Here is a 144,179-nt window from a genome sequence, read left to right on the forward strand (position 1 = left end):
GTCATAGGTTAGTCATAAATTCCGGAAAGACTCATCTGGGATGTTGTTGAACTCCCCTAGAGACTATTTCCTTTGGCATGGTCACATACCTCTAATAATAATAAACAACAGACATCATGAGAATAGCAGAATAAAATGAATACGACTAAAGATAAATTAGTTAATTACAAAACTATATATATTCTCTGGAAGCTGGGCTAAATGAGTAAACACTGTTATTTCATTTCTGACATGGGTCAGACCCTCACAGACATTGCCTGTAACTATAATAGATACACTGGTTTTAAGAAAACTATCGCTGCATCCGAAATTGAATACTGCCCTACTATATAGTATGCAAAAAAACTGTACACCAAAAGAGTAGTATGCCTGAATACATAGTATTCGAACAACAGTAGCTTAAAAGTCCCCAGGTGACTTACTATTACCACCGAGATTCTGAAGTGTGCATTCTATGGGCACTGAAGGGGATTTATGAATGGAAGTGAAGCAACACAACTGACGCTGGTAGGTCACGTGACAGTAACAAGATGGCGGCTGTAGTACGTCTGAATTTCATTCATACTACCTATATTCATACTATATAGAGCTTACTTTTTTAATGGTAGCGAAGCAAATTCAAATTCAAATTAAGTACCTACTCAGTACGCGATGTGTATGATTTCTAATTCATTATATAATACAAGACGAGGGATTGTAAATCCTCCCCCTTCACTACTTATTTGTTTAATATAATAAGAACACATTAGGTCCATGACAGAATGTGAAAGTATAGTATGCTAGACTATAAGACAGTATATGCTTGAGAGAAGTGTTGGAGACAGCCACAGAAAAAGATGCTTCCTGTTATTGGTGTGCATCTAGTGATAAATTTGATAAACGTCCTGCTGCAGGGCATGCTTGTACAATATTTGTCAGTGTTACAGTCCTAATGATTCTGTGTGCTTTGACTTTTCTGGCATTGTTAATAATGAATCATCCTCCTGAGTAGAATTCATCAATCCCCCAAACACATATGCTGCCAACAGCTGCATTTAGTAAATTTTTCTTTCCCTGAAAAAACCCAAACACATGCACATTTTCACATCATTTACCACCACTGATCACTGATGTCAAGGGCCACCAATGACCAAACTTTATAGTAAATTTCGTCTCTTGTGTGGGCCGATAAGCACTTGTAATTGTAGTGTTTTATGCAAACACATTTTGTCCACACCTTTGTTTGTTGATTGGTATGCCATGTGTGTCTGTTTATATTTGTTGTTTTATGTCGTGACCAAAATTTCTTCTACAGAAACATGTGCGTGAAGTTCATTTGGTTCAACATGGCTCTCCCTTTGAGCCAATCACAGCTGCAGAGCAAAGCACACACAGTCATCTGCACCAAACCATCACACACGCAAAGGCTTGATAATCCATTGTTTCCCAACCTGTTTTGTCCTTTGTACCACCATTGTCCCATCAGTAGGTCTCTTAAGCACCCTTTCATTGACACTAAGCTAGAAATGTGTCCCTAAGTAATTCATATTATACTACGTATCCTTTATCATTATTATGAATATTATTTAAACATATTGATATTCAGACCAACTGACAACTAACTTTAGTACGTATTTACTTAGAGATTCACAAAAATTATGTTTTTTAATTATGCAGTTTTGGTTGATTTTTCTAACCTTATTAAATTTATGCATATTTTATGTCAAATACTTAAATTTAACACACACACACACATATATATAAATATATATATAATATACCAATCAGGCATAACATCATGACCACTGACAGGTGAAGTGAATAACACTGATTTTCTCTTCATCACGGCACCTGTTAGTGGGTGAGATGTATTAGGCAGCAAGTGAACATTTTGTCCTCAAATTCAAAGTGTTAGAAGCAGGAAAAATAGGCAAGCATAAGAATTTGAGCAAGTTTGATAAGAGACAATATCTATCAAAAGTGGTCCAAGGAAGGAACAGTGGTGAACCAGGTCGTGAACAGGGTCATGGGCGGCCAAGGCTCATTGATGCATGTGGGGAGCGAAGGCTGGCCCGTGTGATCCGATCCAACAGACTACTGTAGCTCAAATTGCTCAAGAAGTTTAGGCTGATTCTGATAGAAAGGTGTCAGAATACACAGTGCATCGCAGTTTGTTGCGTATGGGGCTGCATGGCCGCAGACCAGTCGGGGTGCCCAAGCTGACCCGTCTACCGCGACAGCACCAAAGTGGGCACGTGAGCATCAGAACTGGACCACGGAGCAATGATGAAGGTGGCTTGGTCTGATGAATCATGTTTTCTTTTACATCACGTGGATGGCTGGGTGTGTGTGCATCACTTACCTGTGAAATACATGGCACCAGGATGTACTATGGAAAGAAGGTAAGCCGGCGGTGGTAGTGTGATGCTTTGGGCAATGTTCTGCTGGGAAACCTTGGGTCCTGGACTTTGACATGTACCACCTATCTAAGCATTGTTTCAGACCATGTACACCCTTTCATGGAAACGGTATTCCCTGGTGGGTGTGGCCTCTTTCAGCAGGATAATGCTCCCTGCCACAAAGCAAAAATGGTTCAGGAATGGTTTGAGGACCACAACAACAAGTTTGAGGTGTTGACTTGGCCTCCAAATTCCCCAGATCTCAATACAGATCTCGTTGTTGTGCTCCTTCGTTTCTGTTGGGCTCTGCTTTCCCTGCGGGATCCACCTTGGTCCTCAGTCCCACCAGCTCTGCCTTAGTCTTCTGGCACCCTGGCTCCACCTCGGATGCTTGTCTCCAGATCTGTTTCGCCCAGTCTCATTGGCTTCACCTGGGTCTCCACCTTCATCAGCCCCATCTGTTGCCCCTCTCTGTTCATCTGCCAAATCTCCACCATGGCTTCTCCCTTCTTCGACTCCGCCGTGGGCCTTCATCCTGGCTGTGCTCCGGGTTCCCACCTGGCTCCTCCTGCTCTCGTCTCCTCTCTGGGTCTTCCCACCATCACTGCCACCCTGGTCTCTTCCGCCGTTATCTCCTCCTGTTTCCTGCCCTTCACCAGCCCCTTGTCCTCCTCCAGAGCCCCCACTCTCTCTCCTCAATTGGACTTCTTGTGTAGTTACTCATGGGATGGGGGCGTAATGTCATGGTTATGTTTAGTGTTTTAGTTAGGTTCTGTTCTGTTACCATTTGCTTTTGTTTCCTTTGCTTATTAGTTTCTATGGTTGCATTCTATGAGTTTATCCTTGGATTTATTATTGAATACTGTTTGTTTCTCTGAATCTCCTGCATTGTGCACGTTACTGTCGCCAAATATTACACCAGTTTGCAGTATTAAGCAACATAACAGACTATTTTTGTACAGCTAAAATAGCTGGAAGTGGATGATACTGGAAGCCTCATGGATGGAAGCTCAGCAAGTATGAAATATCACCCAAGAGAGAATACACCATACATTTTTACCAATTTGAATGTCACATTAAGACTGGTAGACAGACTTAACATTTAACAAAAATCTAAATCTTTCCAAGAATCCCCAGGTTGGGAATCACTGGTCAAATCTATATCTCATATGATAATGCCATATCTGACCTGCTAGAGCTCTGATTTATACTGGCAGTGCAGTTTTATTGGCACAGAAATCCAACTAGTACCTTGGAAATTTATATATGACTAATCTCAATTCATCCCTTAGACACCTCTTGGCACATTGCTTTATCAATGTGCCCAAGGTAAAACTGGCATCTTTAGTATGATTAATTGCCAGAAAGTTTTGTCCAACTGTCAGGGGTCCCATGATTGGATCCTCTCTGCCCAAAGTGGATAAATGCATTCAGTTTCCATCATGAATGCAACTTCCTCTTGATTGAAGTCTAAAATATGCAGTCCTGTACATCTGCCATAGACACTGGCACATCAAACAAACGACAGAGAGCTGATAGAAAACAGACAGAGAGTAGAAGAGAGGTGATCCCTGTTTCCCTGACATCTCAAAACACGACTCTTAAACATGTGACCACTGCCAACAGCAGAAACACGCCAGTCCTGAAAACAATGTGGAAAGATTGATCCCTTCATATTAGGCGATTTGTCACACATACGATTCAGCAACTGAAAAGTCCCTGGCCCCCTGTTATTGTATATATACACAGTTCAATTCATAAATATATCATTCATGTTCATATTTAGATGACTGCTCCTCTGTTGCTGAAGGCTATGGTTTTGTGTCTGTTTGTGATGTAGTTGGCATTTTTATGAGACATCTGTGCTGAATTTTCAATTATTTATCCTGAAACACCTCCAAGAGTGAGAAGTGGAAAAAATCAACTTGGTCACTACAGACAGAAATGGCAGTAACTAAAATGCTGTCATGTAGTTCAAGTAGCACTGTTTAAAATAGGCCTACCTGTTATAACATACCATACAAATCTGTTATGAACCCCATAAAAACACTTTTAATGCTGTCAAATATAGCTGTAGATTTGTTTTGAGTATTTTATTTGACAATGATTTTGATAAATGTGACCAAAAATCCTTGTATGTTTGACAACATAAAAATGAAATCAGGCAAGATAAATGCTGTTTTAATAATTTAGCAAGTAAGCATTAAACTTATTATTTTAACCACACTCAAAAAAATGATTTTTTTGATGCTGTTCACTTTATTTAAACAACTTATTTTAAATCAACACCATTGTATTAGGTTTCTGGTTCAAATTTAATTGCTTCATGTTAAACTGACTTGAAACGATTACTTTTAGACTTAACTTGATGTTTTCATATTAAAATAACATGTTTCAATCAAGTAAACTCAACCAGGACTCAATCAAACAGGACTTTCACTTCCCATCATGCTTTGCAATGGGGCTGGTCTGGGAGAGTAAATGTTGAAACAAAGTGTTATTTTAAGCAGTTTTTAGCAAGATGAGAAAATGGAGAGACTTTTTAATGTTTACTTTCTATTATGTTGGTATTTAAAAGTTTCTGTTATGTTAAGAGTTTCGGGGTTACCATTGTGGTGAAGTGTAGAACACGTGCTTGGGTTGAGGACCTGCTAACAACAATTAAAGTTGTTTAAGAAATAAAAACAACTATTTTGGGCATGCTATAGATGGAATAAAACCATCTTCTGGCTAACACCTAACAATGAGAGTCTCTACAGAGTACAGGTTTTGTAAAAGTTGTGAAAATTATTCTTGAACGCATTCACTAAATAAACTAATCAATTAAACTGGATTTTTAGGATGATTAAATGTAATGGTTTTGGATAAAATTAAGAATGTTAACCTGATTCAACTAAATGGCATTGAGTTAACCTTACGTAATAAATTTAAGTTAACCGAAATAAATGATGTTAATTAAATGCGACATAACCAAATTACGTGGAACCTAAAAAAAAAAAAAAAGTATATCCAACGTATCATTTTTTTGAGTGCAGAACTAAATAAAATTCATGTTGTTTGTATAAATTAATAGTGTGTCAGCACCATAACCGCCATCATACACTACTACAAAAGTTTGGGATTTTTCATTTTTTTTTTAAAGTAATTAATACTTTTATTCAGCAAGGATACAGTAGACTGATCCAAAATGACAGACTTTTACATTGTAAAAAAAAAAAAAAACCTGAACTTTATATTCATCAAAGAATTATTTACAGCCAGCATATTATGTTTTCTGAAGGATCATGGTACACTGAAGAATGGAGTAATGGCTGTTAAATATAAATATTGTAATAATATTTTACAATATTATTGTTTTTACTGTATTTTTTGATGATTTAAAAATTGATTAAATTTGATTAGATAAATTTGATAGAAATTGATAAAAATTGATTGATGATTTAAAAAAAAAAAAAAAAAAAAATCTTTCCGACCCCAAATATTTGAACGGTAGTGTACACCAATATTTATACAATTCTTAAACTATTAAATTTGGTAAATAAGCAACTGGGCTTGAACTTATACCCTGGTTTCACCACAACTTATACCCTTTTGCCAAGCTGACCGCAAGTAAGACCTGTCAAACTGAACAAACTCCAGCAGTTTATAATAATTTGATTGGTCACAATTATTTGTCAACAGTACATTTTTAAAGATGACTTACTGTTTGTTTGACTGATAATTTATTATTAATTGGAGACAGGAGACAGTGCTGAGACAGAATGACATGTTCAAAAGCCTTCTAGACAAATAACCTTAAGTACAAATATATCAAATAATTTTCCGGTAATCAACTGGAAACAATTATTGTTATATACTGTGAATCATTAGAAGCCTGGAACACTGTTACGTAGATGCTATAAATAACATGATTTTGTACATTTTGAACATGTTCATTTTATTAATGAATGAATTCCATTCAGTCTTCAAACACTTCTTCATGTTTTTCTCCTTTGGCTGTGGTTAAATAGATTTAGTCTGAGAAATGGGTAACATATGGTATTACATTATATTTTGAACAGCCACACCGTAAAAAAGAAAAAGGAATTGCTGGGAAAGGATAAAAAAAAAGTCAAGGCAAATGACTTAACAGTACTTTTTGAGAATTTGAATTTCTTCATTTTTGTCTTCCAGATTTCTTTTTCAGCAAATTGCCATTATTGTATTCTTACATAGGGTTATGTATTTCTAATAAGAATTATACCCATGTGTTTTTAGTCAAAGTAATTCACAATTCTTAGTATTTGTGCCCGAGGAATTTCCTATTGAGAAAACCACAAAATCATTCTGTTAACAATTATGTTCAGTATCTTGTTTAAATTCTTACATCCGTATTATGTAATCTGATTTATTATTTTTTTTTGTTTTTACAATTGCTAACAAGTGTTTACCTATACCAGGGGTGCCGAACATCGGTCCTGGAGAGCCACAATCTGAATCCAAAAACTCAGGCAGCTGACTTGTTGCCTCGCTGCCTTATCAGGCAATGACTTTCCAGGCAGCGTTTGCGCATGAAGGCACCTTACGAAACTGATTTTGGACAGACTTCTGAGGCAGCATAACAGTTTAATGATCTACAGCAAAATAGCGCAAGCTTTGATGATAACTAAGTGAATATTTAATTACTACAGTAATTTCTCGCTAGAAATGACATCAAATGTGAAATACAGTGGTCAAAAATTTACATTTACACACAAACTGACCACCAAACGCAACTTTCAGACACCATCTTTATTTTTTAGCTCAACTTTCACTGAATGGAAAGCACAGGATTGTGGGATATCAAAGGCAGCAAAGGATACATCTATGCTGCCTTCAAAAATCGATCGGATGAAGGTATCTCATGAAACAGGATGTGAAGCTAACTTTGGAATCGGACGTGCCTTGGTGCCTTACTACCTTGGAATGCTTCCTCCGAAGGCAGCATTTTTAAGTTTTGGATGCAGCCACAGTCCTGCAAATTTTTGCCTCAACTCTAATCAAACCTGAACAAGCTAATCAAGGTCTGAAGGGTTACTAGGAAGCTTCAGGCAGGTGAGTATTTAACAGAGTTGGATCTGAACTCTGCAGGACTGTGGCTCTCCAGGACCGGAGTTCGCAACCCCTGGCCTGACATACACCTAAAGTACATCACGCAGTTAGCCAAATAGTTAATTATCTTCCTCAAACTCCATTTTGTTAATTAAATACCAAATATACATTTCAAGAAAAATCCATGATTTTAGTCGTTTAAGCTTGTATGTAAAGAAAGAACATTTTAGAAACGTGTTAATTGACAGCATATTGTGTGAAAACAACAAGAACATGAATGGATGTTGTGCTAATTGTGTTTAGAGCTTTGAAAATGTGACTACAAATTGGACAAAAGAATGTTAGCAATTGTAAAAAAAAAAAAAAAAAAAAAAAACTAATAAAACTACAGTTTATATAGGTTTTTGAAAACCCTTTTGTTATGTGACACTAAAAATATCGGAATGCATTTTTATTCAGTTCGGAATTTTGGAATTTAATTGTAATACATTTGTTTAGACCGAGTTGCTTTATTCTGTAAGCATGTTTAATAAAGGTAAATATCATACAAAAATATTTGGGAACCCCACAAATGCATTTCTTTCTAACGAGGGTCCCAAATCCTGCTTGGTAATTTCTTACAGCACTTAATGATTTTTAAATAAAGTTGATCTCACACACACCAAAGTGAAGCAGAGGAAAAGTTGCAGCTTAGGAAGAAAAACTAAGCGCTATGGTGTATAGAGAGAGAGGGAGAGAGAGAGAGAGAGAGAGATAAGTTAAAGGTTTAACAACAACAGTGTGACATCATAGGGTCCCTCCCTCTTGTTAATAATCCAGTATAGATGATGCGGTCGTACAATCACACACACCCATTTCCAAACACACAAAATCATAGTTTTACACAGTTTCTCTCACAGAGAGTGTCCATTGACACCTGATCTGAGGTCACTTTAAAGGACAAAGAGAAAACATATGATTCAAGAAAGAACAACTGTAGAAGTTTAGAGAGAAGAGGTTTGAGTGGACTATATGAGCTCTGTTTTGTGTTTTCTCTGAGGAAAAAAAGGACAACATGAAAGCCTTCCTCCTCCTCTTCCTCAGCGAGATCTTGCTGCTGAGACAGACCTCCGCAACCACACAGAGAGGTACCAAAACAAAGCAATTCAACTTTATAGACATGTTCATCATAAATATTTATACAGTAATGAACAATATCAATATTCAGTTCAAATAATCATATGAATATTTATGAATAATTTGTTTATATCAAATGCTCAACCATGCAACTTTTAAAATGAATTGCATGCAGAAGGAAAATACTGCATATGCCTAATGTAATTCAATATTATTGAATTCGTAAGTCATCTGGCAATTCGTAAGTCATTCGTAAGGCAAGCTCAGCTGTTGTCAATATAGCTGAATGTTTTCTATTTGTGTTTGGGATAATGGAATAATTTGCTGCAATTGTGACTATTTTATAACACTGAATGTGTTCATTAATGTTTATGTTTGCTCAGTAAATAATTTGTATTATATCAACAATGAATATTTTGAAAGACTATTTGAAGGTCATTAGAATTCATTTTTATTGGCTGTCAGTAATGGATTCTGTTGAAATCGTAAAACAAATATTGTGTGTGTTCATATCTTTTATTGGCAGCAAATACAAATTCACATCAGGAGGCAGGTCTGTTTGTGTGCGTTTTTCTGTTTCCTGTTAATCTGTGCAGTGCGGTTGTTTAAAAAAATTCATGAAACCTGAGTGCATGGGTGTTGGTTGAATGTGGATTAATTTAGTTTACTTTTAGTTTCCTTTAGTGTGCAATATTAGAAATGACTTCACACACTGAGTCTGTACTTGGTGTGCCTGTGCCTGAATTTGTTTTGGCCTCATTGCTCTCCTTCTCCTATGTCACGTGTAAGGTGCATGTAAAGCGTGCATGTAGACCCTTGACTATTGCAAGTTGTGCAGACAGACATAAAGCATAATATACTAAAAAAAGTAAAGCATCAATTGTAATGCCATTAAGCATTGAGCTGTTCATCATATGGCGGTGTCTTATTGTAAAGCCACGGTCACACTAGACTTTGAGGACGCAAAAACTTCTACGAACACTGCAACGGTCGATCTTTTTAAAAAACATAATTCAAAGTATAATACAAAAAAAATTGTAAAAATCAATCTACTGCAATGCAATCTAATGCAATCTACTTAACTGCAACACTGCAATCCTACAGATTTAAAGTTTGCATTTTTTTAATTCAGCTAAAAGGTCATACTGTGGTGTATCAATATTCTATTGGTCACACGTCTTCACATGATACGACCACCCATTTGTTTATAAGGTCACTGAGGTTCGCTAAACCAAAAAAATTGATCTAGTTGCCATGGAAATCCCTGTTTGTCAATTTGTTGTTGTCGTGTTGTACACATGTTCCCAAAGGATTTTTCGTTCTTTTGGCAAGGTTGCTTCTTCATAGTTTAGGAAACTTAGTTCTCAAGGAAGCTCAGGAAGTAGTCCTAAAACCCTAAACCCTAACCCTACCCCACACCCTAACCTTACCCAATGAAATTTCAAATGAATGTGTATTCAAACTTTGACACTATTTACTTATTAATACACGTTCCTTGACAAGTAGGCCACGTGGGCTAGTGTTTAGGTTACTGTTGTAGGTACTACAGCCTTTCTCAAATTTTGTTATTTAAATGCCATTTATTGGTAATACAGTAATAATTACGATAAAGCGTTAATAATGATAATATTGTGACATAGCAGGGTTCCCACTACCAACATTATCATGTCTTTGTCAGAAATAGGTGCAGGATTGGCTAAATTCTCCAAATTGACCATGAACTTTCATTTAAATCAGCATATTAGAATGATTTCTGAAGGATCATGTGACACTGAAGACTGGACTAATGGTTGCTGGAAAATTCAGCTTTATATATATATTTATATTTTGATTGCACTTTTTTGACTTTGGGGTCTTGGCAAATCTTTGACAATTATGCGATCTCTTCTGAAACTCCAAAGAAGAAATATGCAAGAAGCAGGAGGAGTCTTCATTTGTTTTACATTTATTCTCACTGCTGTCTAGGAGAAATCAATCTTCAGTTTCATATTCTATGGATTACTAGGTTTAACAGTAAACAAACCTGCATCCAACAAGTGTTTTCTCATGTTACACCCACACATGATTTCTGACATATCTCTGCAGTTTATCAGCTGATTCCTCTGGGAGTGATACAGAAACCAGCTCTGATGTAATAAATGGGCTGTTTGTGTGATCTGGGGCTCTGTGCTCAGTGCCAGGGGTTTCCCTCACAGCAGTAACCACTTTCTCTGACATAGGACACTGTTTCATCATTCATTCTTCAGAAACGCTCCACACATTTATGAGAAACAAACCACAGGAGTCTTGCACTGGGATTCTTTTACGTGTTTGTGTTTTGTTGTCATAGTCCGCAAAACTAGGTAATTATAACAGCAGAACGTGATGTTTGTGAGGCATTGCTGCTGGCAAGAGCTTGGGTGCATGACCAAAACACTTTCAGTGTGACTGTAGTGTAGCTTTTGGGAAGAGGAAAATCTGACACTGGACTGATTGTTATTCCAAATCTCTGGCAGAAACGTTGTAGATACAGTCACATGACTTCTAATATCCCTAGCTGAAGTCATTATGTAAATGTAAGAGGCTGAACTGAATCTGACATCCCTTTTCCTGTGTATTTGAATCCAAGTGCCAAGACAAAACATGAGGGTGCGTATCAGTGCTGCTGGAGACACCATTGTATTTAAGTTCATTCAGCCCCATGTGGACACCAGATTGGAGGGATATATCCTGGGCTATGGCAGTAGCATGTTCTCCAAACAATTTATTCATCTACCTGAGGATGGACAACCCTATGAGACCGAGATAGGTACCTTTTTTCTCTTTAGCCCTCTTTCATAGAGTTTGTTGTTTACTTTACTGAATCTCCTCTATTTTCTAGATGCTGAGCCCAAATATCTGATTGCGGTACAGTCAAAGAAACCTGAGGAGCCTAAGAAACAATGCACAGGTAAGAAACACAGTACAACAAATGAAATTGAGAACAATTTACAAACAACTGTGCATACACTGGCCCCAAAATGTATTTGGACACATAAACCACACTTAAAAAGAATGTCATTGCGTTAGATTTGCTTTTATACAACAGTTCGAGATGTTAATATTGAGTAACTTTGTCTATTTTTTTATTCGCCAATGAAAATTGTTCCAAACTAAGTCAAAGCTGTTTTGTGTCTTGTTCCTGAATGAATCAGGCATTTGAACCAATCGATAGAGTAAATGACATACTAATAAAAACATTTGCTGCGTCCTAGTTCGCCTACTTATACTACACCCTAAAAGTATGTACTCTTTTGTGAAGAAAAAGTACATATTTTTGAGTGTGTAGCAGAAGAGTATACAAGCTTTGGCACATACTATCAGGTCATAAAATTGTGTCTTTAACAGACGTTGCATGGTTAAGTTCATCCTGTCACCATAAACTGGCCTGTTAATCATGTTGTCACAGGTTAACATCCTCCACATTTCATTTCATTTAATTTCCTACCGTATTAGAGAGAAAAGAAGTAGCACGTTGATCTGCCAGTCGTGAATCTTTCATGCGGAGAACTCATATTTTTTCATAATAGTGCATTTAAAAGTTAATGGCCAAACGGATCTTTATAAAAGTTCACACTGTTGTTGCAGATGTAATATAACATGGATAACATTAAATAAATATTTTTTATGCTGATTATTATCTAAACCTCCGTCGGTCGCACACATCCACCATGTTTGTAGTTTTTTTTAAAACACTTTTGTGTTTGTAGTTCTGGGGCCGTATTCACAAAACATCTTAAGGCTAAAAGTAGCTTCTAACTTGCCAATTCAGGAGAAACTCTTAAATAATGGGCGTGCAGTCCTAACTTTAGGACTCCTAAATTTTCGCTCTAAGAGTATTTCACAAAGCATTTTAGCGCTAAAACTAGCTCCTAAATCTGTGAAACGCTAGGAGTAGTCAAGAGGACTCCTAAGTCACTAAGACAAAATCAAAAACAGTCCTAAAATGATTGTTGCTGACAATCCGCCTTAGCAATCCACCCAAAGACATTGTATACCATTGAGGCAATAGTGATAGAGCCTTGGGTGCTGAGCCTTTTCTTCATAAATGCAATACATATTTTGATTTAGATTTGAATCTACGATAAAACACCAAAAATAAATCTTTAATAAATAAATAAATAAATAATAATAATGCCTGATTACCTGCGGCAGTTGTTTTCACTAGTTCACACTTACAAATGATCAAATAGAGTAAAAAAATATGTATAATAAGCGTATTTGGCGTGCTGTCCAAGGGGATCAAGGGCTCCGAGCTTGGAATTTTGCCCAAATCCAGAGTTCTCCTCGTATCCCCAGCCAGCCAAGAGTGAGGAACGGGTTGGCGGAGGGATGCAGAAAACTGTCGAGGTAACTATGTGAGTCGGCTCTCGTCTGTGTATATATACCTCCACTCAAGCTGATTAAATAAACCTTTTGAATGTGCTCCTCCAAAACTTTGTTTATAAAACATAATTTGTCACTTGAATTCTGCAATCTCTCGAGATGCAAACATCTAAGAGGCGAACAATTAGCTGAACATAGACTAGTTTAATTAGTGACAGCCTACATTTTAAAACCTTTATTTGAATATGGCAGCATTTTTATTTTAAAACCTTTATTTGTATATGGCAACATGATACCTCATTCTACAATATTTCTATGATTAAATCGCTGACAGAGACTCCTCCCCATCAGTCAATCCCACCCTTTCTCTTAGCTTAAGACTTCTCTCTATTCCTTAGTAAAAGTTGGTCTCAGCAGCTTTGTGAATAGGTTTTAAGAGAAAACTCTTAGCTAAGAACTTTTACTGCCATTTAGGAGAACTCTTAGTGGTAAGATAAAATGTTTTGTGAATACGGCCCCTGAACCGAAGCGCAATAGGTTGTGGGCAATATTAGCCAGTAGAGTGTGCACAGACCCACACTTCGAAAATTTATCGGAAATAGTAGACCATCCGGGGACTTTTGGCATACTCTTTTCAACATACTATGCTTTGGGACACTTTTATTCTAATCTTACATACTATTTAGGATGGATAGTATGCACATTGGGATGCGGAGTTTCACTTGAATGTTTCCTGAATGAATGAGTGTTTTCAAATGAATCGGTTGAGTAAATGATTAATTGATTCACTCACAAAGACAGTAGCTGGGTCTAAAATAGCATACTGAGTAGGTACAACATTTGAATAAGAACTTACTTCATAACCATTAAAAAAACTACATTAAGTGTGACTTAAAGGGTTAGTTCACCCAAAAATGAAAATTCTGTCATTAATTACTCACCCCGCCGTTTTACACCCGTAAGACCTTCATTGATCTTCGGAACACAAATTAAGATAATTTTGTTTAAATCCGATGGCTCCGTGAGGCCTACATAGGGAGCAATGACATTTCCTCTCTCAAGATCCATAAAAGTACTAAAAACATATTTAAATCAGTTCATGTGAGTACAGTGGTTCAATATTAATATTATAAAGCGACAAAAATATTTTTGGTGTGCCAAAAAAAACAAAATAATGACTTATTTAGTGATGGCCGATTTCAAAACACTGCTTCAGGAAGATTCGGAGCGTTATGAATCAGCGTGTCGAATCCGCAGTTCGGAGCGCCAAAGTCATGTGATTTCAGCAGTTTGGCGGTTTGACACGCGATCCGAATCATGATTCGACACGCTGATTCATAACGCTCCGAATCTTCCTGAAGCAGTGTTTTGAAAGAAAAATATCTCAATTTGCGTTCCGAAGATTAACAAAGGTCTTACGGGTGTGGAACGGCATGAGGGTGAGTAATAAATGACAGAATTTTCATTTTTGGGTGAACTAACCCTTTAAGTGTCCAAATGTTTAGGCCATTAGTATACAATGAATTTTAGGCGACTGCTTTTGACCTCCAGGGAAAGTGGATCTAGAGAAACCATTACATGTTGTGATTGGCTCGGTGACACAGTCGTCGGTGCTGCTGTCCTGGGGGACACTACTGACCAGCCCCTTCATGGATTCCGTTGTGGATGACTGTATTGATGAGGGGTATGTGTCCTAATGTGTCTATGTGTGTATATCCATGAACTGTGTGGGTGTTATCTGGATTTAATCAGATTTAATGTTGTTGACCTTCTCTCAAGATGTGCAATTATTTTACTGTCAGAAGACACAGAGCAGGTACAGGCCCATGTGTGCAGACGCCCATGTGGTCTACAATCAACCAGACACTTTGATCACAAACATCAAGGGGCAAAACAACAGGCTTTATTAAACTAAACAGTACCAAAAACAGTAAAAATAAAAGTTAAGTAAAAGCACAGTAATAAAATTAACAGATGTTTGGGTGAAAAAAAAGAATTTGGGTGTGTATGCATGCACAGACAAATACAAATTTATTATTCTACCATCGTGGAGACTATTGTTTTTGTACTAAACTAATGATGTTTTCTAGTATGTTTATTAAGTCATTTTGCTCATAGATACTGCTGGTTAACCGCTGCAATGCAGCTGATTTCAGTTTTACTGTCCTTGTGGGGACATATGGTGCGCACAGTGTAGGCAAAACCTGACACACACACACGCACACACACACTCTTCTTGGACAAGTTAGTGGAAAGCTTGACCTCAGCTCTCTACAAAACAACCAATTTGATCTACAACCCTGTAAAAGCCTACAAGAAGGAGAGTGAGATATTCATTAAAAAAAAAAAAAAAAAAAACTGAAAATGCCCCTGCTTACCCTTTTTCAGTTTTTTATGAATATCTCACTCTATACATAAATAACATATGGGTTTTGCCAATTAATGCAAAGTGTAAATTATTCAAACCAGAGGTCTAGTTTTTCATCATTTGACTGTTAATGCTGCCAATTTAAATTTAGTTATAGTTTCTAGAGTCTGGTTTTCTTTTTTGTCACCTCTCAGACAGTTCACAGTGCGCTACAGAGAGAAAGAACCCAGCAATACCTGGAACTACCAGACCTGTCCATCCACCAGCACAGTCATCGACAACCTCAAACCAGATGCTCTGTATGAGTTTGCGGTCCGAGCAGACACTGAAAACAACAGTGGAGCCTGGAGCCCACCAGTCATCCATAACACAGCTGGTATGTCCCACTACAGATCATCCATATTATCTTACTCTATATGGCCATAAAAAAAAATAAAAAAATAATAAAATTCACAATTTTATACTAAGAAAAAACCCCTCAATTGTTTGTCCTACATCAATATTAAATGGAGAGACATAGATACTTTTGCTTAAGTCTTGTGTTTCTCATGTGCCTCATGTGAGTCATGGAGCTTAAAGGGTTAGTTCACCCAAAAATGAAAATTCTGTCATTTATTACTCACCCTCATGCCGTTCCACACCAGTAAGACCTTCGTTAATCTTCGGAACACAAATTACGATATTTTAGTTGAAATCCGATGGCTCAGTGAGGCCTTCATAGGGAGCAATGACATTTCCTCTCTCAAGATCCATAAAGGTACTAAAAACATATATAAATTGGTTCATGTGAGTACAGTGGCTCAATATTAATATTATAAAGCGACGAGAATATTTTTGGAACACCAAAAAAAAACAAAATAACGATTTATTTAGTGATGGCCGATTTCAAAACACTGCTTCAGGAAGCATCGGAGCACAATGAATCAGTTATTTTGGTTTTTTTGGCGCACCAAACATATTCTCGTCCCTTTATAATATTAATATTGAACCACTGTACTCACATGAACTGATTTAAATATGTTTTTAGTACCTTTATGGATCTCGAGAGAGGAAATGTCATTGCTCCCTATGCAGGCCTCACGGAGCCATCGGATTTCAACTAAAATATCTTAATTTGTGTTCCGAAGATTAACGAAGGTCTTATGGGTGTGGAATGGCATGAGGGTAAGTAATAAATGACAGAATTTTCATTTTTGGGTGAACTAACCCTTTAATAGCCTGTATCAGTGGTTCCCAACCTGTGGGCCGCGGCTCACTAGGGGGCCTCAGTGATCCTCCAGGTGGGCCGCGAGATAAATTAAAATTAATTTAAATATATAAATATAATTCATTAATTTAATTATTAATACGTTACATTTAATAAATTTAATTAAATTAATTAAAAATGCATTTAAAACAAGGCACCACCTCTCGTACGTAGGCTATTCTGTGATTGTTTCGGTTCAGCCCAGTCTGTTTCTCATCGTGCTGCTGTGAAATACAGACTGAACGGTGGCTCAAAACGCAAACTTTCTCAGTTGGAAAAAGAAAAACTGTGTCGCTAAAAAGGTTTTGATGGATGACGAATATAATGAAGGTAAAGACGATTATAGTGACATACAGGAGTCGTATAGGCATGCGCGAGTCCGCAATTATTGATGCGCAAACAAACCGTGCATGTACGCTCTCAACTCACTGATCGCTACATCGTATTTCTGCATGAACACAGATCAATATATTCGCGTAGTTGTCAAAATGAACGTACTGTGAGTGTTTTATAACGGATGCTCGCTAGCGTGTTTTGGAGAAGTTTGAGAGGATCAGTGGTGTTATATGTCAATAATTTTTGGGCGGAGGTGGGCCTTGGCGTAAAAAAGGTTGGGAACCACTGGCCTATATGATAGTTATAGACCCTTATTGAGTCAACAATTGTCTCATGTTTCAATTTTAGTAGAAATATCTGACACAAAACTGATACTTAAATTAAATGTACTCTAACTGACAGTAACTATTTTTTCCTCTCACAGATCAAATAATAGAGCCATTTAAGGAACTGAACCAGGCAATACCTAAAGTAAGTGTATAGCTGTGCAGTAAGGACAAACCTTTTGTTCTCCTTTTGTTAACCTTGGATGTTTCTTTCTAAACAGGAGCCAGTCTTGGCAGGCCAACCATCATTCTTGCCTCCAGTGTCAGGTTAAAGACTTATTTTTCCTTCTTAAACACTTCTCTAAAAAGTCACTGATATGAGTAAAGAATAAATATGTAATGACTTTTATTGCCACTTTATAGTCTTAAACAACATTACCCAGACCAGAGCTCCAGCTCCTCTCCTCAAACACACTGGCCTTCCAAAGCAATGGAAAACTTCAGGTAATTGACACATTCTCACCTTTGAAGCCAAGCATAATATTACATTAGCAGAATGGAACACAGACATAATCCACACACCATACTGCACAGTATTTACTGCATACTGCCCACTGTTTTTTTATTGTTTGTAATCAGTATGCAAATTTGAAAAGTTTGTATGATGCTTTGTTGCCGCATTACCTCACTACGTAGCATGTATATAGACCTCGAGTTATAATCTCGGAAATAAATGTGATTATTGTGCATTCTTACCCAATTTTGTGTAAAAAAAAAAAAAAAAAAAAAAAAAAAGGGGGAGATATTGACAGTATACATATAAATTGCAAAAATAGTATGCTACTATATTTTGCTATTCGCTGAGCATACCCATTGTCTTTTGCTGTGTGCTGTGTTTTAACTGTTTTCTCTTATATATTTTCAAAACTGCCTCCGATGTCTTGTTTTCAATAGCTAATTTTTTGCCTCCATTATAAGAAGTGATTATTTATAGAAATATCCTCTTCTTGCATGTGAAAGTCACATTTACCTCTCTTTAGATACAAAAAAAAAATTGTTTTTACACAACTGGTTTTCTTCATAAACAACATTATAATTAAAATGACTTTTTCACTTTTTCCAGCTTCAAATATTGAGACGTTTAAAATGACGTAAAAATTAATTGAAATTAAAACATTAAAATGTCCTTTTAACTTCTGTGATAGGAGATCTACATGTATCATTATCAACAAATGGAAATCAGTGCCTTCTTATTTCTGTTTTTGTACTTGAACTGTGCTATTTTCTTTGAATGTTTGTCATATATATTCTTTCTGTTTCTCCAGTTTCAACAATAGGGGCAGAAAATACCACAACGACTCCTGATGATCAACCTGCCTTCACTGAGGCCCTTAGTTTCACTGACACACCGATCATCCTGCCCATGCCAAAAACCACAAACACAGTTCAACCTCAAAACCCCACCAGTCATCCTAGCACTACCCAACCAGATCCTCACACAGAGCAACATACTAGTTTAACCCCACAACAACTTATGACAACTCAGCCACAACCTTCCACAACCCAACAACAAACCAGCACAACCCAACCACCACCCACTACAAACCAAAAATATACCACCAAAACACTTAAAGTTAAAGTTCAACCATATACAGCCAAACAGCTGCCGAATACAGTCCAACAACAGTTTAGTGAAACAACATCTTCCCCCAGTTCATCTACAACCAAACCACCACTTCACCAAACCCAACAACACACCACAAGGACTGTCCAGGAACATCCCTACCCATCTAAAAAACAAGACACCATAACTCAACACAGTCTCCATACAAGAAAAATTCAGCCAGGTACCAAGGTGCATCGGTTGAGCACAACCCAGCGTTCACAAGGCACGTCCAAACACCAAACTACACACACTTATGATTTCTCAAAATCCACTTCCCATTACCAGTCCAGCACAATCACACATTCAACAACATTCACACAGCCAAACAACAAACCAACAGCCACACATTCTGAACAGCCAAACAACAAACCAACAGCCTCACTTTCTAAACAGCCAAACAACAAACCAACAGCCACACATTCTGAACAGCCAAACAAAAAAACAACAGCCACACTTTTTGAACAGCCAAACAACAAACCAACAGCCACACTTTCTGAACAGCCAAACAACAAACCAACAGCCACACTTTCTGAACAGCCAAACAACAAACCAACAGCCTCACTTACTGAACAGCCAAACAAACCAACAGCCACACTTTCTGAACAGCCAAACAACAAACCAACAGCCTCACTTTCTGAACAGCCAAACAACAAACCAACAGCCTCACTTTCTGAACAGCCAAACAAACCAACAGCCACACTTTCTGAACAGCCAAACGACAAACCAACAGCCTCACTTTCTGAACAGCCAAACAAACCAACAGCCACACTTTCTGAACAGCCAAACGACAAACCAACAGCCACACTTTCTGAACAGCCAAACGACAAACCAACAGCCACACTTCCTGAACAGCCAAACAACAAACCAACAACAACACAGAATTGGTTCACAAATGTCAATTCTCCAACAAACACAGCTTTGAATTCACCCACAACTTTAGCAAACATTCAGGATGGATTTGTGTCATGGCAGACAACCAATTTCATTAAGCAACCAATATTTAGCACTAAACCATCCATCCTTGTAGAAGATTCGACACCCCATATTCCCACAACTGAAGATTTGCCTCTTACCGAGAACGTACAGGAACTGACTCCACAACCTATATATCCACCCATACGCTTTTGGTACCAGCCCCAACCCAGCACCACAACACAACATTCCAGCACTACTAAACAGCAAGCTAACACTGCTAAATACAACCCAAAAACATATTCCCATGTTGAAAACCAACCACCTAACCCTGAAGAACAGTTGCCAGGTACCCAAAAACCCCTACTAAACCTGACACCTAAAACGGCTTTCATCAAATCCGATGCTATTCATAACTCACCCGTGGTGGAGAAGGTAACAGTGAGGACGCGTCAACCAGGTCAACCAGAGGGTAACTTCTCCCCTAGACATAGTGTATAGAAAAATACTAGTTTTAGTAAAGTGAATTGTAGCAATCTGGCAACCTAAAATGTTTTGTGAGTGTCGTTAAATGTCGTTTAAGACAGGGGTGTCCAATCCTGGGGCCTGTACCATGATGGTAGTTGAACAAACTCAGGGTTATAGGATTAGTTGACAAAACCAAACCACTCCAATCCGGCTTTGTTGGTACCATGATGCTGATCATCAACTTTCTCTGTCAACTCAGGCTTTGATCCTGAGTTTGTGGAGCGCGTGCACATGAATGCGTGACATCAGCGGTCAACAGCCAATCACATGCCTTGCAACAGAGAGAAACTCTGATTCACTTCTCGCGAGAGAGCCAGCGTGATTCAAAACTCTTTTGCTGAAGGTTAAGAGACATGAAGAAAATAAAGAATTTAAATGCATTTACACTAAAGAAAATACTTGTCCATGAAAGAGGAAAAATAAAAGAAATGATCTTGCTCTATCAGTGCAAGTGAAACTTGTGAAGTTAGTTTATATAGTTGCTTGATAATATATAGCAATAGAGACTCAAACATGTAAGGTCACGTAGTCATTTTTAAAGAGTTATCTATTGATTCTAAAGCTTATTTATATTACATATGATCTGTATATCAATGTTCATTTAAACTAAATGCTTAATAATAACTGTTAAACTAAAACTGCTTGTGTGTAATGGATTAATAATAATATAGATCATATAATAATGATATAAATCATAAAATAATTCTAATTATCATTAAAGCCAGTCAATTTCATCTTTAAATATTTGTTTTTACTATATAGTGACCTTTAATTTGGAGGAAGTGAAACCGGGGGCGTGACTTTATAGCATTGGATGTGTCAGTATCACTTTGCTCACATCTGATTAGTCCAATTTTGGTTTGAGATCTCTTATCCAGAACATAACCTGCCCCGGAGCAGGTTAGCTGTGAAGCGTAAGTTACTATGGTGATTAACACCGCTAAAAGCCAAGTCACTTTCATGGTACCTAAAACCCAGGATTGGCGCAAACTAATCTGAAACTTACCTGGCTAGCCAGTGAATCCGGCTTCATGGTACAGGCCCCTGCACCTGGAGGGCCACTGTCCTGCAGAGTTTAGCTTCAATCCAAATTAAGTTACCTCAATCAACTAATTAAGGTCTTCAGGATTATAGAAACTTCAAGGCAAGCATGTTGGGGCAAGTTGGAGCTAAATTTCGCAGGAAATTGGCTTTCCAGGAGCAGGATTGAACACCCACTGTTTAAGAAGTTCTTTGATGTTTTCTATTCATTGTTATTCATTGTTGTTTTTTTAAACAATTGGTACCAGAAATTTCTTTAACAGCATGGATAATCTAGACAGGCTAAAAGCTATTGCTCAGGGATCTTCTGAGAACATTATTATTACAATATGTTTAACGCTGTATGAGACTTACGCAAGTCTGCCTCTGTATGTCAGCTAGTTCCCAGCCAAAGGACGAACAGCTACTGTCACTGCCAACACTTACAAATGAGGTGGCCAATAGGAACAAGGGTAATGATGTCAGCTCCAGTTTACTCCTTCTAACTGTGCTGTTTGTCACCTGTCCGTATTAACCGCATAAATCTTCATTGTACACAGCATCGTCGTGATTGTCACCACCAAACATCACCACCACTTCCAAACGTCATCCTGCTGGGCAATGCTATTACCACCTCACTAGAGCTGAAACAGCCCCACCACTTCCCCTCAATCGTCTTTAAACCATCACCTACGGCACCAACTCTCACATTACCATGCCATGCGTTCAACTCAAATGCCTGACTTCATCCACTCTTAAAAACACTGCCACTGTCATAATGCTGCGCACACCATTTCTCACCGTCTTCGCTTCTAGATTTGTTGGCTTCTGTTTTTGGATAGCTGGTGCTCTTTTGTGAGCTTCCCAGACTCATTCCATTCAGTCAGTCAACTGATCTGTTGTCATAATCTTTAATCATGTTCTCTTCCCCATTGCTGACTGTGTTTGTGTTTATTTAGGCAGAGGTATCTTCCACAACTCTTCTTCTTTGTCCCGCCCATTGGCACGAAATGTTACACAGAGACTGAGGCCTCATGGTCGCATCCCTCTGATTCCTCCTACAAAGTCTTTCAGGCCACCCTCTGTGTATCGTAACTCAACTTTCAACAGGAAAAAGGGTATAAAACGTTGGCGGCCTAAGCACTGACACAAACTCAGTTTTTCTTTTAAGTGGGGCCTTTAACTGTTCATCTTTTCTTTCATGCTTCCAGTGATCCTTACTTTCATTAATTTTGTCATTCATTTTGTCTAACTGTTTTATTAGACATTTAAATGTCACGTAGTGTGCGAATTCATAAATCTAAGTGAAGTCTATTATGCATGTGAAGAGTGACCACATTTACATTTAAAAGGTAATTAAAGGCACAATATGTCATATTTTTGCAGAAAAATATCCAAAAACCACTAGGCCAATGTTATATATTCTGTTCAATTGAGTAGCCTACTTACAATATCCCAAATTTTTCCAACTATTTGTAAATCGTGAGAAAACTGCGATTTTATCCAAGGATCTGGGACGTGTCCGGGAGTCGCCTGTCAATGGCATCATATCCGCATTACCCTCGGTTTCCGGTTTTATTTTGTAGAAACCATGGAAACACCAAAGACGCTTTAATATATTACGTTTTATTAGACAAGGGAACAACTGTTTTGATATATTTATAGACAGAAAACGAATTATTGTTATGTAGCTCAACACATTTAGTCTTATTGTTTAAATCTAATTTTCTTGATTTTCCGAGAGTACCATGCTTTACCATGCCTCAGAGAAAAACACTATTTTGTCAAGTAGCTAATACAGCATTTTCTCCATCACACAATACGTTTTAAAATTAATTGCATGCCATTTATCAACACAAGCCACCCAGCATTTATTAATATGATATTCTAATATCGATCTAGTTTACTGCAGTGTGCAACAAGTGTTTCACAGCAGCCGCCGAGCGAACGCACAGAGTAACGTCATAACATCGTTTTCAACAATCAAATGTATCTAATATGATAAACAGCGCTGTGTTACCTCATACACTTGACCGGAAGAAGGGAAAGCGGCGACTGCGGCATAATAAAAGTTCCGCTGCTCGCGAGCCGTGTGTCGCGTTCGTCTCTCATTATGGACTTTAAGCAGCTGCTGCTGATACAACAGCAACGGCGTTCTGTTGCGCATGCGCGAATTTAACTGCTACTTCTTGACGTTCTACTGTAATCGTCTAGTACGGGAGAATAGCCGATTTGCCGTAGTCGATAATACGTGACAGATTAGATAAGTAAATGTTATGTTTTATGGTTATGTGGCATTTTAATTATATCTCTATGTCATTTAATGCCAAAAGCAACCATTCTCTTGCTTTTATTTAAATGTAATTTGTTTTTTACCTGTTTTTTTACTGTCAAATGATGCCGTTACGCCTTCCTCTTTGTTGCTGCTTAGCGATTTTTGTGTTCTTTAGCTACGGCACTTGACAGTTTACTTCCGGTCGCTGTTGCCATTCCATCAACAGCAGTTGCTTAAGGTCCCGTATAGCAATCGCTCCAACATCACTTGGCCCTGCGCTGCTTCATACTACAGTAATGTTAATAATCTCATCCATGAACATAATTTCTGCTCGAGTCCCGTCCCGATTCTTTTCCACTGGCTGTGAGGTGAAGACGACATTTCCCAAGATTCTGCGCTCTCAAACTCGGCGTCATCAAGCTACACCTTTGTTTTGAATAGGCGTCGTCTAGCGGTGAAAAATCTACATATTGTAGCTTTAAGTAATATTTATATAATTACATTGTTTTATTTATATAAATTTATATTATTTTCTCCATTATTTTATGTTGCTTCATAAAAGCCTAAATTGAAAAAAAAAAAAAGAAAGAAAAAAAGTCTGAATTCTGTAACCTGTCAATATGTCCACTTACTGTATATAAATATGGACTGCTTATATATGTGAGGTGAAACAGGCCTTAATCTTAAGAAGGGTCAAAAATTAATACTCGCCAAGCACTGACTCCACAAGTCACCTTAAGTTTTAAGTTAAGTTTTATATACAGCCTATATATATATATTTTTTTATTTTTTATTATTATTATGTCTGTTAAACATTCTCAGTTGATTGAATAGGATTATGTATATATCTGTACATTCTTCTTTGCACATGGTTTCTCTGGTGGGTTTTAAATTAATTTCTTTAAGGGACTCTTAGGACCTGTTGACATGATTCATGTTATCTGCAGGGACAACACACTCACACACAGTCTCTTTCTGCCAGAAGTCTGTTTCTCATTCTGTTCTCTTCACACTGCCATTTAATTCTGCACTACTGCTGATTACTCCTGTGACACCTGATATTACAGCTGAAACTGAACAGTTCAACATTTTAGTCATTTTTTAATCCTTTTTCCTTCACATCTGGTCTCTTACTATAATATTTATCAAATATTTTCAAATGCAAACACTCCCATACTCGTATCATTGCTTTACAGTGTTTCTGTATGCTTTTAACACGTTTCTTTGTCATATCCCTTGAATTAAATGGGTTGATTATAACAGTCTTTTCTATTCTGACAGTGCCTCATGGTGAGCGCCATATAGGCCTTTGGGCGCCCAAAATTCCCAGAAAGAAACCTGGTAAACTCCTTCATAGATTTTGAATACTAATATTCAAGATTACTTTATTTTTATTTCTTAAGGGCGTTGCAATATATTTCCATTACAGTCCATGTGATGTAACTATAGTTTCAAAGCCTGTTGTTGTGTTCTTTAGTTTTGAGTGATTTTTTTAGTCCCTGTCCCAGAAAACTGTGAATCCAATTTGTGCATAGTGCTAGATTGGATACAGTTTTAACATATTGTTTGTGATAGATGTCCCTGTTTGGTAGAAAACATCTCTTGTGTAGAGAATGATTCCCTTGCAGCTGGATTTCATGGCAATTCTAGGCCAAAGAAAATATTTATGTGCTGTTAATGTCATAATGGATTTTCAGAGCTTATGATTCTTTGGAAAAGCATGACAGATCAGACATTGATAAACTTAGCCGACCGCTGGTGAGTACCCAGCACCCTCTCTCACTTTCTCCATCACCCTCTCCCAACCAAATATAACAATGAATAATGGAGAATCAAATCCCTCTGTCCTTACCCAATTGCTCATCCCGTCCATCCAATCTGACTTTTATTTGAAGTCTACTGCCCTGAACACATTTGGCAGATATATGATTACTTGAGGAAAATGTGAAACTGTTTTTCATCCAACTTTTCTTAAAAACCTTCTATTCATCCTAAATTAGATTCCTGCTGAAAATGATCTGGAATGTTTTGTGAATTGCATATTGGAATGTTGGACCATTAAAGTGGGCTGTTGGAAATAATTATGTTTTAAGACTGATTAATTGACAGGCTTTGGTCAATATTATCCTGAACTTCTATTTTGAGTGAGTATCCAGAATTATAGCTATATAGTTCTGCACTCCATCATAGCATTGGTCCCATAGAGCTGTTCTTGGAGAAGTTGCAGTCCTGAGAGTCTGGACGGCATTAAAGGATTCCATTTGGCTCTCACAATACCCTGACTGTGCGGACATTAGCCTGATGTCATGCAGTATTTTTTTTCCAACCATGTGAATGTTATGCAGAACATTCTTTTTCTTCACTTCTAAATGATAGTCAGTGCAGTGTTTTCTGACCTTGAACATTTATAATAATGTGAAATAGCTGTTCCTTTATGCTGAAATTATTTTTAACCAACACAATGAAAAAAGCCTTAGCTCTCTTTTTTGTTTAGACTAATCTCAGCCACAACATAACTTTATGGGTTTTTATTGTTTTCACTGACCCCTTGATTAACCAAAAACAATTTCCCTGTATCTCCTGCTTCTTTTACAGATAAGACAAAGCTGAACCAGGTTTCAGAGACTAAGGAAAAGGGTGAGGACACTGACAGATAAAGATATCTGTGAATATGGTGACTGTCTTGATGTGTATATATTTCGTTGCCAATTAATGAAAAATTTTCCGTGTTAACTTTTAGAAAAGTTTATTGATCTGAAGCAGATGGACCCAGTACCAGATTGGAAACCTCTACCTCCACCCACTACTGAAAAAACAACCAATCAAGAGTCTTCACAGACAACAACGCCACAATCTGCTTTTGAAGGTATGGTCCAATGCATGTTCTGTGATTTGTACGATTCATTTATAGAAACCATCTGGTGAAGACACTGGATGCTGAAATTAGAGTGTTTGTGTGCCAATTATAATAGTGAAAAAAATTCAAGATCTACTGATAATAAGAGGCGTAGTGTGTCTAACAGAGTTGGAGTCTTGACCTTGTGGTCTTTTGATGTTTCATATATGTCTTTGATTCTTAGGCAGTCGTTTTGACACCGGTGACAACTCCTCTGTATTCAGTCCTCATCCCCTATCTGAGGTGGATGCAACGGGGAAGAAACGTTTTGTAGGTAGGTATATGGGTTAAAATCATTTATTGCAACTATAGCACTGCAAGACAGAATTTGAGGTCTGTTTTACAATTCACAGTGTTTTGACGAGTCGTCGTCTGTCGTCTTTTTCAGCACCTCACGTGATCTATAGAACCGACAAACGTCCAGAGGAGCCCTGCTCTGTCACTCACTCTCTCAGCTTCTTTCCTGATGAGGAGGTGGGATACATAAATGTCACTGGCCCACCCAAGACCCCTCCATCCAACCTTACTGTAGTCACAGTGGAGGGATGCCCCTCCTTCGTCATCCTTGACTGGGACAAAACAGACAATGAGACCACAGGTAGAATTAAACTAAAGAAAGTATAGAATTTGGTGATAGACAACTTGAGAAATTAATAGGAAAAGTTGCAATGCAAAATGTAAGGCAGTAGGAATGAAAGTTAAAAGAGCCAACAGCCTTTTTTGATAAATGCAATGTCTGGAATGTGCGTTAGCTGGGCAAGCCTGAAAAATATTGTTTTTTATCATCGGTTTGGGCTTAGAAAGTAAATTTATGATATCATTGTTGTCAGATTATATTGCTGATTTGAAATATGTCTTTGAACAGTACCCATGACAAATCTTGACAGAATTTTAGTCTTTCTCCAATTCATCAAATAGATAGGAGCTGTAGTTTTATGCCCATTACCTACGTAAAAAAAAAAAAAAAAAAACACTGCCCAAGGGGTGTTGCCAAGATGGCAGCGAAGTGAACTGGCTTGCATTGAGGCTTTGCTTAAACTTACTTTACTTGGATTTAACAAGATATATGAGATATAAAAATGAAAATTCTGTCATTATATAGTCATTCCAAAATAAGTCATTCCAAACCTATATTACTTTCTTCCATGAAAGAAAGGAGATACACTGCCGTTCAAAATGTTGTGGTTGGTAAGGTTGTTTTGAAAGAAGCCTCTTATTCTCACTAAGGCCGGATTTATTTGATAAAAAAAAAATATAGTCGTTACTCCAGTCGTTAGTCACATAATCCTTCAGAAATCATTTAAATATGCTAATTTGGTGCTCTAGAAACATTTCTTATTATAATCACAGTTGAAAACAGTTTTTCTCTGGGATTCTTTGATTACCAGTAATAGAAAAGGATAAAAAAAATAGAAATATTTTGTAATTGTCTTTACTGTCACTTTTGATTAATTTAGCACATGTGTTCATTTAAAGATGTGAAACAACAAATTATGTTTTTGTGGTCTCAATAGAATATGAGGTAGTTTCCTCAACCAAGGGTCCACATGGAGAAGAGGTGTCCATCCAGACAACAAATCAAACACATACAGCAGTGGAGAACCTGAAACCAGAGAGCAGGTTTGAACACATACCACGTTCTGTATCATACACTTCTTAAATTAAGCTAATTGTAATTGCTACATAGTACACACTAACCCAAAGATCTATTTTTAAAGATGTATTTAGGCAGATTTGAAACAAGGCCATCATTTAGTCCCTTCATGAAGCTGTTTTTACTGTGAGGCCTTTAAGGTCCCCATAATATATGTTCTAATAACTGGTTGTCTGATCAACATAGTATTGGTTTATAATTGTTAACTCCATTTTTCTTGGCAGTTATGAATTCAAAGTTGTACCCAAGAACGAGCTGGGTTCAGGCCCAACCAGTGATCCAGTCAGCTTCAGTACTGAGTCAGGTAAGCGGAGGAGAAATGTTAAAGGGCTAAGACATGAATTCAATGAGAATATATTGTGTGTATTGAACTCGTGAGCTCAAACCACAGTCATTTCTGAGGTCATTGTGAAATCATCTGGCTCATCCATTGAATCTGAGCTCTATTTGTTCCAGAAGTGTCACTAGGCCAATTGTATCAACAAGAGAAGCTTAAATGATTTTCACCTTCAGAGTCACTCTTTTCCATAACAAAAATCAATGGCATGTCAAGTTCTAAAAAGAAAACAAGCGCCATATAAGCAGTCTGTACGACTTTTATGCTATGTTTCGAGACATTTGAAGCCATACGAGAGAAAAACAGACCCTAATGTAAATCATTATTCACTTAAAATCCCATTTAAATCTCATTCTCATTTTACACAAACATTCGAAAGCATAGCATGACTTAAGTTGCGTGAGAGCCGATTATGTTTTATATCATTGAACAATTTAAAGAAACTGGCATGCATAATAGAGTCAGGCAGGCCAAGGTAACTTAAGAACAAAAGATCGATCTCACAGGTGTGTAAAATTGGCAATGAACTATTGCTGTAATGTATATGTATAATTAGCATATAAGCATTAATGTCAGCAGTGGGAGTAATGTGCCTAATAGTTCCAATGTGTTCACTCTTCTGTGTCTATTGAAGTAATTTAGGTAAAAATACAGTACTGGGGCCCTGATAAATTGCCAGAAAATAATAATAACCATGAGGATATCTGACACAAGCTCTGGAAAATTGTACATCAAGAAGGACAGCTCAGGGGAATTTCTTGGGGCTTTGGATTTTTAGTAACTTTGTTAAACATAAGTCCAAAACCATGCTGTTTTGATATATTCAGACCTTGAGTGGAGTTATTTACCTGATGGCATATTGTCTGGCTTATGTTTAAGGAAGGGATTCTTACCTTTGACAATGTGTTTGGCTCAACCTAATTCACATATGTATAGTTTCATAGTAGGTATAGAAAAAATCGATTAACTTTTAGACATACACTTGCATTTACAGTAGGCTACACAACCATTCAAATTTTCGGGTTTGAAAGAAATTAATACTTTTATTCAGAAAAGGTGCATTAAATTGATCAAAAGTGACAGTAAATGCATGCATATTGTTACAAATGATTTCTATTTAAAATAAATGCTGTTTTTTAATGTTCTATTTATATAAAAAAAAAAAGCACCAAAGTCAGCATATTAGAATGATTTCTGAAGGATCATGTGACACTGAAGACTGGAATAACGATGCTGAAAATTCAATTTTGACATCCAAGAATAGGCCTAAATTACATTTTTAAAAAATATTAAAATAGAAATGTTATTTTAAATTGTAACAAGATTACTGTTTTTACTGTATTTTTGACCAAGTAAATTTAGCCTTGGTGAGCCTTGATTAGAGACTTCTTTCAAAAACAAACAACAGCAAAAATCCTACTGACCTCAAACATTTGAACAGCAGTGAATGTCGCTCATAAAGCTAATAGATATTAATAAAACCAACAAAACTTTTGGATTTCATTGGGGTTTTAACACAGTTTGTGCATTAAGTTGCAGTGACATCATGTTTCTTCTGTATTGCAGCTGATCCTCGCGTAAGTGAGGTGCCCACTGGTAAGTGTTTCAATCCGAGTATACAAAATAATAAAAATAGAAAGATGCAATATGTCGATACAAAATGTACACGTGTATCTAATCTATATTGGCTTTCATAGGTAAAAATGCCATCTGGTCATCGTTTCCGTTCAAAGCAGACTCATACTCTGAGTGCAATGGGCGGCAATTCATAAAGCGAACCTGGTACCGCAAGTTTGTGGGTATCCAGTTGTGCAACTCTCTCAGATACAAGATCTACCTTAGCGACTCTCTTAAAGGTCAGTATCAACCATTTGCAGACTCAACAGATATTTCTGCTAAAAGTCACTTACTTAGCTGTAAACTTTATATTTTTTAGGGAAGTTCTACAGCATAGGAGATCAAACAGGGTATGGGGAGGACCACTGCCAATTTGTTGACTCATTCCTGGATGGACGAACTGGTGGTCCTCTGCCGCCAGACCAATTACCACCCAGACAAGGTTTCTAATAAAATAATTTTTTTTTTTTTTTAACAAAAACAATCTCGCACAAAAGGTATGATGATTTCTCCTCCCTTATCAAGGCTTTTTCCGGGCCATGCGTCAAGAACCTGTCAAGTTTGGGGATATTGGAGGAAATTCCATGATCAACTACGTGGCCTGGTATGAGTGCGGGATACCCATTCCTGGGAAGTGGTAGGACCTCGAGGAGCAGATGGAAGACATGACGGATAAGAAAAAGTAGATCCCAAGGAAGAACTAGTCTTTTTATGTGATGACTGTGTATGGAGAATGATTTCTTTGGAGTATGTATCTCTGTTTTTCGGTTATCGGGCACATATAGAATTATTTATAAGCTCAAACAGTGCAGCAAATGTACAGAGAGCATAAATGTTACCATTGAGATTAAAAAGTTAGCCCTAAACTTTTGATAATAAAGGGAAGCAGGCTCCCTTAAAGTCTAAATGAAGGTGTATATTATTTATCAAAATGTTGAATATTCCACAAAAAAAGACAGCAGTCACATATTTAAGTGAATATTTTTAAGGCTCATGTTCTATTCTTCCATACAGTTTTTTGTTCGCTCGTCTATTTAGTGGTGGGACTGTTTTGGGATGATGTAATTCATAAAGGTGGATTTTTCTCTCAGTAAACAGTTCTTTTTTGGACCTTGCAAGTAATGTGCAAAATTTACTAGGTTTACTGGCTTTATATGGTCATGGCAGGAGTTGAAGAATTGGATATATCTGTACAGTGTTTCAGTTACACTGGTCTCATGTGAATAGTCTCATTAAGTCTTTTGGCTTTGCTTATAAAATACTGTGTATTTTACCATTTATCTGGGTGCAATGCTTTGCCCCATAGACTTTCAGTGTAAGTGTACGTTTTTTTTTTTTTCTATTATTGTTAGTGAAACATGCTGTTAATAACATACTGAATGTACTGAACCCAGAACATTCCTTTAACAGCTCAAGCACAAGTTAAACAAGGAATTTAAGGAATAGCCATATAAAGTATCCAAGCCATGCTGCTTTTCAATTAATTGTTGTAATTATACTGTGTTTGAATGTCAGAAATGCAATATCACTTTAACAAGGAAGTCTATTGTTTTGTACAGAAGTTCAATGACTCATGATTTCCACAGAAAGCTTTTAAATGCCAGATTTTATGTAAAAAATATTTACATTGATTTTTATGAGGTTTATCTGCTTTACTAATAAAAGCACAAGCAGTTTTTGTTTCTGAATCTGATATATAAAAAAATATGGCATGTTTTAGTATTGTTTTATATGCAATCCTCAAAAATCTGAAAAAGAAAGACCTAAAAAAGAAAGACCATAAATGAATAAAGCTCCCATCACTTCAGTCTCAAAGTCTTTATTCACCTTCTGAAAACAATGTTACAGTTTATACAGAAATGACAGGCTTCACTGCAGAGGGCCAGTCAGGGGTTAGTAAAAACCAGGATATTTGAAAAAGTAAAGAAAACAAGAAAACTAAACAAAATATCACTTACTTTGATTATGATCATTTTCTAGTGTTTAAACAGACTCATTGTTTATGACAAAATAACACCAATGAGGAGACCGGTGATAAAATAAACTGCACGCGCACACACACACACACACACACACACACAGCTGTCCACTCCCACACCATTTGGTCTCCAATGTGTGCAAAAACACACATACAACCTCACTAGCTCATTGTCACATGCATTCATACACCCAAAGCACAAACAAACACAAACACAATATTAGGATGTCAAACACAGATTTCGGGGGCTGATGTGTTGGAGACAGAGAAAACTTGTAGCGACGTGCTATGGGGACATTAAAGGGCTTTTACCGATACCCAGGGCCCGGCTGGGTGTAGCCTTGGCCATAAGGGGGGCGGTTTCGGGCATAGGGGTTGGCACCCCCTGGAGGAGGGGTGGCACCTGGTGGCGGGGTGTATCCAGGACGGGGCTGATAACCCCCTGTGGCCTGGGAGGTTGGAGGCAGGCTGTAGTTAGCTGGCTGCTGAGAGGCCTGGGATGTGTAATTTTGAGCTGGAAATGCTCCAGGTGGGTACTGGGTGGGTCCTTGGGGAGCAGGAGGCTGTGATTGGTTGGAAAACCCAGGGGCGGAGCCAGGAGCACCAGCTGCCTGAGAGGTAGGGGTGGGGTAATTCTGAAACTGTTGTTGAGGAGGCGGAGCCTGAGGAACACTAGACTGAGGAGTATAACCAGCTGAAAAAGAGGGTTAAATTAATAATTCAAAATAAACAACATTCAAGCTTGGTAATAGCCAAGCCACTATTGAAAATTTATATATATATATATATATATATATATATATATAGACACACATACACACAGATTCTTAGCATATTTGTTTGTCTAAAGAGACAGATTTTGTCTAAGTAACTAGATTGATTAAAGCGCAAAAATCAGAAAGTGCAGTTTTAAAAAATTAAAGCTACAATATGTAGATTTTTCGTTGCTAGAGGACGCCTATTCAAAACAAAGGTGTAGTTTGAGCATGGAATCTTGGGAAATGTCTTCACCTCACAGTTAATGGAAAAAAATCGGGACGGGACTCGAGCAGAAATTATGTTCATGGATGAGATTATTAACATTACTGTAGTATGAAGCAGCGCAGGGCTCAAGGGCTGAGTGATGTTAGAGCTGAACGATTGCTAATTTATTATGCCGCAGTCGCCACTTTCGCTTCTTCCGGTCAAGTGTATGAGGTAACACAGCGCTGTTTATCATATTAGATACATTTGACTGTGCTGAAAATGATGTTATGACGTTACTCTGTGCGTTCGCTCGGCGGCTGCTGTGAGACACTTGTTGCACACTGCAGTAAGCTAGATCGATATTAGAATATCATATTAATAAATGCTGGGTGGCTTGTGTTGATAAATGGCAGAGAAAATGCTGTATTAGCTACTTGACAAAAGAGTGTTTTTCTCTGAGGCATGGTAAAGCATGGTACTAACTAGATTTAAACAATAAGACTAAATGTGTTGAGCTACATAACAATAATTCGTTTTCTGTCTATAAATGTAACCAAACAGTTGTTCCCTTGTCTAATAAATCATGTAATATATTAAAGCGTCTTTGGTGTTTCCATGGTTTCTACAAAATAAAACCAGAAACCGAGGGTAATGCGGATATGACGCCATTGACAGGCAACTCCCGGACACATCCCATATCCTTGGTTAAAATCACGATTTACAAATAGTTGGAAACATTTGGGATATTGTAAGTACTCAATTGAACAGAAAATATAACACTGGCCTAGTGGTTTTTTGGATATTTTACTGCAAAATTCTTACATATTGTGCCTTTAATGAACCAGATGAAACTATATAAACTTCACATACAAAATGTTGTTCTGGGATGATTTATACATTTTTTATTTCATTTTGTAATCACAGGCGAGGCTAGTTTTTAAATTTGCTTGTTTGCCATCCAATTTTGTCCAAACTTTTTAGAGAAAATTAAGCATCAGACTAACATAAAATAGTATATGAATAATTGTTTCCAAAAGACTATCAGATTTGTTATGAACAGGGCTTGAAGTTTTGCTGCAATTAAGAAGGCATCATTAGTATGTGTTTTAAATAGTTACCAGGGTACTGCATCCCGTACTGCTGCTGGGGTCCAGCTGGCGGAGGATATCCACCTGGAGCCTGATACTGCTGATACATCTGACCTGTTCAATCACAGAAAATATGTTTATTGGTTTAAGACAACATAAGTTTTACGTTTTTCAAGGATTACGATTCACAGTGTTAAGGGAGGGAATTCCCATAAAAATCAGCACGCAGCTTGTGGATCCTAGCGAGGATATCCCACTGTTACTTAGTTTCATCATCAAAAGTTTGAAAAACATTTGGGACACCAGAGGGCCATAAAGATTAGGAACTGATCTCTCGCACTCGGAGTTGGAATATATTTTAATGTGGGATATATCTGGCATGTTACTCTGGAACATCAACTAATAAAAGCGCCAATACAGAGGAGCTTATTGGAAACATACAAATAGGAAAGCCATATAAAACTGAGCCATCAATGGATCATTCAAATGATGGCAGTCGGTGACAGTCTGACCATCTGTGTAGGACACAGCTCCTGATCTTGACCAACACATTTTAAATCCTTTATTTGGATTCCAAATTAAATAGTCCAAATATTTTTTTAAAAGACCTTAAACAGCAAGAGAATCTTGCAAAATCAACAGACCCCACATATCACGATGGGTAGAGATAAAAGCGCCTTTGCTGACATAAAGCACACAGACAGATTATCCAAAGTTCATAAATGTTTGTGTGCGTCGCACCAAGAAACTAATGAGAAAAGGCTGTGTGTGTGTATGTGTCCCAGTGATGGGAACAATAAAGCAGAGAAAAGCATCACAACTCCATGCAACCATGGAAACCATCCCCAAAATCTGCCAAATCTAGAATAGTTCTGCACAATTTCTCATGTGCACTGCATTTATGTGGAATAACTTCCATGGAAGAGGATCAAATCCAATGGACAAGTGGAGAATAACATTATGCTCTTGACTTGAAGGACATTTGATTTGTGGTTTGTTTTTCTTCCGCTTGACAGCTTCCCAAGGGCCTCAGTTAGAAGACAACATCTGTAAGGTGCTTTTATGCTGCAAACAAGTTTTGTGTGTGTTTTTGTATGAGTGTGAGAGAACATGTGTAAGTACAGGTGTGTGACCTTCCTGCCAAAGCAGCATGACCTGCCAAATCCAGAATCGGCCTGCATTTCTCAAGTGGACTAGAGTGATGTGGAAGTTTTTTGCAATGGCCAAGTGGACAATAACATCATGCTCTGAATCCACTACAAAGACTTTGTGGCCATATGATTCCTTGTTCATTTTTCTTTCGCTGGACTCTTTCCCATAAGCATCAGAAAAAAATCATCTGCAATAGGGATGTGCAAAACTAAATTCTCAAAATCGACTGGGAAGCCCTGAAAAATTAGACTGATTTCAGGTTGTATAATTAGACAGGGTCACCTGACACAGATCATATGGGTTTCTTAGAGGGCTTTTACATAAGACTGAGCTGCTGACTTTTAAGACTTTTACATGCTGACAGAGCACTTTCTACAAGTGTACTTGGGTACAATTTGTAAAAGTGTTGCATTTACCATCCATAGTACTAGAGGGAGGTTGTTGGACCCCTGAGTAAGGTGGGGGAGCCTGGGGAGCCACAGCAGAAGGGGGCGCTGCAGAGGATGAAGAGGCAATACTGTCTGGAGTAGCAGAGCGCTCCTCTGCAGCAGCGGTGGCGGCTACAGCTGGAACTGGAACACAAGGAACATATAAGTAAAATGTGATTCATTGTAAATCAGGTGAAGAAAAAGAAGAAGAAGAAGAAGAAGAAGAAGAAGAAGTAGTTTAATAAAACGTATATAGCACCTTTCCACAAACCCAAGGTCGCTTAAAGGTAGTTGACAGTTTACAAACAAAACAAAAATAACAAAAACATCAAAGAAAATTCTTTGAAAATATATTTCAAACAAATTTGTTTTGAGTTGAAACTTAAAGGCAGATAGAGAGGAGATATTGTGAAGAGAGGGGTAGTGAGTTCCAGAGCTTGGGGGCGTTAACACAGAAAGATTGTCCACCTATAGTAGATAGCCGGAATCTAGGAACTGACAATAGGCCAAGTTCAGATGATCTAAGAGACCGGGTAGGCAGGTATGGGTGGATTAGGTCTGATAGATACAGAGGTGCAATACCATTTAGAGCCTTAAAGGTTAACAGGAGTACCTTAAAATGAATATGTGATGCAACAGGTAACAGTGAAGATCATGGAGAAGGGATGTTATGTGAGAACTACTTTTAGTCAAGGTGAGCATTCTCGCAGCTGCATTTTGTACATACTGTAGCCTTTTAATGTTTTTTTTCTGGTAAGCCAATTAATAAGGCATTACAGTAGTCCAAACGAGAAGTTATTAGTGCATGAACGAGGATTTCTGCATCATCCAGATTGAGGGTGGAGAGGAGACATGCGGTATTACGCAGATGATAAAAAGACTTTTTAACAACTGAAGCAATATGAAACAAATGAAAGAGAGGAATCAAATAAAACACCAAGATTACATACAGGGAGGAAGGTTTAAAAAGAACCCCATGTATTTCAAAGGACAGGTCCATTCTATTTACAGGTTTGATGGAGCCAATCACCATTATTTCTGTTTTGCTGTCATTTAATTTAAGAAAGATCAGAGACATCCAGGCCTGGTTTCACAGACAGGACTTATATTAAGCCAGGATTAGGCCTTAGTTAAATTAGGAAATTTAAGTAGCTTTTATAAATGTGCCTTAGAAAAAACATTACTGGTGTGCATCTTGAGACAAAACAATGGCACTAACATGTTTTATGATATGTCAGTGAAAGTTGCTTTTAGTTAAAACAGCTCAAACATCCATTTCAGTCTGGGACTAGGCTTAAGCCTTGTCTGTGAAACTGGGCACCAGTTTAATTTCTCTAATAACATTGAAAACGAAGTCCATACTTGCATATTATATCACCAAGTGGCTACATGTAGATGATAAAAAGTAACGGACCAAGAACTGAGCCCTGTGGAACACCCTGTGTCAATATAGTTGTGGTGGACTTATACCCTTGCATGGTGATATAGTACTTTCTATGAGTGAGATAAGAAATGAACCAGGAAAGAGCAGAACCACTGATTCCAATATCAGAAAGATGGAAAATGAGAACATCGTGACAGATAGTATCAAACGCTGAACTTAGATCAAGGAGAATTAGGATGTTTGTAAACCCAGAATCCATAGAAAGGAGGATATCATTAACCACACGAATGAGAGCTGTATCAGTACTGTGGTCCAGATATAAAATCTGAATGAATGAGCCACACTAGAAGCCATAAAATCAGCAGAAAAACACACCTGTGGAAGCTCATCAACTGAAACCTACATTAATTCAGCGAGTGGCTATAATAAACCACTGAAAAGTGTGATCTATGAATATATATAAAAGTGCTATAGCTGAAGAAAAAACAACAACAAAAAATTATATATATATACACACACACACACACACAATTACTAAGCCATCTATTAAAGAAAATTATGCTTCTCTTTAAATATTTTAGATTTTTAACTCTAGGGAAAAGTTACAACAAACAAATGAGAAAATCCACAATTAATAAGCCACAAATAAGTGCTATGAATCTGTAAATGTATGAGGTACCTGGGGCAGGGTCCTCAGACAAGCCAAATGCAGAAATGACATTCTTGTTGACCTCTTCCTGGTTCTTCAGGGGGTCAAATGCAGACATGCTAGCAGCACTAACCGGCGGGGCATGCTTCATTGTTGAATCTACTGTCTCATTCACACATTCTGTCACACAGAGACATCAGAACAAGACAGCTTTAGTACTGCCTGTTTGCATCTCTCTAGGCACATTTATGAGATTCAATTTTAAAGAGAAAGTTCACCTAAAAATTTAAATTCCGTCATCATCCTCATTCCTAATATTCCTAACCCATATGATAAACTTGTTTGAATACATTCAAATGCATCATATCAAGATATAATTTGCACATTTCACCTTAAAATGCCTTTACTTAAAAATCTCATTTGGTCTAAGAAGACTTGGAATGAGATACACAGGCTATTTTGAGTTGTATTTTGGGATTTGTTCCAAGGTAGTAATAAAGTCTCATGGGTTGGGAATGACACGAGGGTGTGTAAATAATGTTTCACTGAACTAACCCTTTATGTTGTCTAACTTATAAAATCTAAGTTAGCTTCTAGAGTGATTTTACATGCTTCAAATGCTTTAGTTACAGTATTGGATATGAAGAACAAGAGAATCACTCCGGGAGAGTTCATGTGTATACCGGTTTCTGGGTTGGTGCTCTCTGGGACAGACTCTGAGGGGGGCTCCAGGCTGTCCAGCAGGCTGTTGACTTTATTCCTCAAATGGATCAGTTCTCTACGCAGGTGCTTCACCTGAGATGACTCCAGTGGCCGAGGCTGCCCATTCACTGTAAAAAAAAAAAAACAAGCATTATTTTTGACAGCACTGTCTAACACTTTGTTCTAACTATTCCCATAAAACTATTGTTCTAATCCATGTTAGTTTGCATTCTAACCAGCTGCCAGACATTTCATCAACATTTCTATTTTTGTCATGTCTTTCCTTTATCCAAAACCCTTTCCTAACATATTAAACATCAAAAATGTTCTGATTTGCTGTGATTTGTCATTTCATGCAGCTCTTTGCTTTCAGTGAGGACAGGCAAAATTACTTCACACTGGAAACTCATCCCATTTCATCTGGTTAGGATGTCAACAAGTGATCAACAAAATTAGATCATTTAGATAGCCAGACTATGTCTATATGATGAGGTAATCCAGAGTTTTGGCGTTGTGTGTGAGCCTGGAATGCTCTTTCCTGAATCCATATGTGTGAGACCGGCTGCCGCTTGAACTGTTCCAGACTCTTCAGGGATCACACGAGCTCTAGCAGAAGTCCAACCCAGGCCTGGGGCGCCAGTCACACGTTTGGGATGCATACACACACGTGACATTATGCAACCATGAACCAGCACATTCGAACTCTTAAAATCTTCCCAAAATTCTCTAACTAATTCAACCATCCAACAAAGGGCAGGGCTACATTTGCAAATAAGGTCAAGACATTACTTCATCTGGCTGGAGCACAGAGGCTTTGGATAGTGCCCAGTGCAGACTTGACCAAAGTTATTAATTTTTATTTTCATTAAGAAGAGAAGCATATATTATGAGTTGGTACTTAAATCAGTTCTTTCATATCACATTGTCTACAATAAGAGCATAAATACTGGTTTTTGTTACACCCACGCAAATTGCAACCTTTGATTTTGGCTAGACGTGCCAAATAAATCAGTGTAAAATAGTGCATGAATCAAGCAGCCCAAATCTACAGCTTTGCTTCGGCAGCGTTTATGATGACACATTTGAGGAATAGTCGGCACATGCTGAGAACTGGCACTGAAACTGCAGTGCAGATGTACCTGTGTGAGCCAAACAACGCTAGAACAGAGAGAGAATGACGTCATTTAATTGGGCAAGTAACCGGGTCTGATTTTCCTCTCAAGAATATTTGTTTGTGCCACCGACCAGTTAAAAAGAACAGTTGCTTTTCAGCACAGCTCATGAAATTGAGAGCAGGTTTAGAGCCTATAAAATAGCCCTGACCCTTTACATTGAAGACATGTATAGAGAAGTTTGTTAGCTTTAGGGCTTCCACTCTTTTCAACAAATCAATTTACATGACTGTTCCAGTCATTCATGATATACTAGATGTGGATTTTTAAAATCATTTTTAACTCACAATTTCTAACTGAAAATATTTTAGAGCTTGGTATAACTAGAAAAATGTATATTCTTTATAAAAAAATACTCATGATGTTTTAGGATTTTATTAATTTACGTGTTAAACCATCTCAGTGTACAACAAGTATTTGGACACTCAAGTCACACTTAAAGTGGTTACCATCAGATTTTAAGGTTCCATTGTATCTAAAATACCAATTTAACACCTTACTGATAACATTAAATGGTCAGACACACTGATTCATTATCAGTTCAAATCTTGTTCTATTGCACCCTCTGCTGGACATGAAAAGCTCCAGCTGTGCTATCATTTAAAGAGAAAAAAAAACGACATCTCCTGGTTGGATGAAATACTACCAAGTTCAGCATTTTTAAGATTAAAAGAGCTTAACTCTGCAATATTACACCATCCATGCCGATGTGGGATTATGTTCTTAACAGAGAGTCCATTTTAAACCAAAGGTTACAGCTCAGTATAAAACTGTTTTCTGGGTCACAAAGACACAATGTGGAATTGAGAAGCTTTAACTTGATATGCTTATTTTTTTGTATGTAAAACACAGTCCAAAAAGCAAAAAAACAACTATGGGCTGCATATGAGCTACTTGGTACTTAATAGTGTTGTACACCTATTCTGTCAAGGGACACCAGGGCCACTGGAGCGTTTTTGGAATATGATCTTCCTGCAGGTAAGATAAACCTACACATGCTCACTGACCTTAACTCTGTGCATGATTAGCACTGATGAGAACAGAGTTGTTGTGCCTGTATCTGTGGCCTGTTGTCGTTATAAGAATATAACTTGCCCCTCAGTTTGTAAAATGAACAAATAACACATATAAACAGATATAACAGATACAGATAATGGCCTTACAGATATAAACTTACAATGGAAGCCTAGCAGGCAGGTGGGCTGGAAGATTGAGTAAAAATACAAGCCTCACATTCAGGTTTTACAGCACAAAAAAAGAAATGATTTGGTAAGCAATTCCATCACACCAGTCACCAGTCAGTTTCATACTGACACCCTAGGCTTCCACTGTAAGTGTGTAACTGTAAATGTTTTTCATTCATTCTAGAATATTCCTTAATGTCAAGTTGAGCAAAAACCCTAAGCATTGCTGGTTTCTTACCAAAAAGAGTGAGCTTCAATATTCTACTGCACTGGATCGCAAAGGACAAATCAGAACTGTCGAAGATGGTGATAAGGTCATCATCTGGAAGACAAACGAACGATACAAAAGATACCAAAAATGAATGCAGTACTTAAACCTCAAATAAAACTGTACCACATGTGAAACCATTACAGAGTTTGAGATCTAGACCAAAGTCTATAGTGCAAAACTACTGAGAGATTTGATTAAGAACATCTATTTATCTTAGAGTACTATACAACATGACTTAAGCAAATGGATAAATATACATATGCATAGTGTCGTTACTATAATTGCTCTTTAAATGGTTACATTTATGATATGTGCATGTTTTGAAGCTTAAAATAGGCATGATACGGAAGTTGCAATATTGTTTATTGTGACGTATATCTGAGTGAAATGGCTTCTAGAACGAGAAAAATGTAGGGCGTGATTTTGATTGGATCGTAGGTAGTTGGGTATTGCTAACAAAATGGAGGCAGATTTAAATGCCAGTTTGCAGTCAGTTTTGGAGGATATTTAGTCCCTAGTTAATGTTTTTGAAGGGCATATGAATTAAAATAAAAAAATGAGGATGTGCACAGAAAATCATTTATAATAAAAATAAGAATCATCATTTTTGATTTCATGGTGACTGACCTTCATCCTTATATTTGATGGCAACTTCATCGCTGCTCTGTAGCTGCCCACGAAAGACTCGCTGCATCATCAGCAGGAGCTCGTCGTAGGTGATGTCTTCATTGTGGATGGGGATACGACGAATATCATCCCCCAACTGAGCTTTAATGATCAGCTTTCCACTCAGGTCCAGCTGGCCATTCATACTGCTGGAAAAACTTTTTTAATGTAAATGCTGTATTTTAAATATATGTATGCATGTATGTGTGTGTGTGTATTTAAAAATACAGATCTAGCAAGGTATTCAATTTAATACAATGGCAAACGACACACAAAATTGCTGAAATTATATGAATCAAATGCAGAATAAATACAAATTATTGTCAAAATGGCCACTTATGCCAGCCATTATAGCACTCTTACTATTACTGCACTATTACTTGTGCAGTTAAGCAGTTTATTAAAGAAGCAGGCCATTTATCACTAATGCATCACATGCACATCAGACGTCATCTGATAGTACAACAACAGACTTGAAACTAAACACACTATCAGAGCTGCAGCAGAGAGAACTACATTAAATGTATGCATACAGACTTACAATAGCCCAGAGTAAAACCTCTGACACGATCTATGAAGACACAATCATCGTGTTCTTCTATCAGAAGCACAGAATTCCACTCGCAACACAACAGTTAACTATGAAATGTGATAGTTGTAACTCAATGAGTGTCTTCACACACTACTAACTTTCCTGCTTTGTTATGGATATAAAAAACGTCACTTATGTCTTACTCAAACCCATACTCTTATGACTCATCTATGAGGTTTTATCTGAACAAGTGCTACTGTACATTACTGGGACGTCCTATAACTTCAAAAAAGTCTAAGGGTCATGAGATATAAGATGATTTGGCACATGTAACGTTTGATGGTGTACAATCTTTCCCAGTGCAGACTTTGGCCTCAGACAAAATGATAGGGAGACACATTTTGGGTTTTAGATCACAATACAAACGATTTGAGTGAGTGCGATCAACTATTTTAACTATTTTACTCTTATTAGTTTAGCTATCATTCACCCCAGTACTCTGGAGCATGTAGGCAGACCTGTATTAAACTCGTATGGAATTCAACGACAACCATGATTGACACACTGACAATTCTTGCCCGCTAGATCAAGAAAATGATAAAATCCAAATTGCAAACTGTCAATCAAATGCAGATTTACTTAGATGTTACATTACTTTTTGTATGAATCTGTCATGCATATGAAGGGTTTCTCTTGGTTGGACATGTTAAATAGGGCAGATGACAGTTTCCAATAACAACAGCCCATCAGCTATCTAAGCTAACTGAAGATCGTTTAGACGAGAGGATGATGTGGTTTTTGGGCCACACCACACATCAGGCCATTTTTCTTCATCACACCAGCGTGACGTCTAAATGTCTTGCTAAAGAATGATCCATTTAAAACACCTCATCAGGCCTCATTCACCTGATGATGCAGCAACTTCCTGCCAAATAAAGGTCTGAGCGTGACAATTCTCCCGGCGTAAAAAGGATAAAACACTGTAAACAAACCTCAAATGAATGATTACAACAATTATTCATGTGTTTTAAATACTACTATTTAACTACCCCATGTTGTGGTTTAAAAACACTGATTTTTAGACAAAACGTCTCTGTTTTTTTAGCTTGCCCTAGTTTCACACAGGCTAAGCTGTGCTAATGCTAGTTTACTTGACAACCGGCTAACCGCTAATGGTTATTTTCCAGAAGTGCCCTAAAAACCTGTAAAGTGACCATATAAACGTATGTACATGTTTGTACGAAAAGCCCCACGTCTCTACCTGGTTGTTTGGACGTATCAATCCCAGCACCAGCCTCTGTGTCCTGGACTTCAGCTGAACGACGTCTGACTGACTAATCGGAAACGCCTCACAGCGACCTGTACGTGGCAAAACCACAAACGCGCATGCGCGCTATCCGCACACTGGTCACACTACTGCCTTGTAAATTTAATTACTAGGCCTACTGATGAGGTGGCCTATATGGCGTCTGAATTTTGTTTCTAAACCCAAAATAATATAAATATATTAATTTTATATTAAATGTATCTGTTTATTTAAATAGCCTAAATAAAAACTGACTGGAGTTTAACTGATTTATATTATTTAAAGATGGCAGAAATAGATGCCTTATTTAAGTCACATAGCCTAGTTGACTTTTATGATGCGATATGACTATATACTATGTTAGACATTGTTAAATTAAAAAGAAAACATCAGTAATAAATACATTACAATGAAATATTTAAAGAAATATTTTATTTATAAAGTATTAAAAATGATGTGAATTGCTCTGTATTCTTGGACATAGATCTAGATCTCCTGAAGAAACAATTTTTAATTAAACAGAATTCTACATTTTAAATAACATGTTATAACAACATTTATATTGCAAAGTAAACAATGTAAATATATGTGAATAAATGTAAAATGCAGATAATATTAAGTAAGCTTTGTTGGCTTACAAATATATATTAAACATTAAAAATAATTGCATGCATTGTACAGTAACAACTGACAGAAAAGACTGTGGATAAATTAAAGCACAATAGTGTTTTTATTTCTTCTTCTTCTCTTGTGTTGAGTTGAACCAGGCGTCTAGAAGCTTCTTGCTGTAGTAGATTTGCCATGCGTGCACCTGAATAGCAATCACCATGAGTAGATACATCACAGAGACCGCCGAGAAGCCAAAGATAAACCGGTAGGCCTTCCCGTGTCTGTACAGCTGCTGGGCCAGTGGAAACATTTCCATTGCACCAAAAATCAAGGGTGCCACAGAGAACAAACCAGCACTGATCATGGAGATCACCAGGTAGCTGATGTTGTTTTTCGGCATGGCCAGGGCTCCAATAAACGAGGGCAGGAGACTCAAAAGGTAGGGGTACTCCCACTGATAGGGCATGGCCACCAAGTCATGTGACACCAGATTGAGGTGACTAACAGCCACCTGAGCCGCCACCAGTATCCATATGAAGAAATGCACTACGGTGAGCTTCTTTATCTCTGATTTCAATGAAGCACTGAAAGACATTTTCAAAATTCAAATACATATTCTGATATATACAACTTTATTGGTAATGTTATATTTCTGTGACAGTTTGAGAGTTATAGTTACCTCATCTGATAGTGAGATGCCACTTTCTCTCTGTGTTTAAAATCACTCCCGTCAGTCCCTGCAGCTCTTGGGCCAGCACGTGATGCCATTGTCAATTTTAAGATGTCTGTAACACCATGCAAATATGTTATTCACAGGCCCCAATACATGACATAACAGTTTAGCAATTTGCGATTATTATACAGACAGAGCATCTTTGAATTAAAATAGAAATATCCCAAAATGCTAAAATTGTAGTGTTCAGAATGTAGGCCTAATATATCAAGACAAATAATAGCTAACTGAAAAGGACAATATTGCATTAACATTTAGGGGCCTGTATAAACGGCATAGCTAGTCCTGTAATATCTCAGCATTACATTAAAGCACCCCAGCACTTGAAAAAACCAAATGAATAAAAAAAAAAAAAAACTACATTAACCCTATAGCATATAAGCTACATTTATGAATTTCACTATAGGCTACTTAAGCATGCAAGATGAAGCATAACAAACATATGTCTATTTGGTACAGAACTTAAATAAAGGCATCAAATAACTGATCTATTAAAGAATATATAGGCACATCTTGCCGGCCGGCTTCCGGATGCAGGATAAATTGACCGTTTCAACTAACATACGGATCAATGTAAACAGACAGCGGTTATTTCATGTGATGCGCCATTTAATAAGATAACTTACCGTAAGGATTGATGAAATGCGGCCGAAAGCAACAGTGACAGGATTAGATGAGGAAATGTTAACACAAAGGATTTTTATCAATGAAGGCAATAATATGTTGCTCATGCGCACAAACAGGACAGAAAAGAATCTCTCCGCCCCTCCGTGCGATGTGATTTGACAGCGCAGCATCACGGTCTGCGCATCCTCAGCATCACCGAGTACTGAGCAGGATGCGGTTGCTTGGCTCATGAATATTAATTAGGGGCTTTGATGTCCATTCTGATTTCCTAAAGAAAGAGGAAGTAACAGCTGGCATGCTACTATTATGCTGGAGACTGAGCTAATGAATATGAATTAAGTCATGTGACTATATGTCCAGGGAGGTTTTCATGGAACGTGAGCATGATAAAATGATCCAAGCTTTGGCCATAACCAGAATCATTATTTATTTGCACAAACATCATTTAGCCATTTCATTGGGTTAGTCATTCACGAATAGTTACTTAAAAGAATAATAGCCTAATTTAATTTGGGATCTCCTTTAGCCTACATCATTTAAGAATATTTTACAATCTTTGTATCTCTTTTTGATGACACTCGTGACAAAGACCAAGTTGGCACAATTGTATTCTATAGAACAGGCTACTGCGTTAATTGTTAGATTGAATAGTATTATTGACAATCATTATAGTAGCCCAACTGTGCCATTTTCGTGTAAATTATAAACACATCACATTGGAACTATATCTTTATAGTGTATTTTGTAAAATTGATACTAAATTTAATACTTTTAAATTTAAGATATTTTAGTTTAAAGTATCTTTTCTTATATGGCATGGTTAGCAAATTCCCGACATGATCATAATCAGGTGATGGTTTTTAGAAGAGATATATTATTACATATCTGGTAGGCCTACAGTAAACTGATTAACATACAATTATGGATGTAAATCACCTTTATTAAAAAATTCAAAGAAAAAGTCACCAACAAAGTGAGGGGAGGGGGTCACTGGATTCGACAATTTTAGCACCGTTGTTTGAAGTGACCAACGTATAAAAACAAAGGTTATTACACAATCAGTAGTCAAAAGAAAAAAAACAGGTAAATTTCAGGTGAAAAGCCAGCAGTTGAATTCAGAGTTGAGTGAAAAGAAAAAAAAGGGATATGAAATATGATTCATGATAGTGAGACTTAACTGTAATTTTTATGACAAAACTGTCATTTTACTGTCATTTTGACAGTTCACTACAGAAGTGGTTTTCAGACAAGTTAGTATTTATAGTTTAAAAATAATCTTTTTTGGGAGGGGGGGGATAAAATAAAATCTAGCACACATTATCTCTCGTACACACACACACACACACACACACACACACACACACACACACACACACACACACACATTCATACAAACAAATTTGTAATTTGGTTGCAGTTCACACAGCGCATGTGTTACAATATTAGAAGTGTGCAAAAACTTTAACGTTTTTTTTAAATCATTGATGAAGAAAGACAAATATGATGTGATATTTTTGACAAATTGAATGGCTTCTCATCTCATTTAAAGTGAATACATTACTTATCATGCAAATGTCACAATGACATAAAAATAGTGTTCTAAACATTTTAAAGCATGTATACTCATGTTGGATACCATCAATTAAACAAATACTTAAATACATTACAAAAAACAATCTTTTCAAAAATCTGTTTAAATGTGGTGTTGAATTAAAGTTTCTTATTACAATCTGTGAGAGTCTTTGTGCAGGTTGTATCTTTATAGACACAGTACTCTGTAATTTAACATTGCATATACTCATACATTCTGTAGATTGATATTGTTGGGTTGAGTTTAAAAGGGCTGTTTCTGAGTCTTCTTTATTCCCTGTGAGAATGTACCTAAAAATATTGACATTTTTAAGTCAAACATTTTAATGTCAGTTCTTTCTTCCCTCTCTCCTTCAAATTCTCTTACTTATTCTTGCGATCTACATTGGGTACAGTAAAAAGCCAGAGAAGGAGGAATGGACATACTGTCCTGCATAAAATCCAGCTGCCTGGTCAGATGGTAACTGTAAATAAACTGTGTCTCCTGGTTGTAATGGAATCACAGCACTCCCAGATGCTTGATCCAGGAATCCCTTCTTGTATTCATCATATGTATACATAAGTGGCTCCCCATTCCTGTAGAGCCCAACCCATACATTGGCACCCTTGCAGTGCAGATGATAGGCAAAGTAGTAGATGCCTGGTAGGTCACAGGTGAACACACCGGTCTGAGGGTTGTAATTCTGACGCCCATTATATAGTAGTTTGTCAAGAACTATTGGCGTGCCAACTGGAGGAAATGGTGTGGTCAGCTGGGCAGTGAAAGCAGGCATCTCCAGACCACTGGCACCCATCATATCACCCCCACCAGCATACTTCCCTTTCTTGTACCCACCAGTTTTCATACCATCAAGGGCAGGGCCCATCTCAGGAAGAACACCCATCAGGTCAGGGGAAGGAGGGGGGCCTGGGGGTCCAGGAGGTCCCGGTGGACCTGGGATTCCTGGCTGACCTGGATTTCCATTTGGGCCAGGTGGACCTGCAGGACCAACAGGACCAGGGATTCCGGGGCTCCCTTCACCGGGTGGGCCAGCTTGACCTGGTGGACCAACTTCTCCCTTTGGCCCGGGAGGTCCAGAAGGCCCAATTGGTCCTCCTGGCCCTGCAAGTCCTGGAATGCCTTTAGGACCCTGTGGTCCTTCTGGGCCAGGCTGACCAAGTTCTCCTTTAAGACCAGGAAGGCCAGATGGACCTGGGGAACCAGGTAGACCATTGATTCCTGCTTCTCCTTTGGGACCTATGGGTCCTGGTGTTCCTCTTGGCCCAGGTTCTCCATCTCCACCTTGGAGGCCCGGTTGGCCAGGAAATCCTGGAGGACCTGGTTGCCCCATAGGCCCCGGGTCTCCCTTGGCTCCTTCTGCACCTCCTTCTCCTTTTAGCCCTGGGGAACCAATTCCACCTGGTGCCCCCATTGGTCCAGGAGGGCCTGGAGGACCAGTTTGACCAGGTGGACCCATCATGCCTGGTTGACCACCATAACCTTTGTCTCCTTTTGGTCCTTGAGCACCAGGAAGCCCTCCCATCCCTTTGTCACCCTTTGGGCCAGGGTATCCAGGTTTGCCAAATCCAGGTAATCCAGGTTTCCCAGGTAATCCTGGTGGTCCTTGTAATCCTTTGTGGCCAGGTGCCCCTGGCTGGCCTGGTAATCCACCTTCTCCTGGACTTCCAATGCCAGGGGCCCCTTGTGGTCCCTGTAGGCCCTGTCCACCAGGTGGACCCTCTGGACCTGGCTCCCCAGGCTGTCCAGGTTTCCCTGGCACACCAGGTGGACCTTGTATACCAGGAAGACCAGGCTTACCCACACCAGGTAATCCTGCCTGCCCTGGGAGCCCAGGTGGTCCAGCTGGCCCTTTGGGCCCTAGTGGGCCTGGTTGTCCAATTCCTCTGTCTCCTTTAGGCCCAGGTAAACCTGGGAGACCAGGAAAACCTTTATGTCCTGGATCTCCTTTACCCCCTGGCTGTCCTGGTAATCCTTGTCCACCAGGCTTTCCTATTCCTGGCAGTCCTGGGGGTCCAGGAGGGCCGGGTGGCCCAGTCATGCCTGGTTGTCCCTCTTCACCTCTGGGTCCCTGTTCACCTTGCTGTCCAGGCTGCCCAATACCTCCTGGCTTCCCAGGCATACCTGGCATTCCTGGCTTACCAACTCCAGGGAATCCTGGAGGACCAGGAGGTCCTGGCTTTCCAGGAGGGCCTTGCATACCATTACCTTGAGGCCCAGGAGGACCTTGGGGCCCAGGTGGACCAGGGGGCCCTTGAGGTCCAGTCTCTCCCTGAACACCCTGCTCACCTCTGGGTATGGTCTCACCTTTGTAAAAGAAAAGCAGGGACAAGTTTAGGTAACAGTGACCATAAGAATGTACATCAGCACAAGTAACAAGTAAAATACAAATAAAGTAACCACATTTTTTTTTTAAATAAATTAACCAGTGACTTCATGACTTCATAAAAATGACTTCATAAGTAATGTAAAATGTATATTATATACTGTATCAACTAATTATAACAAACCTTGTTGTCTAATTTGAAATAAGAACAAACAAACAAACAAACACTAATAATGTATACCATGGCTACCATATACATATGACCATAAGTGCTTAGAGTGCTAATTGTTCATACCTTTGTTCATAGCTTTGGTATCTTTGCCTTTGTTTAGGTGCATTGGTAAGTCTTTTCTGTAGTGTGGATATGGCATGTGTGGCATATCCTTTCCCATGCCCATGTGAGGCATCTGTGGTAAGGGTTGGTGCTGTTGGGGATGTGGTTTGTGTCCATAATATGCACCCCCAAAAGCTGATGGCAGTAGAGCCAATTGCACAAAAACTACTAGGAAAGCAGCCATGGCCATGGCCTGTTGAGAAAAATATATATAAGAATTATATTATATATATATATATATATATTATTATAAGAATTATATTATATTATATTATATATATATTTAAATAATTAATAAATGTATCTCTATAATTAATAAATGTATCTCTATCCATCAACAATGAATAAAAAAATAAGTAATGAATTAAAATGAAATAACCATTAACAATTAACAGGTACCTAATAATGTAAATTACATATATTGCTAACAGTACCAACTCTTTTTATAATCTCTGCAGCAAACAGTTGTCTAAACAAAATAGGTTTTTTATATTCTTTATAAAACAATTTCATATTCTTTCAGCTAAAAACAATAGAACCAGACCATTTAGTTTAAAATGTTAAGAGAAAATGTCTGAGAACATAAGAGGCTTCATTCAAAATCATTAAAAATTTTACCAACCCCAAACTTTTGAAAGGTAGCGTATATAATTAATAATATAATAATCAATATCAATGTTAACGTCACCCTCCATAATTATACAATCTTTTCATACCTTCTTCTAACTTGAATTGAGATTAGATAACATGACTTTCTCAGGAATCTAAATTTAGCCTATACTCTTAAACGTGATCATTAAGCTGACTTTTAAACTGTAAAAGCAAAGGACAGGAAGCAAACCCTTTATTGGAATTTCTCACTTCTAAGAATCTCTAGGGAAGTTCTCAGTCACTACAAAGAAATTTCCAGCAATTCACCTCTCACACTGCAGGAATCCCAGACAGTAAACAGTGGATGTTCATGTATGTGCTTTACATTTTCACATTTTTCTTTACGTTTTTGCTTGTCTCTTGTTAAATGACCAAATACCTAATTTTTATGAAAAAACAGTAACAACTTAGATGTGAATGAAACAAAGATTGTATCAAGATGATGGGAGAGACAGAGTTGACCTTTGGCTTTTTCTCAGGCTGCTGAGAATCACACAGATATGCCACAGGCCCTCTAGGTTTTCTGCTCTTTGAGAGAGATATAGTTTTTGGCCAAAGACCTAAAGACCAATTAGAATGCGCCATACACTATAATTTTTCAGTTGAAATGCTGATAATAACATCCAGTACAAAAGTAGTTCGAAAACCATTAACATTTATATGTGCAATTAAATAATGAATTAAAGGTAATGTATGTTATCAGAAGATTTGACAGTGTTTATCAAATGGTTTGGAATAAGATATATAATTTCATCCAATCAAGCAAATTTATTTTTGGCTACAACATAGTTTAGAGCAAAATAATCACACTCTAAAATGTGTATTTGCACATGTAACATTATGTGAAATTATGAATGTGTATTTCAAGGTCAGGTCTGCAGAGATGCCATTTTGTGATGAGGAATGTTAATTCAGTGATAATGCCAATTGCATAAGAATTATCTGAAACACTAATGTAACTAACATACTTTTCCAGGTCCAAGTGAAAGAGAGAAAGAGTGCAGAAGAGAAGAAAAAATAAACATAGGAATGTAAGCTCAGCTGATGAAAAAGAATAGAGCAAAGTCTACAGCTGCAGACACTGAATCACTGATGTAGACCTTTTAACCCTATCAGCTGGCCTCTTTTCCCTCCTTCTTTCCATGGACTATTTTACAAAGGTCAGAAACAGAGTCCCATTCACCCACTAAAAAGCAGAGCAATTAAGTAAACAAGTACAATGTTACAAGGAGGAAAGGCACTTATTAACATAAGCACTAACATTAGCAATGTGATTAGTTAGTATCACTGCAATGACTATAACAATATACACTCTACCAGTGATCATTATAACAATATACTGTCATGATTATATTGGAAAACAAAATTACAAAGAAATAAACATTTTCTGTTTACACTATGGCCCCAATCCTGCCAATAAGTTAAAAGATAAGAGATATGATTTTTGTTTTTGATGGTATAAACATAAATTGTAAAAGGTAAATGAACATGCCAGTGTCCTGAAACCACTTTGACACATAATAATAAATTCACAGGAATTTTAGAGATATATATGTCAATGTCCATCTATATATATAAAATTATCAGCAAAAGGTAATATTAGATATTTCAGTGATAACTTAAAGTCACCATGAAACTAAATTTGACTATTCTAATTTTTTTTACGGAATATTGCAGTATTTATTATAAATTATTTATCCATGCACATCAATAGTTTTAATTAGAATTTTAAAATTCATGCCCTCATAAACTTTAATCAAAATCACTTCCCCTCCCTCTTGCAACAACATTTCTTCTCTTCTATGATGACGTGTTTACTGGCACAAGAACAGTACAACCTGTCACTCACATGGATATCACAGCAAAAGCAAACCACAACCATCTATTCAATTCCCAACGGACAAAATCAAGCCTCGCCCTACATTTTTCTTGTTCAAGAAAACAAAAGGGAAGAAATTATTGCAACTTCCATTTCAGGCTAATTGAATTCACTTATGGCATATAATCTGTGAATATCATTACTCTTGATTTTTCAATACACTGCCGTTTAAAGGTTTTAGGGTTTAGTATGATATTATATTATTATTTTAACCAGTATTATTATATTTATTTATTATATTTATTCAGCCAGGGCACATTAAATTGATCAAAAGTGACAGTTTATAAAGACATTTAGAGGTGAGCGGAGCACAACCTAACATGGGGCTTGTTGGTTTAAAAGTTTCCACACATGCCAGCATGACAAAACTTGTATTTACTAGTTGCCATATCAACACTATATAGAGAAAAAATTGGGCCAAAATGCAAAAATCTTTAGAAGATATCACTGAACATTTATTTAACCATAGCAAAAGTAAAGTTAATTAATCTCAGCTTTTAGTGTTTATATAAAATGAGACAAATCTGCTATTATTTTAATCTCCAATCTGTTATTTAATGGTTTAGATAGTTCTTTAATGCTTATCTAACCAGCAGAAGACAATAGCCGGGTTTAAATCTCAGTTGCGCAGGTGGGGTAACACTGTGTTGAAACACTGCGTTACAATGTGTCACGCAATTAGAACTCTGCTATTCTATGATGTTTGTGATATAATTCACATTATGAATTCTATTGAGAAACCATGAGAAAGAGATGAATAAAGACTGGGAGTCAATGTTCAGAAATTATTATTAAGTTTGAGCTATGCTGTATAGCTGTGTTTTGCAGTGTGTTTGTTGTCAAACTCTTTTTTTTTATTCTAATTATTAAAAAGTGCCATTATTTATATGAAAAAGTTAATAATTGTAATTTATTGACAAAATATTTTAGTTTGTCTTGTATATTTTTTTGATTAGATCAGATAACATTTTAAGCTGTCATATGGTCATGTTACAATGTGCCCCTCACATGTTCTAACATGCCCCACCTATGGGGCATGTTGTCACATTTCACTTCCATTCTTTCAGGGTAAATAAAGAAAAAAAACTGTATTAATGAAACAAAACCACATAATTGTACTAGACTTGTGAAATTAACGTGGGAAAAAATAAATACTCTGAACCCCAAGTGCATTTACACAAACGGAGAAAGTCAAAAAGTGTTAGGTTGTTGCCCCACTCTCATCTATAATGTTACTGTGGCAAGCAGGGCGGGGCCGAGAGCCACGGGAACGCAGTGAGGAAGTGTTGATGAACGTCACCTGCGCGCCACACTGTGCTCAAGTCTTACCGAGGAGCTACAGAAGGATAAAAGGAGGAGTGACGACAGTGAAGGAGGAGAGAGGACCAGGCCTGGACTTTATGTTGTGTTTTATTTTAGTTAAAGTGGCAGCCCCTTAACGGACGAATGTCAATGAAGAAAGCACTCGCGCCACTGACCTCACTCCGTTCCCATGGCTCTTGGCCCCGGCCCTGCTTGACACAGCTACAAAAGATTTTCTTAAGGTTTTCTCAAAAATATTAGGCAGCTGTTCTTTTGAACTTTCCATTCATCAAAGAATAAAGAAAAAAGTGTATCAACACTGTTTTCAACATTGATAATAATAAGAAATGTTTCTTGAGCACCAAATCAACAGATTAGAATGATTTCAGAAGGATCATGTGACATTGCAGAAAATTCAGCTTTGCCATCACAGGAATAAATTACATTTTAAAATATTTTAAAATAGAAAACAGTTATTTTAAATTGTAATATTTTACAATATTACTGTTTTTACTGTATTTTTTAATCAAATAAAAGCAGCCTTTGTGAGTGTAAGAGACTCCGTATAAAAACATTCAAAAATTGTAACATTTTTAACAATAGTGTGTATTAAATTTCAATGTAAACATCCCCTTCCATAATTACGCTGTCTTTTCATACCATTTTCAAACTTTAGATCTCAGGTGCCTAAATTTAGCCTAGACACTTAAACATGACCTCTGACCCTAGTAAAACTGAGAGTTCTCCATGCTATTTGTGAAATGTTCTTCAAGAATCTCATTGCTTTAGTAAGTGAACGTATGAACACCTCAGCAAATAAGTCTAGTTAAATACATTCGGCCTCTCACTGAGACACAGATGGCCAGCAGTGTTTACAGAAATCCCTTCCTTGCTCTTGTCCGCCTAGTCCTTCATTCTTCACTTCTGTTTTTTATTCCATTCAGTTTCTCACACCCTTTTCCCCCCATCTTTACAGAGCAGTGCATTCACAAAGAAACACATAAATCATCAGTGACAACACTTTTATTCTGGCCTCTCTATGGGGGAGAAGGAGGGGGGTGATTCTTACTGCAAACCAAGGGAGGACTTTAAGAGGCTGTGATCCAGTAAGACATTATATTCCAGACTGATTTGAACTAGTTTGTTAACATCTACTGTATTTTGATTTTTCTTCAATAGAAATGTTCAAACATGGAATATTGATTTAAGTTTATTTTAATATCTGAGAATAGGACTGTGGAATAAGTACTGTAGCTAAACTATATTTGAGTTAATTAATTTTCAATTTCCATGTTGAATTACCTGGTTCAGAAACAACTGAATTCTGGGAAACCAGACAGAGTGGCTGTATTAACATGCCTGTGTTGTAGCAGACCAATCAAAGGGTGCTCAAAGAATTCATATGCCAGTCAACCTACAGAATATGACCTTGTGATGTAACACTCAATGTCTTCTTTTATCTATTGTATAATGTAGCAGACGGACTATATTGTGCATTGGGATTCACAGCTCCCAGCCCAGCTGTTGAACAAAAACAGGCCTTTTTGAGGTACAACAAGGTCCTCATTCTCTCTGAGCATCTGTTGGGTTACTTAGAAGCATTTTAACAGCTGAGCGTTAATAAGAGTGAGAAACACAGCAAGGGTCTGCTAGCCTCAAAGTGCAAGTGTGGGGAGAGAGAAGAAAGTCTGTAGGAAAGAATCTATCTATCTATCTATCTATCTATCATGTAGCCTATATTTAGTTCTGATTTATCTATTTACTGATAATAAAAATACTCTCCAGACACATTAAAATTTTTAATATAATTAATGAGGCGTTATAATCTCTCCAATCACCAAAGCAACACTTGTCAATATAGTAAATAAATGGAACAAATCACTCAGTTCCATATTCCATATACAAATACTATGATTGTTATAAACATTTATGATTGAATGGAGAGCTCCATTGCATCTATCATCCAAATAATTAATGTCTCTGTCTTTCAGTTTAGCGTGTTATGAGATCCTTCATTAATCTGGATTGTATCAATATCTTAGATACATTTGAAAGTTTCTTTTCACCTGTTGTCCCACGAGCAGGTTTGATGACACACTAAAGTGATACTGAAAGCTGATTGGCTTGAATGCTTACCTCTGACAATGATTGGTTATAAAACAGCAAAAGAGGGAGAGTGCTACACGGGTGTCTTTACGTAGCCACTGGTGCTCATTGGATAAACTGGAGGTAAAAATCAAATAATAAAGACTCCAAAGCACTCACGTGGTGAAAGTAAAAACGTGGTGAAAGTAAAAAAGTTAATTAAAGTTTTTTTTTTATTAAAGTATTAACAAAAATATTACAAATTTACAAAACAAATTGGCATACAACTTACATTCAAAGACATCAATGTTAAGAGGGCTTAGACTTAATACCAAAAAAAACACTTCAATTTTTTTTAAACCATCCATATTAATAAATGTAGATTAAATACAGGGGATAAAATAAAAACTAAAAAAAAATATTTATCAACAAAGTTTTTGAGTATTGTCTCAAATAATTCTTAAATACTGTAAATGTGAATTTTATTCACATTTGTGAATAAAAGTTTTAGCTAACAAAAGTAAAATATTAATCAAAAAACCTTTTTACCATCTTCTTCATAGTTACCATACTTAATACCTATAAAGGACAGGTTCAATTCAACCACATTTCCCTCTTTTAACCATAATTGCACTTTTTCCCAGAAGACAAAAAAAATATGCTCTGTATTATCTGGAGATGAGTTACAAAATTTACATAATATAATTTCAAAATTAAATCTAACCGTTAGCAACCCTCCAGAAGGGTAAATATCATATCTTAAGATTTTAAAGTGAGTTTCTTTAATTTTGGGGTGAACTGGAAATTTTAAATAGGAGGTTCTAATATGTTTAAGCATTTGTTTGTCAAAGAAAATATCCAAATTATTTCTTGCAGACATGTAAGGAAACATGACATTGTTGAATATTTGTCTAATATAAACGTTTACATTTCTTACTTTTAAACTCAGTTGGCCCAAGGTATAGTGATAGTAAAATTGGTGTAAATTGACTATATGGGTTTTTTTTACTTTCACCACATGGATGCCTTGGAGTATTTCGTCTTTAAAAATAAAATGATTGGTTATATTTGCAGAAAGAGGCAAATTTAGCAGTAGCAGGATTAAAAAAATATATATATATATTGGAGAATATTTTTTGAAGTGATGTTAATAGTAAACGTAGCTAAATCCAAGCAAGTACTTTGCAATTAGTTTGTAAGGTGCCAGATTTAATTTCAGCCACATTTGGTTGGAATAAAACAATGTTTCGTTATTTGAATATAGGCCTACATTCTGATTGGTCAGCTTACTAATGAGAAGAGATTTTATGCTGCCAGACTAACATTCGTGTAACGATTAAATCAGAAAGATTTCTAACACCAAAAAATAGACCAAGTACGTATGGCCATATATCAGATTCATCTGCCTATTAAACCTCAAAAGTCTCACTAATAGAACTTTATAGAAGTGGCATTAGTTACTAACAGCACTTGTATGCTGAAACAGTTACATTAACAATCACACAATTTATTTCTGGAAATGTATTATTTCAGGCTGAGGCTGGCCTTCACAAGTCACATCCCATTGTGCCTCTAATGGATGTCTGCTTTGTATTCTTCTCCCAGCTGAGAGTTAAACTAACAGTCCACTATCAGGTACACACTATCACAATCACACATGCATGCAAACTTACAAAGACACCACATGGCTGCCACCAGGAGGGGGAGCTAACACTTTATCCTGTCTACTTGACTTGTTACAGCAACATGATGTTTCTGATATTTCTATTTTAGTAATAAAATTGAACAGAAAATAAAATATGGCTATCAAGTCGACTGTACAGTATAACTGTACACTGTATACATGTTTACGAGTGGTTTATACACTTTATAAACCACCCATACATGATTAAACAAGCTAAAAGTGAGTTTGCTTTACATTCATCATATTCATCAGCTTCATTTGTCAGACAGATAAGAGATGAGATAATAGCCCAAAGATAAACAGTGTTTTACATCCTAATATGAAACGAAAATTCACATCTTTGCCTGTTTACAATCAATGCAGTAGGGCAGCTTCTAATAAAGTTTCATTTTGGTTTTCAACACACACTACCTGAAACACTGATACAGAATTGTGCTAAATATGGGGAAAGCTATTTACCTGTGTTATCTATACTCATTAAACAACCATCTCCTTTTTCATTACTTGTCTATTTGATCATTTTTTCAGGTTTTCACATTAGTTTTTCACAGGGTACAGCAATAAGAATCAAGACAAGCAGTTACAGACTAATGAAATGATGAATATTATTTAAGTGTATTTTCTTACCTTTCCTTTGAACGGCTGTAGAAGGAGATAATCTCAAGGATTCTCAGGCTCACACTCAGAAAGACCCTGAAACACACACCTTGACCAACTGACCAATGCAAATTGGACTTAAACAAGAAACAGTCTGCAGACGACCACCTTTTATTCACAGCAGGGTGGAGTCAGAGAGCAGGGGAGGGAGAAGAGAGGCAGATAGAGAGACAGATTGCTACAGTATGGATGAACATGTGACAGTATAAAGGTGCAGTGTTTTCAGGATAGACCTCTGATTTGTTTGATTTTCCAAAATCGCTGTCTAGTGATGGCATTTTACTGTGGTGCAAAATGTCTATAGCCTTTCCTGTTCCCTGATTAGTCACCACATTCTCAATTGAGGTAGGGCTGCACTGTTAGGGTTATAATTGGAAAGTTATAAGAGTCCTCTTTGGATAAGTTAGGATGAGTTAAATATTGAATTTGGTGTAGTAGTCCATATATTTGAGTGATAATTAAACTTGAATATTTTAATATAATATAATATAATATAATATAATATAATGAAGTCTGCATTTATCAAAAATACAGTAAAAGCAGCAATATTGTGAAATATTATTACAATTTATTTTTTTGGATGGAAAAACTCGTTACTCCAGTCTTCAGTGTCACATGATCCATCTGAAATCATTCTAATATGATGATTTGCTGCTCAAGAAACATTTCTTGTTATTATCAATGTTGAAAACAGTTGTGCTGCTTTAAATTTTTGTGGAAAGTGTTGATACATTTTTTATTATTATTATTCTTTGATAAATGGAAAGAACAACATTCAAAAGAACAGCATTTAATTGAAATAGAAATCTACTGACCCAAAACTTTTAAACGGTTTTGTGTGTATATATAAAAACGTTGCTGCCTTATATTTTTAAATCATTTCAACTAAAACTACAAAAATTAGTTGAATCTTGTATAACAAAAAAAGAGTTGAAAATTGTTAGAGTTAAGGTAATGTAAAAACTTAACTTATTGATCATATTTTTTTTTCCAGTGTATGCATACAGTGCTCAGCATAAATGAGTGCACCCCCTTTGAAAAGTAACATTTTAAACAACATCTCAATGAACACAAAAACAGTTTCCAAAATGTTGACAAGACTAAGTTTTATATAACATCTGTTTAACTTATAACATTAAAGTAAAGGTTAATAATATAACTTAGAGAACAAAATGTTCAATTTTACTCAAATTAGGGTGATGCAAAAATGAGTACACCCCACTGAAAGTCTCTGGAGCAAAGCTAAATTTTAGACTACAAATGTCTAATTTAACAAGAATTCAACCACAGGTGAGTCTAATTAGTCATTACACAGGTGTCCAGCAGACAGCTGACTATAAAAGGGTGTTAAAACCCCTTCCCCTGTCATGCTGTCAGCAATGGCACCACATGGAAGAGAAATGTCACAAGACCTGAGAAAGAAAATAATTTCTTTACACCAGAAAGGTGAAGGCTACAAGAAGATCAGCAAAGCTTTACTTATTATTCAGAATACTGTAGCAAAAGTGGTACAAAATTTTAAAAAAGATGGAACTGCAACCATCTCACAGAGACGTCCAGGTCATCCACGGAAGTTAACATCTCGACAGGAGCGTCTTCTGATGAGAAGGGTTGAAGAAAATCGGCATGCAAGTTCACTGCAGTTATCTAAAGAAGTAGAAAGCCAAACTGGGGTGACTATTTCCCGTGACACAATACGGTGTCCACGAAAGAAGCCTCTCCTAAAGCCCAGGCACAAAAAAGCCCGCCTAGAGTTTGACAGGGCCCATGCTGACAAAGATGAAGACTACTGGGACTCTATACTCTGGAGTGATGAGACCAAGATAAATGTTTTTGGAACTGATGGCTTCAAAACTGTATGGCGTCGCAAATGTGAGGAATACAAAGAGAAATGCATGGTGCCTACAGTGAAACATGGTGGTGGCAGTGTCCTTATGTGGGGTGTCGGGGAGCTGCATTTCATTGATGGCATCATGAATTCACAGATGTACTGCTCTATACTGAAAGAGAAGATGCTACCATCACTCCGTGCCCTTGGGCATCGTGCACTTTTCCAAAATGACAATGATCCTAAACACACATCTAAGGCCACTGTTGGGTTTCTGAAGAAGAACAGGGTGAAAGCGATTCGGTGGCTCCTGATCTGAACCCAATCAAACACCTATGGGGAATTCTGAAGAGACAAGTTGAGCATCACTCTCTATCCAACATCCAGTCTCTAAAAGAGGTCATTCTTGAAGAATGGAAAAAGATAGATGTTGCAAAATGTCGCCAACTTGTTCATTCCATGCCTAGAAGACTCGGTGCTGTCATTAAAAATCATGGAGGCAATACAAAGTACTAGATGTAGTAGTTTTTGTTGTGAGGTGTACTCATTTTTGCATCACCCTAATTTGAGTAAAACTGAAAAATATGTAATCTAAGCTATATTATTAACCTTACTTTCATGTTATAAGTTAAACAGATGTTATATTAAACTTAGTCTTGTCAACATTTTGGAAATTGTTTTTGTGTTCATTGAGATATTGTTTAAAATGTTACTTTTCAAAGGGGGTGTACTCATTTACGTTGAGCACTGTATGTATGTATTTATTATTCTTACATATTATTATTATTATTATGTGTAAATGGCTACACAGCATTTGATTTTATTGTATTCTCGCTGTAATATAGAAGATAAGGGAAATGATTCATTTTTAAAAATTAATATTGGACCTACAGTAAGCCATTTGCAAGCTCAACTGAACAAAGCTCATTAGTGGAGATATGAGATTTGAAAGTTTGGGACTTAACACCCCAAGCATATTAGTTAGAGAAGAGGGGTATAGGGTCGCCATGGGGACAGGTACAATCAGTGTACTAAGCCTTTGGTAATCATTGTGGGAAACAGGCTGATATTGCCCTCAGCCCTGTGTTAATGAACAGTCAATTACGGTGCAGTGTGGATTGAAGTGGGGGTGGAGTGTGTTCACTGTGACGCCACTATGTGAACCTAAATGGTTTTCTAAGCCTTCGCTTGTTGTACCAAAATCGACTGTAATTACTTACTCAGTATTTCATTCATGCCTGCTTTTCCATTCATTCAGTGCCGAGAATGTGTTTGACCAACACATCATTAACCTTTGCAATGACAGCTGCATGAAGCAAACCCACGGGAAAATGTGTTACGAAGTGCTGAATTTGTGCACATGCAATAGATCAGAAACATTCATACAGAGCATTTAGAACCCTTGCAGAAATGGTGCGTTCTGTTCAAGTAGATAACTTTGAAATTCATTACAAATTCGTTAACCCTAGCTAATGATCTGGTTTCACAGATAGGGCTTAGATTAAGCCAGGAGTAGGCCTTAGTTAAGCTACGACATTTAAGTAGCTGTTGCCTTAGAAAACATCATTACTGTTGTGCATCTTGAGACAAAACAACAGCACTGACATGTTTTAAGATATTAAGCAAGTTGCTTTAAGTTAAGACAGCTCAAGCATGCACTTTAATCTAGGACTATAGGCTTAAGCCTTGTCTGTGAAACCGGGAATTAAAGTTTTATCACAATCACTCTTATAATATAGGGAATAAGGATAGGACCCTCCCCAGTACTATGCACATTCGCACACTTTTTCACAAAGGCACAAACTCAATTAGCTGTGAGCTTGTTTGCTAATCACACACACTGTCCTGGCATCTGTTTCACGGTTTGCCCACAGGAAAGAAAAAGGTTTGAGAAATAGAAGCAAGGGAATGAATATTGACATGAATAAGATTAAAGGATTAGTCCACTTTTAAATAAACTTTTCCTGATAATTTACTCACCCCCATGTCATCCAAGATGTTCATGTCTTTCTTTCTTCAGTCGAAAAGAAATGAAGGTTTTTGACGAAAATATTCCAGGATTATTCTCCTTATAGTGGACTTCAATGGCCTCCAAACGGTTGAAGGTCAAAATTACAGTTTCAGTGCAGCTTCAAAGGGCTTTAAACGATTCCAGACGAGGAATAAGGGTCTTATCTAGCGAAAGATAGGTCATTTTCGAAAAAAAATGTAAATGTATATGCTTTATATATACAAATGTTCGCCTTCTAAGTGCTTCCGCCAAAACCGCATTTCCGTATTCTCCAAAAAGTTTACGCTGTATGTCCTACGCCTACCCTATTCTACTTACGGAACGAACGCAGCGCCATTTACATTTTTTCCGTAAGTTGAATGGGGTAGGCGTAGGACATACAGCGTAAACTTTTTTGTTTATATAAAGCATATACATTTACATTTTTTTTTCGAAAATGACCGATCGTTTCGCTAGATAAGACCCTTATTCTCGTCTGGTATCGTTTAAAGCCCTTTGAAGCTGCACTGAAACTGTCGTTTGGACCTTGAACCGTTTGTTGTCCATTGAAGTCCTTTATATGGAGACAAATCCTGGAATGTTTTCATCAAAAACCTTAGAAAGACATGGACATCTTGGATGACATGGGGGTGAGTAAATTATCAGCAAAAGTTTATTTAAAAGTGAACTAATCCTTTAAAAGTCTCTGAGATGTGAAGTCTTTAAATGTGCTTATTGCTCCCTTATTGCTATCGCTGTAGCCTTTCAATGCATCATAATCGAATTAAGTACATAGTTTTCTGGCAAGAATATCTGTCGCATCTCTCATGTAATGTCCCAAGTCAAGTCAGATGCCTGTAATATACCCATTGTATGCTATGTTTACTTGTTTTGCATCATGTTTTGTTTATACTGTATCTCTGCAGCAGCACTAAAACTATTGAAAACATATATTTTTTTTGAGTGTGTGTGTGAAATTAAGCTAAAATAAAATATTACATGAAAAACTTGGCAACTAACTGAAATAAGTTTAAGGTGAAGCACTAAAATTACTAAGAAAATGAAAGTTAAAACTGAAATAAAATTTAATTCAACCTAAATAGTAATATTAAAACTATAATAGTATATAAATAATACTAAAATTGTGCTGAAGTATGCTAACAGCATCCAATAAGCATATCGTTCAAACGTTAAAACGTCTTTAGCTAATCCATGTGAAATAATCTTTGACTTTCTTAAAAAGTGTAGCTTGCCAATGCAGCTGGTTAGCATCATACTTATCTGTAAATATTTGTACTGTTTACGATTAGCTATGTTAAATGTGTTGTAAGCCAGGTTGCTAGGTGACAGGGTCTTCGAAGATTGTATAGTCAACAATGGCAGTAAAATTGCTACATTCCTACAGCGGCCTCGGAATGCAGAAAGCATGCAATCATTACCACGGAAACCTATCATGGGACGCCAACCCACAGAGGGCAAATCAAAAGTAGCTCAAATCATTATTGTAAAATGTACCCGACACCACACACATCATCAAAATCACTCCAGCACAGGTGGTTCAGGCCCTTTTTTACTGGATTACAAAAATATAATGAACTACTAATCATGCATCGGCACATTTTCAGTGTGTAGATGGAAGTGTGTGTTTGAATGAGTGTGTGTGAGGTCTGAACCCCCCTTGGTTCAAAGATGCTGACCTGACCGGAATCTGTTCTTGCTGTAGAGACCTGCGGCTGATTGGCTGCTCCTTCTGGGACTTGTAAAGCCATCGCCATAGAGACCTAAACCTGTCACCGGTAAGATTTAGGGGTCCCAGTGCTTGTTTTAAAAGTTTCAGTCTGACAGCAGGCAGCAAAAGTTTGTTTCTCTGAAACAAAACACTACTGTATGTCCTCATTAGACTACATTGAGAAGAAGGTACTGTTGTTATGGGTACAGCTGCAAAAACAATACATTTTATGCTTTTGAAGATCCACTTACAGACTTTGAATGCTGTTCAATAGAAAACTTCTTATCAAAATGATTTTACTTTATTGTTTATTGCAAAGTGCATGTCCTAAATCTGGAATCACAGCGACTTCAGATCCAGACTTTCATAAAAATGAAAATAGCAAGTGTAAAATGGGTGAAAGTTGAAAATGGCATACTTTTTATTCTGTCATACAAAAAAAAAAAACAATTCCCTTTCCAATAAAGATATAGGATATACACTAACGTTCAAAAGAAATTAAAGTGACATATTTTGTACATTGTTACAAAAAAAATATATTTTAAATAAATGCTGTTCTTTTGAACTTTCTATCCATCAAAGAATCCTGAAAAAACATATCACAGTTTCAACCAAAGTATTAAGCATAAACTCTTAAGTATAAACTGTTTTCAACACTGATAATAATAAGAAATGTTTCTTGTGTATGAAATCATCCTATTACAACTCTTTCAGAAGGATCATGTGACACTGAAGGCACGAGTAATGACTGCTGAAAATTCAGCTTTGCCATCACAGGAACAAATTACATTTTAAAATATTTTACAATAAAAAAACAGTTATTTAATGTTTCACAATATTAATGCTTTTAACTCTATTTTGGATAAAAAAATGCAGCATTGGTGAGCATTACAAACCTCTTTCAGAAGAAAAAAAACAAGCAAAAGAAGAAGAAAAGGGTGAAAACACAATTAGTTCAAATTCTGCACTGGTGTATGGAAACCAATATTAAATAAAATATGGACAAAATGTATCTGGTTATCTCCTTTGATTATACATAATTTATACTTTAAATTATCACCCCATAACAGAGAAGATTTTGTAAATGTTTCAAATCACAACAAATTGTTTCAATTTTTCCAACACCAATAGTTTATTGGATTAAAATGTTTATCATTTGTTACTCTATATGAACCCAAGAATTCGAAGTGTTATTTACAATACTAAAACTAAGGAGCTGTGTGTGTTGTGTCTGATAAGAGAGGGTCACTGTAGAGGATTAATGTTATAATAATGTTTCTGTGCGACTGTGTGTATTTTTGCATGTGTGCAGTGTACTTCACATTACTGCGTTACTGTCTCCCACCACATACACACTCACTGTCAGTCCATCTCTCAGTGGACATACAGTTAGTTTATAACAGCATACCTTCTTGTCAGTAAGTTACCGCACAACTATCTGACTCGGTGTGTGAACTTGTCTAAATGTCATGCTTACATTATTGCTGGTTCCATCATGTTTGACCTACAGATTGTGAGTGTGTGTGCAGTGGGTGGGTGGGTTGTGTGTTTAGCTGTAGGAGTTTACTGTGAGTGTGTGAGGCAGATGGCTCACCCCTTACACCACCATGTTCCTTCGTACACACTACCCAGTATCCTTTGTCTCAGTCAACAGCCTGTAACATTCCAGCACCGTGAACGGTCGTGGGGAAGGTGACATCATCATTCTGCAAAAGTCAGATGGCATTGTGACTGTTTCTGCATTAAAAAAGCTTTAATATAGTGCCCTAAAATGGTCCAAAAATAAACCACCCATAGCGGTCAGTCAGCTGACATGTTTCTCATTGTAGTCTGTCACCTTTGCCTCTATGAGACACCACTGTCTATGTGTCTGTGCTCACACATGTGTGAAAACCTATTACTAATAGTGCTGGAGCCATATTGCTCGACACGTGATAAATGACAAAGTCATCAGAATATATTTTGACAAATTCAGAAAGGTAAATAACATGTTCATGTTTAAAGCAACACACACTTCCTAAACTTGTGACTTTGTGTTTGCATGCACGTGTGTGTGGCCTGCCGGTTCTCAGGGAACCGTGGAAATGGCTGACAAGCTTCATTTAGGGTGGACAGGCAAAGCCCTCTCCCTAAGGGCCCCGACCCCACACGCCTGCCTGAATGCTTTTACACATACAGACAAAAATTGGAACATGTCAAGTTGCAGTACTGCCAGATGTTGTGTAACGTATATATGAAAAGTCACAACCTCAATATCAATATATGTGAATATAGAATAACAACAAGAAAGATTACAAATACCACTATTTTAAAAGACAGAATGGAAATCATTTAAATACTATGTTGTAGGGATTGTATACTGTTAAAAAGTTTGGGGTCAGTAAGATTTTGTTTTGAAAGAAATTAATAATTTTATTCAGCAAGGACGCATTAAACTGATCAAAAGTTATAGTAAAGACATTTATAATGTTACAAAAGATTTCTATTCCAAATAAAAGCTGTTCTTTTGAACTTTTTTATTAATCAAAAAGGCCTGGAAAAAAATTATCATGGTTTTCTCAAAAATATTAAGCAGCACAACTGTTTTCAACATTGATAATAAGAAATGTTTATCGATCACCAAATCAGTATATCAGAATGATTTCTGAAGGATCATGTGAAACTGAAGACTGGAATAATGATGCTAAAAATTCAGCTTTGCCCTCAGAGGAATAAATTATATTTAAAAAATATTAAAATAAAAATATATTTAAAATTGTAATAGTATTTCATAATACTACTGTTTTTTCTGTATTTGATCAAATAAATGCAGCCTTGGTGAGCATAAGATGCTTCTTTAAAAAACTTAGTGACCCTAAACTTTTGAACAGTAGTGTATATAACTTTAGTATCAAAATTGATATGTTAATTATAATCTATATTATATGATATATTTATATTATACAACCTAACATTAAAATAATAAGTATTAAACTATATTCCCTGCTGAAAAAAAAAAAACAGCTTAAAAATCATTTTCTTCATTGAGAGAGAAAAAAAAACAGTAAGTTACCTGGTTGCCTTAAAATTTTGAGTTCATTGAAATTAAAAATTTGAGTTAATACAATAAAGGCGATTGGTTTAATCAACAGAAACTCAAAATAGTATGTTATCTGAACCAAATTAATTATTGAAGTTGATTTGACAAAAGAAAAAATGCTGTAATAACAAATCATGAAAATAATTTTTTACAGTGTAGATCTCATTATTTTACAGGATAGATCCAGGAATATATAATTTAGCTGCTCCCGATGTTCATTGACTTTGCAAAACATTGGTATTGATGCCTTTTCACTTATGTGAAGAATAAGTTAAAAAACTGTTACCTTTTGGCCTTCTCACCTCAGATTGAGCTTGAGTCAATGTTAAATATCACTCAGAACTACAGCTAGCACACCCTGCTGTAGTTTCACACCCTACAGTCAATTGTGATAACATGAATGACCTCTCCCACACAGAACTATACCTGTACGCTTTGGGCTTCTTGTCGTCTGTCTAGTCGTACATGTGTATATTATGTCTGTACAGGAGAGTGTTATGCTATGGCTCTGAGTACATGGTTGATGTCAGATTTAGAATGATGTTTGCTCAGCTCTTCTGATTCAGTGTTTTGGTAAACATGTGACAGATCTGGCATTTTGACGTGATGTGGGAGTTTTACCTTTATGAAGTCTTACACTTCATTCTTCATTTTCATGTTTTTCTTTTCCTTGGGGCTGGTGAAACTCACAGAATGTGTTTCACACTATGCATTCCCATTACATGCTTAAAAATAAATGTTACAAAAAGGGGTTTTCCAGTCTTAAGAAAACCTTTTAAAGTTTAAGCCATTTACTTCAGTGTTTAAACACAGTTGTTCATCCCAAATCTTTGCATTATGCATGGGCTATGCTTTAAAGAACACACAACCAAAACACTGATCTGAAGAATCCATAAATGTAACAACTAGAATCTCAAACCCTATACAGTGAAAAGTGGTTCTTAAGGAACCCAAGATACTACAAAGAACCTTTATTTTTATAATAAACAAAGGTTTGGCATATACTGTTAGTGAGTGAAATGCAGCTTTGTTGATTATAATGAGAGCATTCTCAGTGTTTTATTGTGCAACTCACTATATAATAGAGGGAATAAGACTGAATATGCAGAAACACCCAGTTCAAGACTTGTGGGTCAGAAAGTCGCATAAAGCAAATTCCGGGAGAGGAGTGGTTATGGACCTTATTAACAGGTTTGCAAAGTGATTGTAAGTACTGATAAATAAATAAATAAATAAATAAATAAACAAATAATTGAAATAATAAATATAGTTACTAAGAAATACATACCATTCAAAAGTTTGGAGTTGGTAAGTATGTTTTTGAAAGAAGTCTCTTTAGTCTCTTATGTTTTCGAAAAAGAAGCAGCCATTATTTGACTTTTCAGTGTCACATGATCCTTCAGAAATCATTCTAATATCCTGATTTGGTGCTGAAAAAACATTTCTTATTATTATCAGTGTTGAAAACAGTATTTTTGTGGAAACTGATACATTTTTTTTCTCTTTACTGTCACTTTTGATCAGTTTAATGCATTAGTGCTTAATAAAAGTATGTTTTAAAAAAAATACATATTACTGACCCAAAACTTCTGAATGGCACTGTATTAATATATCATCATATACATCTGTTTGACTTGTGTTATGTCTTGAATCTGTTAATTTAATCTGACTTTTCTTACTCTTCACTGCAGAAAGTAGGAAATTAAACAGCATAACCGTTGACCCAATAACATGATGTGATCTAGGAGAGGGATCCTAAAACAAAGTATGCTTACAATTATGTAAATAAATAAATATATGATCTAATTAAACCATTATATGTAATTTCTAAAATATAGTACTTGTATCATAATAAATGACTGTGGTTTAGTAAATGCTATGTTTCTGTAAATAACTGTATTTTCAATGACACGCTTCTTAATCATTTTAATTTACAAATACACACAATCACCCACCCACGTGCCTACAAACACACACTGTGTATTATAAACGTGGTCACTTGGAAGAGAAGGAAGATTGTGAGTAACACTGAGGTGCAGAAATGTGGAGAATGTCTAGCATGTTTACCTGGAACAAACATGAACACACATTTACAATCGCCCTATCTGCGGTATTTATTATTCAGTCCAAGATTAGTAATAGTGATTGACAGAACATTTCACCAAAATACTGGACAGCAATAACAATATAAGCAAAAACTGAAATATAGATCCTGTGTGATAAGCACTGTGATCCGTAACATGGTTTACAAGTGTGTGTAAAGAATATAAAGGACAGAAGACGACAGTGGCATGTGTTTGGTCTTATCAGTCCTCTTCTTTGTCAGTGTGTTTATATGACTGGGTCATCGTTATCATTGGCACTTGTTCTTGAGAATGTTGCCCAGAAAAAAATATTTGCTCAGATGTTGCTCTTTCAAAGCTGGAATTCTCAGTTTCACCACTTTTGTAAGTACTAATGTACTAAGACAATAATATTAAACATCCAAATTCAGTATGCACCTTATTGATGATGCATACTAAATACAGGCAAGCAGATGAGCCCAGAATATAAATGCAACATGCTAAGTTGCACGTTATGTGTTTTTCCATAGAAAACCATTAAATAAAATGTTTAGTAAGGTTTATTGCATTAAGACAGTGCTTCATACTCTGGGCTCATCTGTTTGGTCTTTTAATATCAATGTCTTAGTACATTAGTACTTAGTACAAAATTGTGTATATTGATATAAATATAAATATAATATACTATAAATATTGGGGGGGGTCTAATGCTATTTCATGCATTCTGACTTATTTACACTGTTAAAGAGTTGCATTTGCATGCTAAACGTGGCCAAAGTTTCAAAATACAAGCTGGATGTATGACAGAGTATTTCTGTGCCTTCTGGTTTCGGACCGGGTTTCGGAGAGTTTTTTTTTTTTGAGTATGGCCTTTTATCACGTAATAAAGGGTGGAATTCTTTGCATGGGCACTTCTCCCTGATAAGCGTGCACACACACATCTCCCAGAGCAAGAGCAAGAGCACACCCATCAACGTGCTTTGTTCGAGTTACGGAAGCCAAGAGATTTTTCAACAATGTCACCAAATGAGCGTGTTTTTGGTTGTGAGGGAAAGATAACCTTTTTCAGCCTCCCAAAGAACCCGGCATTAAAGGAACACGCCACTATTTTTGAAAATAGTCTAATTTTCCAACTCCCCTAGAGTTAAACAGTTGAGTTTTACCGTTTTCGAATCTATTCAGCCGATCTCCGGGTCTGGCGGTAGCACTTTTAGCTGCAGCTTAGCATACATCATTGAATCTGATTAGACCGTTAGCATCTCGCTCAAAAATGACCAAAGAGTTTCGATATTTTTCCTATTTAAAACTTGACTCTTCTGTAATTACATTGTGTACTAAGACCGACGGAAAATGAAAAGTTGTGATTCTCTAGGCCGATATAGCTGCTACCCATGGTACGGCAGCAAAGTTCCTTGATTATTACACTGGAATGAGAGTATAGTTCCTAGCCATATCGGCCTAGAAAATAGCAACTTTTCATTTTCTGTCGGTCTTAGTACACAATGTAATTACAGAAGAGTCAAGTTATATTCCAAGGTAAACAGGAGAACGTAGAAGAAAACCAAACCTCATTTAACACTGACGACTGACGACGAGATACTGTAATTAATGTAACAAGGAACACCTGCATAATTCAATCAACAACCATGGAGACAAACTAGCAAAGGAAAAACTGGCAAACAGGAACTGAACTCAATGAACACAAAACCATGTTACAATCAGTGTTGGGGAAAGTTACTTTTAAAAGTAATGCATCACAATATTGCGTTACTCCCTAAAAAAGTAACCAAAAGGTAACTAAGTTACTTTTACTTACTTTTTTTCTACTTACTTTTTATGGCTTCCTTGTTTGTTTTTTAACAACAAAAAATATATATATTTGGCAAATGTAAAGGCCCTTTCACACCAAAAGTAAAATAAATAAGCCTCAGGCTGAAGGAAGTGCAAATTCACACCTGTACAGTAGAGGGCGCAGCTCAAACAAACCTTTCAGCTGTGCTGCCGTTCTGTCATTGCAGAAGAATAAGAAAGCTGTCAGTCAATAAATGGGAAAACAAAGTAACTTCCATTACTTATTTGAAAAAGTAATTCAGATATTTTCTTTCTAAAATTAAAAGTAATGCATTACTTTACTAGTTACTTGAAAAAAGAAATCTGATTACGTAACTTGTAATGCATTACCCCAACACTGGTTACAATATCATAGTTTAATCATCATTTAGTCTCAGAAGAATTTGATGCAAACACAGCAGGAAAATCTAAATATGAAACCATATATATTTAAAAGATTTAGTTTCGTTGTATCATCTGTTTCATATAATCCCTCCCTTACACTGTGTTTGTCTACACTGGACGTGAGCATGCAGACATGGTGCTGCTAACATAACATAAAAAAAAAAGAACTCTGGTTGGTCATTTCACGTGTCAGTCAAGACCATGCATTATGCTGATGGTCACAAGACTGACTCTGTGAGACGAAAGAAGCACAAAGACAGAAGTGATATACTGTGCCACACAGAAACCTCTTGGGCAACCTTTAACCTTTTTGTACAGTTTAATTATTTTGTCAGCCTTTAATTTAATCATCCTGAAAACGGCTGTTAAATACACAGTACACACACTTTTATATACACGTCCCCATAACCAGTCAAACATAACCTCTGTAACTTCTGTGACCTCTATAAACCAAAGACCACCAGACAAGTGCTCTTCCTCAAACATAATTCATGAGTCATACACATTTAAGCAAACAAATTTCAGCAAAAAAGATAACCTGAAAACAATCTTATATTTTAAATGATACATAATAGCACATGATGGACACATTGTGGATGTTAAACATTATTGGAAAAATGTGTTTGCAGACACCACTTGGTTTGTTGTTCATACATTTTTAATATAATATAATATAATATAATATAATAATTGTTTTGAGTTCCTCTCTGTGGTTTGCTTAGACTTCAGCTGTGAAGGAAACGTTACAGCACAGCGGTCAAACTCTTCTCTTCTGCAGCCCACCAAGTCTGAATCCAACCAAATCTCCCCACAAATTAAACAAATGCTTCCATAGTGAAAGTGACTGACAGGTGGAGAAACTCTGACCTCAAGGTTAAATAGGCATACTGTTTATTGGAATGAAGGGCTGTGTGTGTATAGATGTGTATATGTGAGGTGGGGTTGAGGGAGTCAAGGAAGACATGTGTCTTCGAAGGGCAGCGTTTACAGTGGGAATCCATGCATGCTGGAAAGGAAAATACACATGAAGTAGGAATGAGAGAGTACTGATAGAGATCACACAGTGAAAAAGAGAGAGGGAGAAACCAGATGGACCCAGAGACTTCAACATGATTTACCAAGTCTACAGACTTCCAATCGGGAATGTCTGCATAGACGTTCAAGCGGGACTGCCGTTCAGAGAAAATGGCTATATCTTGTCTTAACATGCAGATACTTAAAATCAACAGATACATGTACAGAGCCTTGCAAATGTTCTCAGATTTGTATTTATATTTTTTGTGCCAAGACTTAACCACCAGATACGCATGTATGTATAAATAAATTAATAAATAAAATGACTTTAATAATTATTAGGGGGAAAACACTCTTAGATTTGCTGTGCATACCTGGTTTTTGAAAGTTTGTCCCATTATCTGAGCAGACCTTCCGTTTAAGCATTTCATGTTCCATTTGACATTTCTCCATCAACCCTGCATGTTGATTGGTGGGGGAAAAACAAATTCAGTCTGTTACACTGTAAAATCTGTCTTGAAGTCACAACACACACAATTATACAAAGACAACTAATTTTACACTTCCATTCATGTCATATTAAATTTGGCATCTAAACTGATTAGGGTATTTTCTTCTCAAATCAAACACTTTTGACAACATAAGTATTCTTGCTTGGACCCTTTATAAATAGAGAAAAAAAAAGGGTTTCAGACATCATCTGAACTCATGCTGTAGTTTATCTTCCAGAACAGAGGAAGATATACTGTGACACATGAACTTATGAGATGGACCACACTCTGTGTGTGCGTGACAGTTGGAGAGTCATTTTTAGCAGTGATGGACAGGCACACATACAGGTGGGACACACACACACACACACACTGTGCCACGACCTAGAGTCTAAATTCTTTTTCATACATACCTCACACATACTACAAGAAAATGTAAGAAAAACATCATCATATGATGCTTATTATTAATTGTTTTTTTGTTTTTTTTTTGTAACCCCCATGTCCATTGTGATCCTCAAGGAGCTGTGTACGTGCATTTTCATGTATTTATATGAGCTTCCTGTATTCTGTATGTGTGTGTTCTACTTATGTGCAGTTGCAGTGAAAAGGTCTTTTGTCTCTTGCTTTCTCCAGACTTGGCCTACATTGCATGCATTTTTACTCAAAGTATACTGTACAAGTGTCTTTATCCCTTTGTGACCTTATGGACATTTTTATCTTTTTCAGTTTTGTTTTTTTGATCATTTTGTCTGTGTTAATGCCAACTGAATACATTTTGGCACAGGTGTGTATTTTTATTGGAATTTTACTATTTCACTCCCATTTCCTTTAAAAATCTGTTTTGCACTAAAATTTAAATTTTTACGATTTTTTACCAGATGGTGCCATTTTCTCAGGTTTGGCCTATAAAGCAAATGTGACCCTGGACCACAAAACCAGTCATAAGGGTCTTTTTTTTTTTTTTTTTAAATTGATCTTAATCAGAAAGCCGAATAAATAAGCTTTCCATTGATTTATGGTTTGTTATGATAGGACAATATTTTGATACAACTATTTGAAAATCTGGAATCTGAGGGTGCAAAAAAATCAAAATATTGAGAAAATTAGCAATGCATATCCACTCACAAAAATACATTTTTGATATATTTATGGTAGGAAATTTAAAAAATATCTTCATGGAACATGATCTTTACTTAATATCCTAATGATTTTTGGCATAAAAGAAAAATCGATAATTTTGTGGTCAAGGGTAAAATATACTCATTTTTTTTCCTGTTTTCTGCTTCTGCATATTATAAAGCCAGTTGGATAAGTTATGCAGCTATAATTGTGTGGTTGTGTTGGTATGGATGTCAGAGTGTGGTTTATATGTGTGTAATAAAAAAAATGTGTGTGTGTGCTTGTAATATTTGAGAGAGAAAACTCTTTGCAAATCACAAATCCAACCACTGTGTACCAGCGGATATTTGCTGGCATCTAATGGGGAAAATTTGGTACTGCGCCCAAACAAAATCTTACTGAAAGCTCATTTTTTGAGATATCAACCTCAAATTTGGAACACAACTTCTTTAGATTTTTGCCTTTGATTTTCTAGCAGTTTTAGAGTTCAACATGTTTCATAAAATATATTTTATATAAAATAATTTTCATAAATAATTTTCATAAACTTAAACCTCTACTATTATTATTATTATTATTATTATTTTTTTTTTTTTTCACTTTTTAAACTTTTTTTACTTCAACAATAATCTGCCAAGGGTCTTCTTTAAAATGAGGCCAAACTTAAGTCTGTGTTCCCAAGCTTCAAATTTTTTTGACACCGACATTTTTTGTCCTCTATGGACCTATGTGTAACTTTTTTAATTGACGTCACAACATGACAAGAGCAAATATATGATTAACATTTCATTGACATTTAAATGACTACACATTAAAACACTGACAAAATTATCAAAATTTGTCCTAAAACTATTAAAAGAAGAAAAGGTTCTTTCCTTTCAAAATCAATCCTTACATGATGCCCATAATAATTCTGCTTATTGTAAGTTTTAATTTACACTGCAAATGAACTTATATTGTTAAATATGAAGCCAACAAACCAATTAGTGCTTTATAAATAAAGACGCAGAAATGAAACAGCCTATGCACAATTGACCTTTGCATAGTTTATAACATTGAGTTAAACCTGTAGCCTATCCAGAAATAAATCATAACACAGCTAATAAGCAGTATCAAGCATCCGTAATGAAGAAGCAGTATAAAATATCATAAAATTCCTTGTTGCTGGGGCTTATTTCTAAAACTGAATCCTCACTCAAGTTTCTTTACTGAATTATCAATATGGAGTTTAAACGGCAAAATGTCATCTAGAATATGACCTATTAAATGTGGGGAAAAAAAAAAAATAATAAAAAAACATATCAAACCCAGCAGGAGTCTATTAGACATTCTGGGTCACTCTGTCTACTATTTGATGAAACACTCAAAGCTCTGAGTATTGTGACTGATGTGCTCATGTCTCCCAACTGCAAAGCAGTGCTGAAACACAGACTGTGTGATCTAGGTGTTCAGCGCTGCTCTGCTGAGCTCTTTGTTTTGATAGACTGAGTCGGCCACCGTGGTGCTGATGATCAATGTCGACTCTCAGAGGTCAGACAGGCAAAGGAAATTCACTCTGTCTCTTCTTAGCTAATGAGGTGGAGTGCCTTAAACAGATCCAAGAGCAGTTTATCAAGTCTTGTGCTTAACATGGTATTCTTTGAGTAACATGTATAATATTTATACACTCTTAGATGTAGAATAGATGAAGAAATACAGTAGAACTGAACTTATTGCAGTGTTCATTTTCAGATACAGCAATGAATATTTACATTACTCAGGTCCTTCATACTGTGCTTAACACAGCACCATGACCAAAATTTTATGTAAAAGTGCCTTGGTACTTTTTTGGAGCTACTGAAGTGTGGGAGATCTTAGAAATATTTAGTAGACATAGAGGTTGATGGAAAGCACAAAAGAAAGAACAAGATGTGAAGTTTGTTCATCTGTGTTTGACATACATGGCAAGACAGAATGATGTGACATGTCTCTCGTCAACTCAGTCCAACACAGCAGACATTTCTGACCCACATCAACCCAAAATCAGACTAGTGAGGCTCGAAATCAAGCTTTTTAGTCCAAGAACATTTGTAATAGACTGTTGGACAACAAAAAGTTCATAGCAAAAAATTATCAATGTATATGATTGGTGCTGTTGAAGATTTATCTTTGATACAGTGCCACAAAAAGTAATTGGACACTTAAGCCACACTCAAAAATAATATTGCATCAGTTTAAGTATGGACACACTCACATTTGACATCTAAGAAGTGTCTAAATGCACTACCGGTCAATTTTTTTATTTTAATTTTTTTGTAAAATGTCTATTAAGCTCACAAAGGCTGCATTTATTTGATCAAAATACAGTAAAACAGTAATATTGTAAATCATTGTTTCAATTTAAAAGAACTGTACTTTTATATTTTAATAATATAATTAAATATATTATATTTTAATTTGTGAATTTTCAGCATCATTACTCCATTCTTCAGTGTCTCATGATCCTTTAAAAACATTCTAATGCTGATTCGGTGCTCGAGACACATTTCTTTTTATTATCCGTGTTGAAAACAGTTGTGCTGCTTAATATTTTTCTAGAAATAATTTTTTAGGATTCTTTGATAAACAAAGTTCAAAAGCATTTATTTGAAATAGAATTTATTTGAAATTTGCTAATTTCTTTTTTAAAAAAAATATAACTTGTTTTTTTATATTTTGTTATTTAATACAACGATATTTATATCGAAGTCTGACTTAAATAGCAAAACATATTTTCGGGCCCACTGTTATGTCCATAGCGAATCAGACTGCTTGCAATACCTCGTATTTCCACGGTGCGACAGTAGCGTTCTTCTAGTGATTCAACAAGATGACAATTAGCCTTGCACCTCCAGGTGGCGTCATAGCGTTAGAATTCATGATTCTCTGCTGCACACAGAGAATGTGGACGTGCAGAGCAGACTTCGTTGTATAGATAAAAGATAACAGCCCTGGCTGAAGGACTCTGATTCACCACTGAGCTATCCCAAGGACAGAAAGAAAGGAAATTAGACATAGCGAGAAAGACCGAGTGTTTTTGTGGTCCAGGGGAGAAAAACATACAAAAGTTAAATCCCTCCCAGATATTTTGACCAAAATGAACAAACTCAGTTAGTGTGAGGCATAAATACGATTTACATCAAAAACAGAAGTCCTTTACTGTCTGATTCTATTAAAGATGACACTATTAATCGTGCCAAAAGAGCTTATGACACTTTTGGTGTTATTTTAAACTCATCTTTTGTAGAAAGACCTTTATGGTGTCTGTGCTGTGGTTGACAGTTTTCATATTAAAGTGAAATAACTTGGAATATGTACTAAAATTATGCTTGTAAGAACCAAAGCCCATGTATTAAAACTACCCAAAGCCTCTTTGATTCTTAAAAACTGAGAGCTTGAAATGTAGTAAAATATGCTTTTCTACTCAGTTACTCTCTATAACATCACATTTTCTGCAAGGGAATGTGACATGAAACCTCCAAACCACTGATCTCATATATAATTGATCTTATAATTATTTATAAAAATTTCATATTCACAGATGTGAGCTTCCAGTCAAAAAAGCTTCTTCATTCTGTGGTTCTTTGAGAAATTGGACATTTATAAAACCACCAGCCAAGTGACCAAGTGACTTCAAATAGATTCAATTATAGAGCTGCATTAAACAGAAATATAAACATGTATCATTAAAAGAAACATTTCCACATTTCCAAAGGATAGTTATATACCTCTTTTTTGATGTTTCAGAGCTGTGACCCTCATCATAAAAGTAATTATTATTGTCATTATTTTTATTATTATTATTATTAGTAGTAGTAGTAGTAGTAGTAGCAGTAGCCTAGTAGTAAAACCATTACGTAGCCTAACAATAGAAATGTTCAATTATGTTATTTAAAAGACTTTATATAAAATGTCAGATATCTTATTATTAAACACATAATAAGAAGAACAATTTGTTACAAGTTATCATTATTATGGTCATTATTATTATTAAAACAATTAAAAAAATTAAAATATCAATTTAAAACCATATATAATATCAATTTACACACAACTTTTAAAGTCTTCATATAAAATTTCAGCTATCGTATTATTAATAATAAAATATTAATAATTTACTTTTACTTGTGTTTTTTTTCCGAATAACTTTGACATTTTGTTCCGAGTACATATTTCAGTAAAACTAAAAAACAAACCACTTATCACTCCTTATCCACAACAATGTATGGAATACCACAGAATTCCCATCTAGGGGCCGCTGTGTGGTGGGAGGAGCGGAAGTTGAGGAAGTCGTGTATTAGATCGGGGAATGAAGAGCCCGTGTTTGTTTTAACTGTACGCCGCTCAAGAGTTCAGGAAGCGTCTATAAAACCATCCTGATACAAAACACACACAGTCATTAGCGCGCACTTATCAGGACTGTGACACGCGCGCGGCTGGATCAGGACACTTCTGCATTATGCATTCGGACTGCAGGCTGCTGGGATGGACGCGTCGGTAATGGTGGGCAGAGGGACCGGAGGGGCTGCGGTCTTCATCCTGATCGTCTTCATCGTACTCCTCGGTGCCAGAAGCTCGCGGGCGCAGAAGGGTACGTGATCTTCCGAGGGCGTTAAAGTTTTTATGAGTTGATAAACCTATCGTAAACGGCTTCACCGCTTCTGGGTTTGGGACTGATTGTGGTTTCAAAACAACCTCTCGGGGTGGTGTGGTGTAGTGGTAACTGAAACCAGTGGTATCTGAAAGAGTGTAGGTTCAAACCCAGGCTCGGTTCTTGAACAGTCACAGTTGTATGTTCGATCAAGACACTTATCCTCACCAGTAACTAACCAAGACCCTTAACTAGCAGGACTGAACCTGTAATAAATTCAATTGGTAAACACCTCAGCTAAATAACGGAGTCTGTGCTGTATAAGTGCGCGTACATTCTTGCATTCTCACATTGTTGCTGTGCTACAGCTGGAGCAACAGAAGAGCGTGATGACGCAACGCCTGACATGGGCCGCGCGCTGCCCCCACTGCTTTCCCAAATATGTAGTGAGTTCATTTGCTGTCCAGTGTCAAGCTGCTGCATGTAATCAGACTAACTAGCAGCTTAAAGGGATAGTTCACCTAAAAATGAAAATTATCCCATGATTTACTCACCCTCAGGCCATCCTAGGTGAATATGACTATCTTCTTTCAGACGAACACAATCGGAGATATTTGAAAATATCCTTAGTCCTCCATGGTTTATAATGGTTGTGAATGGCAGCCCAAATTCTGAAGACCAAAAAAAATGCATCCATCCATAAAAAAAGAATCCATACGACTCTGGAGGGTTAATGAAGGCCTTCTGAGGCGAATCAGTGCGTTTGTGAAAGAGAAGTATCCTTATTTAAAACTTTATAAAGTAAAATAATGAGCTTCCGGCGCGACAGCCATACACATTCGACATATGTCCAAAAAGCATTAACTTCCGCGACGTAGTACACAATGACATGACGTACTACACGTTATAGCACGTTATATGTCATTGTGTAGAACTTTATATGGCATATGAAGTTTTAAATAAGGATATTTCTCTTACACAAATGCATCGTTTCGCTTCAAAATGCCTTGATTTATTTTTTTATGGATGGGGTGCATTTTTTGTCTTCAAAATTTGGGCTGCCATTCACAACCTTTATAAACCTTGGAGGACTAAGGATATTTTTAAATAAATCTCCAATTGTGTTTGTCTGAAAGAAGATCATATATTCATATTCATATAAAGAAGTCATATTTACCTTGGATGGCCTGAGGGTGAGTAAATCATTGAATAGTTTTCATTTTTGGGGGAACTATCCCTTTAATGCTGCCTTCACGTGCTCGGAATTCGCGTAAATTCTCGAGTTTCCTAGGTAAAAATTGCACACGAACGCCCTCCATCACGACTTCAGAAGTGGGAATTATCAAATTTCCGATAGCACGTGAAGACAGCATTAGTCATTCTCAGGTAATCTGGAGTTAACTCGGTAAGTTTTTCCAATTAGTGTTACACATACAAGAACAGCACTTTTACGAAATATCATAAAAATATGCACACACAGGAGTTGAAGACTACAGATATCAGTCCTCTAGAAAAAGATGTTTGATTCTACATGGAGCGAGTTGCCCCCTCATGGATGCTGCCATCTTGATATCACATGATCTGTCATGACTGTTACTAGTTCTAAACCATTTTTTGTTCTTCAAACAAATAAAAAAAGCCATTAATATTGTTATATGTTGTCATAAAAGGTCAGATTGTCAAATGAAAGATATTTTTCATTACAGTATAAATGTATTTAATGTTACTTTGATCAATTTAATGCATCCTTGCTGAATAAAAGTATTAATGAGAAATTTTTAGTGAAACATGTGACAACTAGCCCCAGTTTCTCATACTGACTGTTATCTGAAATAGCTGACAGTACTTTCTGTGCATAAAACTTTGGAAATGTAAGGTTTGTGTGGGTGGGGGAAAGCTAAGGGAAACACTGAGACTAGAGGTGTGTGTGTGTGGGTGTGTGTGGGTGTGTGTGTGTGTGTGTGTGTGTGTGTGTGTGTGTGTGTGTGTGTGTGTGTGTGGAGGGGGCTGTTGTTTTTGCTCTGGGGGTCTGAATATTGTCCAGCAAGGATTACGTAACAACAGCGCAAGCTGAGTTTCATTCGGTGTGTAAACGCGTGACAGGCAGCGCAAGCAGCTGCAGTGCAATGCGATCTCATCTCTGTCTCTCACTTTCTCTCCTATAAAGATTCAACAAGGAGTTCTTTTGCACAATTTCCAAGCAAAATATTTCACCAAATGAAGTTTGTTTTAAGTTAAAAATAAAAATAAATCAGTTCATAATTTGGAACAAATTTTGGTACTTTTTGTTTGTCATACATTAGTAGAGCATGCAAATATCATCAAATAATGTTGATTTTACCACATCCAGATTAGATAATTCCCAAAACAGTAACGAGGAGTTTCATTCTATTATCTTGTTTGTTTTTTTGTTTTGTTTTTTTGTATATGTACCATTGAAATACCATGGTATTCTTGGAATACCATTTTAAGATCATGGTGCATGATGTATATATCAGAGTACCTTTGAATCTGAGCTCTGAAGAGTGCTTGATCATTTCTGGATGTTTTTCAGGGGACGGCTGTGGACACACAGTGTTGGGTGTGGGCAGTGGGAGCCTGGCGTCATTGGGGTACCCTCTGTCCTATCCCTCGCACTCCGTGTGTGAGTGGGAAATAAGCGTGACCGCCGGATACACAGTCCTTGTGCGCATTGCGGATCTTGATATCGATACAAACAACTGCCAGGTGTCTTACCTGCGACTTTATAATGGCATCGGACCAGGACGAACAGAAATTGGTGAGAAACACTTATGGACTTGATGTGCATTTGTTGTTTGTTTTTTTTACAGGTCCTCAGTCCCGTTTTGGGAAGAGAAAATAACTTGGTCTTTTCAAAACTTTTGTGATCCATGGCACTGTTTACACATTTGTTGCCAGAAAATTGCCAGAAACTGATGTTAAAGTCACCATGAAATCAAAATTGATGACTCTTATTTTTTTTTATGTAATCCTGCATTGTTTGTTAATAATGATTTATCCGTGCAGATCATTATATTTCAAAATTCATGTGCCCTCATAATCTTTAATAAAAAATATTAACTCTCACTCACGAGATCGCATCAATTATCAAACAACAACGATCCAATCGGTTCCCAATGGACAAAATCAAGTCCTGCCCTACATTTTTTTCTTGTTCAAGAAGCCTTTTCATTCTAATATACATCAGAATAAGGAAGAAAAGATGTTTGCAGTTTCCATTTCCTGTTGACTTTAAAAACAGGTGTAAACAGGGTCTTGGTAATGGAAACAAAACTGCTCACTAATGTACAGAATGTTGACAAGTAAATGGAAATTGAGAATTATTTTCATTTCTCTCTCTGCAGTGAAGTTTTGTGGAGGGAAGGAATGGAGAGATGCTGTCATAAAGTCGAAAGGGCATCAGGTCACCGTGCAGTTCATGAGTGGACCACAGAACAACGGCCATGGCCTCTTCCTCTCATACACCAGTAGTCAGCACACAGGTAACCAATCTGGATACATTTATTGATAGTCTTCACCTCTTTTAAAGCTTGTGCATATGCAGATCATGTACTAGGGGAGGAACGGTACACAAAAATGATGGTTCGGTACATACCTCGGTTTGGTATGTTTTCAGGGAAACAAACCCTGTTGTTTCTTATTGAACAGTGGTTTACTGAACAAACTGTCTGTCTTTCATTAAAAATGTCAGTCAATATTGCTTGCAACTGACAAAAACATACACTGCAGTTTATGGTGCTGTTGTAATTGGGGGAAGAGATTTGGAGTGCTTACTCTTTTAGGTGCAAAATGTGTTGGCAAAATATTTTAGAATAAGATTAGGATTATTGCCTTTCTATTCCGGTACTTGTCTTCAGTGTCACATGATCCTTCAGAAATCATTCTAATATGCTGATTTGATGTTCGAGAAGCATTTCTTATTATTATCAATGTTGAAAAATGGTTGTACTGCTTAATATTTTTGTGGAAACCATGACACATTTTTTCAGGATTCATTGATGAGTAGGAAGTTTTTTATTTAATTTTTTTTATTTTTTTTTTGTAACATTATAAATGTCTTTTCCATCACTTTTGATCAATTTAATGCATCCTTGCTGAATAAAAATTTAATTTATTTTTAAAAAAGCAACTTTTAAACACTAGTGTATTTATTGTCCTGTATGTGTGAAAGCTTGTTATTTTATGAATTAGTGTTGAAGTAGGCTTGGATGTCTCAGGACGCACAAAGGAGCTGCTATGGAAACTGTGTGTGTGTTTGTCCAGATGAGAGTGAGGGACATCATGCGAAACTGATTATTTCAGAAATATGTTTCTGACTCTCAGGGTGTTAGGGTTTTTCCTGGTTCCAGGGTGCGTCCTGAGAGCTTATGAATGACAGGCAGTTAATTTAACAGATGAGTCAATAAATTAAAGTCATTCAAAATAAGAGGAAATGATGTAATGGCCATTGGCTTCTTATGTCATACTGTACAAAGATGTCTTAGAGTTAGAAATGCATTCAAGCAAATAGATTTTTTCCACTTTCTTACAAATGTGAACACTTTCTTGTGCGAAATGGCCAACTCCTGAGTTTCAATCATACTCTTGTCCCTAGTTTTGGCTCGGGTTCCTCCTTTAATGTCTTTAGGATTTTTCCTCTTTACATCAGGTGAAAACATAAGTCAGAAAGTCAAGTCAAGGGTATTTATGTAGTGTTTTATACAAAACAAATTGCTTCAAAGCAGCTTTAAAGTAAAAACCAGTGTGATTGTCTCAAAATTCAATTTCTGGAATCATTAATAGCGGTTATAATAAATAGTATACCTAGGTTAAATACGCTGAATGAAGAAGAATAGCATCCATGTCTGTAGCATAAACAGTGTGTATGTTTAATATTGATGTCGAAGTTTAGTACTTAGAGAAGCCCAAAGATAAACAGCTTTGATGCGAATGCTTAGCGTAAGCATACAGCATATATAAAGGTGCGATCACACCATGTCGAAATTACCACAATTACGTGATTCCGACTTGAGATTGTAAGAAGCATTCGCATCCTTGTGGAACTCTTCCTTGTTGTGTCGTGATTTTGTCTATTGATTACTCAAATTACATCTATTCATTTTGGTGTTTATAATGTTGCCATCGAAATGCATAATTCAGAGTCTGAGCAATAGTTTTCTGAGTCCATTTCCAATTGTTTGTTGTTGTTCTGTCTCCTCTGTTTCTTTTTTGATGGTGAAACAGTATGCCAGGTTTATTGTAAAAATTCAAGGCATATATGTGAGAAAAATCTGCCTGTGTGTGTACATTACATGCTAATAATGTAATTTGTCACATGCACTGTACACATACCCTAGCGTGCACATAAAAACAAGAGTAGGCTTATACTTTGGGTTTTAAAAGATTATAGCTGTGTACGTCACACATACCCTTATGTACACGTAAAAACCGAAGCATACTTTTGGACATTTTCAATTAGTGATATGATCAAACTCTACGCATGAGATAAAGTAGTGCTAGTTATTTTTGTAATAATGTCCAATGCTTCAGGAAATATTCAGTTTGTGAAACTGCAGTGTAAGCACATTTGTGAAGGTGCTCTTTATAGCATGGTACATCCTAAGCCTCCAAATCTTTGGAATCACAGCTGTGCACTTTTGTGTTTGATGTGTTTTAACAATGACATTTGCACTTTGACCTCTCGGGCTGTCTGAGGTCAGGGGTTCACGCTGCCATGTGGGAGCTACACCTGTTTACCCCAGTACTGAGACACTGTGTGTGTGCGTGCGTGCGTGCTGTGTGTGTGTGCGTGCACAAGAGAAAGAGATCATATTTCCCATGAGTCAGGAAAGAGACAGATGAATCCATGCTGTGGGTATGAGTAATGGGTACAATAACACCACAAAATACCTTGAACCTTAGATGTGCACACACAGTCATACACACTCTAACAATTGTGGCAGGACGTTTTGTCCCACTTATATTTTATTCGGAAAAAGTAACGGATGTAAATCTAGTTGATATTGATCCGTTCATTCAGATAGAGGCTTTCACCAACAAGTATGAAACCTAATACACCAATCTGTTACACCACTTACTGAATGGCCAGCGCGCACATAACAAGCACACACATAAATGGCTGCATATTTTCTTTGTGTGGAAGGATGACATTAATCAATAGTGTCACCATGGCAACCATCTAATATGCTGCTTTATAAAATGCGTCTCTCTTCTCTCATCCTTCAGACCTCATCACCTGTCTGGAGAAAGGAGAGCACTTCAGTGAAGCGGAGTTCAGGTACCCACGTTTATAGCTGTCTGTGTGTGTGTGTGTGTGTGCGCGCGCGTTCTTGCAAATGTGTGTCTCATTTTCGTGCCCTGCATTTGCAGTAAATTCTGTCCTGCTGGATGCCTGACTGATTTTGGAGAGGTTTCGGGGACCATACCACACGGATACAGAGATGTGAGTATGCCATTATTGAGTGGATGTTAGATTAAAGGGTTAGTTCAGGCACAAATTAAAATGTTGTCATTATTCACTCACCCTCATGTTGTTCAAAACTTGTATGACTTTCCTGAAGGTGAAAGGAGACAGTTTTACTAATGCGTTAAGCACAAAGTATACTTCAGTTTTAACATGACCATTAGCATATGCATACACCCGAACGTGCAGCCTTTCAAAGTATACTCCATTTGAAAGTGTGCGCGAACACATGTGGTCAACACATGCGCACAAGTAGAAGGATTCATCCATGTCCAGTGATTGCGCTATTTCTCCAGAAGTTATGAGCGATAAAAATACATTTCTTTGTACTCTTTAAAACTTTTTAAACTAGAGTTGTGTATTATCCCCTTACTTTACTGTATAAAATGTTGTTGTTGTTGTAATCCTGGGTGCGTGGTTGTTCCGTTGTTGTTGTGTCTTTTTCTTTCTTTGTTTTGACTGTGAAAATGTTAAGCGTACTATGAAAGCTTGTTTCCGCCACTGAATAAAAAATAAAAAAGGTAATTACGACTTTTTTTCTCACAATTGCGAGTTTACTTCTTGCAATTCTGACTTTTTTCTCACAATTGCGTGATATAAACTCGCAATTGCATGTTATGCTGTCAGAATTGAGATATAAACTCGCAATTCTGACTTTTTTCTTGCAATTGGAAAAAAATGGACATTTTTCGGACATTTTTCTCAGAATTGCGAGTTTATATCTCACAATTCTGAGAAAAATGTCGAAAAATTTCCATTTTTCTCCTTAGAATTGGACTTTATAACTCGCGATTGCAACTTTATATCCAGCAATTCTGAGAAAAGAAGTCAGAATTGCGAAATGCAAACACAATTCTGAGGAAAAAAGTCAGAACTGTGAGATAAAAAATTTTTTTATTCTGTGGTGGAAACAAGTTCTATACTTAAGTTTTGACGTGAACGCTAATGATTGTGTACAGCCAAACACATAGTCTTTTAAAGTGTACTGCATTTGATAGCGGCACAAACACATGACACATGACGCACACTAGAAAGTTTTATCTTAACTAGTGTCTGTGCTTTTTCTCTATGGAATGGCAAATGCAAATGTCCTTTTTTAAACTAGAGTTCTGTTTATCTCTTAATTCCCCTCACACATGGTTTGTCAACGCGGCTGTCAATTGTTGTTGCGGTCATGTGTAGTTTGTTATTGCTGTTCTGCCTCCTTCGTTTTTTTCGGATTGTGAAACCACAGCCAGGCCACTGTTGGCACCTTGTGGACAAACTAATTTGTGCAAAAATCAAGGCACACATTCGAAACTGTCTGTGCACTTACAAATGAGCATACTACGCTACGTTGAATAGGGGTCAAAGCTTTCAAGCTTCAAAAATGAAGTAAAAGCACTCTAAAGTCATCTTAAAAGTGCTCCATTTGACTTGTGCACTATATTCCAAGTCTTCTTTAGCTGTACCAGCAAACGACTGACAATTTGAGAACCACTGCGACCAGATTGAGTCATTGAGTTCACTGAAAATATCTGACTCAGACAAACCAGACACCTCTCAGGGTTCTCTTGCTTCTGCATTATATTCTTTGTTTAACTGTGGTGATTCAGTTATTGCTCTTCAAAATAAAATATTCTCTTTGGATCCATGTTTGAAATGTTCCATCTGAATTCTTCACATTCTTCAGCGATGTTAATAAAAAATTATCCTTCATTCCATAAGTAAAGTGTGGTAAAATTATTTAGAAATTCTTTCTTCAGTGAATTGCATCATTTTTGAAAAGGTTGGTCATTATAAACATTGGTGGCCACAGAAAAGTGTCTTTCAGGCTCTTGAGGTTGCACAATTGCACAGAGAAGCGATTCTGTCATGTAATGTTTAACTGTTTGTTTATACTTCAAAGCAAAAGCATATTTTAAACGCTTATTTAATTTAGCGTTTCTGCCTGCTTTCTTACCAGACTTCCATTGTAAATGCACCGCCTATTAATGTTTTTACAAATTAAGTCAAAATTATTGTGACCACACACTGTCTTAGCTGTACATTAGGTCATTTCTGATGACCTCATCACTGCTTTAATGCTTCCTGCTTGCTTTAAACTGGATGATTTCACATGTGAATTTACACAATAGGCTGTTGTCTTCTGAGAGCATGTTTCAAGCTTGAACATGGTTGAGTTTGAGGGAAAGACAGAGTGAGAAGCAAGCGTTCTTTTGAAGTTTAGTCATTGTAAATGATTCTGTGTGTCACTTTCAGAGCTCTTGGTCTCTCAGGGGCGTGTTGGTATGCGCGTCTGCGTGTTTGGATGGATGTGCGCGTGTTTTTATGTGTGTATGACAGCGTGTTTCCCGGGGAGATGTTAGATCAGGTTTGGCTGAATGGTTTTCTAATGCAGACCAGCTGACAACAGTCTTGTTTCTCAGCTCAGATACACCCTCAGAATTAGTGTGGGGCCCATATGACGCTTTGTGAACTTGTGTGTGTGCTGTGTTTTTTGTGGCAAGAGCAGTGTTTTATTTTGCCCAGAGGAAGTGGTGTATGTTTGCGGTGTCGTTGTGTGTGGGTGTTGAGAGTTTGCCTAGTGTGTGTGTGGGTGTTGAGAGTTTGTCTAGTGTTTGTGGTCTCTTATTGGTTTGGAATACCAACTGTGTGTGTGTGTGTGTATAATCAAAACTGTCATTTTGATTTTTTTCTTTTCTCTCTCTTTTTAAACTAGCAATTTTACTATTATTCCAGTGCCTGGCAGCAAGTGGCTCTGGCCATGTACACACTGCAGATAGATGCAGTTGTCATTTCTCTTCTGAGAGCTTGAAGTCCTCCTGCTTATGAGTTGTCGTGATTTCACTATAATGTGCATTCGAGTGTCACTGTAAATATAAGTGAAACATAAAACACGCATCTGTGGATCAGATTGTTTATTAGGAGTGTTTTTCTTTCTGACAGGCTTACAAGACAACACGTGCATTACAGACATTTCAGCCTTAACTAAAGTGTGCAGTCTTGATTATTTATTTGTTTAATCCTTTAGACACATAGGCAGCTTATTAAGAAACACATGAAGCTTTTAAAGCTCTAATTCAACAAGATTGAGGGAAGGATGTACATTAGGTGTGTAAATGATACTTGCATTTTATCCTTTATGTGCTGCCACAGCAGATGGCTAATGTGGTACATTTCCTGTCACCTCATAAGCTGCTAAATGAGTTGTATTTTCTGGCAAGCTTTATTGCTGCTATTCTTCAATAGTCTCCAAAATGCATGTAGAATAACACTGTATAGTCAACATTCACAATTGAAACCTAACTCCAATATCAGCTTGCATCTGACATGATTCTTTAATGGACACAGACATATTTGGTTTCAGAATTCACTAAAAATTCATGTTGACAACCAAATTTTCAATAAATCTACAAAGTAGCAGAACTGAACTGAGTGATGAGAGTAGAAAAAAGCAGAAGATATTAAAATTCTGTCATCATTTATTCACCCTCATGTCATGACTAACTTTCTTCTGTGTAAAAAACGTTTTGAAAAAGTCTATATACAGTAAAAGTCAGTGGGGTCCAATCTTGTTTTTGACCCCATTGACATTCGTTGTGGACAAAACAGTTGAAACATTCTTCAGAACATCTTATTTATCTTATTTTGTGTTCCGTGAAGTCATAAACATTTGGAACAACCTGAGGGTGAGTAAATAATGTCCAAATTTTTAGTTTTGGGTTAACTATCCTTTTAATGAGCAAAAACTAAGTGGTACATGTCTGTCAGCTGTAGTTTACTAAGACTTACAGGATAATAATATGTTTCTGGTCACTAATGTTAGGTTGTTGAATAACACCTCATATGTTGCTATGGTTTTCACTATGTCAGCAGCCCCGAGTTTAAGGTTATAAGAGCGAATCATATATTCTGTACACACAGAAAGATAATTTAAAGGACTTATTATGCAAAATTCACTTTTATAAGGTGTGTGTAAACAACCAGCTTATAATGATGAAAATCCACCCACTCCTTTTTTTATTTTTTATTTTTTTTTATTTTTATTTTTTTATAATCCCATCAATCATAAACGGTCTCTCTAAACACGTGGTTCCAGATTTCCCCCTACTCTTACGTAAAAGTATGGGGAAACCCCGCGCATGACTGGTGACGATCTGCTCTATTAGCATAGATACCACCCTGAGTGAGCCGCAGCAGTCTGCCATTTCTGTTTCCTCGCTGTAGCAGCTGGAGATATACAATAACTTAGGGTGACCATATGTGCCATTTTCCCAGGACGCGTCCTGTCCAGGTTTTCTAAGTTGCATAAAATGTCCCGGTTTTGGTTTTGTTTTCATATTTGCGGAAGGTAATGACTGAAAAATAATTTGACCAATAGCATGCATTATACATAATCGACCAATCGTGGCTTGCGAGAAGGCTGGATCTACAGAGAACGGTCAAAGCATTGCAAATACGACAACATTTTAATGCATTGCATGAAGACTGTCAATAAGAACAGTGGCTTGCACAGACCTCCGTGTAGAAATCTCGTTCCGGGGGCACATCGATATGACCACTTTCACGATTAAAGAGGCAAGGGCTCAAGCCATTTTAGGCAATTTAGAAATCCTGGACAGGACGCGTCCTGGGAAAATGGCACATATGGTCACCCTACAATAACTGTGCCAAAAAACATTAGAAATGTTCTGTTATTGGATGTATCAATGAACATAAGAGTCTCCATTATAGACTCACAGAGTCACTGAGGACACCATGCTTGAATTTCATTTATGAAGGAAATATGCTGAAAAGTTGGTAAAGTGTTATATATTTGCGCAAATCATTTTACGTCGAACTGCTTCATAAATAAGGGTCAGTTCAAGGCTGGATTTTCATGATAGGATAGGAAAAAAACAGATTTTTCATAATCCATTACTCCAGTCTTTAGTGTCACATGATCCTTCAGAAATCATTCTAATTTTAAATCATTTCAAATTTTACTGTCTAAGAAACATTATTATTGTCAATGTTGAAAACAGTTGTGCTGCTATTTTTGTGGAAACTGTGATACATTTGTTTCAGAATTCTTTGATAAATGGAAATGTCAAAAATACAACATTTATTTGAAATGGGAAATCTTATGTAACATTATAAATGTCTTTACTGTCACTTTTAAAGACTTTAATGCATCCTTGCTGAATAAAAGCATTAATTTCTTTCAAAAAAAAAATCATACTGACCCCAAACCTTTGAACAGTATTGTATACGCATTTGTCATTCCCAAAACTTTGCTAAGTGTATGTGTCCTGTGAGAACTCTGTGTGTAACTCAGTCTAAACTCTGGAAGAAGTTCCTCTAATGAATGAATCATCCATCATTCTTTATCACAGTGGCATAAATGATACCACTGCAGTTCTGCTTCAAGGATGTGACCTCATCATGCCAAATCGCAGCTTGTGGGTTTTAGGTGAGTGAGTCAGTGTCAGCTGTCTTAATGTCTCACCGTCTCTTTCTGCAGTCTTCTCCACTCTGTCTGGCCGGTATTCATGCGGGTGTGGTCTCCAACACTCAGGGGGGGCAAATCAGTGTGGTCAGCAGCAAAGGCATCCCACACTACGAAAGCTCACTGGCTAACAATGTGACATCTGTGCCGTGAGTAACCCATTTGCATTCTTGCTTGCTTTCTTCATGGGAAAATCTATTTCATTTGATTACCAGGCTTGCAAGGCATTGCAGTTTTTAAATTTCTCTAAACTTTGTTTTCTTATTCTTTCTGCAAATCAATTCTGTTGAACTGCTTAATGCAGGGGTTTTCAAACTTTTTGATGCCAAGGACCACCAAATATGCTGATCCACTTGCAAGTGACCCTCTTCCTAGAACATAAATAGACAACATATGTAATTATATGAAAATATTAAGTTTTAAGATTTTATGTATATATATTTCATTTTTCATCATACATTTTCATATATCCATTGTTTTTTTTTGTTTTTTTTTACAATTATAGAATGTCTAATTGCAAGTTTTCTAACTAATAAAAATGTCTGTCTTTCTTGAACTTGTACTTACAAGTTGGAAAGCGTTTTATGATTTTACAAGATTTTATGAAAGCTATAGTCATATATTGCACTTTTTTTTTGTTTTTCAGTATTTTGAAAGAGCGTATAGGCCTAGAGGTGAATTAATGTAGTGATTAAGTACTGTCATAAACATCAAAGGAGCACATGGACCCATCTTGGCATTATGAATCGTTAGTTGCCATAGAAACAAATACTTTCTGAGTCAGAGGACCCGAACTGCTTTAAATTGTCATCTGGTAATTATGGTAATTCCGACATGACGTGAACACAGCATAAGTGACAGCTTAACATTTGCATACTGGATGCATTTATTTGCAACCCTCTACAGCCGTCTACACCGCAAAAATCTAGCATTGTGTGTTTATTCTCATGTACAAATCTAGATGCATGCTGTGTGCAAAACATTTCTGATGCAGCATTTAATTTAAACCGAATCGAAGCCCACAACCTAAACTTACTGAAGTATTTTGCTGCTTTGCAAGCATTGGTATTTCCTTCTGGAAATGCAAACCTAGTCTTATCCCTCTCTTTAGTTGTTCTTTTTTTTTTTCTTTTCTTTTTTTTTTTTTTTTTCTTTTCTCCATGTAATAAACTGATTGATTGGTAGACAGAATGATAGATATGTGTCTTTCTCCCTCTTACAGTGGAAATCTATCCCCCAGCCTTTTTACTTTCAAGACTAGCGGTGAGTGAATCAGTAATGTATCAAACCTTTTGCCTTCTCTATTTATTGGATGTGCAGTACCCTCCAGAAACCAAAATAGTTTTAAAAAAAAAAATGTTTATATAACTTCAAGATTTAATAAAGAAGTTTGTTCTTTTTTCCTGTCACTTTTATAGAAATGACCTATACCTTGAAGATCTAATAATAGAAACTTTCATTTTCTCTCTCTGTAAGGTTGCTATGGCACTTTGGGTTTGGAGTCGGGGGTGGTCAGCGACTCTCAGATCACAGCCTCATCGGAGTGGGAATGGGGCGGTCACGGAAAGGAGCCCACTGTCTGGGGCCCCACAGGGGCCCGCCTCAAAACACTGGGACGTCCGTGGGCAGCAGCCAACAGCGACACAAAAGAATGGATTCAAGTGGACCTGAAGAAAGAGAAAAGAATAACAGGTAGAGTTTGTGTATGAGAGAGAAAAGATCAGTGTTTTTTCATCTACTGCATGTCTTGATTGATCAATCAGTTGAATTTACTTCTCAGGTATTATGACCACTGGCTCCACCCTCCCAGAATATCAGTTTTACATTTCGTCCTATGAGGTGTTATATAGCCATGATGGACAGCAGTGGAAACCCTATCAGGAAGTGGGATCAGATAAGGTATGGAGGATTACCTTAGTACTCTGGAGGATGTAGTACTGAAATAAACCTAAAAATACAAAAATCGAGTAAAATGATACATTTTTAATTACACTTTCTTTTAAGTATTCAAGCGTTAGTTCACCCAAAAATGAAAATTCTGTCATTTATTACTCACCCTCATGTCGTTCCACACCCGTGAGACCTTCGTTAGTCTTTGGAATGCAAATTGAGATATTTTTGTTGAAATCCGATGGCTCCGTGAGGCCTGCATAGGGAGCAATGACATTTCCTCTCTCAAGATCCATAAAGCTACTAAAAACATATTTAAATCAGTTCATGTGAGTACAGTGGTTCAATAATAATATTATAAAGCGATGAGAATATTTTTGGTGCGGCAAAATAACGACTTCTATAGTGATGGCCGATTTCAGAACACTGCTTCAGGAAGCTTCGGAGCGTAATGAATCAGCGTGTCGAATCAGCGGTTCGGAGCGCCAAAGTCACGTGATTTCAGCAGTTTGGCGGTTTGACATGCGATCCAAATCATGATTCGACATGCTGATTCATAACACTCTGAAGCTTCATGAAGCAGTGTTTTGAAATCGGCCGTCACTATATAAGTTGTTATTTTGTTTTTTTTTTGGCGCACCAAAATATTCTCGTTGCTTTATAATATTAATATTATACCACTGTACTCACATGAACTGATTTAAATATGTTTTTAGTACATTAATGGATCTTGAGAGAGGAAATGTCATTGCTCCCGATGTAGGCCTCACGGAGCCATCGGATTTAAACAAAAATATCTCAATTTGCGTTCCGAAGATGAACGAAGGTCTTACGGGTCTGGAACAGCATGAGGGTGAGTAATAAATGACAGAATTTTCATTTTGGGGTGAACTAACCCTTTAACTGTAGGTTTATTTATTATCAACATATGGTCCCATCCACCATCTTGATTTTTATTATTTATATATATATATATATATATATATATATATTATAGATAATTATATATATATATATATATATATATATATATATATATATATATATATATATATATATATTATAGATAATTATATATATATATATATATATATATATATATATATTATAGATAATTTTTTATTTATAAAATATTATATTTTATATTTATTTATAATATTTTATATCATTTTCATTTTTTTGCAATTGAATTTGGCCAAAACCAGGTATCTTAAAAGGCAGCATAAGTTGACTAGCATATTCAGCTCAGTAGCTTTTGAAACAGAGCATGTGTTTTGTTGTCCATTCTTCTTTGTGTTTGGGGTATTAGGCAGTCGTATTGTAACTGCTGCAGAATGACATCACTGTTTGTATATTTCCAGGAAAAAGGGTTTTACATTCCTGTGTTTTAAGGAGCCTGAAATTAAAGTGCACTCTGGTCATTAATAATGAATGTCCATCGACTGTCAGGGAGCTTAACGAGAAGCGCATTGATTAGGCATAAATAAGATGGACCTTGGTCTGAGGCCAAATGTTCTTTGTTGCCAAGACGTGTCCTTGTGTCTCTAAAACAGATTTTCCAAGGCAACACCAACTATTTCCAGGAAGTGCGGAACAACTTTATTCCTCCAATTGAAGCACGGTTTATCAGAATATGTCCCTTCCAGTGGCACCAGAGGATTGCCCTTAAAATGGAGCTGCTGGGCTGCCAACCGCATGCAGGTGAGACTAATCTGAGAAATCTGTCTCCGATTTGGCCAATTAGCCATGCTAAACATGATTGGATCTCTTTCTGTTGGTCAGCGAGGCCAAGAATCCTCCATCCAACCTCTCCTCCTCCTCGCAGAAAAAGCACAGTGCCCCCCCTGCAGGAAAGGACGACACACACGCCCAACATCCGAAACACCACCATGCCTCCACACTCTCATGATGGTATAAAACATTCTTCATTCAGTAAATTAACATGTGAGCTAGTGAGCTGCCTTTCCATATATACATATATATGCAATGGCATCTACTTTCTATAAGGGGCAATTCATTTAAAAATGCAAGATGCAGGGCTGTGAAATGAAAAAAGTTCATGTTTTTTAAAAGTTGAACTACTTTTAACTTGAGCACCAGGTTTTTAGAACGCTGTTAAACATGTCCGTCTAGTGCATGTTTACATGGAAAAACAACAGTTCTATGTGAACTGCCCCTCAGGCAGCATTCTTAGTGAAATGGAACCTCATAAATTACTGATTTGAAGATGCAAACGAAGAGCTTCTCATATGAAGTGCACTCATTTAGGGTTTACAGTTGATTCAAGCAGTCTCATTTTAGCATGTTGCTAAGTTAACAAATACAAACCACATGCAAAAATTGGGTGAAATTGTCCAATTTTAATTTGTTGAATCAATCTATCAATATGGTTTAAAGGAACACACCACATTTTTTGAAAATAGGCTCATTTTCCAACTCCCCTAGAGTTAAACAGTTGTTTTACCGTTTTCGAATCCATTCAACCGATCTCCGGGTCTGGCGGTAGCCCTTTTAGCATAGATCATTGAATCTGATTAGACCGTTAGCATCTCGCTCAAAAATGACCAAAGAGTTTCGATATTTTTCCTATTTAAAACTTGAGTCTTCTGTAATTACATTGTAATTACCGACGGAAAATGAAAAGTTGAAATTTTCTAGGCCGATATGGCTGCTACCCATGGTACGGCAGCAAAGTTCCTTGATTATTACGCTGGAATGAGCGTATAGTTCCTAGCCATATCAGCCTAGAAAATCACAACTTTTCATTTTCCATCGGTCTTAGTACACAATGTAATTACAGAAGAGTCAAGTTTTAAATAGGAAAAATATCGAAACTCTTTGGTCATTTTTGAGCGAGATGCTAACGGTCTAATCAGATTCAATAATCTATGCTAAGCTGCAGCTAAAAGTGGTACCGCCAGACCCGGAGATCGGCTGAATGGATTCGAAAACGGTAAAACTCAACTGTTTAACTCTAGGGGAGTTGGAAAATTAGCCTATTTTCAAAAATAGTGGCGTGTTCCTTTAATACTGAATACAATATTTATAATCAATCCTTAAATCAATGTCATCTTGCGTGAAAATTTCTAAATTGATTTCTGGGATTTCATCCACAAAGTGCACAAGCAGTGCTACCTTAGATAGTGGTAGGTTTATAGTATTAAAATATGGTTTATAGGCTGATATTAGTGATTTTTTTTTCTTTCTTTTTTTTTCTCAGTATCAGTTTTGTGCATGCTTATTTCCCAATTTAACATTTAAATTACCTTTGCCATCAACTTAGTCACTTGAATTTAATATTTTAAACACTAATAAAAATGTAATAACACTATTAAATGTTATCTTTAACATATCTACATTTGTATACAATTTGTATAAATATCCCTTTTTTCATGCTGTTCATTATAATTTTGTGATGGTAAAATTCACTTGCAGCATTTAAAACATTTGATTTTATTGTTTTATTTTTCATTTATTCAGACACAATAGTATACATTTTAATATTTAAAATTGGTTATCAGCTTTAACATTAAAATGGAATAGCCTTTATGTCAGAAGCATGCTTATGACACCTAAAAATAGTGTGTAGGTAGGCAGCTCACTAGGGTTTGAACAGTTCTAATGCTATGTAATTAATGTGCTGTGTAAATGTTACAGAGGTGGCGCTGGTGGCAGTGTTGGTCCCTGTGTTAGTGGTGGTTCTGACAACCCCGGTGTTAGTGATGGTGTGTTCGTGGCTATGGAAGAACAGGTCAGTAAAAAAAATGTTTAGGTATCTCAAATTATTTGCTATCTGAATAGTAAAAAAAAAAAAAAAAAAAATCACCAGCCAAAATATTTCAGCTTCATTTTAAAGCTTTGTTGTTAAAACTTGATGTGGGTAGGCCTAAAAAACTACTGGTTTCAGATAATATGTTCACCATCTGCATTCAAACCTACAGAAAAAGCCCCGAGGTGACTTATGACCTTCCACACTGGGAACGCACAGGTGCGTCTGTTCTCACTTGTTTCCTCTTATGCATTTTCACCTACGTGAATTATTAAATGTGTGTGAATGTGTGTTTTAGTGTGGTGGAAGAGTATGAAACAGTTGTTGCCCTCTAAGCTGGATGGAGACGACTGTGTTCGTTACAGTTCCACGGCACGAGTGGACCACCAGAGACCCCGAGTGGAGCCTGCAGGTACACATACAAACAAACTGTTAAACTTAGTTTTATGTTCTCCAACAAACCCTTTACCAGTATATTTTCTGCCTTTTCCATCTGCGTAGAATATGCCCAACCGCTTGTCACCGGTACCATGGCCTCTCTCGGACAAAGGTCAACGTTTAAACCTGAAGAGGCTGATGCCCCTGAGTATGATGCACCTATTCCCCAGGAACATTACCATGCTTACGCTGAGCCCCTTCCTGCTTCTGGCACTGAATACGCCACGCCAATCATGATTGACAGGGCTAACCATCTATCAGGAGGCACTCTACCATTCAGGGGCCGTGGTTTAGTGGCTCGGACAGACAGCAGCCAATCAGCAAGCTCAGCCTATGACACACCCAAGAGCACATCTGACCAAGCCACACCCACTGAGGGACAGTTGTACCAAGTACCACAGAATACCCACAATGCACCGTGTCAGAAAATAGACTGACCAATCACAGAAGAGTGGACACTTTTGGAAACCCTCGGCTGAACACTACCTTTCCTAAAAATCTGCAGATCAGATCAGAATGTGCGCAAACGTGCCGCTTCTAGCCATCTCAAATTGTACGCCGCGCAAGTCCTATCACTGAAATAACACAAAGGAATGTCAGGAGAGAGAGAACAGCAGAGATCTCGTTACACTACTGTGTTTGGTGGGTGTTTTGTTTGTTCATGCATCTAAATGTGTGTGTACGAGTGCATATATGTGACTATGCTCTGCTATCAAACTGTGAGTCTTTAGATATCTGTGCATTTTTCTGAGAGCGGAGATGTATTCATCTCGGTCGCTCATTGTAAGGCACATTTTTCCCCCTTAGGCAAAGATATTTTCAACAAAACCGCCCTCATGCACAATAACAAATGATCGAATTTCAGATTAATAGACAAACACTCTCATAATAACACTGTGATTCACTGTCATTTTGCACTGTTGTATTGTATTCTGCTGTTACATAGGTGCCTTCTTTGTGACATAGCAACACATGCCTGTGCTGGTTTCTCTACTTCTGTTCCAAAACCTAGTGAGTTAACTTGCTTTGTACTGCTTTAATAGACAGCTTCCTTAATACTGCAGTCTAACAACTTATAGGTGTGTAAATTAGATGTTTAATAATGATTCAGACTGACATTGATTCTCTTAGCAAGCATTGTGATATTTACAGATACCTCAAAACATGCTGTGATACATTTACAGTTTGATTAGATTAAGGGGCTTGCGACCGATATTGATATTATATGCCTATTTTAGACATTTTATTAACTTACTAAAGCAACCAAAATATAACATGAACATTTCATCTCTAAAATGAATCATGAAAATCATCAGTTGCTTATGCAATGAGATAACCATTGACATCAGTCAAGAACCTATTTAGACATCACACATTGTTTTCATTTGTAATGCAATTCCTAGCAACAAGGCAACTGTTTCTGCTTACTGAGTTTGTTGTGTTCAGAATGACTCAGTTTACAAAGTCAACGAGTTTATGATGCCTTGACTTTTGAAACCTGTTTAGATTTGAAAAGCGTGTAGTGTATTCCAGCCTTTAGATGTCGTGCTTTAGATAGGAAGCAACTCCCCTGCTCAGTTAATAGTTTGATGTTAGCATGTTGCTAAGCTAACACCTCAGTACTCTAATAATTGCAAAAATACTTTGTACACACAAATATTGGTCAAAATAGTCCATTTCTTATATTTAACTAGTTTTTACTAATAAATTTTAGTATTGAATGATATATGTGGTTATTTAAAATCATCAGAACATTTGTATCCACTCGTCCGCCATTTTGGATTCATTTTTTCATTTGTCATTGCAGTAAGCCTACCTTTTGGAGAAAAAACATGACTGTGATGCCTTAAAACTCTGTCTTGGTAGGCAGCTTACAAGGTTTTGGAACAGATTTTGTTGTAGATTTTTCATCATTTAGTTAAATCTGAATTAATTAAAAGTAGGACAGATTGACAGACATTTATTCAGCACAGGAACTAGCAAGGCCTTTATTCAAAAAGAAAAAAAAATGGTACAGCAATGGTGCTGGTGCTGCATTTTTAAATTCCATGGAAAAGTCCTCTGTGCATGACTGCGCATACACATTTTTGCCAAATATATCTTTAGTCATGCACATGAAAACTTGTGCCATGCAAAGATCCATTTTTCCTGCTGATGTTTCCTGCTTGTATTAATACTCCCAAACCACTAACAGGTCACGTTTAAGCTACCGAGCATGCACTGCTTCCATGGTTACACTGTCCTAATGGATACTTTACGAAAGTTGACCCTATAGTGGTCAAAGGTTAAAGAGCAAAATACAGGATGCCAACAGTCTTGCCTATAATAGGATTCACTCTGTGCCAAGTTGTCTTTATATCTTGTTTTTTTTTGTTTTGTTTTGTTTTTTGGGGATTGTTGACTTGAAGACCAAACAACCTGATGGATAATTAGTCCAAACATATTATCCATTCGATTTAATGTTATCAGACCAAACATTGCCTCACGCTATGGATTTTGGATACCAGGATGTTGCATGTTCAAAGTCAGATTTGTACACTGTTACATTTGTCATTTACTACAATATCTGACAAGTCATATTTCGGTACTTGCGTTAGTTTACTGGCTTAAAGCAATGAACTGTCCACAGTGGTGGCACTATGGACATGTATGTGTGTTTCAATGTCTTTGTGAGTTTAAAAGTATACCAGATTCAGTCGTGTTTGTGCATGTCTGCTTATAGTTTTTGAAATCTTATCAGAGTTGTATGTAATGTGTTTCTGTGCACTGTATCCACAAGCCTGTGTGTGTTCATGTGTGTCTGCCATTCACTGTACATCTGTCTCTAAATGATGATTGGTACTGTAGATTGATTGTATAGAAAAACAATTTTAAAATTTTAAATTGAAGTTTTATTAAAAAATAAAATGTAATTACAAGAAATTCATTTTTATACCACTGAATTATTTTTTTTTCCCAACATCAATATTTGTGTGTATATATATATATATATAATTTAAAAGGTGCTATCACAATAACTTTTTCAATATTTTAATTACCCACTATTTTGTAGTTCCTTCTCAAGTAGTCTTACGTGTGACAAATTAAAAAAAAAAAAAAAAAAAAAATTCCATGTAGTTCCTCAATTAATATGAAGTCGTAATGCATGTGTAATAATTATAAAAGAATTAAAAAAATAAATAAATAAAAAAAATTCCCGCAAATATTAGCGTCTGCCGAATGCGTTATGCCCAAATGTCAAACTGACAAAAGAGTCACTTTGTAAACTATGTGGAGTGTTGAAATCGCATAAATACAAAAGCCAAGTGTGTAAACTTATACATTCTTATACAACTTTTAAATTAAAAAATTAACACACATTCTACGCTGTATAATAAGTGAATGCAGTGTTCAGTAAATTACACCTGTGGTTTGTAATCGCGTTCAATAGATTTCGTTTATTGTCACAGACGCCCCCTGCTGGTAGTTTACTGGTATACTGCGTACTTATGCAGTACGTGTTTTTTTGTTTGTTTTTTAATAGAATGTTAAACATTATGCAATTCCTTCGGGTTCATTCAACACACTGAACATGGAAGATCAAGTGTCCCCTTTTTATACGGCACTTTTACAAATATTGTGAGTCAACTGAGTATGCACTGTAGAAAGTAAAGTTGCATACTATGCACAATATAGGCCCTCCATACAGCATAAATAAGTTAGTAGTATGCTATTCCAAACTTAGATCATATCAGATGTGAGAAGAGCCCAGTGCAATGATTTCAAAACAGCTGGAAATTATACTTATCCATTATCATTTCCTGTCTGGAGATATGGCCAGTTTTTACATTTCATCATAACAGTGGGGTTCAAAAGTTCACTTGTGAAAATGTTTCTATTTTGCAATTTTCTACTTTAATACAGATATGTTTGTTTCCATTACAAATTATAAGCATAACAAAAGCTGAATTGAAAAATGAACACTCTCTATTTTTAATCCCAGACTTTCGATGTGAACTCATATTTTTGAATGCCACTGTATACAAGGCTATTAATATTATTATAGAAACATATGAAATGGGTTTTGGTAAACAATTTTTTTCCCTCATAATTAGGCTGATATGTACAATGTATATGTACAATTCAATTGCTTCCAATGTGCCTTGAAGTGCAGTGTTTATGTCATTCTTTTCTGATGTACATTTCCTTCTTCCTTTAGTTTATTCCTCCATGTTCTTGCCCTTCTTGCCCACTTTCACATACACCGTTGTGAGTACGATAGCTGCCACCAAGGTCAGTCCACTGGTCACCAGGTACGCTATGGGCAGGAAGTAATTCTGCCCACCAAACCAGGTCACCATGGAGATCACCAGCTCCTTCTGACCTCTAAAGGGCTCGACAGGAAAATCTGAAGTTATTGGTCAAGGTTAAATCTGCATCTGGAAATATATGTATTTAAAAAACTAGAAATGAAACAGATAAATCTAATGTCTTAAAGGGATAGTTGACACAAAATTGAAAATTCTGTCATGATTTAATCATCCTTATGTTGTTCTAAGCCTGTATGACTTACTTTCTTCTGTGGAACAAAGAAGATATTTTTAGATATCACTTCTTTTGTCCAAACAATTGAAGTCAATGGTCACCAAAACTGTTTGGTTATCAACACAATTTTGTGTTCCACAGAATAAAGTAAGTCATGGAGGTTTGGAATGACATGAGAGTGAGCAAATGACAGAATTTAGATTTTTGGGTGATCTAACCCTTTAAATGAACTAAGGAAAACCATCCAATTTTGTCAGAGGTTTAATAAGTTGTGTCACCAAACCAAAAGCCCGGCTGTCAGTGCTGCCAAACCATTTCCTTCCATTCACAAACAGTTCTGTCCTCCATGAGCAAAGGATACTGTAAATTATAGAGATGCTGTAGTTGCCAGCAGGCAGCCCTTGAGTGAAAGGCCCTTGAGCACGATTGAGAATCCCATAAAGCTTTTTGAAATTAGGGAAGGCAGCCTCTCTCATCCAAACAATCAGGTCGTCATTTATGAAGCCATTGTTGTTGGGGTCTGTGTCATCCAGCTCATAAACCGGACGCTGCCAGTATAAGGGCAGAGTCGTGCCTGAGAACAAACAGAGAGACAACAATGAGAAAAACAGACATAACAGGTCATAATCGCATGTGGCGTATGGTGTGTACCTTCAAAAGCTTGTGGGAGTTTGAATGTGTTGTTGGTCGGAGGGTTACGGAACTTGATGTTTTTGTCCGTGTACCAAGCGATGCCCTTCCTGTAGAGTGGAACTTGCACTTCTGGCCCATTTGTTGGATAATACATAACTGTAAATGAATCTGAAAGAAAAATAAAATAGTGTAAACAACCACAACCGCAAGCAAAATGGCTTATTAGCATACTAACATGTGTCTCACCGTTGAACATGCTGTTGGCCACAGCACCACATGGGGCAATGGGTACTCCGTTTGCATCGTAATCGAACGGAGCGCAGTATGAACTCGGTTCCTACGTGAGCAATAACAACATCTTGGATGTGATAACAGCGCTACTAATGTGAAGCATAGTGAGAGATCAAATAAAGACAGACGTTATTTTAATCAGTGAGTGGGAGGGATGAGGAAAGAGCGTGAAAAAGGAGTGCAAACAGAAGGGAAGTGAAAGAGACGTCGAGCACCTTCAGGTTGTTCTTCCTCCCCACCATCTGTGCATCATCGCGGGAGTCCATGTACCTCCGCAGGTTCTGATGAAAGTTCCTCAGACCGTAGTAAAAAAATACATCGCCCTGAGGGAGACAGCATGCTATCAGACATAGTACTACATCATGATAAAAGAAAACACGCTGATGACAAATTATGAGGTTCACATAATGTCTCGTTTAAATTAGGAATCAGACTTTTGTGATATGATCTTAATTTAGGATGTCTTCTCTTTAAAAAAAAAAAAAGAAGAAAAAAAAACTGGTGTTTGAATGGTTTAAATCTGAAGCACAGAAACTTTACTACAGAATATGTTATTTGAGTTTATGTAAATCTTTGTTCTAGACAGAAAATTCTTTCATTCTTCTGGAATTTACTCTATGTAAACAGTCCATATGAAACCAAGTTAGGTTTAGTGGCTTTAAATAGTCATGGCAGGAGTTGAAAAATTGTATATTATAAAATTGTATATAACTTTGTGCAGACAAGGCTAGAGAGTGATTTTTTCACACTTTATCATGTATAAAAAATAATGCATTTGCACACAATTGTCTTGTCAAAAAAACAGTTGTGCTTCTTAAAGGGATAGTTCAACCAAAAGTGAAAAAATTGTCATTTACTCACCCACATGTTCCAAACCCGTAAGACTTTCGTTTATCTGTGTAACACAAAGATATTTTAATGAAATCTAAGGGATTTCTGTCCCTCCATTGACAGTCCACGCAACTACTACTTTGACACTTTAAAAGGTACATAAAGAGATAAACTTAAAACTAATCCATATGAATTGAGTGGTTTAGTCCAAATTTTTTGAAGAGACACAATCGCTTTATATGATGAACAGATTGAATTTAGGTTTTTATTCACATATAAACATAAAAAATCACACATGAGAATGAATCTCGTTGGTTCTCGCATGTCAAGCAAGCATGCTTGTACTTCCACTTACCACAACTGATGTGTGAGTGGATGAATGTGTGAATAAAAGCCTAAATTCAATCTGTTCATCCTATAAAGTGATTGTGTCTCTTCAGAAAATTTGGACTAAACCAATCAATTCATATGGATTAGTTTTACAATCTCTTTATGAACTTTTTGAAGTGTCAAAGTGTTAGTTGCATGGACTGTCAATGAAGGGACAGAAATCGCCCAGATTTCATCAAAAATATCTTCATTTGTGTTCCAAGGATGAACGAAGGTCTTACAGATTTGGAACGACATGAGAGTGAGTAATTAATGACGGAATTTTCATTTTTGGATGAACTAACCCTTAACCTAAGCCATAATAATTTTTTTTTTTTTCAGATTTCTTTGATGAATAAAAAGTTCAGAATAACAGCATTTACTTGAAATAGAAATCTTTTGTAACATTATACACATCTTTACTGTCACTTTTGATCAATTTAATGCATAAATAAAAGCTCTTGCTAAATAAAATGATCAAGCTCCTTTAAAAATCTTAAAAACTTTTGAATGGTCATATCACTTTTTGATCTGACCCACCGAAAAGGTTTTTGGAACACTGAAGTTGACTGAGCATATGCAGGTCGTTCTGGTGTGGATGGCGTGCTTTCGCATCTCGAAGCATTGTTCACATGTTCCAGCATTAGTGTAGTCCACCTATGCAGCAGAAAGAACAACATACAACATGACTGTAAAATGTGACTGCGGTTGGAGTTATGGCAGCACACGCTCCAACATGTGATGTGGTGCATGTGTGGGTGTCACAAGTTTGAATCCCATTCACCCCTTTTCTTTCCATCATTTATCAATGTGACCATAATGAGCAATTTTATCTATAGAGGTAGCATAATGTAGCAAACCAGATTTTTATACTTAATAAAAACATCAGAGTGATGCCCATGCAAATGATGCTGTCACGTTGCTATATGGTTGCGAAGATGTTCTGGGTGGTTGTTTACTGGCCCAATTTAAAATAGCGCACCCCCAAGGCTATGATATTCTGGTCTGTAGATATGGCTGCCTTAGCAAGCAGTGCTAATAACAAACAAGACAACAATCACAGTCATATGTAGTTAGTTAGCTACTTTAATTGAACAACTAATTTAAATGGTTTAATAAGTGGGAATGTAATGACTGTAATGTAAAATATCTAACAATTTGATTGTTGACCACCAACCTTGAGGAACAGTTTAATGACAGAGAAACCAATATTTTGAATTTATCAAATTACAAATGTTAGGTCTATTACAAGTAAAAATAGCTAAAGAACTTGACTAATACATAAAATTACACTATAAAAACACACTAAATTCACACTCTGATGGATTTGTAGCTTGCGTTGAGGTTGTTTCCACAAAGTAACACATCTTCCTGGTCTGTTTCTCCACTTCATGCTGTTTTGCAAATTGGCACTTGATAAAAAAAACAAAAAAAACATCTAACCTTCAGTTCATATGTGTTCTCAACAGTGATGAGGAGCCAGATGCCCAGAAACAAGCACACGAGAGAGAGGATGTAGAAGGTTGGCAGTACGGTCTGTGCTGTGAGAGATGGAGACCAGGCGGGTAACCTCTGCTGTTTAAATGCGGAGTTATCCGGACGCCTCAACAGTGACCCTGTACCTGCCTGCTTCTTTCCCATATTAGATTCTCTATAACTTCACAAATATAATAATAACACAAATTTAAATAAGGAAGTGTTTTCTTTAACTGCCACCGAAGGAAGTTTTCCCAGTTCCTAGTGTGAATGAACCTTTGAACCTCAAGTGACTGTTACTTATTAACTACAACCACTCCACCTTATACACACAGAGCAGTTCTCCCTGTGTTTAGCTCTAACTGTAAAACCTCCCCAGTGCTCTACACATTCTTTTCCATCAGAACTGAGTCTCTCCTCATTCCTGGACTCTGCCGTAATGTGTGGGAGCAGCATCTGAGTAAATGTGTGTGTGTTTGGTGCCTGAGCATGTGTTGTAACAGGATATTGCATTAAGCAGAATATTTTGAATAAAGTATAAACAGTCTAAAACAGGAGGGGCTCCTGATGTAGAGAAAAAAAAAAGAAAAAGAAAAAAAAAGGACAGATCTTTTTGTCCAATCAGAATTTTTTTTAATTGTAAAAAAAAACATTCACACATTTTTTTCTCTTGCAGCAGACATGACACAAATACATTACAATAGCTCTGTAAAATACATGTTAAACGTGTAAATAACAGAACAGACTGTTCAAAAGAGTCCTATTTTAAACGTTCCTTCCCGGCAGCTCTGAATTAGACCACAGTCCATCATTTTCAGTAAGTCTCCTTTCACCTGAAACAAAATAAAAATATTTTCAGCTATTTTTCCCCCAGTTATCAGAATCGAGTTGAAGTTTAAATGGATAGTTCACCCAAAAATGAAAATTCTGTCATCATTTACTCACCCTCAAGTTGTTCCAAACCTGTATACATTTCTTTGTTCTGCTGAACACAAAGGAAGATATTTGGAAGAATGTTTGTAAACAAGCAGATCTCGCCCCCCATTGACTACCATGGTATTTTTTTTTTTTCCTACTATGATAGTCAATGGGGGGCGAGATCTGTTTGGTTACTGACATTCTTCCAAATATCGTCTTTTGTGTTCAGCAGAAATTCATACAGGTTTGGAATAGCTTGATGGTGAGTAAATGATGACAGAATTTTTGGGTGAACTATCCCTTTAAAGTCAGTTAAACCAAATTAAATCCAAATGAGCAAAGTTTAGTTTATCAAATATGCACATTTAAAATTGAGTCTTTCTCTTCCTGGAAAATGGAACAAAATTTATTGATGTTCTTGTTCACACAACCAACAACAGGAAGTAGCCAAACATATTTTTTAATGGTTGTGATATAAAAGAATGCCTTTTGGCAGTTTAAAAAAAATGTGTTTCCTGTTTTTACAGAAAATATGGTGACACAGGAAATCATCTGTATTAAGTGTGTATCATAATTTTGGCTAAATCTACATCAGATATCAATATGTTAGATATTTTATTGCTATATCGGCATTACATTAAAAAAAAAAAAAAAAAAAAAAAGTATCTTTGTAATGTTATAATAAACATGTCTGTCCTATCTGAAAACAGCATATACAGTATGTCAGTGTTACCTCTGGTATATCCACCATTCTCCTGAGCTTCTGGTCTCGATAGTTCCAGTCCAGTACCAGATACTTCAGTCCTTGTACAGTCAAACCCTCTAGAGCACAAAGATCACAGGTCAAGCAGCAAAAAAAAAAACAAAACAAAAAAAAAACAACATTTCACAAAACTGAAAACCATGCAAGTTGGTTAAAATAACACATTTACAAGAAGTGTGCATCAAAACTAACCTTTCTCTAACAAGGCACAAATTCTCCCAGGAGTTCCAGCGGCAATATGTGTCACACCTTTACTCAACGACTTTATCTGGTCATCCACTTTGATGTGTTTCGCGAACAGCTTTAGCACTTTAGCTTGACCTTTAAATGCCATCAGCTGCCTTAAATACAAAGAGAGAAAAAAATGTCTAACACTTGGGAAGACAAACTCTGTATTATTCAAAACAGAACAACTCAAACTCACTTAATGACATCAATGGCTCTGAGTGCGGATCCGCAAACGATGAGCAACACCACTGACCGGGTCTGGGTGTGCTGCTTCTGGATTTTAGCCCACTTTGGACAAACTGAAATAAAATGTGTTAATATGAAATGTGATGATAAAAAAATATTTACAATTATTAATTTAGCAATTAACACAATGCACACAATTTAAAAAAAAAGCCCCGTGACTCGCCGTTCAAAAATTTGGTGTCAGTAAGAATTTCTTTTGAAAGAAATTAATACTTTTATTCAGGAAGGATGCATTACATTTATCAAATGTGACAATAAACACAATATAATGTTACAAGAGATTTCTATTTCAAATAAATGATGTTCTTTTGAACTTTCTATAAATCAAAAATCCTGAAAAAAATGATCATGGTTGTCAACATATTGATAATAAGAAGAAATGTTTTATGAGCAGCAAATCAGCATATTAGAATGATTTCTGAAGGATCATGTGACACTGAAGACTGGAGTAATGATGCTGAAAATTCAGCTTTGCCATCACAGGAATAAATTACACTTAAAATATATTCCAATAATTCTTTTTTCACAGTATTACTGATTTTACTGTATTTTTGATCATATAAATGCACCCTTGGGGAACACGAGACTTTTTTTAAAAAAAAATCATTAAATCATCGCTTACTCACCCTCATGTTGTTCTAAACACGTATGAGTTTCTTTCTTCTGTTGAACACAAAAGATATTTTAAAGAATGTTGATAATCAAACAGTTGACGGTAGCCATTGATTTCCATAGTATTTTTTTCCTTACTATGGAAATCAATGGCTACAGTCAACTGTCTGGTTACCAACATTCTTTAAAGTATCATCTTTTGTGTTCAACAGAAGAAAGAAACTCATGAAGAACAACTTGAGGGTGAGTAAATGATGACAAAATTAAAATTTTTGGCTGAACTATCCCTTCAAGAAACTGAAAGACTGCATAAAAAGACAAACACAGTGTATATATACAGTGTTTTACCTTCTTTGAGGTAAGAAGACAAGCTATGTGTAAGGTCATTACTGCTGAGGAAACAAGAGTCTGAAACAGAAAACACAACAAACAAAATCAACCTACTCATCCAATATCCAGATTCAAGCAAAACCACACATAATTGCGCATTACTCGACTCACCATTAAGCGTCAGCTCTTCCTGCTCAATAACAGAGCGCGTCTGGCTGTAGTGATTCTTCAGAAGGCTCATAAGGTCAGCTGGAGTGCCCGGCGCAGGCTCGGCGCTCATCAGGACATCTGTGATAGTTTTCTTCTTCTAAAGACAAAGAAGAATTATGCAACAATATCATGTTTTAAAGCAGTTACACCAGTGGCAGAGACAGTAACAAGAAATGGAATGAATTCATTCAGATAAGCTAAACTTACTAAATGTATACTAAATGTTAACCAAGAAAACTGAGAAATCAGCTGTCAAATTCTGTTCAGTAAAATCAAAGCATCTCTGTAGGAAGTTTGCTCTTTTTGTCATGTCTTTTTGTCTCTTTTCTATTGAGCATGAAGAGAAAAATATTCTGAAGCAGCATAGTGAACTGGACAAAAGAGTTTGACATCTACAGTAACATTAACCGACATGTGAATCATAATTCTTACCTTTCTTCTCTTCTTGCTTTTGTTGGACTCCTTATCACCCTTTTCTTCTGATCTCTCCTGTGTGATGAAACATTCTTTCTGCAGGGAAAGACAGTCTTTACTTAAAGATGCCCTGTTTCTGTTTTTGCTCATAAGACCTTTTGTCTCAAAGACATCTCTTTGATGAAAGACTTAAATGCCTGAACCCAAGAAAAAAAATGACTCACAAAGTTGAGGTTTCTACATCTTTTAAAAGTGCCCATATTACGCTCATGTACAAGTTCATAATTGTATTTTTGGGGTCTGCTAGAATACATTTAATGTTTTCTCATATTGTAAATTACTGTAGCACCTCTTTTCACCCCCTGCCTGAAAAGCTCTGTTTTAGTTCCTTTGTCTTTAAAGCCTGCCTTTCCGAAAAGCCCAGTCTTCTCTGATTGGGCAGCTGGTCCAATCTGTTGTGACTGGTCAACTGATTAGAGCATGGGTGGGCAAACTCGGTCCTAGAGGGCCACTGTCCTGCAGAGTTTAGCTCCAACCCTAATCAAACACACCTAAACCATTTAATCAATTTGTTCAGGATTACTAGAAGGCTACAGACAGGTGGGTTTTATCAGGGTTGGAGCTAAACTCTGCAGGACAGTGGCCCTCCAGGACCGAGTTCGCCCATCCCTGGATTAGAGTGTGTGTCGGAACGCCCCTTAACATAATCACGTTTAAGCTCCTGAGGTTTCATGAGCAGCTATAAACTATAATATCTAGGATAACTCGGTAGTGGAAGCCCATACAATGTTTTTTGCCCTTGCAGCGGAAAAGAAAAATAGTGTTACTGTTCTTTGAGGGTGGGTCAAAGCTGCCAATAGGCGGGCTTTAGGCAAATTAAACTCCTTTTGGTGTGGACTTTGTAACTTTGCAGATCGTTTACATGCACAGACAGCTACATTACACACTAAAGGAAAGGTAAAGTAATAGGAGCCCTTTAAATAGAAGAATATTTTAACAGGTTTCTAAAGGAACCCCAACACCAAAGCCTCACCACAAACCCACTGCATTGGTTGAGCCACACTTGAGCTTTAATAGAGTGCAACAGCAGCCATGCATTTCTTTTTTAAAGTGACGATATAGCATATATCTTTTTTGTTTTTTGAGAGCATAGGGAAAATTACATCATTAGCAGTGCTTCATGGATGTGGGCGGTCGCAGCAGAGCTCTTTTGACATAATTTGCTTGCTGCGATTCTCTGATTGTAGCTTTCTTTGCAGAATCATGGCTAATGTTTTTCACCAGGAATTATGCTTGAACATGAATATTGAACACGGATATAAAGATATGTTGAAATTATGTGAAATTATGGTTTCAACAAAAGCATATACCATTGATTAATTACCTTGTAGCTCTCGGTAGAGCTGTCTTTAATGGTTTATAAGTTTTTTTTTTTTAAATAAATATCCCACTGAACTGAAAGGGATTTTTACTTCCAGGACCTGACTGTTGCACACTATTCGGTCAGATTTTTAATGGCCTCACAATCATCACGTTTGTGTGTGTATTACCTTAACTGTTTTCTTCCTCTTCTTTTTCTTGGTGCTGTCTTGAATCTGTTTTTCACCCTTCCTTTTCTTTGAAGTAGATTTAATCGGTTGTTCTTCTGTAAGTGGCTCTGTGTCCTCCTCTACCTCTGACACACCTTAATAAGACAAAGTTTGCAAATAAACTTTTCAATTGATAAAGTGATTGAACAAGACAACAAAAATGTCATTATGTTACACTGATAACCAAATTAATAAACATAAAAAAGCTAAAATAAAAACATTACTCCTACGATTGTTTACATGTGAGAAAACTACACATCCCAAGATGCTCCGCAAACAGGGCAAACACGTGTTTTGTGTAGTCTGAATCTAGTAAGAAATGTTTAGCAATAGATCCGACAATATGAGGCTAATCAAGTTCCAATTGGTGCTCGTTTATTGACAAGTATTTCATGTAAGTTACAAAGGATTTTTTAACGATCTAACAGAACCTTGTTAGGCTGAAGTTTCTAGAAGACTACACAGTGTGGCATGGCACAGCAGGCTGTTTAAAACCGACACGCACAGAGCATAAATACATGACACAAACATTACAACACGAAGTATAGTTCAAATAAACAAAAAAACATATGTTTGCTACCTGAATTGTCTTCCTGGGCCCACCACTCGTCTCCTAAATCATCAGCCATGTCTCAAACCGCAATCGCATGTCTGGAGTTTGCGCACGGCAGATTCGCATGGTAGAAAACATGCGCGAATCTACCGGTAAGAATATTTATGATGATTGTGACGCTATTATTGAAATAATAAACGAACCATCAAATAAAATGATTTTAGAATAAGGTTTATGTAATTGTAAGCAGAAAAAAAGAATTCGAGTATTACAAAAATTTTACGTTAATGTTTTTTAGTTACTTGTTTGATTATTGAGGTTTATTTGTAACATAAATATATGTCTAAACGTAACTGAGCCGAGGCAGTGTGATATTTTTCGGGTTTAATGTGGTTACATTATGCGGTATTCAGATTAACTAAGTCTGAACCACTAGGCGGCGCTGAGTCCTATAAAATTATAATTACCACTCTGCAGGGTGTTTACCATCTCTGTGTGTATGTATGTGTGTGTGTGAATGTTGGACCGGGACAGAGAATTTGAGATGTGTGTGTGCTCGTTTGTTCCACTTTCCACCACACTTTTTGACTGGTCATTACTCTATAATTTCTCCTTTCTTATTCCAAGCCCTCGCGCCCCTACCCGTCTATGCGCGCTCGCATATACATACACAAGAACGCGCACGCAATTATTTATTCATCACAAACATGAATTAAAAATCTGTTTCCCTTCAGCGTACAGCACTGAAAGCAACTTCACAGGCTGTTCATCTAACACAGAGATCACTTGTGGTTAACCAAAGATGGATAAGATTTTGTAGAGAAATTCTCTAAAGCCATACCTAATTATTCAAGAGCAGTTGGCAACTGAGAAAAGGGTGCCTAGTTTGTTTTAATGCTGTTGTCCCGAATACTGGTGAATATTCTCAGAATTTTACAGTCAAGACCAAGTTCGTCTTATGAACTGTTTTTCAGCCTTTTTTTTTTTTTTAATGTGATTAAAGTAAGATTGCAATTACAACTTGAAACGAGGGGGAATATTTTAGTCTTACACTTTCAAGTGCAACCTTTAAACACAAATTTACATGCGCGCGCGCGCGCGCACACACACACACACAAAGAAAGAGAGAAATATACCCTCAACGTTGTAATTTTCCCCTAATTACAACCATTCTGTTTCATTGTCTCCTTTCTTTCTTTCTTTCTTTCTTTCTTTCTTTCTTTCTTTCTTTCTTTCTTTCTCCCTGAGTGATCCTTAGTAACAAGTAGATTCTCGTCATGGCAACATGCTCTGAAATAGACTGTGAAGCCGTGTTGGATTCAAGCCGCGGTGGTCAAAAGACTGATGGAGTGTGGAATGTGTTCTCTGCATTATGGGATTCATTGTTTCAGTAGATTTTCTGTGTTATTAAGAGCTATCCTTTGGGTAACAACACTTTAGGCCCATGGGAGTAATGCAGCAATCAAATAAATTCTTAAAACAGAGTGCAGATTGTAGTGTCTGGCATGTTACATTTTGTAATTTAGCTGACACTTTGATCCAAACTGACTTGCAGTACATAACCTTATTACAGGGTCAGTCCCTCTGGAGGTACCTGAGGTTGAGTGCTTTGATCAAGAGCACAATGGTTTAATAAATCACCACATTGTGGATTTTGAATGTGCATGATTCATTTAAATGCTAGTTTTCAGTACAACACTGCTCTTGCTTGTGTGATATTGCTTTCCCTACAACAGTTTTATAATTGACATTTCAGACATAACATGGTCAGTTATATCTATCTATCTATCTATCTATATATTTTTTATATATATATATATATATATATATTTATTTTATTACAAATGAAAATAGTATCAAAAGAAGCCAAAGCAAGATCAAGTGTTGGAATACTATGTAGCAGCATTCTATGCAGTGACACAATTCCAGTGGTGTACAAAATACTAGTGTTTTTTCAGTGTCACATGACCTTTCAGGAATCATTTTAATATTCTGATATAGTTCAAGAAAAATTTCGTATTATCAATGTTGAAAACAGTTGAGCTGTTTAATATTTTGGATACTTTTTTTTCAGGATCAATACTTTTTCACTCAATAATTTTTTTTCAGGATCCTTTGATAAATAGAAAGCTTAAAAGAACAGCATTTCTTTTTAAATGGAAATTTTTTGTAACATATCTTTACTGTCATTTTTAATCAATTTAATGCTGAATAAATGTATTAATTTCCTTAAAATTAAAAATCTGACTGCCCACCCCCCCCCCCCCCCCCTTTTTTTTTTCTTTCTTTTTGTAAGAAAAATACACCTCTGACCCGACGTAGGATGTAGAAGTAGCGTAAGCTTAGGTGAGAGTAGATACCTCTCGCAGTTCAAACAAATAGTGCTGGGCAACAAACTCAAGCTCTTACATCAAAATCCTCCAACATTTCTCATTCTCATTTTAGACTTCTAATTCTTGATGGTGTTTTGTTTTGCTCTATCCTCTGCACTTCCACTCTTCCGCCAGAACTAGACTCATGTGCGGTTGTTACCGGAAGCCAGTGATTATAGTTTATAAAGAGTTTAAATATGGATATTTTTCTTACAAAAACCCATCGCTTCACTTCAGAAAGCCTTTATTAACCCCCTGGAGCTGTATGGATTCAGTGGTGTAACTTTTTTTAAAAAAGTGGGTGGGACATGAATGTGTATGTGTGTGTGTGTGTGTGTGTGTGTGGGGGGGACACTGTTGCACCTCTGATAACAGCGACAACGAGCACTCAACATGATTTCAAATAACAACACATCCCAGCGCCAGATCGCCTATTATTAACACAAATTGATACATTTTTTTAACTAGAGGTGTTTCTTTTGTATTATATTTGTGCCGCGAGATGTTTCAAAAAGTGGTGGGGACAATATCGACCCTTTCAAAAAGTGGTGGGGACATGTCCCACCCGTAAATTACGCCTATGTATGGATTACTTTTATGATGGATGGATGCGCTTTTTGGGCTTCAAAATCATTCCACCATTCAACCATTCACTCCCATTATAAAGCTTGGAAGAGCAAGGATATTTTCTTAATATAACTCCTAGGGCTGGGTAAAAAATATCGATTTCTCGATTTTAATCGATTCTCATTTTCACGAACCGATATCGATTCTTAAATCCTAAGAATCGATTAGTCAGTCTGTTTTCAGTTGATAAATGAACAGAACATGTAGCGCCTCCCATCCAATAAATCGCAATAATCTTTGTGCTTTGTTACTTTTGATATGAAGCAAAGTCTCAGATTTCAAATGACGTCCATCTTATTATGAGATTAAAAAAATAAACACCGTTTTGGCGCTGTTTAATGTGATGTGACCGATCGCTAGCGCCTCAGTTAAAGAGAAGCGGTAGCACGGAGCGCATGTGAACATCCTCTCCTCCGCTTTAATACCAGTTACAGCACGAAATAAACATGAATAAACATCTGAAGGTATGTTAAAATACACAGTACAACTTACCGAAATCCGTATCATGTCTCTTCTAATAGCTCAATCAGTGTTTCAACCTCGGAAAGACGTCAATAAAACAGCTTGTAAACAATGTCACGTAACGTCACATTTACCTCAGAAAAACATATTCAGTGACCATAAACTCATTAGTCAGCTAGAAAAGTGAACTCTAGAAAGCAGCATTCTGATATAGCTATGCACCATTACATATTCATTAGGCTATAATGTTCTTCAATATTTAATGCGTGTTTGAATAAATCAGTTATGACAGCCACGATTTAAATGTTTATATTTAAAAAAAAAAACGAATTGGAGTAGAAATATGATTATGTAATTCTAAACTTTATTTACGATAAAAAAACATAATTGAGTGTAATTTAAGTGTTTGTATATTTATCTGAGTGGAGCTCACAGACACCAGGATGGATTAACATAAGTGGTTTTAGTTCTCAGATTTGGCTCCCTTGTTCTGGAAACCAAAGTGTTTCTGTTTAGATGCCATATATATAGCGTATCTTTAGGCATATTTGTACCTAGTAAGTTAATTTTAACCTTCAATATTACAGTAAAGTAGTACCAACTGACTCCCATGTATAGTTTACAGCATTAGTTGAGAGATCGTGAAAATTGTGTCAATACCCAGCCCTAATAACTCCAATTGTGTTTGACTGAAAGAAGAAAGTCATACACCTGGGAATTATGGGATGATTTTCATTTCTGGGTGAACTAACCCTTTAACACTTTAAGGTTAACACTTTAACCTTTAACGCAGATAACTTTTTTCAGGTATTAGACTTCCTTGATTGTAACTTAATCCAAAACTTTATATGATAATAAAATGAGTTGGCCTTTATGTTGTTTGTTGAATTCATGAAACTAAACCTAGCAGTTAAAACAAAATTTACATGAATAAACCTACAGGTTTTTTTACATTGTTTTCTTTCCCCCATACAATGAAAGTGACTCAGTGGGCTCCAAATGTTGTTTGGTTCCCAACGTTCTACAGAATATCTTCATTTTTGTGTTCCACCAAAGAAAGAAGGCCAAGGTTTGGAACAAAATACTGTAAAGATGAGAAAATGATGACAGAATTTTTATTTTTGGGTAAACCATCCCTTTAAGGGGCTGTTTACGACACTATTTTCAGCTAAAAACGGAAAACCTTGTATGTGTTTTGGCCGTTAATTTACATGACAGCTGTGTTTTGGGGGCCTGAAAACAGAAACTTTTGAAAACAGGTTTCAAAGTGAAAGTTTTCAAAGTTTTTGAAAATGATAGCGTTATTGTCTCCGTGTAAACGTAAAAAATGCGAATCCGGCCTGACATATGCATAATACAGCATTTTTAATCATTTTCGCAGATCCGAGCAGATCCTGTATGTGAAAAACACAAAGGAAAAACTTTCAATTTTTAGTACATCGTTGTCATGTAAACGTACCCCAAGAATGCAATAAATTGGCCGGCTCCATTCTGTTATACCGCTAATATTGACTATTCTGTGCCCCAAGCCAGCCTTTCCCTCAATCCAGACATATCATTCAGTACACCCCATGGTACGGCACCAATCTGTGTCTGAGTATGGGTTAAGCATGCATAACAAACAAGACTCCCAGTGTGGATGTGAACTTTACATTGCAGTGGCCTATTTAATATCAGCACGGCATATGATGCATCTCTTATATATGTGCACCATATGTAACGTAACGAGAGACAGGGCTGTTAAGTTGGCTGGAAGTTGCAAGAGGTTGAGAAATAACAGGAATAGGTCATGCCAGAGTATCTAACAGAGCTTTGAGAGCCCCAATTTAAGCAGCACAAAAGAATGCGGTTTATGTTCAGAGCTGAGAGTCCTTACTCAAACGCAGTGCTGACAAATCCAGGTCAGAGCTTCTCACTTGGAAATGATAAGAGTTTATTGTGGCTGGAGATTCGAGTGCTGCAGAAAAGTAGGAAACAACTGCCGCAATTCATTTCAAGAGGTACAGAATCTCCTTTTGCATTTTTTGAATTGTCATTGTCACCGTTTGTCCTCCTCCCTATGATGATGATTTGAAGATTAGAGGGCAATTTGCCAGGTCCCCATCTGAAAGAAGAAAGGTGATTTAACACGGCTTTGAAAGGCAACAATCTAATCTCTCTCTTTCTAATCATTCTCGCTTATTTTGCTCTTCCTTTTTTTCGGAGAATTTGACCTCTCTATTGTGTCGAGGCAGTGTGCACTCATACACACACAAACACACACTCAAACACATCTGTAATATAGACTGTGTGGGAGCTCAAATGGTGGCAATTTGTGCGGCTATAAGCGATTGGTTGACACGGAGGTGCTGATTATGGGGTATAAGTGTTAGGTTCCGATGGACCCATCCACACTGATGCCCTGATTATGGATAATTTACCCCTACTGTGGCAGCATGGGACTCTACCCACGCTCCCATTCTCTCTCTCTCTCTCTTTCCTTCGCTTACGTCTCGTCTGATATCAGAGAGAGATGGAAAGAAAGGTTGTCACTGATTCTTTCAATGCCGCTACCATGCCAGTCATTTCTACGGTAATGCAGAAACTCATAAAGTCACTATTGAATTGAATATCTGCAGTCTAATATTCCTTGACAGACCCATGAGGTTTTTCTCTATCCTACCAACCCTATGACTCGGAATAGCGAATAACCGTAAATGACGATAGTCAAATCTCTCTGGTATGCTAGATGGCTTTTTTCTTTTGCCTTTTCTGCATCTAATATTGCGCCCAAAGTACCGTCTATAAATTACACAGTGTGTGTAATATATAATCTAGTGCAAGTGTGTAAGAAACGGCCTGCGGATCAAGCACAGAGTGTAGCGCTCCACATTAAATCATTTATGGAGCTTGCATTCAAGCAGGCCGTGTGCATACAGTGCATACATCATTTTTAGCGAAGCTTCACACACATGGCCTTTATATGTGCGTTTGAACACATCTTGAACTCAATTCAAATATAACGTATAGTATTTTGCCGGGAAAGGCCAATGAATACGCCCACGTCGTCTTGCTTGTTACTCGCAAGGGAACGATCCACCCACAGTGACACATGCTGCCGTAAGTGTGTGGTCGAACGCAAGGACACAGATTTCTGCCATATGGATTGTGAGGCTTGAGTTACAACTGGGTTAAAGATGATTCTTGATGTCCTGGAAGAAATGACTGGCAAAACAATAACATTCGTATGATGAAAAGACCAGCTTAAACCGGAATGAATTCCCAAGGCTGGTTTGGTGCTGGTTTGGCTGGTGGACATCAGCCCAGCAGCATCAAAAACAACAGCAATGCTGGGCTCTTTTTTTCTCTCCATTCCGCTTCTCCCTTTATCTTTTTATCTCTCCCTCGAGCGCTCCCAGCGTCATTCAATAAAATTTGTCAGTCCTGCATTCTCCCAGATGCAATAAGTCTTTGATACTGCAACCATTCCTTTCCATTAGAGTGAATTCCTCTTTATCAATACTGCATTTAAATGCTGCAATCAATAAACAAATTATTCACTGAGTGTGGCATCTCTTCCCTGCTGTCTCACGCCGAATAGTTCATTAGTTCATGCCAATGCACTCTGTGGTGTGGAAATATTCATACACGCACATGCATATAAGGTATTGACTAAATATGAGGCCAAAAGTGCACAGCTAGTTTTGACGTTAGTGTAATGATTGAACACCTAGTTAAATAGTATTTCATCACTTTAAAATTCAATACTACCAGAGTTTACAAAACAGCATATGGCAGCCACGCAAGAGTGATGACAGGATCTGTCTTATTTAAATTATAACACTGAATATACCAGCCATGATTGTTTTATTTTTTAAATATTCAGTAGGCTATATATATATATATATATATATGTATGTGTGTATAATATTATTCTGCTTATACTACGGTTACTACACCTCAAGACACTGTTCCGATGTTTCAAGACATTTGTCAGGTTTTTGTCCTTAAAACACTTGTGTGTGGGACTAATTTCTTATGCATCTCATCCCAAGCCTTCGTTGCTAATTCCAAAATGTCATTTCAGAACTAGTAAGGAAGGCTTGAGCCACTGATAGTAGACTAATACAGTTGATACAGTTATTAACGCAGAGAGAGAGAATAAGCAGCACATGTGAATTAGCCTACCTGAGTCTGTGCATTGATCATGGCAGCAGTGTCTCTACTAATAGCGAAACTATAAGTTTATCTACCTCAAGAACTGCACAGTTATTAACTCGCTGGTGAGTCATGCATCTTTTAAGTTGCTAAACTATTTTACCGATTAATTCGTCAGAGCAGTGCGGACAGCATGTTTCTGTGCGAGTGTGTGTCTGTACTATACAGTACGTGTGTACATTTGAAAGAGAGAGCGCGAGAGAGTATGCGCTTTCAGGACACAATAAAACGTATTTTGTGGTTAAAACCATGACAATTTGACATTTTCATCCTATTGTTTACTATATTTATTTGCTTGGTCGGTGTCATTGTGGGTTTTGCTTCTTTTGGGGTTGTAGGACCTATTGAGAAAACTGAAAACATTTGGCCAAGTGATATGGAACTGCAATACGGTCAAGACCTGCTAGAACTACTTTAGCCGTGCATTTCCCTGAAAATAATTGCACACCTTAGAATGTTGGTAAACCAATCAGATTCGAGCATTTAACAGCCCCGTAGTATATGTAAGCAATAAGGTACGAGAGGCTGTGCTGTATGTCCGCTTCGCGTCGTGCCTATCAACGCCTTGCAGCCGTGACTTCTTCACGAAACAGCACTAGCCTCGAGTACCTTATTGCTTTTATAAAACGGTTACCACACAATACAAATATTAAAGCCAAAAATATGTATCAATGCAACTTTCATGATGTAAACGTTCAATGAAAGCATTCCTTCCGCCGGAAAAAATAGTCTCTGACCGTGAACAGCAACAGAAGTTACATTATAACGGCATTAGATGGCGACAAAGACTGTCTTTATGAGTGTGTCAGTCAGTAGTGAAGACTTTTACATTGAAAAGACTGAATTGTTGTGAACACGGAACAAGATGCAACTGACAAATGCTTTGACTAGCGCTGTCAGTCACAGGAAAACCCCTTAACTGTTAAAAGGACAAGATAATACATTGGACATTTAAACTGATTTTTTATCACATAGGACTGACCTAAAAGGAAAATGAAAATCTGAATGCAGGTAATAAACTCACTCACTCGATCTCTTTCTCACAATACTCTTCTACATAATACAGTAAGCTTCACTGAACAATATCAATTGAGAACATACAGTTTACGTTGCTAAGAGTGGTTGCTAAGGGTGTTGTGTAGTGATACACAGAACCGTTGGGTTTTATCGCGACTAAAACACAGCTATTGACCAATCAGAATCGAGGACAGGAACCATTTTATAAAATATAACATAATATAATATGTTAAAATAAATGTTATGGCTCAGATAATGCTCTTTCATTAGTTAATAGTGATCTTGGTAATAAAAAAAGTAAAATCTTGATTTAAAAAAGGCACAGTTGACATGGTTATTTTACAGCTCAGTTCATTTGATTTTGGACAAGTTTGATGAGAAGTATTTGAGTTATTATTAAAATTTCTGACTTTTGATATCCTGGTACATCTGAGTGCAGTTTGAGATGTCATTAAGATCTCTAGAGGACACATGTGGGATTACCCATGCCTTTTTACTCAGCAGAAGAATCTGACAAGCAGAAGACCTCTAAAAATCTCAATTTGCTCTCCATTTAATCTCACAGCTGTTTAAACAAATGAGAAGTTAAATTAAATAGATCCCATTTGTGATATTTCTTATGTTAAGCTTCTTCTTCACATACTGTAGGTAGTTTTGGTTTGGATACAGAACAGTGATTATATGAAATGGAAACTATATCCATATCCAGTACAAAATGTCCTCAATATGCTAAATGGCTGAAATGCTCACCATGCTGTAAAATAGAGTGACAGTATGGTACAGTTATGTATTCCCAGGTGATGCTGCTCACTTGCCTGCACAGATTTTACATACCCAACAGCTCAGCAGAACCCGGGAAGAGCATGACTCAGAGAAGCGCTCATACTGCCAAATGAGGATGAAAGAGACACTGGTTTAATCCACCCAGTAGATATAAGGAGGGGCTGAGAAAGAGAGAGAGAGGTAAGTCCTCACAAACTGTGTCCTATTCTCCCTTGAAAAGCTGCAGGGTAATTCACTCTTCTGAATAGTGAACTGTCCACTCAAATAACTCAAGACTCATAGTGATGTACCAAGATCCTCTCTCTGGAGGATTAGGGGCAATATGATGTGCATTTTTATGTGAAGGTGGATTTGTGCGTGCGTGCGTGTGTGTAGGTGCGTTGTGCTGTGTTTAAACGTGTGTGCATAGCAGATCTGGTCTTAGTCTTGAGGCGAGCCGAGTGTGACCCACTTTCCCTCTGAGCTTCTCTGCTAGAGATGCACTCAGGCAGGCAGGCAGGCAAGCACACACACACTCATTCTCTCACACACACACACACACACACACACACAAACACACACACGCTAAACGCCAACATCAGAAGACAGAGAGGAGGGGAGATAGAGAGAGGGAAGGAGCAGGGAGATGATGATACATAGCCGCTGCTGCACTCTTCAATTCAAAAATCAATCCCTGTTCCAAACCCGCCCCTCCAGCACTTTGTCATGTGCAAAAACACAGCGCCCATTTTGCTGGGGGATTTTCATCCAACAAGTAAGCACAGCTGCACCCCTGTGTGTGTGTACTTGTGTGTGGGCGTGCATACGTTGCATATGCATGCGCAGAGAGTCATCAACCTCGGCTATGTGCCAGCGTGCGAGTCCTCTATATAAAACGGCCTATACGTTAATAGTTCATTTAATATTAATGAGTCCCAAGTGTAATTGTATCACTGGGAAGACCTGCATGGAGATTACCTATCAAATCCTAACCACAGAGCACTGCAGGCCACTAATGTGTATTTATTATCAGGTCAGTGCTCGTAATGTTACACACTAATAATGTTTGTTTCACTAATGCTGTCACAACAGCACTGTTAAAATGATGGTATACATGCTCAAGAGACATCACATTTCATCAAATTTAAAGTCGCCATGAAATCTAAATTGACAATTCTTATTTTGCAGTGTTATTTATCCATGCACATCATTTTTGTTATTCATGGACCCTTGTAATCTTTAAACAAAACATTAATGGTAACACTTTACAATAAGTTAAATCCCCCTGTAGTCAATAATTTTATCTCTTAAAACTAATCTTTGATCACTAAAATGACAAACATTTTTTCCTGTGAAAAAAATTTCTTCATGCTTAAAAATAGCTTGAATGTAGCTCTACACCCTTGCTTCATTTCGTATACGTGGATCTATGAATATGCTAATTAGCTCCGCCTCCACTCACTCGTACAAGCTCAGAGATCCACTCGGTCAACTTACTGAGGTAAACACTGCACGATGTTATCGCTTTTTACAATGTCAGACACATAACAGTAATTAATATGATTAGCCTTTTGCTTGACTACATTATCAAACAGCTAATAATGTGTTGCTAATGTTACATGACACCCTTGCTTCAGAGCGGTCATAGTTAATGATATGCTAAAGGTCGCCAGCACTTTGACGTGATTTTACAAGGTAGTTGTGAGGTAGTCTGGTTACAAGGTAACAAGGTAGTTTGTGACGTAAGAAACACCAGCAATTTCAAACTGCATTATTGAAACTGTCTTTAGATCACTGCAGTTTTAAAGACAAAATACTCAGTAATGTTGTTGACTTATGAATTTGCACATGGTTTGTTAAAGCATATTAAAGCATATTAAAAACACCACATAGACATATAAAAAACATTAAAAACCTGATTTTCACCACAGGGAGACTTTAACATAACCTAAGAATGAACAATATAATTGTACAGCATATATTAAACTTTGTTAATGTTAGTTAATAAAAAAACACTTTTTCATTGTTCATATCAGTTCACAGTGCATTAACATACAACTTTTGATTAGTAGTTCATGTACCTAATTAACTACTAATAAAAAATGAAACCATATTGTAAAGTGTTATAACATTAACTTCTGTCATCCACTTTCTTTCATATGTGAAACTGAGAAAGAAATGTTTTTTTTTAAAGAATGTACAGGCTATCAATAAAGCAAAAGCAGTCACCATAGGTCCTGTCAATCTCCAAAATGAAACACATGGAAGAAGAAGAAAAAAAAACAAAACAATAAAACAATAAAATGTATTACCTATGACTCCTGCACTATATTCGAAGTCTTCTGAAGCCACTAGCAATTTCTGAGGAAGGTACTGGAATTCCAGTACATATTCATTGAAAATCTCTCTTATTTCATTTACACTTCTGCATATTGAAAAGAGCAGCATTAACATTCTGCCTAACATAATCTTTTGTGTTCCTACAGGTAAATGATGACAGAATTTTAATTTTTGGTGGATTGTCTCTTTAATCTATGTCAACAATTGTCTCATTTGAATTTATTTTAGTGATTTCTAATCATTTTTAGGACAAATATCTGATATAAAGGTGATATTTAACAGTCTGAGATGTGGATGATATGTGTAGAAACAATATACACTATATAGAAGTTTTAAATCTCCTGAGTTATGAAAGAGCAACTGCTAGATGTTCCTCTAGGCCTTTACAAGAGGCCCTTCTTTAAAATATCTTCAATTGTGTTCCACTAAAGAGCCCTACAGGAACTACACGAGGGTGAGTAAATAGTAACAGAATTTTCATTTGTGGGTGATCTCTCACTCTAAAAAAATGCTTTGCGATTGGGTTGTTTTAATCCAGCAGTTAGGTTAAATGTTTGCCAACGTGCTGGGCAGTTTTATTTAACTCAACTATTGTTTAAAAATTACTATATGGCTGGCTTAAAATTAATGAATGTTAATTTCCAACATATTTTGGGTTCATTTTAAGCAAGTAATACAGTAATTTTTAAACAATAGTTGAGATAAATAAAACTACCCAGCAGGTTGGGCAAACATTTAACCCAACTGTTAAACAACCCAATCTCTGGGTTTGTTCATTTTCAACCCAACTTGGGTTGTTTTTAGCCCAGCATTTTTTTTTAGAGTGCTTTTAGTTAATTTATTGAGCAGTTATCATGTAATATATATTTTGTGTTTTGTTGCAGATGTTATCAAATGTTTAATGTTATGTCAGAATGGCAGTGTTGCTCAATATTGCCTATGAGTCTGCAGTATAGAACTACGCTCACAATTCAGAAGAGATTTTCAGGGTTTTCAAAGACTTTAAACCAGTGATTTTTTTTTTTACTTAATGTAATCCCATTGAAAGCCTAAAAATGTGTTTTTGCCACCATGTTATAGAATAGATGATTATACATTATTGGAAATTACTACTTGTAAATATGGGTTGGATAAAAAAGAACCACGTGAAACCTATCATTTAAGTGGCATAGGTTAGCGTTGTCAGTTTTTCGTGTGAATGTATTTTAGAGTTGAAAATGCATTTTGGTTTGCATATGAAAAGCTATTCCTGATGTTATGAGTATATCCTCAACAGCATCATAATTTTTCGTTAAGTATTTGGACACTGAAGCCACGCTTAAAAATGTATGAATGTCATTGCATTAGGTGAAATATGAAACCAAATGACATTTATTTAAAAGAATGATAGCAGAAGCACACTTTTCAAGCTAAACATTTCACAAAATGACATTTATGTTTTAAGATTCCACTAGGTTTGATATGTTGCTATCTAAATCGAATGGCATCCGTATTTTTTAAGTGTGGCTTAAGTGTCAAAATACTTTTTGGGGCCATTACTTTTTTTACTCCTCAAGAAAGACTAGGTAGTCAAAATCTCATTGAAGAAAATAATTAGTCTGGCGTGATCAGCTCCTTTTTATGTACTCCTCTTGTGATTAGTTTTCTGATGTAGGTCTTTGTGAGTGCCACCTTAACGTAAACACAACTAATTAGCGGAAAAGCAGATGTGAGCTTGTGAAGAAATGAGCAACTCATTGTGCGGCGTCAACTCATGTCAGCGAATAAAGAGAGGGAGCACAGGAAGCAGTCTCTAAGCTCTTTTTGGAGCGCATTAGCAGTACTTGATGAGTGGTAAAATGCTGCATTTGTCATTGTGACACACTCCTGGCCCCCACAGAGACAGACTGCAGTTAAAACTCAGCCCTGATAGATTACAGAGATGACTACATTCATAACCCAGCTGTATACCTCCACGTCGAGACGTCGTATACGTACGTCCCGCCTGCAGATGTTCAGGTGTTTATTGATGGATGCATTCGGATCTGCATGGAAATGGCCTGCTATAGCTTTGTTTGTTTATTTATTGTGTCTGTCTTTTTGACAGCAATCCATCTTGGTCTCACACCAGGGTCATTGTGTGTGCATGTGTGGCAAGGGAGGAGAAAGAGAAATCGTGTGTCTTTCAAAGTGTAGTTCATCTTGTCACCAAGGAACAGATTTATCATAATGATGTGTCACTGTACACAAAGCATCATAACAAAAGCATAATGTCTGTAATGCAGGTCAAACTAAACAAAAGACTGTGCGTACACACGCAAACATGGCCTTTAATGCATCTGGCTAAGCAAAGACCATCAATAACAGTGATCTGAGCTTCTATTGCAGTCATAAACAAGCTTTTTATTTCTTTCTCTCTCTCTCACTCTCTCTCTCTCTCTCTCTCAGTAGTATCAATATGCCTAATGAAGAAGATTACAGGACATGCATACTTGATGTCCCAAATGATCTACTGAAATTTCCATTTCCATAAGAAACCCCAAAGCGGTGAAAAATACTCAATGCCGACATGAGCTAATCTCGTTTACCAGGGGCCTTTATTGTGAAGCCTGTATTGTGATTCTGTGAATAGTAAGACATGCAGTATCTTTTAAAGAGCACTTTATATTGCACAGTGTTCTGCTCTGATTATCAAGTCACTGCTCTTTAGTAATAAGGGAACATATATTCATGTTCTGTGCATTTAATATGCATTTAATAAAAAAATGTCTACCCTGACTATTCAGAGGTATTTTATGCTCAGATGTTGCTCTTTCATATCTCAGGGTATTAAATGGAGTTATGTTTTATTTAAGCATCAATTCTGTCTCATAACGTTTTTCCATTTCATTTTCTCCTTTGGAAAAAAAAAATGGAGACAAAAGATACTGTTGTTGACAAGAATATAGAGCTATAAATTCATATGATAATTAATTAAAAATGCCATAAAAAAAATTATAAATATTTTTAAATAATTTTAAATTTAAAGGATTAGTTCACTTTAAAATAAAAATTACTCCAAGCTTTACTTTAAGCCATCCTAGGTGTATATGACTTTCTTCTTTCTGATGAACACAATCATAGAAATATTAATAAATAGCCTGACGCATCCGAGCTTTATAATGGCAGTGAGTGGGATCAATGAGTATGAACTGAAGAAAGTGCCTCCATCCACATCCATCCATCATAAACATACTCCGGGGGGTTAATAAAGGCCCTCTGAAGCGATGCGTTTGTGTAAAAAAAATATCCATATTTAACAAGTTATGAAGTAAAATATCTAACTTCTGCCAGACCGCCTTCCGTATTCAAGTTATGAAGAAAGTGTAAACTGGCGTCACATCAGTTACACTTTTTCTGTAAGTTGAATATTATTGGGAAGGTGTAGGATGTAGCGTAAGCGTTTTGAACTGCGAAAGGCATTACACTTTCTTCGTACATTGAATACGGAAGGAGGCCTGGTGGAAGCTAGATGTTTTACTTCATAACTTATTAAATATGGAATTTTTTTTACACAAATACATCACTTTGCTTCAGAAGGCCTTTATTAACCCCCCCGGAGCCATGTGGAGTACACGTTTATGATGGGTGGATGTGGATCTTCAGCTCATACTCGTGAACCCTGTTCACTGCCATTATAAAGCTCGGATGCGTCAGGATATTTATTAATATTTCTCCGATTGTGTTCATCAGAAAGAAGAAAGTCATATACACCTAGGATGGCTTGAGGGTGAGTAAAGCTTGGGCTAATTTTCATTTGAAAGTGAACTAATCCTTTAATTATTATTTATTAATAATTATTTAAAAAAATATCATTTGGTCTTGGGAGATTAAAAAATTAAAAGCTAAATGGAAATAATGTGATGCAACCAACCATTTAATCATGCATAGTAAGGATAGCAAAATATACTGGCTTACTGACTTTTAAAATGAGGAGAAAACACTTATTTTTGTTGTTGATGTTAAAGGTTGTGTGTCTAATCATCTGTCTCTTGATAGAACCTAAATAAATTAGGCAGATGCCAGCATGAACAGGTTGCTTGACATCCACTCATCCTTGAAAACTACACAATGTAAAAAAAAAAAAATCGGTCCCAGAGTAAATTAATACAGCTTCACTTGCAGCACAGATAAATGAGGTTTGCGCCGACCACAATTTTGTGCTGTGATTTATTGGCTGCCAAAAGCATGAAAACAATAAAATTCAAGAGAAAAATATATAGAAACCAAAACTGACATTTTTCCAGTTTGATGTCTTGCTAGCAGTTTTGTATTTTTTGGACCTATGTTCATGGTAATATTAATACTATTATTAATAATGTGTCTTGTGTGTTGATGTCCAATGTAAAATCTGGGTCCTGACGCAAAACCATTTGAGAACCTTGAGAGTCTTTATCTCAGGGGATAAAAAGCCTGAGAAGCAGGAGACTTAAGCAAGCGTCTCCATTCGCTCTCCCATTAATATCATTGCTGTCTAGCAGAAACGCCTGCCATGTTAAAGAGATCTCATTTGTGACTCTCTTTCCTATGGGATCTAACTTCTGCATGAGGGGATTTTTGCTTAAGTGCTGTGCTGAATCTGTCCCGTGGAACGAGATGAGGTTTGCCTGCAAACATCTTGAGATGTCAGCGCCGATCCGGACTGAGTACTTCTTGAGGTCATAAAATGTTGACGTTGAATGTGTATTTTCGTCCGTTGCCATCATCCCATTTTTAGAACAAAAGCCATGATTTCATATCCCAAAATAACAGCGACTGTACACAGGAGGAAACTGTCTTCTGCACACACATCACAAAGCTGCTCAACTGAGGAAATGCAGGTTACAACAAACTGCTTCATCATTATCTCTCTCTCTCTTTTTTTGCTTTCTTCTTGTCTTGAACTCCTTTTTCTCCTCTTCATCTTTCAGTTTCGCTCTCTTTCTGTCTCCTCACTCTCTCAATCCGTCCCTCCCTCTTTCTCTGTCAAGGAGTGGGCTTTGATTAAAATATATCTCTTTTTGTCCCTGAAACCTGACTCGGTGTGCTTGCACTGTACCAGCTCACATCATTATGCGATGAGCACCAAACAAAATCTGTTCCTCTTTGTCTTATTCTCGTTTGTGACTCATTCATTACCATGTGAAAGATCAAACCCGAGCACTATAGCTCTCACAAAGGAGAAGCACGCTAAAGTGAGTTTTCCTAGCCATATTCAAACAAACAAACAAACAAACAAGCAAACAAACCACCCTGTGCTGCAACACATCACGTCCTCGTTTAACTCTATGGTGTCTTTGATTCGCGCTGCAGGCTGCTCGCAAGTTGCCTTATGAAACTGAATAGCTTATCTAGAGCATCTTGAGAAAAAGCTGGAGGAAATATTGTTATTATTTCATTTATTTTTTAAAAAATGAGTGGAGCCAATGTACCCAGGCAGGCCTGGTCCTCTCCAGATGGATTCTAGGCAGCCTCATCTTCTTCATCCATTATTGATGAGTGGGGCAAAGAGAAATAGGTCAGAAGAGAATGAACTACATTCTCTTTGTTCACTCGGATGTTACATAAATGATTGAGATTTATTACTTCCACTGTCATATTTAGTCACTGGCCTCTGATCCCTTTACAAGACTGCCCTCAGATGATTGTTTGCAATATTAATATATACGCTTCTCTGCTTAGCCTTGTTCCCAGGTGTAAATAAGTCATTCTTTTCATGTAAGTGATAGGCAGAAGTGGAAGAAGATATAGATGCTGAGTTAAGTGTGAACTCAATACTGGTTGCCCCCTGGTTGACGGCAAAGATGGATGGATTATGCCCCGGGCCAATAGGGCCAGTGTCTCGGGACCTCTGATGGCCAGTGCGCTCCTACACCTGGGAATAAGGTATTCTGAATGTAAAATTGATAAAAGCACTTGAATATGCACCGATGAACAAATGGGTTTATTGTGGTTTTAAAGAAGTATAGCGCCCAACATTAGTGTCACTGCAGAAGTTATATTACGCGAATGAGGGTTACAACTGTAATTGCACCTTAATTTCTCAGAATTGCTACTTGTTACTTGAACGAAGCATCTCCCAGTTTCGATATTCATTAATTTTTTATTTTACTGCAGGCTAAATAATGCTGTTTTTAAACTTAGAAGCTAGCGATGGCTATAAAAATGTCAACAAATTATCATAAATCAGACTATAAATGCAGTATGTGTTCTCCACAGACAACAAAAGTATGCAGACTGTACCATCTATCTATCTATCTATCTATCTATCGTTCTATCGTTCTATCTATCTATCTATCTATCTATCGTTCTATCGTTCTATCTATCTGTTGCTCTTTCATTTTTCTCACTTTCAGTCTTGGGTTCAGTTTCATGTTCATGGACTCTTAGTTTGTATTCCTTGTTTTCCTGTTTCCTTCCTGTGTTCTAGGGGCCATTCATTTACACAACAATGCATTTTGTGGGCCTGCAAACACAAACCTTTGAGAAGTGTTTAAAAGTGCAAGTTTTTGAAAATGATACCGTTATTGTCTCCATATAAACTACAAAAACTTGAATTTATGAAAACGGTGACGTCATGCGCATACGTATTACGTGTTCAGTCTATAGCCGCATAGTTTTTCTTTACAAAGTGACACTGCCAACTACTGGCCTGGCATGCATTTTGTTGTTCACCTTTGTTTTGTTGAGTTTCTTGTTATCCAGTATATAAATGCCCTCAGTTTCCTCAGTTCAATGTTCGTATTGTCTTTGAATGTTGTGTGTGAAGCTGTTGCATTTGTTACTCACCCTTTTTTGATTACCTTCTTTGTTTTATTTTGTTAATAAAGTTAAAGCTGCATGCATCAAATCCATATCTCCTCTTCCTTGCCTTCATCATCCTCTTCTATAGCAGTTCTATCATTCTGGCCTACAAACCTTCAATCTTCAAGGTTTTTTTTTACTTTTAAACAAGATTTTGTCAACACAACAAAGTTTGTCTTGACAAATTTTTCATTTCTAGTTAAAATTCCAGAAATATAAATTTCAATTAATTTTATTTCTACTTCCTTACCTTGAAATTTGAATTGCAATTCTGCATCCTGTTTGTTAATTCAATTCAAATTCAGGAATTGTATCTGTCAGACCTACCAGTAATCCAGTTCACCAACCATCTAAACCAGCTTTGACTATTTAATGGGCTGCTTCAATCCCCTAAAAGCCATGTGAAACCAGATAAACATCAGAATCTGCTTTTATCTGGATTTTTCAGCATGGCACACACATAATGTAAGGGCTGGACTGTGCTATCAGGGACCATAGAAAGGTACCTCTTCAACGCTGGTCAACAAGACAGCGCACTACAGGTCAACAAAGAGTGTCAGTGTGTGTAATTGTTTGGAGAGCTTCTACATGACTGTGTGTATGAACGTCTATGCCCTGAACCTTTTGGATATCACACCAATTTTAGTATGTTATTGTCAGTTTGAGAAATGGGTTATTGTTCTGTATTCTGGACCAAAGTGCAATAATTCATTACAGCGCTAATTCTGCTGATGACCTTTCTGCGGCTACGCTCGCCAGTTTACACACGAACACACACGCATTAATCTTCCTTCCTAAATTAACCTTTATTAGAACAGTGTTGGTGTTCAGAGGGCTAAGACATCGATAAATTAATTAGAATAAATGTAATTAGAAGTTGGTGATTATGATTAAAGGTTTGTTAGAAAAGTCTGTCAGAGTGTTTGGTTTTGCACATTGTGTCGTGAAGCGTGCCTAGAGAATGCTCACAGCTAGAGAGAAACTAAATGATGACTTGATTTCCTATGAAAACCACTATCACAATGCCATCTCAACCCTAGGCATTTGCTCTTAGGCTAAAAACAAAACTTGTCAAACTAAATTTGAAAAACTGCTGCCGAGTCATTGTTTATAAGCACCTGATTCACACTGTGACAGCTACACTGAATATAGTGAAGTCCATTAAAAGAGCATGAGCATTGACTCAGAGGTTAAGCTGCATGCTAGATATTAATAAAACAACTGTTATGATTGATTATGATTACTAAAAATAATCATATGGATCTGAGAATAGTTTATTTGTTTAGGACTATTACAACTATTTTTGTAACCAGTGGTAAAGGTTCGAGTTATTCTGCAATATTAGAATTTAAAATGCTTTCTAGCACAACTTTTGTATTTGAAATTGATTTGATTTTATAATCAACAGCCATAATTGTTCAGCTTTTTAAAAAATAAATCAGTTTTTGGGTCTTTGACATACATGGACAGCATGCAATGTTTCTATATAGAAAAAAATAATTTCCAAGAAAGCAAATATTTGCCCCTCAATAGTTAATTTGTGCCACTTTGACATGTATTCTCACTACATTCTACATACATTAACCTGAATCTGTTCAGCCCTGATGCACCTGAGCTGCTTTAATCAGTGCAAAGTTCAAAACATATGGTCAGGGTCAAATTCAGGATCGCTGAAGTCATGAGTGTTAACCCGTGAGGTTTATTCTGACAGGCATTCTCCTGCTATTTCTGCCCCAGTGATTCATGGGCCATTTAATGCAATCTGTCACACTCCAGCATCGTCCTGAACTCTACACTAGCTGACACTTCAGAGACAGCGCTGATAAATGGGGCTGTAGTCTCCAAGGAGGCCTTTTTCAGAGTCATGGCTAATCTTAAAGCAAACATTGCAATAATTATGTCTAAATGATCCTAGCTGCCATGGATTATTTGTTTTATCAAAAGACAGTTTGTTAACCAACTTCCTTGAAATCATATTAAATTAAGTTAAAGGGTTAGTTCACCCAAAAATGAAATTTCTGTCATTTATTACTCACCCTCATGTCGTTCCAAACCCGCAAGACCTTTGTTCATCTTCGGAACACAAATTAAGATATTTTTGATGAAATCCAAAGTTTTATTTATCCCCCTATAGAAAATAACATAATTACCGTCATTTAAGGTCCAGAAAAGTAGTAAAAACATCGTTCAAATAGTCAACGTGAGTACAATGGTTCAACCTTAATGTTATGAACCGTCGAGAATACTATTTGTGCGCAAAAACAAAACAAAAATAACAGCTTTATTCAACAATTTCTTCTCTACCCTGTCAGACTCGCACAGAGTTGATGTGAACGCAATTCAGTGCTTCTGTGTTTACGTCCGAATGCCGGTTCAATATTGGCCTACGCTGTTCAAGTGAGCACCATGATGCTGACACAGGGGCTGGCCAATACTGAGCCAGCATTCGGATGCAAACATGGAAGCGCTGAACTGCGGTTACTGTGATTACTGTGTCAACTGCGCAAGAGTCTGACAGGGTAGAGAAGAAATTATTGAATAAAGTCATTATTTTTGTTTTTTTGCGCACAAAAAGTATTCTTATCGCTTCACAACATTAATGTTGAACCACTGTACTCACGTTGACTATTTAAACAATGTTTTTAGTACTTTTCTGGAGCTTGAATGACATAATTGCGTTGCTTTCTATTGGGGATTTAAAAAAAAAACTCTTGGATTTCATCAAAAATATTTTAATTTCTGTTCAGAAGATGAACGAAGGTCTTACAGGTTTGGAACGACAAGAGGGTAATGACAGAAATTTCATTTTTAGATGAACTAACCCTTTAAGGGTTTGGTTTTTACCCAATAAACATAAGGAAAGAAAAACCCTGTAATTTATTTAATACTTTGACATATCAGAAGTGTAAAAAAGGTAGATCAGTGTAAATAGTGATTGATACAGATTGCACCAAGCATACATAACAACAAATAGAATCTTGTTTACACAATGGTAGGTGGAGTTAGTGAAAATAGCCTTTGTCAACAAGCTTGATCTTTTCCACTAAGTGTAAAATAGAAACTGTGGTTCTTGAATGATTCTTTATAGAACCTTTCAGCAAAACACCCTCTTGAGTTGTCTGCATAGTCCATAGTCCCTTGTGTGCTTTTCTGCAGATCAATGCATTTGTTTCATGTTTTTTTTTTTTTATTATTAAAGTTTTATAATCAAAATGATAATCATCATCATTTGATTAGTTGGTTGGGGCATCTGGTAGGAGATTTAGGATTTTAATTAACGCTGCTTAAAAGCGAACAGAGCTGATTCTTATTGTGTAAACAGAGAGTGAATGAAAACAATTATAGTAATAAAAATAATTGACTCGTGAGTAAATAAAAAAGCAGCAAATAACCATCTGATCATTTGCTTAACACACGCTATGAGTTTGTTGAGATCCGCTCTGTTCTTGTGCGTGACATTTTAATCCTCTTTGAGCTTAAGAGAGCTGTAGTCATGCAACTAATGTCTGCTGGATTGCACTTTTGGGTTTCAAATGCTTAGCAAAGAGAGGGGACTACATTCATGATATGTATATCCCAGAAGGCTTTGCTTTAATGAGGTCTCCGCCCCTTTTTCAGGGTCACAGCCTATGTACTTCAAATATATGTTGATATTCATTTTTAGTATAGGCTTATATAGGATGTTCTCAGGGATTTAAATGACTGTTTCTGGAATTAATGTATATGCAAGTGAGCAGCACTGTTCCAGCCCTGCAGTGATGAGGGGAGAGAGAGGTGAGAAGACATGCACATATTCTGGGATGTAGCAGGGATGTGTTCAGACTCACCGGGGCTTTGGTGCATTATATGAAAGCCAGAGTTAATTTAATTTCTATATTAATCTCACTGAAAGAAAGTCACCTGCTCTCATATCACCTGTATAAAGATGTTCAAAGGCAAGGGGTCCAGAAGGACACCCACTCATTTCTACAAGAAAAAGGAAGAGCGTGCCCTTCAGCTGAGTTATTTTAGAGTCGTCCACCTGGACTTTCTTTGAGAAACAGGAGAGGACAGATGAGAGAGGGATCAGGCCTCCCAGCGCTGTTTCTGGGACAGTTCCCCTGACCGCATACGATGGAGAAAAGAATGACATGCGTGATGGAAAAATGAAGGTAGAGGTAAAGGAAAAGCAGCAGGATGGAAGAGCAGTCAACTGTGATGCCTCATGGGGCTGAATCTTTTGGAGGGGATTTGCGAGTGTGGTTTTTGTAAGGACAGAGATTATTGAGATGAAGTTAGATGCCCTTTTCAACATGTCACCCACTGTAATCCTGCACTGTGCAGCGATAGCACAGTCGCCGCTGACTATTTAAGGACGCCGTGACACTATCAGAATTCTGCAGACACAATGCATCGCTACCCATTCGCAGGCTGTATGACATCATAAATCCCTCCCAGCCATGATGTCATCACGCACCCTCCACTGACACAGTTACACCACAAGGTTGGTAGTATGATCAAAATCTATATATGGGAGTATGAGTAATATCACGGTGTAGTCATTTTTGCAGGAAATTCAACATTCATGTTTAATATAATGTGGTAACGCCTATTTTTGGAAAATACAGTGAATTAAATATAACAGGTCACCAAACCTATTTAATCTCATTTCAATATATTTTCTTTTCATTTGGAACATTGGATGGGTCACTATTAAAGCCGTTGTAAAAATAGCTTTTAAAGAACTTATGTGCCAGAGAAACAAGTGCACGGCGATCTTTTGTGTGTGAACTTCTGTTTTTGCGGTAGCTCATTTCTATGGCATCGCTGTCGAAGAGTAATTAGCTGGTGATGTGGATTTACTTATTGTGACGTTAACTAAAGTTATCATGAGCATTGTAATGTTTGTAGCGGACGTCATAACAAATGTCAATAGACCGGGAAGATTTTAAAACAAGTGGTTCATTCATAAATCTGTAAGATCTTACCTTCATGCTATGGAAATACAAACCGAAAGATAGAACACAATGAGCGCAGCGCTGAAAAGGGGTGAGGCTACATAACGTCTATAACTACATCAGTTCAATTTTGCACAAGTTGCGACATTGCTTGGCAACCATAAACAAGTAAACACCACTTCATAAAGTGTGCCAAACATAGAGATATATATATACATAGATGCCTCATTAGCGGCTGTTTCCATGGGCTGTGATATGTAAGCTATTCGCCATATTGGAAAGGTCAATGCCATGAACACTTGAAAAACAGCAGTCCACTAGATAGTGCGCACGAACTCTTTCCGCGCTCAAGGAGTATAGGCTACTTTGACAGGCCTGCGTGCTCAATTGTGCACAAGATGGAGCAGGACGTGGAAAATGAAGTAGCCTAAGGTGCGGTCACACTGCACTTTTCGTTCCATTGACTTCCATTCAAATGCATGCGAATACGTCAGACTGGAAACGCAAGCTCCTCCATTTCGCTGCGTTCCAAAGTTCAAGTTTGGTGAACTCTGACCTGCGAATTTGCATCACGTGAAGACGTGCGACCAGTAGAAGATCGAATAGTCACGGCATGACCTCTTGGCTGAATTAAAAGAATGATATTTTTGCAGTAAAGTTGAGTAGGTTCTATATTTTTACATTTTGAATGTATTACTTTAAGTTCATGTTTATAAAAAAGACGCTGTAGACCGTGACATCATATCACGACCGTTACAGCATCCGAAGAAATTTTGCGTGTTCAAAGTCTAGTGTGACCGCGGCTTGAGGCCTATACCCGCGCCTTAAGACAACTTTTATTTTCTTTCACAAACAGAGAAACAACTTTCTAATAAAGCGACCAAACTGCCTGTCAAGTGACAGACGAAACTGGCAATGATTTTTATCTTTTTTAAACTGAAATGAAAGGCAATGTGGATAAACATTCACAGCCACGATGTACACAACACCACACAAAGATAGGCTACAGAAGAAAATTAATAAAAACATTTTGGATCAATATCTTAAATATATATATAAATAACTGCAGAAAGATACTGTATGCATTTCACATGTCTGCAAGTCAAATTAAATCGGCTAAATAGCCTGTGCGAGCAAGCTTTAACTAATCTACAGCGCAACATCGATGCACCAAAAAACAATCAAAAATTATTTTACAGAATTGAATTAGAACAGAATACCGTTCTAATAAATAAAAATAATTAAAAAAAAAATGAAATAGTCACAAGACACAAGTGCAAAATGCCTAAAGTGCAGGGGAACATATATTCAAAACGTTAAACCACAAATAGTTATGCTGCGTTCCAGGTAGGTTTTTGAGCCCGTAAGTCACGACTTCAAATCACGACTTTGTAGCGTTCCAGGCAAGTCACGCCAAACTGCCTGAGTGTAAACAAACCAACATGGCGGACCGCACGGGGCTTATGCTCATTAACAATTATTTCACAATTATATCGCAAAAGGTGCTTACTCCTTGCTTATTTGAGGGAAACGGAGGAGGAAGACGGCGCATAAGGCAAGAGAAGCTGTTATACCTTGTACGTTATTTTACCGTGCACTTGCATAAACACCGCATCCGTAGGGTGCACATCCGTTGTTGTTTCGCGGGCTATGTGACGTCAGAACCCGTAACTGGGAGTACATCGATCTAGTACGAGTTCACGGGTGGGAAGGCAGGGGTTTGACTGCTGTTCCAGTGCACTTTCATGGGTAGAAGGTTGGAAAAACACGGGTTACGGGTCGCCTGGAACGCAGCATTAAATTATATAACCCAGAGTGATCAATAAATAAATTAAAATTAAAGAAATAACGAAAGCATAGCCAGAATTGTCAACTTTTTAACTGCAGAGACACGCTAAACTGGAGTGGCAGTCTTTTTAGCTAAACATTAACAGCATCCAAAAATCAAATTAGAACCGGCTGAAATGTTTTGAAATGTACCCTACCTGATCGAAAAAAAAATCCAGTCTTTCACGCGATCTGCCTGTGTCCGTTTGAGTCTTTTCAAATAGCGAGCTAGTCAGCTGGTTAACGTTGGCCGGCAGAAGTGCGCCGCAATGTTTGTCGTTGTTGAGTGGTAGGACATGAGCTGTTGGCACAACTTGCATCTTACGTTTTTTGGATCATCTTTTACCATTTCAAAGTGCATCCATTTCTACGCTTTAGGTTTTCTTATCCCAGACATTGTTAAAGATGTAATCCCTGCCGACAAGATGCCCTCTGTTGGTCACGGATCATGAAAGTGAAACTTAAATCTGTCACAGGGGTGGTTGGATTTATTCACGCACATTAAAAATATTTATTAAAAGCTTCTTTCTTTTCACATTTTTATTTACAGCATTATCATAATAGGTTGTATATTATTAACCTATTGGGAGAGAACCGGTACTTCTATGTAAAATCAGATAGGGCCTAGCCTATTGAGCACCCCTATATCTCCGTTTCACAACACCTCTGCGAAGAGTCGACTGTGAGATTGATAGTCGAATTAGGCTCCTCCTATCGAAGCATCGAATCGTCGACTATTCAGGGTCACCCCTACTAAAAACCTGTAATATTGAGTCATACATAAAAATAAATAATAAAAAAATAATAATAATAAATAAATAAAAAAAACACAGACCAACACATTCTCACCTGTGAAAGGTTATTCCATATCTTTGGGAATTTAAATCTCAACAGCCACAACCAGAAGCTGCACAATGTTGTGGCATCATTGATTTACTGTCACATTGACCATTCCAAGATGGTGGACATGGCGACGTGTCTAGAGCGGTAGAACGTGGATTCTACGTATACATATCTATGGTGCCAAACCACCCCCACCACCTGGAGAGTGATTTCTTTTTTCGATTGCTGCTGGCCCTCCTGAGAAATGCAAAAGAGCCCCCCAATTTGTGTGTCCTGGAGCCGGGCCTGTTTTTACCGTAAGTTACGTGAGGCAAAAGAAGTCAGAATCAGCTTAATAGGGTAAAATGAAATTCCCAGCGCTTCAACACACCTTTTGTTCAAATATTTAAAGTCTGCTATTGGATCATTGAAGGTAAACGTCATATTATGCGACCACGCATTACTTTATAGAGAGCTTATGACCTGCTAGCTATGTTCTGCCTTAAGAACTAAAGGTGTAACTAAATTAAGCACAGAAACTAGCTAGTAGTTACTAAACCTCTATGTAGACTTTACATTCCAATTTATGTAGAACTTACAAATAGCTGGTGCAGCAATACCCTTGAGGGCAAAACATTAGAACTGCAGCACAGGTCAATTTTCCATCTGTTCCAAGCCACACATATTTAGATCACCTCTCAAAAGGAAAGAAAAAAAAGATATATGAAATAACTGCACCTGCGATCCATGTACAGCACCCACCGCAGTATTTCAACCACTAAAAACATCCCAAAACGCAGTGGTGTAAAGTATTTGAGTAAATGTAATTAGTTACTGTACTTAAGTATCTTTATGGCTACTTTGTACTTTGACTGAGTATCAAAAATATTAGCAACTTTTACTTTCTACTTGACTACATTTTTGAATATGAACTCTTTACTCCAAAACATTTGTGAAGAGTAATGCAATTACGCATTACATTTTCGATTGCACCTAACTTTTTCTGCAGCAGTTTATTTCTGTTACAAAAGAAGCAATATCGCCATCTGTAGGGCATTGAAGGTACTATATCTTGTCACCCAAACTTGTCAACAAGGCTACTTTAACATGAATGTAAGTGCATAAGCAGGTAGTTGTTTTATTTTTGAGATGAGGACATGGCTGCAGCCGATGATGAGTCTGAAACCAGCACGTCCAGTGCAAGGCTTTGACTTTTTTAGACTTTAACTATTTAACATTATTTTATTATCCATTATATTGAATAGACCATGGCTTACTTATGTTCTTTTTGAGCTCTTATCTTAACTGAGGCTTGAATGTTTAAGAGGCTGTTGTGTCGATTGCACTATTGATGTGTTCAGTTTTATTTCGACTTCAGAAAATAAACGTGATTGCTCTCCTCACAAATCAGCTGTTTCTTGTTTTTCACTGGCATGTTTCTTAAGTGTTAATGACTAGTGCATCTTTGAGCCTACATTGAATAAAATACTTAAGTACTGTTAAAATCAGATACTCTAAGACTTTTACTCAAGTGGTATTGAAATTTGTGACTTGTAATGGAATAACAGGAATAATATCTTTTACTCAAGTATGGTTTTCAGGTAATATTTACACCTCTGCTATAACACTTAACGTGACTGAATACAAAGACAGATCAAATTCAGTATAGGCCTACACCTTATGCATACAGGCAAGTAGATGAGTTAATATGAACGATTGCACAATGAGCGTTTGATTTATAACAAAAGTTTCTTTTTTAATGGTTAAGAGTTCTTTTATAAAGGTTTTCTAAATGAAAATGTTTAACGTCAAACGTGTCGCGTTTATAATTTGGGCTCATGTGCTGCTAAATAATTTCAAATTTCTATTTGACGGTTGACGCATTCATACCACCCGCCAGGTGTGTCGCTATTCCTGCACGGACTGTAGCTTCGGAGTTTTTCTAGACATCACTGAACATTTTAGAAGCACAGCACAAGGCCAAGGGTAAAGGAAATTAATACATTTTCACTCTAATAATTATAGGCCGTTAATAAAGAAGTCACAGTTCAAGTTTTTAAGTTGACTATCTATTTTATTGTAAATTATGTATATTTTATTTATTTAAAGTTATCATAAAATGATAACTTTATTTTGTTTATTGCTTATTTTAAGAATCGTTGTGTTACAACCAGTAGCCTACTTTAGATAGTTATTTGTCAGATGAGTTCGAAAATCAACATTGTTACATATGATTGCAGTCCCTGTGTAAATATAATAATAGCCTACCAACACACTTTTTGGGCCATCCACCAAATGGGTGCCATTTTCTTGTTGTAACTCTTCAAAATTAAACTTCATTCATCGTCTTTTTTCAGCACAGAATATAATAACATTAACTATTTAAAAATGTGTATTGGTCAATCTTAGGTAACTTTATTTCATTTTTACAAGGCTTCTAAGCAGAAAAGGGATGCATTTTTCTCAGTCCTGTTAACCAAACTCATGAGCCTTTTAAAAATAATGTTTAAAAGCATGTCAATTAATTTTCTCCTCAGTGTTTATTTTAAAGAAATGGTTGGTTACATGTTCAAATTGTCCTAATTGATATTAGTATTTTAAAAAAGACCCAAACCTCAAGTTTATATATATATATATATATATATATATATATATACACACACACACTGCATCAGCATCAGGCATAACATTATGACCACCTTCCTAATATTGTGTTGGTCCCCCTTTTGCTGCCAAAACATCCCTGACCTGTCGAGGCATGGACTCCACTAGACCCCTGAAGGTGTGCTGTGGTATCTGGCATCAAGATGTTAGCAGCAGATCCTTTAAGTCCTGTAAGTTGTGAGGTGGGGATCCATGGATCGGACTTGTTTGTTCAGCACATCTCACAGATGCTCGATCGGATTGAGATCTGGGGAATTTGGAGTCCAAGTCAACACCTCAAACTCTTCGTTGTGCTCATAAAATCATTCCTGAACCATTTTTGCTTTATGGCAGGGCGCATTATCCTGCTGAAAGAGGCCACAGCCACCAGAGAATACCGTTTCCGTGAAAGGGTGTACATGGTCTGCAACAATGCTTAAGTAGGTGGTACGTGTCAAAGTAACATCCACTTGGATGGCAGGACCCAAGGTTTCCCAGCAGAACATTGCCCAAAGCATCACACTGCCTTCCGCCGGCTTGCCTTCTTCCCATAGTGCATCCTGGTGCCATGTGTTCCCCAGTTAAGTGACGCACATGCACTCGGCCATCCATGTGATGTAAAAAAAAAAATGTGATTCATCAGACCATGCCACCTTCTTCCATTGCTCCGTGGTCCAGTTCTGATGCTCACGTGCCCACTGTTGGCACCTTCGGCGGTGGACAGGGGTCAGCATGAGCACCCTGACTGGTCTGCGGATATGCATACGCAACAAACTGTGTATTCTGACACCTTTCTATCAGAACCAGCATTAACTTCTTGAGCAATTTGAGCTACAGTAGCTCGTCTGTTAGATCGGACCACACGGGCCAGCCTTCGCTCTCCACATGCATCAATGAGCCTTGGCTTTCCTTGGACCACTTTTGATAGATACTGACCACTTCAGAACGGGAACACCCCACAAGAGCTGCAGTTTTGGAGATGCTCTGACCCAGTGGTCTAGCCATCACAATTTGGCCCTTGTCAAACTCGCTCAATCCCTTACGCTTGCCCATTTTTCCTGCTTCTAACACATCAACTTTGAGGACTAAATGTTCACTTGCGGCCTAATATCTCCCACCAACAGGTGCCGTGATGAAGAGATAATCAGTGTTATTCACTTCACCTCTCAGTGGTCATAATGTTATGCCTGATCGGTGTATATATAATGTAATATATTAAACAACTGGATAAAATGGACCAACAAAAATAAAAAATAGTGGTTTAACTTTATTTTTTAATAAAGTGTGTCTTGCTCCTTCCCCTGCAGCAAGCCATGGGTGGGTGTTTCTAGCTTCTGCATAATATGGGTTCTCTCCATCTTCTACAAAATGTAAGAAAGACAAAGACAAAAAGTTTACATCACTTAGTGGTGGATTGGCTGTAATTATGGTATTCACATTGTAAAACTGATCCTAAATGTGTATAACTTTAGCAATTTCAACTGTAAAACTTCAGGTGAATAGTATTAGGCCTACAGCATATCAACTAATTCTCACACTATTAAATAAATGCAAGTGAGGACACTACTCACTCCTGTTACTATTACTCAGTCCTGTTACTTTTTATATGAGAGCAGGACCGAAAGTAACAGGACTGAGTTTTTAAGCACAGAATTCGCAAATACATGACATATTGCCATATGGTATACATGCAAATATCATGAGGACACTGAGCAAATTCTAGTGACTTACCAAGTATAGAAATGGCACCAATTCAGTGGTATGGCTCTTTTAATGTTAAAGTAATGCAACAGTATCTAATGACTAATGAGCTTCTTTTTTTATAAAAAGTAATGATGTAACAATTTAATTACTTTTTATAAGGATTAACACACTAATGTAATCTATTGCTTTTTAAAGTATTGTTTCACAACAATGGTCTCCATTGATAAAATGAACTCTCTCAGATGCAGTGACATCTCAGGGTTTCCATGGTTACGCTGTCACAGCCACATCATTAACTGCCCACTTTCACAACAACAGTAATAACCCTCTGTTATGACCTCAATATAGCTGAACAGGCACAAAATCAGCAACTTTTGATGGAAAATCAGCATCTTTTGATGGTTGGATAACCAAAACACCATCATAATATCATCACCCATCGGACAGGATGACATGGTGTCTTTTTTTATCCGTTAAATAAGCAAGTGACTTCAAACGCATGAAGTGTTATGCATTTCAAATGGAATATGCTATCGTGAACTTACATCAGTGAAGTACATCGTCTCTTATCTTGGATGCTGTAGTATGGTGTAGATCTTTATGGATAAAGTGCAAATCTTGATGTATGCGCATTCTTTCTAGTACTTTTTCCTTATTAAGATAGCTTACATGTTTGTGAACTGCATATTGCAGTAAAGAATCTGTCATTTTAACTCGTCACAAAATCACTTGTGTAATAATCTAGTACTCATACTCTGAAACAGAAACTGAACCCATTCCATCACTGTGAATCTGACAGCTGTTACTGAGCTGACAGACCGCACTTGTAACTGGGTTATTCACTGGACTTCACAGATGTGATAAATGCATTTTGATCTATTATTTAGTTTGCTGTAACATTAGCATTATTTGAATGTTAAATGGGCACTGGCGCACTCTTTGATTGGAGCTATCAAAGCTTCTGGAACAATCTGTGGAAATGAGTTTGAGAGCAACAGCTGATTTGTCACGCCTCTTCCCATGTCCCCCCTCAGTAAATCACGCCAATTAAACCCTCATGTGTCAATTATTGTGTTTAGCTGAAGTTGGTTACTGATGAATTATGGGTATAACTGTGTGGAAGTAAGTTCAGCTGTTACCTTATTGGCAGAGAAACAAAAAAAAAAATGCACTTCTGCATAAAAATCCTGCATTCTCTCCTATACATTGTTAATGGTTTTATCTGAATATTCCTTTTCTATCCATAGTGATCTCATTGCAATTTGAAGAAAAAAAAATGTATGCAGTTTGAATGTTTTCATATGTATGCAGTAAACTGGTCTAGCAGTCAGTAAGTGCCTTCATACTTCATGTGGTCTGAAGAAAAAATAAATGTATAAATTTGGATTTTCTGAGCAAGTTAAATTGAAGTTATGTTAAAATATTTTGCATGTAGGACTGTAACTTTTTAAACTCTGTAGAATCAAAAGGGAGAAGTAGCTCCTCTAGCTAAACAGATGCTGGATTGTTAATATTCATGCAATGGAAAGATTAACTGTTCTGCACTTTGTAGAAGTACAAGCTATGTTTAAAAATTTACCAAATATTCAAAATGCAGGAAGTTCTTTTGTAAGCCTCACTGTTTCGTGCTTACAATGAGCACTATTTTTTTCTTTTAAATGGCACTCTGACAGAATGTTCCGACTAACCAGTTTTATTTATTTATTTTTAAAATATATTTTCCCATCATGAATGTAAATGTCACGTTAAAGTAAACTCGGCTAGTCATATAACAGCATGCCTCTCATTAAGCTGACCTTTGTCATCAGGTTCTGTATTAAACTCAGTTTGATTCTCTACAGATTCGACCATTCTAGCAGAAAATTAAATTAACATAAAATCAATTAATACATTAATTAGTCTGGTTTAATCACATCATTCCGAGTCTACTTTGGGGACTAATTATTTATTTCATAATTAATGGAGGGTGATTAATTGTGAGGTTTAGAACGAGTACATGCCTTATGCCAGTCCGGTGCAAAAGGTTTATGTAAATATAGGCCAGGTGCTACTGTTTTCCATTTTATTATTATGCTCTCATTTTCAGATCTATGTTAGTGTAGTATGGATAGAGAGTAGTCTATATATGCCACATGACCAGGATGTGTGGAACTTGTTAAGTGACTTAATGAGCACTGCCACACAGTTGATGGCTTTTTTACAGGACAATATTACTGGGACAGTCCCTCTAGAGTAACATGAGAATCTTTAATAAGGACACAATGGTGGATGTTCATAGGAAAGAAATATTTCTTTAATTTATTTGACATCTTGTTTTTCCTGCATGACAGTAAGATTAAATGGAGATCAAATGGATTATTCAGATTTTTATCCTGAAAAAAAAAAAAACCTCACATGAGGTCAAATAATGCCTCTATTTCTACTCCGTTTTGCTAAGACATCAAAATCTGTGATCAAACGTCAGAGATTTTGATGTGAGTGCAAATATTTCTCATTAAATTCTTCCAAGACCAAATATCTGGCTCTATGATGTAAAAATGAAAATATACTTGAGGCACCATTTTGGGGTTCCTCGCATCACGCTTTCATATTCACAATGAAAGTACCCTTACATTTCCATTTATTCATTTAGTAGAGGCTTTTATCCAAAGCGACTTACATGTGAGGAATACAACATAAGCGAGGCAGAAGTGCTGCGATATTCCATAACTGTTCAGAGAAGTAGAGCAGAGATTACAGTGAGAAAAGTATATGTTTAAGAGATTTTTTTTTAAATAAGCGCATTAACAGGATTTCAGGCAAGTGCTCACTGAACAGATGTGTCTCTTCTGGAGGTTCCTCAGATGTACTCAAGAAAATTCAATATATTGTCTCAAAGCATTTCCCCTATGATGGGGTACTGCCATTTACAGTCTTTAGGGTTTAGAGTTTTTGCAGGAGCTTATGTATTCTGTTTTGTTTGTGATGGTGCAATCCTTCATTTTTTACAGTATTGCTATTCTTGTTATTTTTATAGCTGTGTGCTCTCTTACCTTGTCAACATGTTTCATTTTGTGTCTTTTTTATTTCTCTAATGGACCTGAAGAGACATCTCAGACAAAGTTGATTGTTAAAGTTGTGATGAAACGGAAATAGTGCCAGATATTTTCTTCCATATTGTGAAATGGAATATCAAAAAAGAATAAAAAATGTAAAAATGTAGGGTGGGGACTCCCTACATCGGTTGTCGATTGGATAGAGGTCAGAATTCAGGTCTGAATGTGAGCTTGCATAAAATTGTAAGAAAGGGGCGAGGTTTAATCAGACTAAAAGATTTGAGGAGTCTGTAATTTCACCAGAAGGTTAATTGAAGGTTGATTAAAAATTACGTTATCGAAAAAGTGAAAAATATGCACTGATGAACTGTTCACGATAAGTTCAATAACATGCATTTAGAAAATATAATTTTCATTTAAATTCTGACTAAGTAATAAGTCTCACGAGCTGAG

At 36.9% G+C, this 144,179-nt stretch overlaps 7 protein-coding genes across 19 annotated transcripts; 2 read left to right on the forward strand and 5 right to left on the reverse strand.

Moving 5' to 3' along the window:
- The first annotated feature begins 8,288 nt into the window (after window positions 1-8,288).
- Window positions 8,289-31,836, forward strand: LOC127518505 (target of Nesh-SH3). Of its 7 annotated transcripts, XM_051905268.1 has the most exons (22): window positions 8,295-8,575; window positions 11,173-11,352; window positions 11,425-11,493; window positions 14,460-14,592; window positions 15,471-15,652; window positions 17,283-17,329; window positions 17,406-17,451; window positions 17,548-17,628; window positions 18,450-20,174; window positions 21,649-21,723; window positions 22,210-22,368; window positions 24,807-24,866; window positions 26,121-26,162; window positions 26,266-26,391; window positions 26,606-26,695; window positions 26,810-27,019; window positions 27,936-28,041; window positions 28,300-28,379; window positions 29,979-30,008; window positions 30,110-30,268; window positions 30,349-30,471; window positions 30,555-31,836. In XM_051905268.1, exons 1-22 carry the CDS (start codon window positions 8,503-8,505, stop codon window positions 30,668-30,670), a joined length of 3,912 nt encoding a protein of 1,303 aa, XP_051761228.1. In that variant the 5' UTR covers window positions 8,295-8,502; the 3' UTR covers window positions 30,671-31,836. The 7 variants fall into 7 exon arrangements, 5 of the variants coding, with proteins under 5 accessions (XP_051761230.1, XP_051761228.1, XP_051761229.1 ...); XM_051905270.1 differs by lacking the exon at window positions 22,210-22,368 and having other exon boundaries at window positions 8,294-8,575; XM_051905269.1 differs by lacking the exon at window positions 21,649-21,723.
- On the reverse strand, window positions 31,833-43,629 carry tfg (trafficking from ER to golgi regulator). 5 transcript variants are annotated; one of them, XM_051905274.1, is made up of 8 exons: window positions 43,463-43,629; window positions 41,631-41,818; window positions 40,971-41,054; window positions 38,358-38,504; window positions 37,705-37,854; window positions 35,630-35,785; window positions 34,092-34,175; window positions 31,833-32,701 (listed from the first exon to the last, which is right to left on the reverse strand). In XM_051905274.1, exons 2-8 carry the CDS (start codon window positions 41,812-41,814, stop codon window positions 32,316-32,318), a joined length of 1,191 nt encoding a protein of 396 aa, XP_051761234.1. In that variant the 5' UTR covers window positions 41,815-41,818; window positions 43,463-43,629; the 3' UTR covers window positions 31,833-32,315. The 5 variants fall into 5 exon arrangements, with proteins under 5 accessions (XP_051761234.1, XP_051761235.1, XP_051761236.1 ...); XM_051905275.1 differs by having other exon boundaries at window positions 41,631-41,815; window positions 43,463-43,627; XM_051905276.1 differs by having other exon boundaries at window positions 41,631-41,827; window positions 43,463-43,597.
- A 295-nt stretch (window positions 43,630-43,924) lies between these two features.
- jagn1a (jagunal homolog 1a) lies at window positions 43,925-45,659 on the reverse strand. Its single transcript, XM_051905729.1, has 3 exons — window positions 45,476-45,659; window positions 44,796-44,901; window positions 43,925-44,700 (listed from the first exon to the last, which is right to left on the reverse strand). The coding sequence occupies exons 2-3, from the start codon at window positions 44,882-44,884 to the stop codon at window positions 44,238-44,240; spliced, it is 552 nt and encodes a 183-aa protein (XP_051761689.1). The 5' UTR covers window positions 44,885-44,901; window positions 45,476-45,659; the 3' UTR covers window positions 43,925-44,237.
- A 768-nt stretch (window positions 45,660-46,427) lies between these two features.
- Window positions 46,428-58,041, reverse strand: col8a1a (collagen, type VIII, alpha 1a). The gene is made up of 3 exons (XM_051905881.1): window positions 57,953-58,041; window positions 49,686-49,917; window positions 46,428-49,371 (listed from the first exon to the last, which is right to left on the reverse strand). Exons 2-3 carry the CDS (start codon window positions 49,912-49,914, stop codon window positions 47,447-47,449), a joined length of 2,154 nt encoding a protein of 717 aa, XP_051761841.1. The 5' UTR covers window positions 49,915-49,917; window positions 57,953-58,041; the 3' UTR covers window positions 46,428-47,446.
- A 19,760-nt stretch (window positions 58,042-77,801) lies between these two features.
- On the forward strand, window positions 77,802-99,119 carry dcbld2 (discoidin, CUB and LCCL domain containing 2). Of its 3 annotated transcripts, XM_051905457.1 has the most exons (15): window positions 77,804-78,142; window positions 80,697-80,921; window positions 81,508-81,645; window positions 84,389-84,440; window positions 84,533-84,605; window positions 90,112-90,245; window positions 91,319-91,359; window positions 91,573-91,788; window positions 91,877-91,995; window positions 93,540-93,687; window positions 93,769-93,897; window positions 95,644-95,737; window positions 95,928-95,974; window positions 96,054-96,167; window positions 96,257-99,119. In XM_051905457.1, exons 1-15 carry the CDS (start codon window positions 78,037-78,039, stop codon window positions 96,628-96,630), a joined length of 2,010 nt encoding a protein of 669 aa, XP_051761417.1. In that variant the 5' UTR covers window positions 77,804-78,036; the 3' UTR covers window positions 96,631-99,119. The 3 variants fall into 3 exon arrangements, with proteins under 3 accessions (XP_051761416.1, XP_051761418.1, XP_051761417.1); XM_051905456.1 differs by having other exon boundaries at window positions 77,802-78,142; window positions 93,540-93,897; XM_051905458.1 differs by lacking the exons at window positions 95,928-95,974; window positions 96,054-96,167; window positions 96,257-99,119 and having other exon boundaries at window positions 77,802-78,142; window positions 93,812-93,897.
- Window positions 99,120-99,767: 648 nt separating this feature from the next.
- Window positions 99,768-104,624, reverse strand: tmem30c (transmembrane protein 30C). The gene is made up of 7 exons (XM_051905459.1): window positions 104,285-104,624; window positions 103,382-103,498; window positions 101,857-101,964; window positions 101,597-101,687; window positions 101,369-101,518; window positions 101,079-101,291; window positions 99,768-100,580 (listed from the first exon to the last, which is right to left on the reverse strand). Exons 1-7 carry the CDS (start codon window positions 104,480-104,482, stop codon window positions 100,393-100,395), a joined length of 1,065 nt encoding a protein of 354 aa, XP_051761419.1. The 5' UTR covers window positions 104,483-104,624; the 3' UTR covers window positions 99,768-100,392.
- A 303-nt stretch (window positions 104,625-104,927) lies between these two features.
- cmss1 (cms1 ribosomal small subunit homolog) lies at window positions 104,928-110,355 on the reverse strand. Its single transcript, XM_051905460.1, has 9 exons — window positions 110,208-110,355; window positions 109,589-109,722; window positions 108,057-108,134; window positions 107,586-107,721; window positions 107,433-107,492; window positions 106,423-106,525; window positions 106,191-106,339; window positions 105,969-106,057; window positions 104,928-105,150 (listed from the first exon to the last, which is right to left on the reverse strand). The coding sequence occupies exons 1-9, from the start codon at window positions 110,254-110,256 to the stop codon at window positions 105,067-105,069; spliced, it is 882 nt and encodes a 293-aa protein (XP_051761420.1). The 5' UTR covers window positions 110,257-110,355; the 3' UTR covers window positions 104,928-105,066.
- Between the last annotated feature and the right edge of the window lie 33,824 nt (window positions 110,356-144,179).

This window comes from Ctenopharyngodon idella, chromosome 9 (genome assembly GCF_019924925.1).
Source record: "Ctenopharyngodon idella isolate HZGC_01 chromosome 9, HZGC01, whole genome shotgun sequence".
Taxonomy (NCBI): domain Eukaryota; kingdom Metazoa; phylum Chordata; class Actinopteri; order Cypriniformes; family Xenocyprididae; genus Ctenopharyngodon; species Ctenopharyngodon idella.

Coding starts and splice junctions, on each gene's coding strand:
- cmss1 (XM_051905460.1), bottom strand. CDS start 110,256: ATGGCTGATGATTTAGGAGACGAGTGGTGGGCCCAGGAAGACAATTCA. Junction 107,722..108,056: donor AAAGCAAGAAGAGAAGAAAG/GTAAGAATTATG, acceptor CTTTGTCTTTAG/AAGAAGAAAACTATCACAGA. Junction 105,151..105,968: donor GAATGGTGGATATACCAGAG/GTAACACTGACA, acceptor ATTTTGTTTCAG/GTGAAAGGAGACTTACTGAA.
- tfg (XM_051905274.1), bottom strand. CDS start 41,814: ATGAATGGCCAGCTGGACCTGAGTGGAAAGCTGATCATTAAAGCTCAG. Junction 41,055..41,630: donor CATCAAATATAAGGATGAAG/GTCAGTCACCAT, acceptor TTTGTCTTCCAG/ATGATGACCTTATCACCATC. Junction 32,702..34,091: donor GTACGGGATGCAGTACCCTG/GTAACTATTTAA, acceptor CCTCTTTTTCAG/CTGGTTATACTCCTCAGTCT.
- col8a1a (XM_051905881.1), bottom strand. CDS start 49,914: ATGGCCATGGCTGCTTTCCTAGTAGTTTTTGTGCAATTGGCTCTACTG. Junction 49,372..49,685: donor TACCAAAGCTATGAACAAAG/GTATGAACAATT, acceptor TCTTTTACAAAG/GTGAGACCATACCCAGAGGT.
- jagn1a (XM_051905729.1), bottom strand. CDS start 44,884: ATGGCATCACGTGCTGGCCCAAGAGCTGCAGGGACTGACGGGAGTGAT. Junction 44,701..44,795: donor GCATCTCACTATCAGATGAG/GTAACTATAACT, acceptor AATGTCTTTCAG/TGCTTCATTGAAATCAGAGA.
- dcbld2 (XM_051905456.1), top strand. CDS start 78,037: ATGGACGCGTCGGTAATGGTGGGCAGAGGGACCGGAGGGGCTGCGGTC. Junction 93,898..95,643: donor GCCTCCACACTCTCATGATG/GTATAAAACATT, acceptor TAAATGTTACAG/AGGTGGCGCTGGTGGCAGTG. Junction 95,738..95,927: donor TCGTGGCTATGGAAGAACAG/GTCAGTAAAAAA, acceptor TCAAACCTACAG/AAAAAGCCCCGAGGTGACTT.
- tmem30c (XM_051905459.1), bottom strand. CDS start 104,482: ATGGGAAAGAAGCAGGCAGGTACAGGGTCACTGTTGAGGCGTCCGGAT. Junction 103,499..104,284: donor AGAACACATATGAACTGAAG/GTTAGATGTTTT, acceptor TCTGCTGCATAG/GTGGACTACACTAATGCTGG. Junction 101,292..101,368: donor ACTCCCACAAGCTTTTGAAG/GTACACACCATA, acceptor GTTTGTTCTCAG/GCACGACTCTGCCCTTATAC.
- LOC127518505 (XM_051905268.1), top strand. CDS start 8,503: ATGAAAGCCTTCCTCCTCCTCTTCCTCAGCGAGATCTTGCTGCTGAGA. Junction 15,653..17,282: donor AGTCATCCATAACACAGCTG/GTATGTCCCACT, acceptor TTCCTCTCACAG/ATCAAATAATAGAGCCATTT. Junction 20,175..21,648: donor TCAACCAGGTCAACCAGAGG/GTAACTTCTCCC, acceptor TCTGTATGTCAG/CTAGTTCCCAGCCAAAGGAC.